Genomic DNA, 113,020 nt, shown 5'->3' with positions numbered 1-113,020 from the left:
AAAAACATTTGGGAACGAAAGATCTAGCTTTATGAAAAAAAAACAAACCATTTTATTGATTATTTTCCTATCATAGGTTCCAATCTCGAAAGTTGCTACAGCGAAAAACGTAGATGAGTACAAGTACATAACCCTGGGATCGATAAGATTCTACTAAACGAACCACCGAATGGCACCAATTCCAAACTACCTAATGGGCTTCCAGGCAAAAAGAAGTGCTTTGGACCAGATACTAGGTGAGTGCTGGAGAAAAGGTGCGGTAGCGGTATTGACGTCAAAGAGGCCTTCGACAAAATAAACACTTCAAAAGCTGCTTTCATCCTAAGAAATAGGAATATCGAATGCACTGATTGACATGATGGACCCCTGTGCAATGGTTTCAGCAAGGTAGAACAGTTATGAATAAAACTTGGGGAATAAAGCAAGGATGCCCCCTAAATCCAGAGCTCTCTGTAATCGTTCTACGTCATATACTAAAATACAGACAGAATTACAGAATTTGGCCAGAACTCCGTCTGGGAGAGGGAACGGATATTTGCGCTAGTATTTGCCTCAGTGACGCTGACTCAGACATATGGCATATGACACCCCTATTCTGTATTTCGAACGAAGTTATGTTTCGTTCGAAACTGAAATTTCGTTCGACATCGAAATTTTGCATCCCACATTTCGAACGTTTTTCTCATTTCGATCGACTTGCTTTCAAAAATTTCGAAATCGCGTGAAACTGTCAAGTGAATACGAATGTTTAAACTCGTGCTAAAATTTTACGTTTAATTCTGTTAATTATCGATAGAAGGTTATCTTGAGAAAAACACTTTCAATGGACATCGCTGTTTTGCCACTATTGGCACAACAAGAAGAGATTCGATCGCTCCGTAATCAGCGCCGGAGCCTCCGCGAGTCATGTGATTTCATGAAACTTTCCGATGCTGCGTAAGCATTTGTTCATTTCTCACTTAATAGATATATTTCGTTATTTAACTTGCTAAATGAGGTTATTTCACAGATTTATCAAAAGCTTCCGATTGAGCAAAGAAGCCTTCCAATACGTGTTACGGGAAATTGAACATGATTTTCCCAGCACCAGCAAACGTGGTCTATCTGCGAAAGAGAAGCGCTGACAGCATGTTTGCGATTCTTTGCTGAGGGCAATTACCAGCATGGAGCTGGACATGATTTTCATATTGCAATTGCCCAATCCACTTTCTCCAAGATACTATCGGAAATGCTCAAAATACTAGAGAGAAAATTATATCCAAAATGGATGATATGGAATATGATATGATATGAATATGTACCATTGGCATGATGAAGGAATAGCCTCAAGAGGGCCCAAAAAAGGGATTCCTGTTTGATTTAGTCCACACAGAATGACGCCAGTCAAAGAAACTGGTGTGCTAGGCTGATGCATGTGGCGCTCAAAACAGGAACATCAAACTTGCATTGATTTGGATGTATATTGTGGATCTCGATGAAAATCCTGTTGAAGTTATCGAACATAAATTCTGCATAAGCAGACTTAGCTACGTATCTTCCATACGACAAAAAGAGATTCGAGATATTGAGGATGAACAAAGCATCTGTTTGGAAAAAAGTGACAAAAACACCCCGTCCCAACAAGTCGAAGATTCTTTACGACCGACGTTTAAGCCTATACCAATTTGATATCTGTGCTTGGGAAGTATGCCAGAGTGCAAAGTCACCCCTTTTCTACAACCGATATTATTGTTTGGACATTTTACCTCGTTCAATTCGATGTCCTGAAAGTAAACAATTTTGTTAACGTATAAAACCACCCCTTTCCTGCAACCGAGTTTATCTTTAAACATTGAATCTAGCCCAAATTGATGTCCTGAAAGTGAAACGTCATAGAAAAGTGTGCGGCCATTCTTTCCTTTTGTCAGATTTTATCCATATAGGCAGGCTGGCATACACTTTTAACTTTGATTTTGCTCTTTTGATTACTGCTCCTCAGCCAAGCAGAATTTGAAAAAGTGGTGTATGGGGCATTTGTAGAGTTGGTAATTGTCTAGAATATTGCTGAAGAAAGTGAAATTTTATCTTTAGTATTTACGGCGCTGTAGGTCAGCAATGCCGTTGGTAGCAAAAAGAGCGCCCTTTTTGTTACCAAGAGGGTAGCTGCCTTATAGCGCCATAAATACAAAATGCACAGTAATGCTTACTTCAGCAATATTGTAGATAATAACAAATTCTACAAACGCCCCATACATCACTTTTTAAAATTTTGCTTAGCTGAGATGCAGTAATCAAAAGAGCAAAATCGAAGCGAAAAGTGTATGCCAAGCCTGCATATAGATACTGCAAGAATTTGTTCAGAACTTACACGGACACAGGGCTAAAGGGATATTTGTGCATGTGACGTAACGCAGCAATTCTCAAAGGGAGGTAAATTAGCGACTCTCTTTCCGAGAATAGTTTTGAACGTTTCATTTGCTGCTTTGCGCCATCAGTTAGTTACCTGCAATTCTTTACATATAGTTTCAATAGTCAAGCATTACATTTAGATTAATTTCTTTCGAAAATGATAGACAAGCCAGAAGGGATTTGCAGTGCTATCAGAACTACTGCCCTAATAAAAGATTTGTGCATTATCAGCTTCGTACGGTAGCGTATGCTTCTTGATCGTAGCGTATAGCGAAGGGCAAAGTGGGCGCGATTTCCCGCTTGAAGCGCCGCTGGATTTCCTTACTAATGTTGTCCGCGGTCACCAGCAATCCAATATACACGAATTCATCTTCCACTTCTAGTTCGTCGCCGTCAAGGGTTACCATCCGTGAGAGGCTTGCGTTTAGTCCCTTGGAGCCACTTCCTTTCATGATTGTGATCTTTGAAGTATTTATTATTAATCTGATCTTCCCAGACTACTGCTTTCAACCTGGCGTAGGTTGCCTCCACCATCGCAAGGTTTCTAGTTATGATATCAGTCATCTTGTCACCTTGTCAACTCTCGCCGCGTCTCGAAGGGTGTGTCCCCGAGATGCGCACGAAACACACCACTCGATCCTATAGCTCTGATCAGTAGCGTCAGTTTATCTGGGAAACCGTGTTCATCCAATAAGTGCAATTCCTGGTCTTGATCGACTGGTTCGTGTGATGCGTGTACATCGTGCCCAACATATCTGCTGGGTGGTAAAAATCTGGACCGTAGTTGCGCGAGCCTCCATAAAGCCCGCTTGGTAAATTACAAAGCAAACTTACAATGAAGAACGCAGTTATAATATTGTCAATTGCAAGGAAAATTGTACCATCCAAAGTGCGATATCGCTCATAAAAGTGCTATTTTGCATTAAATCGTTTCGGTCTCTTCGGCGCACTTATTGCATGGAATATAACGAAAAAGTGCGCCAAAGATACCGAAACGATTTAATGCAAAATAGCACTGTTATGAGCGATATCGCACTTTGGATGGTTCAACTTTTCTTGCAATCAGCAATATTAAAATTTCTTTTTTTTTGCTTCAATGTCTTGATGAGTAAAATTCAAGAGCAACATTTCAAATAGGCCGAAGTCAAAACTGACAGTCTCGAGAAAATCGATGTTGAAACTTGAGCATCATTTTTTAACTCCTTATTTGATATAAACAGTGTTGCTTAGAATTGAATGTCGCATTATGATGCAAAAACATAATAGTATAATGTGTAATGCAACAACTTGCAGAAAAAAACATTGATTTACTTTGTAATTTGCAAAAATATGCGTTAGGCCGTTTTCGGAGATCATTCGGTAATACGACTTTTTCATAAGGCTGATTTGATTATCAATTGTTGATCGGGCCTTTGACATGAGGCTTTTATTTACCCAGGTAACCAATAAGCATTAAAATAAGCAGTAAATCTGTCGTTTATTAGCATCTCTGGCGTTTTATACTGCAGGTTGTTGTTTATCAGCTTTTTGACTGCATAACTGTTGTAAATTGGCATCCACAATTCTATTTAAATTCTTCTTGTTGGCAACTAGCTGCAAATAAGCATTGTCAGCACTATAAGAGGGCTAGCAGTAAAGTAGCCGCATATTTTGCCAAAATAGCATTTAAGTAGCATTTAAGGCAACTTAAATGCTTATTGGCTTGCTTTTAAATTGCATTGGAAATGATAATTGGTTACCTGGGTACTGTCAGTGGTGATATGATTTTGGTGTTCGGCCGGTTTTTAGACGGCGTTTCCCGTTTGGCCTTTTTTTTTATCACGTTGTTTTGAAGCGCAATGGCTAGAAAAGGTTAAAAATTCGTAACTGGGACACCGATCAGCCCTATTATTTCTACTAGAAAAGTTGGGGTTTAATTTCATCGGCAAATCTGCCACCGTTGCCGGTGGAACGTGTTACCCGTGAGGTGCGGCAGTCGCTATAGATCATTTTGCGATGACGTCATTTTGCCGTCAAATGACACCACTTGGTGGTTTGTTTACACGTTTTTTGTCACATCCAGCAGTTTCGATTTTAAATTTCGTGAAGGATTACTGCATCAATTTCTGTAAAATGCATGTGAGGCACTTTCTCTTCTATAAAAACCATAAATTTCTATCATTATCCGCCGGACAAAGATAGAAAACTCAATTCAAAATTTAACACCACGTAAACAAACCACCAAGTGCTGTCAAAAAAGTGTGGTTAGGAGCTCCCGTGTAATGATCTATTGGTAGTGTGAAGCAGCAGCAGTTCATTCATTTAGCATTTCTAACTCACGAAAGATCATCTTCGCAGCAGCAACTGCAGAACAGGCTGTTTTTAAAATATTTAATTTGCATTGTTAACAATTAATTACCAACGGAAATCCAAAAATTGTGTATTTATTACTTACTAAACGTACTTAACCGGAGATGGCCAGTGATTATTCGCCACTATGCGTAGAAATCCCACAACAAAAATAGGGCCGAATGCAAAACAAAACACAAACTGCGTATAGGCTTTTTCTTACAGAAGGGCCAAAGCACAAAATGAAAACTTTGTTGCCAGTTTCCACATAAGGCTTTTTCAAATTTGCTTTTTGAGACTCATAAAGTTTTCAAACCACTATGATGTTTGGTATTATTATAGATACTTAAAAAAGCTTTAAATATAACCAAAAAAAACCAGTTTGTTTACATTTTGCACTTGGGCCCTATTGAAATGTTGCTCTTGAATTACTGCTATTTAGGCTGTGAACCATTTCGCGAAATTTTTAACTTTTTGGTTAAAATTTGACAGTTCGGTGGTTTGTCGAAAATAACCCTGCTCGGGAGCATGGTTAGTTTTGACCAAGGTTTTGACAGTTCGATGGTTCGCTTCAGAGCCAATGAGATATGCACAGGTGAGGAAGAGAGCTTCGACGTGTTTCACTGATTTTTCGTTGGATTTTTTTTACATTGGTATGGATGCTTATCGCATAATAAATTTGTTCAAACAATTTGGGTTGAAATGAGATGAATTTTAGCTATCAAATAAAAGCAAATGAACATCAAAAATTCATCCAATTCTAACTCGGACAGAATAAACAATATTTTCATCCTCACCTTATATGCTCTCATTGAGCAAAAATAACTATCAATCCGTCAAATATGAAATGGTTCGCATTCTGAACTGATTTTAACCACTCAAGGAGAAATAACCATCGAACTGTCAAATTTTAACCAAAAAGTTAAAAATTTCGCGAAATGGTTCACAGCCTTACTGATAGTTATCAGTAACGTACTGAAATTACTGACAGTTATCAGTAACGATTTTTAATGATAGTTCCCATCCCTATTACGAACGCCATTAAAGCTATTCCAGTTTGATGTCTGCGTTAGGGAAGTATGCCAGAAAAAATGCAAAAGTTCCTTGTCCCAATAGATCGCAAATTCTTTACGGCGACACGATTAAACCTAGGCGAATTCGATATCTGTGTTGAAAAGTGTGCTACGGCTGTAGTATTCGGTTATAATATGATTCTGTATGGATACGGTAGTGAAACGATGTGCTGCTGATAAAATGGGATTGAATTGGTAAAATCCCTTCAACGTGAAGGAACCATGGGTAATAGAAACATCTTTAATTTCAGGAAAGCAATAGTTTATGTTCATGATTTTGTTAAATTGTTTCCAAATGCACATAGAAATAAATATTAAATCTATTGAGGATTGAGCGTATACAATGTTACTACTGTGATAATTATAATAATGATACTGTGATAATACAACAGAAGTAGCATGTATACATGCTGCATATAGCAAGTATAGATGAAGAATCGAAAGAAAGTCATTTACTGTTTACGTTTAGAAATTACCCCTCATAAAATGTTAAATCATACAAGTTTTTTCAGTTCATACTACGAACATATTTTATTTAATATTATGGAGTACCTTGAGATCATTTCGTAAACCCGCTATCACCTCATTTTGTTTTGCTACCACGTGCTTGAGAAATTCTATTTCCTTTCTGCTATCGCTTAACGATTGTCGTAGCTGTCCGATCGTCTCCCGTTCAGGGCAGGGCTTTTTCTGCACCGATCTGTCAGGTACATTGCTAGAATGTCCATATGCTGGAATGCTAGTACTTTGCTCACTCGGTAGTGCGTCAACAGTAGTGTATTCGCCGCTAGATGTTGGTTCAGTTTTTACGTCTTGATTCTAAAATAAACCAAAATAATTATTGGTGATTTCCAGTTTGGTAGTGATACTGAAAATGACAGTACCTTGTCAATAGTTACATTTGCTGCGTACCTTTTCGTGTTGTTACCATGCAGTGACCCTGCTAAACTTTTCCTTTTTAAAGACAGTCTGCAATTTTAATTGACAGAAAATAAGATCATCTATTGCATAGTTTCAGAGTCTGTTAACCAATATTTACCTCCGATCGACGACTTGTATTAGAGATGAATCCTCAATTTCCGGTGCAGTTTCGTTTGTAGAAACATCCTCTGAGCATTCGTACAAAAATAACGTAGGTATCCAGTCGGGCTCATTGACGGCGCTAAATGCAGCTGGTTTTCCTTTAAAGTTTAACATTTGATAAGTTCAAAATATTCAGTATTTACTGCGCTACAATACCCCTACCTGTTACGAAATGACGTCCGCAAACAAAACGTCGATTAACATTTCGACTGTTTATTGCAGTAGCTTTTACCCAGAGCTGCCGTCGCAACGCGTCGCGTACTGTGCAGGGTGCAGGAAATCGGTGAAAACTGAGCTTCACTTCACCGTATCTTGACTTGCAGCCTTGTACACAGCATTTAATAGGCATTTTTCAATATCCTGTGCCAAAATAGCGAGTACCCTACCCTCCTCTTTTAAAACTGCACTTTGTTATTAATTTATTTATTTTGTTGGTATCGTGTTGACAGTTTTCGACGTAAGCGGATCTGTCAAAAGGGACGTTTAAATATTACGATCTTCTGACACTGGGCACTCTAGAGCTTTCCCGTTATGTGTGTGTTGGTGCTTGAAAATGAGGCAAACAACAACAGTAAACAAAAGAGATGCATTCCTTTGTCACCAAGGTACAGAATGAATTTCGTCTTCTACTGGTTTAAACGTCAGCAAATTTTCAAAATGTGTGCTTGAATTTGAAAAAGGATGAAAAATTTAACCAAAATATGTGCTCTGCAATGTGACAAACGGAACAACACAACTAATAATCGCTATTTTTCGGTTTGTTTCTCCAGCATCAGCTGTTTCCCAACATGAGGCAAACATCATGTATTACACGCGTATTTTGTATTCGCTGGTGTGGGTGCTTGAGCTGTCAGAAAGCTCTCTTTCGTAAATGAGTTTACCTACAAAAACGTAACTTAAAAGTGCGTTATTTGCCACAAAGATTAATTCAATTATTGATATTTAACAAGTGAAAAATTTCATTCATGTACACAACAGCGTCAAATGAATCTTAAGCAAATAAATAAATAAAACAAAATTGGTTAAATTTTCTACTCAAAATTTAAATCAGTACACTTTAAGGATATTTTGAGCAGTTATAACAAAGTTTTACTAAAGCCAATTTATTTACAAGTACTCTTTTATCGTGCATAGAGGTTATTCAGCTTTTTACGAGCCATAATGGCGGACGTGTTCGTAATATTTGAATAGTATTTTTGACATTTCCCTAGTACATCGCACGTTTTCTTTCCGCGCGATCACGATAAAACAAAAGGAATGTACGAAAAGAAAACGTGCGATGTATCCAGCTTTCTACGAGCCATAATGGCGGACGGGTTCGTAATGTTTTAACAGCATTTTTGACATTTCCCTAAAACGTCATACGTTTTCTTTCCGCGCGTTCACGGTAGAACTAAAGGAATATCGGAAATAAAACGTGCGATGTATTAGGTAATTGTCAAAAATACTGTTCAAATATTACGAACACGTTCGCCATTATGGCTCGTGAACGTAGCGTAGAAGAGGCAGACTCAGAGGCTCATGGCGACGCAGCTATAGGAGAGAACTACAGAAACTATAGATTACAGAGGCGCCGAGACCCTCAAAAACCGCTAAATTTTGAACAAAAGCGGAGAGTTACCTTTATTTATGATGGTTTGTATGGTCTGTGTAGAACGAACCTGTCCTGGCGAGAGGTAAAGCTATAGCGGGTAACCGTTAGCAGTGGAAATCTCTGATTTCATTCCTTCGTTTTGCCGGACCGGCGGTCATGGACACATAAGTAAGTAAATTTTTGTCATATCGGTATCCAGCTTTTTACGAGCCATAATGGCGGACGTGTTCGTAATATTTAAACAGCATTTTTGACATTTTCCTAATACATCGCACGTTTTCTTTCCGTACATGCCTTTAGTTTTACCGTGAACGCGCGGAAAGAAAACGTGCGATGTATTAAGGAAATGTCAAAAATGCTGTTCAAATATTACGAACACGTCCACCATTATGGCTTGTAAAAAGCTGGATAGCTTTGACATTTCCCTAATACATCGCAGGTTTTCTTTCCGTACGTTCCTTTAGTTTTACCGTGGACGCGCGGAAAGAAAACGTGCGACGCATTAGGGAAATGTCAAAAATGCTGTTCAAATATTAGGAATACGTTCGCCTTTATGGCTCGTAAAAAGCTGGATAAACACCAACAGAAGAGAGCAGCGGGGTGCTATCCCTATCTTAACGAACCACGTTCGACAGTCGACTTAACAAAGGGCGCTATTGCAGGAAAAGTGCCCGTCTGACAGGTAAGTTTGCTGCCAACCTTGCCGAGATGGTGCTGAGATGTTGGTAACAAAAACATGGCACCCATCGCAAGCCCCTGGAAGAGAGTCTTGGAATTCATTGATCTGCTCCAATATGATGCGGAGAGTTGTGATGTGGTCTACACATGACCGGCAGCATAGAATCCAGTTTGTTGCCGCCAGAGTAGCATCGATCTTCTCCTGGATCCGGTTGAGTACTTTGAGAGTTATACAGAGCAACGTGATGCCACGCCAGTTACCGCATTCAGTTAGATCTCCTTTTTTAGGGACCACTTTTTTGACCAATATGCCCTGCATCCAGTCCAGTGCTGAAAAGTTGATGCATCATCTGGGCAGACGAAGATGGGTCAGCTCAATTGGATTTCATACTCTTGATGGCTGCTTCAATTTGATCCAGCGATGGCGTCTCCGAGTTGACACGGTTAATTCGACGAACTGTAGGCCCTAAACGCTGCTGGTTTTGTTGGTCTCTGACACTCGACACTGGAGAGAGTTGTTCAAAATGTTCAGTCCATCGCTTAAGCTGTTTTGTGCGGTCGGTCAGTAGCTGACCAGCTCTGTTCTTTAGCGGCATCTTTGTATTCATCCTGGAACCACTAAGGCGGCGAGAAATATCGTACAGCAAACTGATATCACCATTGGCGGCGGCGTCTCTCTCTTCGTCTCTCTCCGCTCGCCGATCTTCCTCCAAGATTCTTCCGAAATCCACTCCCTCCACCCGCTGCACGCTTTGCCGAGGTTTTCATCACTGGTCGTGATGAAGGCGTTCTTGATGCCGGTCCATTGCTCTTCCACGGTTCCACCAGGTGGCAGCTCCGAGGCTCGGGATTCAAGTTCTTCGACAAAGGCCCTTTTCACCTCAGGATTCTCCAATCGGCGGACGTTGTAGCGGCACCCAACTTTCTCCTCCCGACGTTAGACACGTGCGACTTGCAAAAGTATTACAGCGATAACAAGATAATGGTCAGATGCGATATCAGCGCTGCGTTTGTGACCTACATCAAGAAGGCTCCTTCGTCATTTTAAGCTGATGCAGATGCGGTTGATTTGGTTTTCGGTTCGGCCGTCGCGGGAAACCCACGTGACTTTATGTACTGGTCTTTGGGGGAGGAGTGATCCACCAATGACCATGTTGTTATTACCACAGAGTTCTGTAAACAGCTCCCCGTTTCCGCTCACATCTCCTAGGCCATGGTCCACGTTGTTTGAACCAATCTTCACATTGAAGTCGCCCAAGTCGATTTGGATGTCCCCCTTCGGATTTTCGCAACCACGCTGTTCAACTGGCTGTAGAAACTCTCCCCTGCAGGTCGGCAGCATCTGCTGGCTGGATTGCTGCAAGGTTTCTAACCCGTGTCCTGAATATGGCAACGATTTTTCTTTCGTTTATCGGTTCCCACTTTATCAGGGCCGCATGTGTCGCTGGGCTCAGTTAGAATCCAACTCCTCTTTCTTGAGTAGCAATTTCACCTCGTATGCCAGAGTAAAGCCAGACTTACCCAAACGATGTATTGTGTTCACCAGTACCCGGCCAGTGGACCTCGCTCAGTTCCAGGAATTCAAGCTTCAGCCAGCCAGCTTCCCTCGCAAGTTAGGCCAGGTTGCCCAGCTAGGCAAGGATAAGTATATTCCATGTTCCGATTCGTGTTCGTGTTTTCATGCTTTCAGGTCGTTGCCAATAATCCAGAGCGGTCTCTTCTTTCATTTTCTGTAACGTAGAAGTTTAGGATACAGTACGTTGTCAAAATAAGGTCCCAACCCAAATCCAGCTAACGGAGATGCCATTTTAGAGTGAACGGGAGTTACTGTGCCCCCTTCCCTGTTTGCGCAATATTACCTGATTGTTGCAATATTTTAAACTTATTTTTGAAGTAACACGCCATGAGCTTGCTCTAAACTGATTTACACCTGTTTCCTGTTAACGGGAAATTAGCAGTCATCAACTTTTCGTCGGAAAGCCCAATTTTGGAAACAGTTTTTAAGCCCAAAAGTGGAGTTTTGTAAATACTGCATTCTTCTTGCGAATCTGAACACTTCAAATATATTTTCATGAACAGAATTTTTGTTTCAAACAAAAAAACTGCTTCTGAAATTGGCAGAATCGATGACAACTAATTTCACCTTAAAGCTCTATATAATATTCCACAGTTTTTCAGGTGCTGTTGTTGCACTCTGTTTACACTTATTGTTGCATTTTACTTTGATAGAAATGTGAAACAAATTTCTACCAGTGGGTATTAATTATGAATTCACCAATTATGTTTGATGTGCAAAGCCATAGAGATTAACACTACAGTTACAAAACGAACTCACCGGGGTTTTAGGTGTTCCTTGGCAGGATGCAATAAACTGCAAAAGCCGCCTCATTTTGCACCAGTATAGCTGTTCCTGTGTACAGGTTGCCCTGGTTTGACTGATTCTGAAATGGAAACTCCATTGATGGGACTGAGGCTGTTGAACGGCATTCAGCAAACAGACCCACCATTTCCAAAGCTATATAAAAGGAGGGCTCTAACGACTCCAGTATGAGAGTCAGACCGATCCTCCACCGATGATAGTACCAGGAACGCTTGATGAGCCGCAGAACAACACATCTGCAGCTTAATTGCCCCCAATAATGGTCATACGGCACTAATAAAACGATTTATTGAATAACTTTTCCGGAAATCACAAGAAATTATTGACAGCGAAAATTTTTGCATACACTGTGCTTACTGCGATTTTCCCAATGCCTGCCCCATGTTATTACACTGGTACAAAACGAATGTTGTTTCCATCCAAAACATTGCGGATCTTCGCGCTTTCGATCAAAACCTTCGTAAATTTGAGACAAATTTGTTACAACCTGGATGTTTGTGCACTGTGCTGTGCATCGGTGGACCTTTCGAACAGACAATTTTAACACACCTAGGATGATAGTTGTCAAACTTGCTATATTCGCTGTCTTTTTCGCTTATCGACTAATCCATATTCAATCTTCTGAAGAATCATCATGATTTTAAAAATTTATATATATTTTATGGATTAAACTGATTCCTTCTTTAAAGGTTACTTTTGTTTTCTGCTACATATTATTTGTCTATATTATTACATTTTTTTTCATATATAAAAGTAATCGAAATCCAACAGAAAAATAATTCGATTGCAAAAATAAACGATCCGTTTGTTTCGTTCGTATTCATTGTGAGTGTGTTATTATATTCTCTTGCTCTACAACTCTTTTGTTTTTGTTTTTGCTTCTTAATTTGTTCTGTATTCTTCAGCAAGACATTCAATTCGTTTGGTATTTCGGTACGTTTTTTGTAACTAGCAGTGCCACTTACGCGTGTGCTTGTTGTTTTTGTTTGTTTCTTTTTTGCTGTTGTTGTTGTTTAGAACGTAGATTTTTTGTTTTGTTTATCATTACATTACTCTAGAGCAGTCCATTTTTTGGTAATTGTTGCTGTTTTACATACATACTCATGCTTTTTCTCTGTTTTATCTACTCTCACTAGTCTTTGATGATGGATTTTTTTTGTTTTATCTCGTTAATATTTACCCTTTTGTACCCTACATTTTTTTTGTTTGTGTGTTTTAGCTTCGGCGGACTGGTTTGCTGTGATAGTCCTTTCTTTTTCCTGCTAGATAGAGATGGCTTTTGTTACAAAAAATCTTTATTTACTTTCCACAGTTTAGCATCTTACTTGTTGAGTTTCTTTGTTTGTTTGTGTGTTTGGGTTACCCATTGTTTTTTGCTTATTTTTCCTTATTTTATAGGGTATTATGTTTTGCATATCACAGATGTTAACATTTGCACGTAGTTGGTTTGAGTTTTGTTACGTTTTCTTCCGCTTGTGTTAATATATATAACGGTCGCACTGCGGTGGTATTTCTTTCCTCCCTTTAAAGTTGGTTTCTCCGACAGATTCGTCACTTCAAGTCGATCTGTTCAACTTATTAGCTTAACTTTCGTATGTATGATGAACGACACAAATTGTTCTGGTGAAATTATAAAAGCCTAACACGCCTTTTAAACCTAAGTAGATAATTGCTAAAACTTGCTAAACTTGTCGTATTTGGAACGTACGGCATGGAGTAAATTTTATTTCTGAAGGGGATAGAGAGTTTTGACAAATGTGAGGCAAAGACAAAAAAGCTTATTCGCCCCATCATAGTAAGCATGTTTTCACTGAGACGTTTTTCATATTAGTGCTAGGCGCATGGTATTAGATTATTTAATTTGTGTAATATTGCGTGATCCGGCAAGTTGAACAGATTGACTTTCTGTAAGTATCGAACCACTTCACCTCGAAGTTTTTCTCGGCTCTAAATTATTCTCGATCGTTGGCTCGGTTGACCCGTTTTCGACCCAGATGGCAGCGATCATTTTCTTCTTTCTTCACCGACAGTGATAATTAATGTAATTAGTGCGACCTTATATTACAGCACTGCTGTTTTGCTCTAAGGACAGATTTTATTTACGCTCCTAACATGATTTTCAACTAGTTAACAATGGCATCTCGTTCATTTCGTTCAGGTTTTACCGCATCTCCCTCGAATTGATTGGTGTTAGTTGGCTCGTTTATACTCTCATTTTTTCAGAACATTATTTCTCTTTTTATTTTTTGTTTGAAACAGTTACAAAACGATTCGAATGTCACACAAATAGAACGAAAATTTGAGCCAACTAATTTACAACGAACATATTATGATTCCGCTAGAGCCCCCTGCGCACACATTTTGATTGACAAATGAAATTATTTCGCTCTAAAATTCTCAAACATCTACTGAGTACGGCGCAGTATTTTTGCTTTTCATGCAGTCAATGTTATACATAATTAATTAGTTTATGTTGATTCAACTTTAAGAAAACCACACTTTTTTTTTTTGTTTGTTTATCTTTTCACTAGATGTGTATCAAACATAAATACATGCATATTTTTATTTCTCTAAATTCTATTACTACACAAACTAAGCATTCCATAACCATGAAAATAAATAATTCCTACTCTAAAAAATTAAGAATGTTTTTTTACGATTCAGTTTTTGTTCTTTTGATTAAATATCGTCAGCTGAGTACCGGAGAAAGAAAACATTTATGTATCGTGTTTGAGTGTGTATGTGTGTGCTTTTGTGTGTTTGAATGCTGGTATGTGCTGGTGAGTTTGAGTCGTTTTCTGCTCTGAACCGGTGTTTCATCATCTGATCGCATTTCTTCTTCAACAATTGGCTTGTTGTCTTCCTATCATTACTTTGCTTCGGCGCACTGACACGTGTTTGCTTCTGTTAGATTCATTTGTTTATCAACGTCCTTATCATCTTTTTCATATTTCGATATTATCACAGATCTAATTTGTTGCGTTAAGGAATTGTTGTTATGTTCATTGTTTGCTGTGGCATTTGCTTTTATGTTCTTTTGCTTATTTGTTGTGATTGATGTTTGTATTGTAACATCTAGAGGACACTGAATCGGCTGCTGTTGCCATGGCATCATCGGTCGATTGAGCGTTTTCTGCTTATAGTGTTTACTTGTTTGTTTGTTTGTTTATTTTCGCTTAGGCACGCTGTTGCATGATGTTTTATGGCAATTTAATTATTTGTTCCCTTCTGATTCTGATTTCTTGTTGTTGATTTTTTCTTAAAGTTGTTATCTGTTCTTTTAGGAAAAAAGATCGACCATGTCGGAAGGGACGGTTCGTGTTTGCTTGTTCGCGGGAGCGACACTCCCGCCGCCGTACCGCGTGCCGTTTGCAAAGACACTGCCGTTGGTGACGTTACTAAGATTACTACCATGTCTATCATTTTGTATTTTGTTCGCTAGTATTCATCCGTAACTCGATTTTGCTTGGCCTTGCATCATCTATAGGGTTTATCTTTACTGTCTTTCCTGCTGGCTCTTTGCTGACTAGGAAGTTAACGAAAACGTTTCATTTATCTGCTGCTGCTGTAGAACAAACTATAAACCTATCCTTCAGATCCAAGATACGTCGAATTTATGTCTAAAAATAATCACATCCCAATACACAAAAATGTTTCCGCTAATCTGATTGAATAGATGAATGAAATTTGACAACATTTTTCTGTTAATTATTCCATCTATTGGTTTGCTCCAGTGGCAATTTGAGAGGTACACAAGTACATACACACAATTTTGTTGCCATTACTTACAAGCTAATAATGTCTGGATATATTCCATTTTTTTATACAATATTATATACTGTACGGGTTGCATGCCGATGGAAATTTTCCCTTTTTTTCACATGCCTGAATTTCAAAGTTCATAACAGTGGCAAAACGCGTACCATTGGTTTTTAGAGTTCGTTGATTATAAATATATTCCTATGTAATGTACTATAAGTAGATTTTGTCACAAATTAAAGATTGCTCTAACAACATGTTTTGATGTTCTCGTTTATTACCTTAATGTTGTTTTAATATTCGAACCGATAATTATATTTGATGTTCCTGCTTTTCTCACGTTGCTTTGCGTTGCGTTGTGGTTAAACGTTTTTTTGAGAGAAATTAATAACAGTGGTAACAGCCAACGGTTTACAATAGTAGAATCATCCATGCAAAACAAGTACCTAAACTATGTCGTTCCCTTTATTAACACCTTCCTACCTTTGGGAGCGCCGACTGAGCATTATGACTCTACTTTTGCTACTGAGTTGTTGTTGGTCACTGAAATAATGATTTTATCCGGAACAGTTCAATTGTTTCGTTTAGTTGTATTTCATTAAAATTATATTTTGTTTTTTTTACTGCCCGATGTATCTCATGCAACTGGCAAAGCTAATTTGTTGATATCTCAGCGCGAGACAAGGCGGGAAGGGGAAACAGTGGAAAATTAGGTAACAATGGCAACGCTTATTTAGTTAGTATAACGTTCATCTTTATCCAAGCTGGGGGATCTGCGAATCGAACTTACTAGGCGGTCGACGTATTTCATACTCCACCAAAACTGGTGGGTTGAGTTATTTTTAGACACCAATTGTGCCTCTTTCCGTTGTGTTTCCGGTAGAACTTTCACGTTTCATGAGAGCGATGAAACTGTCCCAATTTTCCATGCCGCACCTCATTTTACTGCCTTTACGGTGCTTTAACTGCCGGGAGAGTCGAGAAGCATGCGAGTGCTTTCGAGAAAATTGAGAAATCGACAGTTCCATATGACGAGTTGCTAATCATTAGATTACTTGGGTCCATGCTTGGGTCTTTGCGGATTGACCTGGTCAAAATGTTTACATGCAGCACATGTCGGGATAAAGATGGAGGGATTTTGTCACTGTAAATGGAATACCAAGACAACAGGGGTAATGACTCATCAATCAATACGGCGAATCATGGTGATGTGCCGACTCCCACAATAGGTAATGTGATCGAGCCCATCAAGCAGCTCAAGAACAACAAGGCAGCTGGCAAAGATGGCATCGCAGCGGAGCTTATCAAGAAGGGCCGGGATAGATTGACTACCTGTTTGCACTGGCTGATAGTCAGGATTTGGGAAACAGAACAGATACCGCTGGAGTGGAAGGAGGGAGTAATAGGCCTAACATACAAGAAGGGTGACAAGTTGCAATGTGAGAACTATCGAGCATTCTCCATTCTCAATACCGCCTATAAAGTGCTTTCTCAGATGATTTTCTACGTCTATCGTCATCGTCGGGAAGTTATCAAGCCGGTTTTGTGGACGAGCGATGGACAACGGACCAAATCTTTGTGCTGCGACAGATCCTCCAAAAATGTCTACATAATTTACACTACATAATTTTTTTTTGCAATTTGATCTGACAATGTTATGTTATATGCACAGACAAACAGACATAACTCTTGAAAGAAAAATCAACAAAAAATATTGTACTTCACATTTAACCTGGACACTAGCACCATCTATGATCGACATTCCCAAATATCAAATAGCAACAGGAGTATCCCTCGAACTAGCAAGTATTTTTTATGGGGCATTCCCCTTCTTTCGTTAAAAAGCGCCACTTTGACCAAAACGGAGACATTTCCAACTAAGCCCAACCAAAAGAAGAGCCGAACAGGTATGGCCAGTAGCATGGCTGTACAATCGCTCAAACAATCTAAAAAAATATATAACGTCGAGTATCCACCCCTAGGTTACTCAAAAGTTGCTGAGTCTCAATAAGAGAGATCTCAGCAAGCTTACCGGTCTTGCGACAGGACATTGTCCGACTAAATATCATCTTCAGAATCACAGTTTCGTACAAGATGATATTTAACCTCGGAACACTTGCTCTGCAATCGTGGAGTACAAATAGTACGCAGACTGCAGTATCTCAAAAAGGGCAGTCTGGTTGGCGTCGCCGATCAGGGTACTAGGAGTATAAATGTGCCGTCTCGCCCCAACTACCAGCCTGTCACTTTCTCAATAAGTGATAGGTAAGCTTGAAGCGTATAGTAAAATAATAAAAAACGGGGCATACCACAATAGTTCAAAATAATGGACGCAGTGGTAAGAGTACCCAACAGAGGAGAAGAAGCCCAAATTCCAAATGGCGGTTTTATCGGTGCGAAGAATGGAAAACGAGTGTTATATGTGTGAGGCACATAAAAATCATTTGTATCGCCATGAATAACATTTATGGCCCCATTAAAAGTATGTACAAGAGCACATAATTTTCGAATATAGGACATGAAACATAATTTTTATGGCAGTTCACACATATTTTTATTTTTTAAGTTATACCGTGGACCCCCGTTCGTTTGACCATTTTTATCTGAACATTTTTTAATTAACACGCCGCTGGTTTTCATGACGTGCAAATTAAAAATGGTTCAAATGTCATTCTCAACATGACATCATTTGCTTATGCAGACAATGCACATAAACACGATTTGTATGTACTGATCTAGCGTGTTTATTCTGTTTCACATTGCGTTTTCCCAACGATTATGATAGAAATCCGCTTGATAAATGAAATATTCGCTGCTTGCAACTGCCAACTGAATCAAACCACCAAAAACATAACAAAGAGCTGGGCGGCCAGTTCACATATTGTTCCAGCATATTTAGGGTTGCCAGTTGTTCAAATTAAAAACTAACCCCGTTAGTTTGAATGAGGAATCGTTCGAACGAACGGGGGTCCAGTGTATACCTTTTATGGGCTGCCTCGTGCCATCGAAAGAGCTGCGAGAGAGGTGGTATCGTGCCGATGCGTGGAAGACAGCGTAACAGCTGGTTTGATGTCGAACTAGAGCTGCGGAAAAAAGAATTCATCGTCTAAAGAAACGCGAGTGCGAGGAGCACGTGGTCGCCGGCGCAGAGGAGTGATACCCCAGCTACGGCACGGAGCTTCTACAAAACGGAGAGATGTAGAAATTTTGCCATGCCTGTGATGTGTAACGATAGTGCTGGCAACCTGCTTACCGACAAAACGGCGCTAACAGCTAGGTGGAAGGAGCACTTCCAGACACTGTTGAATGGCCAGGTAAATGCGGAGATCAGCGGGGACAGGATAGGAATTGTAAGCGATGGTCAAGCTGTGGAGCCACCAACACAGGAGGAGGTTAAAAGGTGAGGGTCGCTTCACGACGGATCAGATGTTTACCCTGCGTCAGTTGCTAGACAAGTTCCGGGAGTGCAACTTGCAGACACACCATCTGTTTGTGGACTTTAAAACGGCGTCCGATTCTGTTAAACGAAATTAGCTGTAGTAGATAATGCTAGAACATGGTTTTCCGACGTAACTAGTTACGCTGATTCGTGCGACGCTGGACGGATCCAAATCATGCGTTAGAATAGCGGGTGAGACCTCAGCTGCTTTCGTGACGTTGGATGGACTGAAGCAAGGGGATGCACTCTCTAACCTGCTATTCAACATTGCCTTGGAAGGTGCATTACGAAGGGCAGACGTGGAAAGGAATGGAACTATCATCACGAAATCTCACATGCTTCTTGGTTTTGTAGATGACGTCGATATCATCGGAATCAACCGTAGAGTAATGGAAGAGGTCTTCAGAAGAGGACTCCCGGCAGAACTCTTCAAAAATGGCCAAGAACCGCTAGTAACGGCACTCCACTGGCTGATTTCAAGGATTTGGGAAGGAGAGAAACTACCGGAGGAGTGGATGGAAGGCGTAGTCTGTCCCATCTACAAAAAGGGCGACCGGCTAGACTGCTGTATCAGCATCTTTGGCTCGAGCAGCACGTTCCTCACAATCATGTCTGCTGATGTCTGATCTGACTGCTGTAACTACCGCGGCATTACGCTGGTCAACGCCGCCTACAAGGTGCTCTCCCAGATTTTGTTGCGTCGTCAATAGCAAGAGGCGGGCGGGTATCAGGCGGGCTTTACGGGGCCCGTGTTACTACGGATCAAATTTTTACTCTCCGACAAATCCTTCAGAAATGTCGAGAGTACAACGTGCCCACGCATCATATTTTCGTGGATTTCAGAGCAGCATATGATACCGTTGAACGCGAACAGCTATGGCAGATAATGCACGAGTACGGTTTTCCGGACAAACTGACGCGGCTAATCAAATCTACTCTGGAATGAGTGATGTGCTACGTTCGCGTTTCGGGGACACTCTCAAGCCCTTTCGAATCGCGCAGAGGGTTACGGCAAGTAGATGGACTGTCCTGTATGTTATTCAATATCGCTATTGAAGGTGTGATCCGGCGAGCGGGCATCGAAACGAGAGGAACGATCTTCAGCAAGAGTAGCCAACTCCTAGTCTTTGCAGACGACCTCGACATCATTACTAGAAACCGTGGGACGGCGGAGGTAATCTACGCCACACTAAAAACGGAGGCTAGAAGGATAGGGTTACAAATTAATGCGTCGAAAACCAAATATATGATAGGAAGAGGCTCCCGAGATAGTAACGTTTGCCTCCCACGGACCGTGACTATTGACGGCGATGAACTGGAAGTGGTTGATGAGTTCGTATATTTGGGACCTCTGGTCACTGCCGACAATAATACGAGTAAGGAGATTCAACGACGCATTCAAGCTGGAAATCGAGCCTACTTTTCCCTTCGCAAGACGTTTCGATCAAGGAGCATACGCCGTCGCACAAAGCTGACGATGTACAAAACGCTAATCAGACCGGTAGTCCTCTACGGACTTGAGACAGTAACTTTACTTACGGAAGACATACGTGCACTTGCCGTTTTCGAACGAAAGGTGTTGCGGACTATTTTTGGCGAGAGTACAGACGGAAAGCGGAGAGTGGTGGAGACGTATGAATCACGAGCTACAGGCACTGCTTGGAGAGATTCCCATCGTACACCTGGCGAAAGTTGGGAGACTACGGTGGGCCGGCCACGTCGCAAGGATGCCGGACGACTGTGTAGTGAAATCCGTTCTCTTCAAGAACCCCACCGGCACCAGGAATAGAGGGGCGCAACGTGCTAGATGGCTCGACCAGGTTGAAGCCGACTTGCGTATGTCGAGACGCGCAACGAATTAGCGACGGGTAGTCCAAGACCGAGTACAATGGAGAGGAATTCTTGATACGGCAAGAGCCACCCCGGCTCTCGGCTGAATAAGTAAGTAAGTAAGTAAGTAAGTAAAGGAAGCTGATCGGCGAGTGCTTGGGGTTTTTGAGCGTAAAATTCTGCGATCTATACTTGGTGGCAAAATGGAAAATGGAGTGTGGCGCAGACGCATGAATCACGAGCTGTACCAAGTATACAAATATGCTGGTATAGTGAAGGTAGTGCAATGTGGCAGGCTGCGGTGGGCTGGACACGTGGCCAGAATGCCCGATGAAAGAGGAGCCAAAACTATTTCCAGCAGAGAACCAGGAAGAGGCCGTAGACTCCGACCCCGCACCCGGTGGCTGTGTGCTGTCGAAGACGATGCACGTTCAGCTGGTATTCGTGGGGATTGGAGAACGGCAGCCCAGGACCGACGGTACTGGAGGACCATAATTCGTTCGGCGCAGGATCAGTAACGGACCGTTGGCACTAAAGTAAATTAAGTAATCTGCTGGGTTCCCTTACAAATTTCTCAGCATTTGTCTTAGACCATTCTTGTCAACTGGGAGGCTCTCCGCATGATGTATGTACGGCGTACATACATGTACAGAGTACAGCGTGGTACGCCACTAGTTCTTCAGTTTACTTCTGCCTACCACCAGAGCTTTAGAAACATGACCAAGAAATGTTGGCAAATGTTCTACACTAGGTTATTTCCAAGATTAGAGAGAAGAAGCTTCCGGAGCAATGGATGGAAGGAGAGGTTTGTCCCATCTACAAAAAGAGTGAACAGTTACGCAGGATGGCATCCATAGCACAAAGTTTGGTAGTGAATTATCAGGCGTGATTCATAAGGACTCGTGCAACTGCGGACCAAATTTTTACCATCCGACAGATCTTGCAGAAATGTCAGGAGCACAACGTGCCCCAGCATACGATACAGTCGATCAAGACCAGCTATACAAGATAATGCACGAACACTGTTTTCCAAAGCTCAGAGCTACATGAGATCAAGTGATGTTTCGTGCGCATCTCGGAGACACTCTCGAGTTCTTTCAAGACGCGGAGAGGGTTGAGACAAGGTAACTACCTATTCGCAGGCAGTTCAACATCGCTCTTGAAGGGGTGAGATGATCCGATGAGGTCGAAACTCCTAGTCCAACTCCTAGACTTCACAGATGACTTTGATATCGAAATCAAGAGCCTTGTGAGGGTGGAGACAATCTACGCCAGTATGAAAACGAAGTTTAACTGTATTCGGCTGTCGAAGACCAAATACATAAATGGAAGAGGCTCAAAGGAAACAAACGCACGTTACCCACGGACGGTAGTCGGTTGCGTATTTGGATCGCTGATGGGTTGATTGCTTTTTCTGGCCTAATTTGAAGAGCTGCCACTGTTTAAATTCGATCAAACAATTGCACACCGACAATGGCTATGGCGTCATCGTAGGTCCTGAAGATTAGAATCCGGTGCAGTGAACATAAGTAGAGACTGGATCATAGCAGTTCACGACGCAGAGATCTCTAAGCGAATGCTGCATTTGACAATCGATCGATAATCAGGCAGTGGTTGATGCAAGACAAGACTACTTGGCAGTTCTCGCCATTCAGGTTGTGCCATTCTCGAGGATGGGGCATGCGGCCACATCATTTCATTTCACTGGATAATATCAACCACTGGCTGGTATCTTTAAGTTTCAGTTACAAGCCGTACATTATTGATTTCCGAGGCAAATAAAGTAAACATCTCTTCTTAAGTTCTGAAATTCAACTCAAACCTCAGATCAACTGAACTGCCCCTATCAATCACAAGATTAGCTCTTCCTTTCTAAACCTAGTATCCAATAAATATTGTAACGGATAACAAATAAGACTGTATAAGTTCGTATGGTTATTCATATAGTAAGCAAAACATCAAATAATACGCAAATATAAGACATAAATAATGTAACCGCAAAAAAATAAATCACAGATCCGTTGTTGTTTTCTTATCTTATCGGTTTACGAGGGTGCTGCGGTGGCATGCATTCGTTACTTTAAAAAAAAGAGACAGTTTTTCCTTCTGCTGCGCACACAGTACCTTACCTAGATGGGTCGTACTTTTCGTATTCTTGTATTCCGCTAGTAAATCTCACTTTGCTCTAAAAAAGTTGTTCTAGATTGGGATTTGCTTGCTCGCTGGCTCGTTCGCGTACTACTCTGGCTGGACTAAGTGGAATATGTGCCCTCATTCTCGTCTTGCTTGAAATTATTATCTCTAATATCAAAATATAGCGCCTCCTGTTTATGTATGTCTATGTTAATAAAACATAGTTGAATTCGGTTGAAAATTGCCACTAATCTCGAATGTGTGTAGGCATGGTTAACCTTTCATTTTGCTGGACAAAAGGGAAAAATGCAACCCCGTCCGTTTGGTAAGTAGTTATTGATTTGCCTTCGACTGATCTGTTCTGAGCTTTGACGGGTGGTTATTTCGCTGTTACGCTAATGCACTAAAATACATTAAATATTAACTTTTTTCTCTACGTTTTCTTGAATGAATACGTGCGTCTGCTTGTTTTTGCTAAAATAGGTTTCAAGCAAGTGTTTTACCTCGGCGATCTGCTTTGAGCTGCTTTCCGAATGTTTTACCTGTTTTTACTTACTGTTCTAAATCTGTGTCTATACGAGCAGGGGCTACTTACACGTTCAAGGCATGACTCCGTTGCGTATGTATCGCAAGATGTACTGATCGCGCACGTCGTCAGAAACCGGATAGAACCCAAGTGCAGCTGGAAGCGTTTTGGGATCCAGTGGAGCCCACTTCTGGCCAAGCTGCGTGCTGATTTCCTGTTTAGGGCAAACACGTATTAAGTAGAGCGTCGAAATAGTCGCATTCAGCGAACATACCTCAATAAATGGAGCCATCATTACCGACGGCATTGACAGATCAATTCGAGACACCTCCAGCACCTTTAATTCTTTTCCTCGGAGACGCGATATTCCTACCAGATTATGTGGATCGAGCACATAACCGTGAATAACGATTTCCTCCAGTTTCTTACAGCGCCAAGCCATCATAACCAGCGGGTCTTGGCCGGTTCTTACCACCAGTTCCATAATGTTGCGATACTCCTGAATGCGCTAAAATGAATCGACAAAATTATCAACGGAATTAAAGGCCCCAAAATATGAACGCTAACCATGGAATCAACCCAAATCATGCTCTTCAATGTTTCCTTGTAAAAGCGAGACAAATATTCCAATGCGTCAAAATTGATCTAAAACAAAAGGAATTGTTAAACTTATCTCTAGGGCGTAAGTCATATGAATCTAACGAAATACCCTATCGCAGAAAAGAACCTTCAGATGGGACAACGGCATCGACGGGCGCAGAATGTGACTGTGCAATATATCGACCGCTTCGTAAGCGCACACCAGCGTCAAATGCAGCTCAACGTGCGGGTTGGTTACACTGAAGCTGGCCCAGGCTGCTTCTGAGATTCCGGGATGATCCTCGTCCACGCCGTGGACGTGAACCACCAACCGTCGCAGTGGCAATAGCTGCAGCGTTTGCAAAAAATCGTCACACAGAATGTCGTAATCGAGCGAGATGTGCTGCAGAGCGTTGCACTTTTCGAATAGATTCGGCTCGATCATGCTCAGCGCGTAATGGCTAGGATCTTGCTTTACGGAGGCAAAGTCCAGCTGCTGCAAGAACTGAGGTCGAGGGCAACTCTGGAATGTAATTTTTAAGTGTTATAAAATGACTTCTCCAGCAGTCAGATGCCCGCAACTTACGTTTAAAAAATCAGTGGCATGCAGTGCTAAAATTTCCGAACATCCTAAATCTAGCACCTTGAGCGGGGGACTTTGGCGACTAAGTAAAGTCTTAATGGGTTCAACGAACAGCCTGCAATAGAAAGCCAATCAAGAAACCACCTTTTTCGCATGTTTCGTAATATCTAAACACATACTTATAAATATAATTCCACTCTTCTTCGGAATAAAAACGCCCTGGCGTGACCAAGGTAGCATATTTTGGACGTAAGATCAAACTGACCAGACAAGAACTTTTACTTAATCTGCAAGTTTATTAAAAATTAATGTTGCGTGTCATAGAACGGAGGTTGACAGAGGAGTACTTGTAGAGAATTTCGGTCGTTAGTTCGACATCGTAGAGATTGCAAGAGTCGAAGGAGATTCTTGCTTCGTTGACTATATGGGCCAATGACTGTAGGAAGAAACTGTTCTTCCTGTTGTTCTCTCTTGCTACATCGAAATGTATATCCTTGAAAAACCTATGCAATATAGATTCAATGCAAATTAGATCGAAAAGCAACATGCAATATGTATAATATTTGAAAATTAACCTTGGTTGGAAGATAGCCGATCGCCAATGACAACATACCGACGAGGCCTGCAGTCGATCGTGGTAGTTCAAGTACTGGAACAAATTAGTGATAACAAGGGCCGGAAGCTCGGCCCAGTTGGGACTTCTGCTCATTACACTTGTTCCGCAATGTTTCAACGGAATAAAACACCAAACCCTGAATAGGCTAGCGAGCGCAAGAAATTTCACGACTGTATGAACAAAGAAAACACTGATTTGCAAATGTGTTCAAAGCTCCAATGATGAAACTATTTTTTTCCTCAGCTGTTCTGCGCTGCAGGGATTTGTGGGTGTGGGGCGCTGTTGACTTTTTCGTTTTTCTAGAAAAACAAATCACTCATCTAGGGGAAACTTCTATGTGTACACTAACTCTGACTTACTGCGGTTATAATGAACTACCACAGCGTTGCATAAAAGCTCAATCCAAGATTATTATGCGATTTTATCGATGACCAGTGAAAATTTCCTTTTTGTTTTTGTTAGCAATGTCATTGTTTTGATAGCAGCTTTTCTGATGCGCGATGATGAAAATATTTTTTTGACAATCAAGCTAAAGTTCATTTTCCGTCGGTTCCAAAGAGTAGCCAATCGCAGCTTACGTAACGCACTTGACTGGTCCGGTGATAATCATATTCCGTTGGCAAATTTTAATAAAAGTGAGTTTTTCACGTTTTTCAGCCACATATTATAAAAATTATCATTAGTGATTTGTGTTGAAATTCTCTACAATTGTTCAGATTTTTTTAAAACACGAATAGATATCAAATGTCTGAATTTATTGCACGCCAAACTTAAAAGTTTTCAATGGTAGTGATGGTAGTGGATAGTTACCAATGTGTTTGGCATCTCTGGTCAGTGACAATAAAAAAAAGGACAAAGGAGAGAAACCAGAGAAACGATCAAAACATTAATAACAACGTTATTAAAGTATTTTTCGTGTTAATTTAAGTGTTAATTACTTATTATTGCAGTTTTCTGTAAGTATTCTTTAGTTTGAATGATTTCAGAATAATCTGTATTTTGAATGAGCGTAGCCAAAGTAATCCCAGCTGTGTTGATGTTAGATTCTTCCCGCACAGAATGATACAGTTTGTCATACTAATTTCACTCTGTGTGCTGGTACTGAGTGTGGATCGTGCGGAAGCATCCGGCCTCGGGTTTGCCGATACGGTAGCACTAATTCTCGGCCTCGCCATAGGTACTATCGGTATTTTGGCCTGTCTGGGACGTTACGCACGGCGGCTGCGTGCTGGACAGTACTGACGGCGATCGCAGGATTCCGATTTACGTTCGAGCGGGGAGAATTCTATTAAACTATAAGAAAGCATCAACCCGAGCAACAAAATTTAACAATGAACTACCTACAATTAGCCAGGAGGACAAGTCAGTTTGCGATAAAAATAAATACAGTAAAGGGCCATGGAAGTTGGATAATGCGGCACTACTCCATTGAGGCGTCCACTACTGGTTTTTGGGCCACACTTTCCAACAGCACGCCTGTTGAATACGTTCAGCAAGGTCTAGTCAGTTTGCATGATTATTCTGGACTACCCTGGTGGGCTTCGATTGTAGTTTCCACTATTCTGGTACGATCTGCTGTAACGTTACCACTGGCTATTTACCAGAATAAAATTGTGGTCCGTTTAGAAAAGATTGCCCTTGAAATGCCAGATATCGTGAAGACACTTAAGGCCGAAACTGCACTTGCCATAAGGAAATTTCATTGGTCAGAGGAGCAAGCTAGGATGATGTACAACCATTCCGTAAGTATTGTACGCTTGATAGCAGCATAGAAACAGTTTTAATGAACATGTTTTCCACAGTTAAAAAAGCAATGGAACAATCTAGTGATTCGCGAAAATTGCCATCCGGCAAAAACTATGGTTGTGCTGTGGGGTCAAATTCCGCTGTGGGTTTTCATGTCGGTAGCTATTCGTAATATGGTGTACTTGCTACCGGATCCCAGTTCCATCGATGCTCAAGTAACATTTGCCGAACTTACGTTGGGTGGATTTGGTTGGATTCCCAATCTGACTGTGGTTGATCACTCATTAATCCTGCCGGTGGCAATGGGTTTGATCAATTTCACCATTATAGAGGCAGGTTTGTTCTTTGCTTCTCTTGTTTTACATATTAACATGTATATTTTCAGATTCAAAATGCAGCTCGAACCAAGGAAAGTACGAAGTTGCAAAGAATTCTTACTAACTTGTTTCGTGGTCTTTGTATTGTTATGGTACCAGTTGCTGCCACAGTCCCTTCGGTAGTGTATTTAGTAGTCGAACGCTGAGAAATGTTAATTTATCTGATCTCTATATTTCATCTGCAGTGCCTCTGTCTTTATTGGGTTACCTCCAGTGCTTGCGGATTAGGTCAGAATTTACTGCTTATGTCACCCCGATTTAAACGACTTGTCGGAATTCCTCTCGTTCCATCGGAAATCGCAAACCCTTATCGTCATATTAGAAACAACTTTACAGGTAAATACAATTTTCTCCTTGATAAACTACGAATCGGTTCAAAGCAATGAGTATTCGGTTGATGTATAATAAAAAAAGTTTTATTCGTGTAAAATGGTAACAGTATATCTTCTTCTACGGTTAAGAGTATTAAATGTTAAGGTACTTCCGAAAAACCTTTACACGCCATACATGTGAAGGGATTGCTTAAGCTTCTGCTCGATCCAGTCCAGATAGTGCGACACTTTCACGTACACGCCCGGTTTATTGACGTAACCGCAGTGGAAACCCCATGAAATGATGCCGTACAGCGTGTGTCCACCTGGAATGTACAATATGTGATTATTTTTTAAGAAAGGCAAACGATTTAGAATATCTTTTTACTTGAGATAACTACCCTGTGGCTAACCGTAGGCCAACTGCGTGTTGATTTTTCAAAATCATTGAAAAAAAACATCTGTTCCACGCACGTGAGCTTTTATTCTCATAACGCTATCTCTTATAAAACGAACTGGCAAAACAATATCCGTAGGCGTTGTTTTTGTTAACAGATTTTTGCTTATTGAAATTACTAGAATATTGAATTTGAATCCAACCACAAACGGTAATGAGCTGAGGTTAAGTAACTTTCCTGCAGCCAGAGGAATTTTGCACGACGGAATATTCGGAAGCACACCTGGAAACACCCTAATGGAGAGACCTGCTCTCAGATCGACCACGTTCTGGTTGATGGCCGGCACTTCTCTGACGTCGTAGACGTACGATCCTTCCGGGGACCAAACATCGACCCGGACCGCTATCTCGTAGTAAGCAAGATTCACGCTCGGTTGTCTAACATATTCAAATCGAGACTAACGAGGAAGCTAGTAGGACTGAACATTCGGCAGTTGTCAGCGGAAGGAGTTGCTGCAGAGTACTCTCGGAAAACTGATCGGCGGATCGGTGAATAAGTTGAAGGGAACCTGAACGAGCATTAGAAGCATATTCACCATACGGTCAGTACTACTGCTGCAGCCACTTCCAGTGAGTGATTCGATTGCTGCAGCTGTGACACGCCATATCAGGTATAGAGATACCGAGATGCTAGAGCTTCACCGTCGTAAGACATGCCGGTACTGGGATCGCGTTCTTGCGGAGGCGGACAATTGCTTCGGGAGACACGATACGAGAATCTTCTTTAAAACGGACAACGGAATCAGGAACCGGACCGTGTCAACTCCTGTTATGTGCAACGACCAGGAGGGGAACCTGATTACCGAAAGATCGGAGGGGGCTAGGCGTTGGAAACAATATTTCGATACATTGTTGAATGGTGAACAAGATGGAATGGTCAACAGAAACAGGATAACGTTTGGGGATGATGGACAAGCTGTGGATCCGCCAACTTTGGACAAGGTTAAAAAAGCAACTAAAGTGCTATAAAATGGCAAAGTAGCTGCAAAGGATGGCATCCCCGCCGTACTTTCGAATGACGGGAGCGAGCGGCTGTATTGTGAATCTATCAGGTTATACTAAAGGCATGGAATGAGGAGAAACGGAGCAATTATCGGGGCATTACTCTCTTCAATTCTGCATACGAAATTTTCTTCGGCATCCTGTTTCACAGTGCGGTTTTCTTCGACAAATCCTCGATAAATAGTGGCTGGTAGAGAGCGTGGCACTGCGGTGGTGATAGAAGATAATACTTTTGGTCGACGAATTTGTCTACTTTGGTACATTAGTGACATATGACAACCATGTGTGCCATGAAGTAAAAAGACGGATAGCGGCTGCCAACAGGGCTTACCATAATTCCATAATTCGATTAGATACCATATTCCGAATCCCGATCGACGTGTGTTATAGTATACGTTGTATTCTGATCGAAGCGAAATTTCTTATCGGATCCGAGTCCGATCGGTATGTAGAATAGAGACGATTATTCAGCGAAGAACCCCGGTAGAGGCCGACGGTTTTGAGGCATGGCATGGTACCTGTTGGATAAGCGCGTTGACGAGGACACTAGAGGCTACAGTGGCAGTGCAAGACCGAGTAGCGTGGTGAAGACTCCTAAATTCGTTGTCGTCGAAAAAGTAAAGTAAGTAATTGAATTTAAAAAAGGAAAAACACAAATACAGAAACAATCTAAATCTTGATGTGCCGACAGATGAATAGTGCAAAAGTGCTAACAACTCTTCGCCCTCTAACAGAGCCTGCGCGAGCATCGGAGACCTCCCAAAGCACCCTAGCGCTTACTGCATACTAATGCAAGGGAAGCGAAAACTTAAATTCACACAATTTTCGCGTCTTGGCTGCAGCATCTAGGCCAGAAAATTGAAGGCAGATAATTCAGTTAGAAATCAGAAATCCAGCCACTTGTACAGCTACTAAAATTCCAAATGCAAGAGAAACGTACCCCTTAACCCATCTGAACCTTCCTCCCCCTTGTAAAAGACCTTCTCCCTCTTTTGTCAACCCCCCTGCGCTTATTTTTTAAAATAATCAGAGGTAAGAAAATTCGCAAATTGAATATATGCACTGAGCATCAGCAAGCGGTATTATCATAAGAAAACTGAGAATCGAATGGCTCAATTCGGCTATAACTGATGTGCCACTCACTCATAAGAAGTACAAAAAATACTTGACCAGTATAAGTCGATATCAAAATGATAAAAGTCGTACCCCAGAGATTTCTGGAAGTTTGTGATCGAGCAACGCAAGAAATACGGGCTGCTTCAAATACTACAGACATACCCAAGGAACATTTTTGTTGTATAGCAGCTTATCAAGCGCTTGTGCTAGCGTGTTTCGTCATGCAAGTTTGACCAACGACGAAGCCGACTGCGCCACAAGCAATGTACCATCATCATACGGTCAAGCTCTGAGTGATCTGGGTATAAACACCTAGATGAACTTCACTGCCGCTACGCAACTGAAGTTCTTCTTCAACGCCGGGCCAGATGGAATTCCGTCCGCTTTCCTGAAGAAGCACATCTCTTGTATGCTTAGATCACTGCAGTTTGTATTCCAGAAGTCTATTTCCAGTGGTTCCGTCTTGCTGGAAATCTGCTCACATGTTTCCTGTGCATAAAAAAGGCAACAAGCGAGATGTGAACATTTACCGAGAATTTACATCGCTGAGTGCCGTCTCGAAATTATTCAAGCTAATCGTCTAGGAGCCACTTTTTTCACATTGCATGCAATATTCGAGTGCGGATCAGCATGGATTCCTCTCTGGTCGATCTAACTTACTGTACTTTAATTTAATGGCCACGGTTCGTTACGAACGAATTATGATCCTCCAGTACTGTCGGTCCTGGGTTGCCGTTCCACAATCCCCACGAACACCAGCTGAACGTGCATCATCTTCGACAGCGCACACCCATCGATCCCCCTGGCCAATCTACTATTACCAATTTGCTGTGCCTTACTATGCACATCGTCGACAACAAGTCTACAATGACGCAAACCGACGTAATATATACCGACCTGTCAGTGGCCTTTGATAAGCTCAGTCACATAATCGCAATCGCTAAACTCGAAAGGCTTGAGATAAACAGGACTCTACTGCGATGGTTCTGTTCTTATCCTAACTGATCATCATCTGATGGTTGCCATCGCTGATTGTAATTCCAGTACATCTTGTGCCACCTCAAGTGTTCCGCGGGGGAGTCATCTTGGACCGCCTATATTCTTCTATTTCAACGACGTGAACCGCGTGCTTGAAGGACTATGATTATAATATGTTGATGACCTTAAAATATTCTTCCGTATCCGCTGAACTGAAGACTGCCTCGTACTCCATCGCCAGCTGGATGTCTTCGCTGTTACGGACTATTTTTGGCGGAGCACAAAGGGAGAGTGGAGAAGGCATGTAAACCACGAATTGCAGGCACTACTTGGAGAGATTCCCATCGTGCACCAGGTGTAAGTTGGGAGGTTATGGTGAGTTGCTGAGTCTCGTCGCAATTATGTCGGAGAACTGAGCAGTGAAATCTGTGCTCTTCAAGAATCCCGTCGGCAGCGGGAATAAAGGGGCCCAACATGGTTCGAACAGGTTAAAGCAGACTTGCATGACCGAGTTGGAGACAAGTTTTTTGTACAGCACGAGCTATTTCTATATCATAATTATAATTATAGACCCAACTTCATTACACATAACGACTATTTAAGTGCTATGTTATAGCTGTACAGGATAAACGAACATGATTCATACTTTGGAGTCTGGACCTACAACCGGGAACCTTGGGCAGGTGCTGCATGCGGTTCAACGACGGAGAGATCCTCGATTACCAACAAAGGAATGTTCGGATGTTCGAAGACGCAGTTTAGTAAGTTTCCACGTTTTCCTACAGATGAGTTCTCTCTGCTTCGTGAACTCACAAGAAGCAAAGCAGCTCAAGATCAGTGGAAAAATACCACAGTAGCTATTTCTCTAAAGCTTTGTTTTTCACCTTTCGGTGAAATTCGGCTAATTTTATAGATTGCAGCTGTGCAAAAATAACGACAAAGTGCGACCGTGATTCAATTCAAGTGCCTTGATTCAAGGACTCTGGATTATAGTTGATGTTCAAACAATAAATTTTATATTTTTTTATGATGACAAAGCACAACTATTTAAGAGTTGCAATTCTAGTCAATGCAATTATCAAATGCCTTTCTATTACAGAATTACTTCGCGATGACGGGTAACTGAACCGTCAGAGAAAGATTTATCATTCTTATTTCATTGGTATACTTTTCTGGCGACGCTCCTAAAGTTCTCAAAAGGATACCGATTATGTCAAGGGAAATACTGCAGGGAAATCAACGAGAACTGCATGTCAACGCGGAAATTGCAAATCAAGGTGAGTGCTTTTAGAATTTTTCTTTCGTCAAACAATATTGATATCATCAATAACTGTAACAAAGCTACGTTCATAAATGCTATCCAACAATAAGTCTTAGACCTGACTCTGTATAGTCAAATATATTTTGAGAAGTTTCGAGTCAGACGAGGCCTCTTTGTCTGCGATAGCTTTATTAATCGAGGTTGGTGGCGTAGTGTTCACATGTCGCATATATACCTGTGTGCAAAATAATAGCAGTGGTGAGTTTAGCATTAGAGTTTATAAAAAATTGCAATGTGGGAATTTATATATTTAATAATCAACTATTGTTTAATTACGAATATGTTTTAGTTCACAATTCCTTTGAGCAACGTTTAGACAACCCATTTTGGCTGATTATACGTATATACTAAAAATGAACATACCTTTGTTAAATGTAAATAGATAATATTTATACGTTACGTGGTTTGTTTCAACGTTTATTTTATAATTCTTTTAAAAATTCTAATGAAATTGTGAGCACTGCTATTATTTTAGCACAACACAGGAAAAACAGATAAACAAACAAAACGATCCATATGCTCAATGAAGGCAGTACGACAGTCGAGTACATTTAGTTAGAGAACGTATGCTATTAGCATACAACGTCATATAGGTAGCGTTCTTGTTCATGATAAAGCAGAAAAAATATAAACTATTTTTTAAAAATATGAGGGTTTCACTGCTATTATTTTGCACACAGGTGTACATACCTAAGTAAACCATCCAAAATCCACCAAAATTAGCACACGGTTAAGTTTGAATCGAAAAACGTGGTCACAGTAATAAAGATTGAATTGTCATGTTGAACAAATATAACAGCAATTGTCCACCCAAATCAGTTACTTTGACTAAAGATGTGCCCTGATGGAACAAAATTCCCAAGTGGTTTTGGAAAAATAGCGGAGATAATCGCCACGAATGCAGCGGGCCTTGAACTTGACATGATCTTTCATGACTCCCCATTAAAAAAAGAATCTAATAATTTTAACAGCCTCATCCAACTGGGAATCTCACGTTCGAGGTCAAACTAATCTTCAAATAATACTTACGATCACTGGTGCACACTAGTGGTCCACCGGAATCTCCCTCACAGGCGTCGACACCGCCATCCAGAGCACCAGCACAGAACATGCCATCCGTTACGTTATTCCCGTAGACTTCCGGCTCGTTGCAAACAGCATCCGACAACAGGGGAACCTTGGCTGCCCTCAGTTCCAGTGAATGTGCTGAAGAATTTAAATCAACGATTATTTTCTGTCAAATACATAACCTCAATTTAAACATTCTTCACTTACCTGAAGATCCGGACTGTGTTGATCCCCAACCGGAAATTGTGCAATTCAAACCTTCCCGATATGGTTGACTTTTTGCCGGTAAGCAAACCGGTTGGACAAACTCATTGAATCGAATAGGCGTTTTAAGGAGAACAACTGCTATGTCATTGTTCATGTGATGGCCTTCCCTAAAGTTCTCATGAATGTAGTAGTCTTCTATGAAGATGTCAATTTCCGCCTGCTCAAGTGCTTCGGTGTTGTAATCTCCGAGACGAATCATGTAGGCTCCTTTCGGGTATCCGATTAGACAGTGAGCCGCTGTCAGAATGTGATACTTGGAAATTAAAACAGCACCGCACCAGTGTACTGATTTGCCCTGTTTTTTCGCCCTTAGAGCAGCCTGCCAGGGATGGTGTCCATACACGGTTTCTCCACCATGAACAACTCGCGCGCCGTAGGTCGGCTTAACCGCTTTCGGATCCACCAGTACCTTTCCACAACTATCCGGATAGATTTTACTAGATTTTTCGATGTAATCAAATTTAAGTGATTTGCCGACGGAACGTAGTTGAGCCGGAGTCGGTCGATTGGTTTGCGGTGTTCCGCATCTAACTCCAACATCTTCCGTATGTCCACAGTTGTGCTCTCCCCAGTGCCAATGCGTGCAATCATCGATCGAATTTTCATTGCCATTACAAACGACCTGATCCAACCAAATCTGTCCCGCACCTTGCTTGTACGTATTCTTGCGCACCTCGGCCGTTCCGTTCAGTCCTAACTGGCGACAAATTACGCGAGCTTCGCGCAAGCCGAAATCATCGTCGCAAATCGTGCCCCAGATTCCACGATACTTGACCTCAACTCGTCCTTCCGTTGGCGTCGGTCCATCAACGAGACGCATTTCCAGTGGAGCCTGCAAAATAGAGCAACCGAAGTGTTATAAGAAACACACTATCAGCTTAGACACATACATTACAGTGCGTAACACTTTCGTCCGATCCATCCGCGCAATCCATTACGTTATCGCAAAGGAATCCCACCGGTACGCACTCAGACGAGGTATCGCAAAGCCAGTAATCAATCGGACAGGTCATTACCGGTGTCTTACACACTACACCCATAACCTCTTCGGCGTTACAGTCGTGCACTCCCCAACCGGAGAAGGCACAATCCTTCAGCGCAGACTCGTTTCCCGTACATCTTATCTCATCCATGATGAAGATCGGATTGCTACCGTTCATCATGGCTGCATTCGGTGGGTAGTAAGAATTTGGTTTCAACTCCAACGCCCCTTCCTTGAAACCCAGTTCCTTACAAAGCACAGTCGCTGCTTCGATGCTAAAATTATCATCGCACACGTAACCCCACTTATCAAATACCTTCACCTCAACCCGACCCTGATGTTTGTTGGACAACCGAACTTCGTACCCGATATGGCTACAGTTGCGTTCATCCGCCCGAGTTCCACAATCGTCTTTACCGTCGCAGACCTGTCTCTGTTCGATGCACTTTCCATTGCCACAGATAAACTTGTCTTTGCATGGATCTACCGTTGTCGTTGATGGTTGTTTGGTGGTACTCGTACGGGGGGCCATCGGTCGCCATTGCGGCGAATCTTCACCGAAACGACTTCTTATAGCTGGTGTAGTTGTTCGTAGGCGAAGCATTGGCTGGTACTGCTGCTGCGATTGTTGATGGTAAGGAAAGGGTGCCGAAGCGTGCTGTCGATTGAAGTTCGAGTTTTGCGGTCTAAAGCCGTATGGGGTTGGTGGTCGATTCGTTGGCATGCCGTAGAAAGGTAATTGAGGCGCTTGAAGGGAATTGATATCCAGTGGTTGAGCTACGTAGGGAGATAGTTTATCTTCGGGCTTCGGTGTTTGATGCAAGCCTAGTACTGGAAGTTCGGAGAGGTCACTGCGTTGTGCTAGCTCAAGCCTTGGAGTGGTGGTAGAACTCATCATTGAATTGACCTTAGTCATGTTAAATTCGACAGTATTTTTGTTCAAATACGGTTTAAGCAACATTTTTAGTGCATCACTGACTGGAAGGCTCGGAGTATTGCTGTGTAGTTCATTGGGATTAGGTGTGACGTTGGGCCGGTATAAAGATGTGCTCGGTGGTGGCGCATATACAGGTCGAATTTCACTCGGAGCGGTGCGTTGGTAGGTAGGTTTAGGAACTTGTAGCGGAATGTTTGGTCTTGTAGTCGGTTTTGGTTCATCAGCGTTGAAACGAACATCGATATCATATGTGACAGTGTCAACTTCAATTTCTTCCGCTTCAGGGTTGATCGGTTGGATGGGACCAGAATTTATAAAGTTTTGATAGCGATTACAATCCACAAGATGTATGTGATCGCAGACGGATATCCGTGGATTGAATGCGGTTCCCGGCCCGCAATCCTGAATGACAGTAGCTCCTGCGTTGCAGTTCAAAAATTTCCTGCAATCTGTAGGATGTTCGCGAAGTCCAATAACATCAGGAGGACATCTGACAGGTGACGTGGCGACTGGTTGGAATGATCCATCTCCGTTATCTTGTGTGTATGCAGCAAGTTTGGGCTTATCTGGTTTTCTCAATTGGGCCAACCCTTGATAACCCTCCATCGTATTGGACGTGAAGCATTGCACCTTCGATGGGTGATCACATTCGTTGGTTTCTGGATTAAACAGCGTTCCGGGTGCACAACTTTGGATGTAACCGCGCCCTTTCCAACAATTAAGGAATTGTCTGCAATCCATGATGTACACAAAATGCCCGGATTGCAGTGGTGGACATTGTAAACCATTAAAGCTGCCATCGTCGAACGTTCTTCCACTGCGTAACTTTTGATTGCTAGCATCCAATATGCCATTTTCATTACCGTATTCAACTCTTGGTTGCTGCTGTAGTTTAGATGCCGGCGTAGGTCGTCTGTAAAATGCTTGCTCCGTTGTGGGCGTTGGTGTTGTCGCCGGTGAGTTTAGGGTTTGTTGATACGGCGCAGCATGATAGTGTAGATTATTGTCACTTCGCGCATAATTTGGTTCGAACGAACGAGCTTTGTGAGTGTGAACCTTGCTGTAGTCGCTGTGTACTTGGGGCATCATGTTAACGTTTGGGCCTGAATTGGTTCGGGGATCGTATATCTGTCGATGAGTTACAAAAAAGTTCATTAAACACGATCTGATTGAAAAATAATTGGGATGTGAGTAGCATTAGGGAAAATCTAACCATTTCCAACTCGTCACTAAAACTAGCAGCTCCATCAGGAGACTCGGTAGCGTGACTCTAATAAGGCAATCTACCCAAACTTACCTTGCTACGAATAATTAAGGAAATTTAACTCGAAACATTCGGCATGGGTAAAGGCGTCGAAATAAGAACATGGAATGGACACTTAGTAGCTGTAACTACAGATCGCTGCAATTCCTTGGGTGGCGGCAGGAAGCTTCTCGAACAGCTAGAACCCCAAAAGTATCATGGCATTGTGGTACTGCAGGAGATCTGTCGCAAAGAATAGAAAATATTTCCTTGGCGGAAAAGCTCAATTTCACCAGAGCGGTAGAGCGATCAACGAGCTGGGAACGGGCTATGTAGTTATGGGTAGAATGCAGGATCGCAAGATGGATTGAAATACGATTCGGAAATATATGAGAATAAAAGGCCGTTTTTTTAAGTACTCACGAAAGTAGAGAATGAAGCGTTTTACAGGAGGAGCGTTTTTTTTGGAGGAGCAACGTTCAACAGCTTTTCGCTGCTGAACATCAAGATCGTCATCGGGAATATGAATGTCCCCGGTCGGCAAAGAAGCGATGTATAGACCGGTTAGAGGGCTGCATTGTCTGCACACCGTCGAGAACGATAACGGCCAGTATCAGCTTTACAGTTTCCCAGAGCCTGGTTATCAGAAGCACACTGATTAACGCGGCCTACAAGGTGATCTCCCTGATCTACGTCGAGTATCCCCAATTGCAAAGAATTTCAGAGGGTATAATCAGGCGGACTTTATGGGGACCCGTGCTACTACTAATCAAAGTTTTACACTCCGACAAATCTTCCAGAAATGTAGGGAGCATCATATTTTCGTGAATTTCAAGGCAGCATACGCTAGGCAGGGCAGTCGAGCGTACGAGAAAGGTTTTCCGGACAAACTGATGTGGTTCGTGTTTCGTTGGCACTATTGAATGCTTTCAAATCGCGCAGTGTTTGTTTATTTGTAAAAAAATCATCGGACTCTCGGTAGTCTTCATGATATAAACACATACGACTATACATATAATAGAACAACTACAAATTTATCACACGAGAGAGTCGTCGTTGAAAGTTATTAGCCGTCAAGCTTAAGTCGAACCAACCTGCTAAAAGCAATCTAACCAGGAACGTGACTTGAGCGTTGGCACGTCCTTTTTCTAGAGTCTCCAGATTAAGCAAACGGCAGCGTTACTCAGCGTTTCTGGGATCGCGCCATGGAAGACTGCATAAGGTATACCGTATAAATTGTTTGTACTGCTTCGATTCCAGTAATCCAAATTTTTTGGAGAACACCAAATCACTCCAAAGATCCGAACTTCAAAATAAACCCTACAAGCTTATAGTATAATTATCGAAAACATTACAGGTCACCGAACTCCTTGACGATTTTAAAAATAAATTCAAGTTGCTTATTGGTTCTGGAGATAATGTCGCTGTAGTGTATACGAAAAGTTAGTCTATATAGCATTTAGGATGATACCAAGATCGCGAATTTGATAGACGCGTTGTAACAAATGTCCCGCCTTGTTGTAGCTAAAAGCACTGACGAACTGACATGACACATAGAAGAAAATCATTTAAAAACCATCGTCCTACACATTTTGCTTGCACACTAGCACCCTCTGTTATGCATGTCGCGGAGTAGCTTGCATTTGCAGGGTTTATGCTGTAGGGTTTTTACATTTGAATGGTTTTATACTGAAAACTCAAAGCGACACTCACGCGCCGCGGTGTAGCCATGTTGTGAGACATGATTTTTTGAAAAATGTGTGGTTTTTGATTGGACGATGGAATTAACGCGAGTGTCTCGTCTGTTTGTCTGTGCTAAAAGCTATAGGCTCATTTTCACGGTGAAAGGAGATGGCGAAAAACTGAGCTGCTGACGGTAAGCGTGTTACTCGAGCACCAATCTTCAATTTGTCTACAAGGCATTGCAGTTCAATGCAGTCGGAGTCTATTTTAATTACCTTGATGATTTTTACATCGTCAGCATAAAAAGACTGCCAGCCAGGTGGCAAAAGAGCTGACAGCTCATTTAAAAAAGAGTAAAAACTGCAGTGGTCCAATGTTGCTCCCCTGTGGTACACCAGAGATATTGCAGAACGAGTCAAAAAACTTGAACCTGCTCAGCCTACGATGTGTTAGGTAAGTATAATCAATATATATAGAATGCCAGTGTCGCTGCAGTGCGCGTGGTAAACATCACACATGTTCAGATGATGTATATACATTATATGCATATGTGTGTGTGCCTGAGATTCATCAAAAGGGGAATCTCATTGTCAAACTTTGACAACCAGTTTAAAATTTCAAAGCTGCCAAGTAATGTGATTGGAAACTTCGCTGTCTTCAAATTTCTGAAAAAATCGGTGCAAAAGGACGCAGTTGTGAGATTCAATTCATCCAGACGAAAAGAAAAAAAGCGTTTAAAAACATTTGACTGGCATAAAAACACAGGGATGAGCGCACTGATAACAATGAGCAACTTTGACAATGAAGTTCCCGATTCACAGACTTGATACAGACTGTTAGCATCATGTTTACCACAATGAGTCCTGTAGAAAAACAGCGACACTGGCATTCTATATATATTGATTCTACTGTTAGGTACGAGTGTAGCCACTTGCAGAACAGAATGGAAACTCCCAGCTTCTCCCGCCTGTCAAGGAGGATGCCGTGATATGCCCTATCAGGCGATACTTTAAGGTCAAGTCCATATACACTGGATCAATTTCCACCCCTTCATCCATATTGCGCAGGTAGAACGTACGAAATCGACGAGCTTCGTGGAGACTGAATGTTTTAGAAAAAAAACCAAAGCGTACAAATTATGGAACAAAAGTCGTTCACGATTATCTCGTGCACTTAAGAGCAGAAGCATTACGATGTAGTCCCTCGATAGTTTTGAACGTTGCGCATACGACCCTTCTTGTGTACAGGGAACATTACTGATTCTTTCCAAAGAGTCGGCAGCTTACACTGCTGAATTGAAGCATTGAACAATAGTGAAAGAGGTCTAGCGAGGTCAGTAGAACCCTTTTTCAGGATGCAAGATGGAATACGAATATTTTATTTTCCGATGGTAGTTTCCAGTAGAATCAATCAGGCTTCATTTTCAGTTTTTTTGCTCAGAAGATGCTCATTTGACTGCAGCGCCTCAACGAAACAGAATTCGAAAAAGTAGTGTAAAAGGCGATTGTAGAGCTAATTATTATCTATATTATTGTTGAAGAGTGTAAAGTTCTACCTTTTGTATTTACGGCACTATGGATTTGCTACCCCTTTGGTAGCAAAAAGAGCGCTCATTTGGCTACCAACGGGGTAGCAATCGCATAGCGCCGTAAATACAGAAGATAAAAGCATACTTTCTTCAACAATAGTGTAGATAATAATAAGCTCTACAATCGCCCTTTACACTATTTTTTCGAATTCTGTTCAGTTGAGGCGCTGCAGTCAAATGAGCATTTACTGAGCAAAAAACGAGAATGAAGCCTGGAATCAATATATATAGAATGGCAGTGTTGCTGTTTTTCTACAGGACTCATTGTGGTAAACATGAAGCTAACAATCTGTATCAAGTCTGTGAATCGGGAACTCCATTGTCAAAGTTGCTCATTGTTTTTTATCTGTGCGCTGGTTGGTTCTGTCATCAGTGCGCTCACCACTGTGTTTTATGCTAGTGAAATGTTTTAAACGTTCTTTTTTTCGTCCGGATGAATTGAATCCCACAACTGCGCCCTTTTGCACCGATTTTTTCAGAAATTTGAAATTTTAAACTGGTTTTCTATGGTAAATTTTTTCTATGGTAAATTAAGACCTCCTTCCTTTAAGAGGGGGGGGGGGGCTTCCATACAAATAAAACAAAAATTTCCTCTTAACTTGACTATTAATCAAGCAAATGGAACCAAATTTGGCATGTGGGGGTTTCAAGAGACAGGATTTTTTTTCTTCGGTTGTTTGAGACCCCCCCCTCTCCCATACAAATGAAACACAAATTTCTTTATAACTCGGGAACCAATCAAGCTAATGGAACCAAATTTGGCATTTGAAGGTTTTTGGAGGTAAATTTTTTTTTATGGTAGATTGAGACCCCTCCCCCTTCTAGAAGGAGGGGCTCCCATACAAATGAAACACATATTTCTGCATAACTCGGGAATTATTCAAGCAAATGGAACCAAATTTGACATCTGAAGGTTTTTGGAGGCAGAAGTTTTTTTCTATGGTGGATTGAGACCCTTCCTTTCTCTAAAAGGGGGGCTCCCATATAAGTAATATACAAATTTCCTCATAACTCGACTATTAAGTAAATGAAACCAAATTTAGCGCATGTGTGAGTTACCGGAGGCAGAATTTTTATGGCCGGTTGAGACGACTCTCCTCTTTTGAAGGGGGGGGGGGGTCTCCTATACAAATAAAACAAATTTTTGCATAATTCAAAAAGTAAATACATTATCTGAACATGTGTGATGTTTACCACGCGCACTGCAGCGACACTGGCATTCTCTGTGTTTTGTCTGAACTTCAATTCTAAGTGTTGTGTTAGAAAAATCATAAATCTGTGTAACAGTGATTGTTCTATAGTATCTAGATTTTATCAGATAAGTTTTAAACCAACCAGATGGTTCACAAGATGGCACCGAAGCCACAAGAAAATATACCGGCAGTGCACGCCGAGGACAGCGACTTGTCAGGGTCGCTGAACAACGCTAGCAGTCTGGGAAATCTTAGCAATAATCTGAAGCTTAACGGTTTCATCAATAATGGTTTTGTGTCGGATTGCACAGTCAATACGGATAAGCAGGGTCAGACAACGGATCTCGATTCGAAGGCTATCGCTAAAAACGGCAAAAATACCGGAGCCAATACCGTCATACAGGAGAAAGCGATCGTCGATTTCGACGATTTGCTACCCCATATAGGCGAGTTCGGACGATATCAGAAGATCCTGTTTCTACTGATGATTCCGTTTGCATTCTTCGTGGCGTTTGTATATTTTTCTCAAATTTTCATGACGGTGGTGCCGGAGGAACACTGGTGCTACGTGCCGGAACTGGAACATTTATCTGTGGAAGAAAGACGTGCCTTAGCTATTCCGATTCAATATGAACACGGAACTGAATTTGACGACGGCGCTGCTTCCTACAGCAAATGTTCGATGTACGCGGTAAACTTCACCGAAGTGCTGGCCAACAATATCCGCAAGGCAGACCCAACGTGGCCGACGCAACCCTGCCAGCACGGATGGGAGTACAACTTTACCGATGTGCCATACAAAACAGCTGCCACCGACTTCGAATGGGTGTGCGAGTACTCGTACCTGTCCACGCTGTCACAGTCGATCTTCTTCGTGGGTGCCATCGTGGGTGGACTGCTGTTCGGGTGGATTGCTGATCGTTACGGTCGGATACCGGCACTGGTCGGTTGCAACGTGATTGGATTCGTAGCCGGCGTGTGGACCGCTTTCGTCCTTAACTTTTGGCAGTTCGCCTTATGTCGGTTTCTCGTCGGATTTGCATTTGACAACTGCTTTACCATGATGTACATTTTGGTTCTGGAGTATGTGGGTCCGAAATGGCGAACATTTGTCGCCAATATGTCTATTGCACTGTTTTTCACCGCGGCGTCTTGCGGTCTACCGTGGATTGCTTACTACATTGCCGATTGGAAACTGTTCGCTATTGTTACCTCGGCACCTCTCCTGCTAGCCATATTCACACCATTTCTCGTACCCGAATCAGCACGTTGGCTGGTGTCTCAAGGAAAAGTGGATAAGGCTCTTCGCATTCTCAAGAAATTCGAAAGGATTAACAAAAAGACAATTGATGCCAAAGTGTATCAGGAATTTAGCGACAGCTGTGTTCGTCTCCAGGAAGAGGAAGCTGTTAATAGCAACTACTCGGTGCTTGATCTGTTTAAGACGCCACGATTGAGGAATATCACTATTCTGCTGATCGTCATCTGGATGGCCATCTCATTGGTATTCGATGGGCACGTCAGGAACGTCGGCTCACTTGGGTTAGATCTATTTTTCACATTTACGGTTGCAGCTGCTACCGAGCTGCCAGCCGATACTTTTCTCACTTTGACTTTGGACCGATGGGGTCGCCGTTGGCTGGCCTGCGGAACGATGGTGGCTAGTGGAGTTTTCAGTTTGCTTGCCACTGCTGTACCTATGGGTGCATATTCTGCTACGCTGGCAATTCTCGGTCGGTTCAGTGTAAATATCTCTTACAACATTGGGCTGCAATATGCTGCCGAACTTCTACCAACGGTCGTCCGCGCTCAGGGCGTGGCTTTCATTCACATTATGGGTTACGTGGCTAGTATTGTAGCCCCATTCGTGGTCTACCTGACGCATATTTCCCCCTCCATGCCATTGATCGTGTTAGGCATCATCGGAGTGGTGGGAGGTGTGCTTTCCCTATTTTTGCCCGAAACACTCGGACATGATTTGCCACAGACGCTGGCAGATGGAGAAGACTTTGGACGAGGGCAAAAAATTTGGGACTTTCCATGCATGACAAAAAAAATAGACGATGACGTCGGTGACCTTCCGGTGCAGCGTTTCACCCGTGCTACATCAAAGAACTCGATCGGTGCTTCGCTGCGTGCATCAACTCGTGGAGAGCTCAGCTCCAGTATGCTGAACCGTTCGATCCGATCGCGTGCTTCAACTCGATCTCAGCAGCAACCACGACTTGACCAGTTAACAGAACACGTCTGAATGGTCCATCGGTCGGCATGTTTTGGTTTGTACAGCACTATCTTAGGTTTAGCGCATAGATTCACGGAGTGCTCTGTTTTCTGAGAGATGGCTAACAAAGCGCAAGCCCTGGGATGCCAAATGTTTTTTTAAAGTTTTCACTCGGCCGTAAAATCAACAACGTCTGCAAGTCTATATATATTATACTCAGTTTCCACAATCTCCATTCACAAAAAACGCTGAGGTTCATGACTTCGTTACAGTCATACAGCAGAAGTAATAAGTTCTAAGGAGGCAATCTAAGGAAAATGATTAAAAGCCTGTTTAAAGCGTGTAGCAAAGTGGTTGTATTGGCTTTTTATTGGCTAAGAGCAATAAAAATGTCGTCGATTTTGGTTCGAAGTTCGCGCACGTTCTGGTAGCAAACCAGCAGTGGAGGATATGAAGAGTTCTGGTACGGGTCAGACACAGAGCTGGAAACGGAGACTGCGTCATTGAAGAAATTTCTATAGGAGGAAGTGATTGCACTTCCCTGGTGTGAAATTTTGGGAGCCCCGTTCCGTGTTGCGGGAGGGGATGGACGCCCCTGTATGTTCTTTAACACATGGTTATTTAATCCGGCTAACCGACATCAAAAAAGAAGAACAATTTTCGGCAAAGGCCTAAAAACTGTCAAAGTTCACTAAGAAATGTCACACTGATTTGGCAGTTCATCTGTGTCTGTGGCTAGAAAAACAATATTTTCAATCACCAAATTTACGTGAACGATTGGTTGAAAAAAAGCTGCTACACAGTACAACAAATTTTTTCCGTACTATTTTGGCCGGATTTGGTCAGCATTATTCCATTACGGAACAAAGTGGATGGAATGATAGTATATGGCAAGCTCTGGGATAGCAAATCTATGTACACTCAAGTCGCTGTTTACGCGAAGTAAAACCTCGTAAATTCCGAAATTCGCGTAAAAAGCCGCGTAAATTCCGAAATTCGCATAAAATACAAACCGCCTAAAAGCGACTTCAGTGTATTTTTGGATAGAAATTGTAATAATTGTAAGTGTAAATTCGATTATCTGAACGATCTTAAACAAAATTAAAACAAAAAGCGCAGAAATTGGATTTGTGTGGTACATTTAAATTGTATCTGGATGATGATTTTAAGTATACTATTGATATTTGCAAGCGGTGGATACGGCACAATTGTCCTTGCGTTATTGCAAAACACCAGTACTCAGTCCATTGTTGAACCTCATTGAACAACTTTGGGATCATTTCAAAATTAAAATGAAAACTCATTCAATTTGTAATAAAAATCTCTCCTGGTTTTGCCAATACTTTTTCCAGATAATAACAGTGCTGTTTGTTCTACGGTAGTTGGTTCAAGATTTAAACAAACAAACTATGTCCGGGAAAGTTGAAATTTTCAGGAAAAATTGGCGATCTTAATTTTTTCAAATATTTTTTTCGTTTATAAGTTTAATAAATATTCTTGTTGAACAAAATTTCACGACATGCTGAGACTGTGCCCAAACCCATGCCAGAATTAATTTTGAAACATTTCTGTTTGTAGCTTTTTACGAAGAATTCAATCTGCCTCCGCTGGAAAATAGCGGAAGCCCTGTCTCTTTGATATTCGCAACTTCCTGTTTCAAGCTACATCCAATGAACTTTATAATGTAATTCGAGCCTATTTCCAATCGGTCAACATCAAGGATTTGCCGTTCGATGTGGTAGTAAATATTTCTGTTCACTTCAACAGTTTGACTGATAATAAGTCTCACCGATCGCTCCGATCAAGCTGCCGTAGGCGCCGGTTAATATTATTGTGTCTGAACTGTAGTTTACAAACATCTTCATCCAACATATTCATTCACTAGGACGTAATTCAAAACCACTGATAACATACTGCTGGTTCTTTCTATTAAACCACGTTCATTTTGCCATCGACGAAAGACTGCCACATTTATTACATCGATTCTATGCTGTATCGTACCAAAAAAATTATGAATCACAGTAGAACAAACAACATTCTGTTCAAGCTGGTCTTCAGCAGTTCGCACAATTCCATCTTTGTTTATTTTTCATCTGAAACTGATAACGATTGTGTGCCACTTGTTCGTCATTTGAATATTGTTAACGTTAGATTTTCCTTCACAGTTTTGAATTTTCACATCATAACTTACACCACGAATATCCTGGGCGACGGCCAGTAGCACCACTGCCCAGATGAGCCATCGCTCCTGGGACCGCATTTTCCTGTGAAACACGTGTTCGTTAAGGCACTAAGGATCAAATCTAGGAGCGTAGAAGAAATAATTTCAATCTGTGTGAAATAAGCACGTCCACTCGTTTCGAATTCGCATAGCACTCTGATAAGGACTGTGAGTGCCCGCATCTATTCAGCATCGTCTGGCTGGGAGAGTTCTAACCAGCTGCTGGCACAAATACGATCATCTTCCCCGACATTGCGTTATCAATTTCTTCCGAGTATCATCCGCTTATCAATTAACGTCAACGATGTTTTCGTTAGAGATGCTGCTTGTAGTAGCTGCCGCTGGGCAAGCATCGTCAGCATCGAGAAAAGGCGCTCCGTTTATAGTATTACAATTGCTACCAACCAACGCAACGCTTTGCTTATGATGAGCATGAAACATCGCTGCCATTTTTGGGACGTTCCCGGGGATGACCCAAAGTGACGTCAGCCCTTCAAGTCCAGCATTATTCGGTACGCCAGCGAGTAGAGAAAAGAACCCCGTGAATTAAGACTAATAATTGTGTTTCGAGACCGCGCGCGGAGCAGTTCGTGGAATGGAAACGGTTTTGGACGCTAAACAATTTAGTAGAATTCGATTAATTTTAATTGACGCTGCTGCTCAACTGTCTGCCGCTGTCTGTTGGGCCCGCGCGTAGTTTCATGCTCCCTGTTTGAAGGGTAAATTAGTTTGTGGAACATCAATATGATTTAACCGTCTAGTTAAAGTCAGTATAGCTTCCGGAGAACGTAGACTCATCGCATCATGTCTGATATTGGTCCTAGAAGTGGTCTAATTTAAAATTTTTAGAGGCATTCTCAATATTGAATTCGAGCATTACTGAATACTGAGATTAGAAAACCACGGGATTGTAATTTAAGATGGACAAAAAAGCACCAAGTTGTCTGTATTATTGCAAGATTTTGGAACTGTTAATTGTTGTTTTAAAGCTTTTTCCAAAATTTACGTACAGCCTTTGAAAAATGTGGTCACATTTTTTTCTCATAATCTCCAATGGAAATTTTCCGATTTTCTAGGACATCACTTGTTTCAAACTCTTTAACCAAGCATCGTAGAACCATTATTAACCATTAGTGGACCAGTTAGTACTTGAGTAGTTTTCTTTCACGAATTATTTTAAACTGGTAACGCTAAACACGCAACCGTTGGCACATCCAATACGAGTAACTTTTTAATTAAGCCTAAAAAATATCAATTTATGTTGCAAATGTTTTAAACATTTTTTAAACAGATTGGAATGTCCACTTTAATTTTATGGACCTTATGGTTTACAATAGGATAGCGATCGGGTCCATTATTGGAATTCTAGTCTATTTTGTATGAAGAGGGTCCACTAATGGCGACATTTTGCCTTGTTAACCATAAAATGGACCTTAACTTGTTAAAAATGTCGATTTTAAGGCATTAATCATTAAATTCAGCTAAAATTTTATAAACTGAACTGTACGGTATGTTTAGCACTTTTTGTTTCATGTCATATATTCTCGGAAATAAGAAACACAAGCTAATAAACGCCGAAACTGTACCCGTGGTCCATTATAGGTAAAGGGTCCACTATAGGTTGACTTGCCCTAATCTGAAAAAAAAATTCCTAAAATTTTCCGTGATGCACAGTGGTGTCGGAAAACTCAAAAGATATCAGAGAAACTCATGAAACCTCATAGACAATTTCCAAAAAAAATCTATTTTCAAAAATTTTACGACAGCGTTTTTTTTTGTTCCTAAGCTATGACCGAAAAGCTAGGCACTAACTGCAGTGCATGGCCATAAACATGTAAATATTAGCTAATTTCTCCAAAGTCCAACCTCGTGTTTTTAGTCTTAACCTTGAAATACGGTCAGGCATATGATTTCTCCATGTTACTCGGGTCCCCTTTGTCTCTCAGTCACTTGTACATCTGTTATTGTAACGAAAACTCTCATAATGCAAACCCCTTTTTCTTCATTTGAGTGTGTCTACTCCCTTTGTAAGTTCCTTTCCTGTGGTCCCCTAGCCACTTGTAAATCCGGCTTCTATCGTTCCAAATGCGAGAGAGGGTGCGTCTACTCTTTTGAACCTTCCTCCCCTCTTGTAAGATACCGTCTCCCTCTTTTGTCAATACCCCTGCGCTGATTCTTTTATGCCAAAAACGTGTGTTTGAAAAACGACGTTTGATGAAGAACAGTGCAGACGTTCCGGAGTTATGACGAAACATACATTCATACTCACGTTCATCGACCTCCCTGTCGACTCCTTCCCATTCAACTCCCCCTTCTGTCACGTAGCTAATTATACACGATATTCAGCACAGAATCGTATAGCAGTATGGAGCGTGTCGGGCTTAATCGGCTATTGTCGTATATAATTACTTATATCGATGACATGCATTTGTTTATTTCTCATCACTAACATCACCTCCAAAATATCACGGATAAGGCTTGTTCGCGACAAAATCTGGACACCACAATTTTGCAATAAAACAAATTGGCTAGCAGTTTAATCCATGAAAGAATTTTATATCATTTATGTGTGTATCGTTAATAATTATTAAACAAATTAACATTACTTATTTGGTCTGCATGAAAAATTGGCGAACTTTGGAGTTTACCCTTGCCATGAGGGTCAGTGCAGACTTGTTGGCAATCAATTTAGCTGCGTTTGTCCAAGATTTTCGAAATTTATCTATAGTTGTTGCTTGATGTTTGTGCTGGGACAGCTCTCTCTTCACCAAAGCCTAATACCGCTCGATGGGGCGTAACTCTGGACAGTACGGTTTGGCACAGTCCTCACCTTGAAAGACTTCATGCCTTGTCGTTGCTTAGAAGTGTGCACGAATGTTGACGACATTTTTACGTGCATAAAGATCTGGTCTCCTCCGTAATATTTGTTTTACCTTCGCATCCTTGTGGTGGTTCCTCAGATCCGTTTTTGTTCCACTTCCCTTCTTCCTAGCTGTTGTCAAGCGAGTATCGAACGATTTTAAAACACTGTGAACAGTGCTTGGAGGAAAGCCAAGCTTTTTGCCAAGTTTTCTTGACGAGAGATCCGGGTTTTCATTGCGACCGCATACAATTGCTTTTCGCACCTGCTCTTCTTTCGACGCCATTTTACGCTGAGCGCTTGTAATATAACCAAGTGTTATATTTTCAGAAAGAACAGACATACGTCTACCACTCTGCAAAATATTTCACTCACTGTTAATGTATTTCCGAAGCTGTGTGTGTTTAGGGGTGTCCAAATTTTGTCGCGGACAAGCCTTATGCCAATTTTGCGCATAAAATACGTTTTATTAGCATGTATTTCATATACATACTAGCTGACCCGACAAACTTCGTATTGCCACAAATTAAACTGTGTTGTACATAAATCCTGAAAGCAGGTCGCCCACTTTTTTATCACTTCACTTTCAGGACATCAAATTGGATTAGGTTTGTAGCGATCCTAAGAAATCAAATTAGTATAATTCATATTTTTTGAAGTTGTGGTTTTACAATTGACAATTGGGACTGTAGGGGAAGTAATGAAAATATTTTTTGGAATGGAGGGGAGTGTGTTTTGTCTAGTTTTATGCAGTGAGGTGAGGCATTTCATTAATTTTTTATAACGGTACTTTTTACAATCGACAGAGAAGACGGTAGAAGATAGTAATGAAACAAAGGTGTTTATAGTATCCAAACAAAGTGGAACAAGACGTAAAGGGGAAAGAGCGGCAAATTTGGTAAGGAAAAGTTATTGAAGCAATGCTTATTAAGAACGGTATATCATTCCTCTTTACCTAAGCTGGGTGCGATCCTACTACTCTCGCAGAAATGTCGGGAGTACACCGTGCCATCGCATCACATCCTTATTGGCAACGCTCCTACGCCACCCAACGCTTACGCCACCGACGCAAGCGTAAGACAAACAACCGCCGTTGCTATGTCCAGACATTCTGCTACCTACACACTCGTTAGTCAAACAATTCGTGAGCAACTAGCTTGAGGGCTAGTAATTTGAGGCAGCTTTTCTTTTTTTTTCTTCATTTTTGTCATCGATTCTACTCACAGATGGGAGTGCGAGCTCTCGCGAGTGATCGGTTTCAGCAGCTCAGGCTGCAATGAGTAACGAGAGCAGCGACCGGGTTTGTTAGCTAAATACACTCTCGCAAAAATTCGTCGAAGTGCATAAATAAATAAATAAATAAATAAGAGCGTCCAAAAGGGATGCTTTTGCCGACTAGAGAAAACTGAATTGAGAGAATGGCCAAATCACTCAATAACTCGCGAGTAACACGAGTACGCGTGTGTGAGAAAATTAGACCACACGAGTGTGGGTTTCGCAACACTGACTAAAAGTGGTAGATGAGTTCTTGTATTTGGGATCACTGGTGACCACGGATAACAACACTAGTAAGTTGATCAAGGTACTTTGTCCTTCGCAAAATGCCAGGATAACAATGTACAAAACCCTCATTAGACCTTCATTAGTATTTTATGAACTTGGTGCTCTGGACGCTTCTCACATAGAACAGGGAGGACATACGCGCCTTTGTCGTGTTGGAGGTGCTGCAGGCGATATTTGATGAAGTACCTACAAACTGAAGATGGAGAGTGGTGGAGGGGTATGAATCACGAACTACAGGCACTGTTTAGAGAGATTATCCTTGTACATCTGGCGAAAGTCGGTAGGCTGTGTTGGACCGGACATTTTGTAAGGATGTTGGACGACAGTGCGACGAAAACGGCTCTCTTCAACAACCTCACCGGCACGAGGAACAGATGGACCTCACGTGCAAGATGGGTCGAAAGCAACTTACGATTTTGGTACGTCTGAGGAATTGGCAATGAGTGACTCAAGATCGAGTTGAATGGAGACAACTACTTGAATCCGAACGAACCACTCTGACTGTGATATGCAAGGAAGTCCAGAATTACTTGGAAACCTTAAAGACGCCATTGTCGTTGTACCACCGAATAGTGACTGCACACTAATACCATACCTGTTTTTTGTTAACTGATACAAATTAGTATGTTAATATTTTTAGTCATTAAATAACTTTCATTCATCTTTTTTGTAATTGTTACCTAATTTAATTTTAATTGAAAAGATGAGAGGTTTTATGCCTACGGGAAAAGACACAAAATGTAAGTGTCACTCCCGCGGGCTTTTCCCTACTCCACATAAGAAAAATTGGCTCCGTTAAACTTATGTGTTTGAGTCATATAAATAAACAAATTGAATAAAAAAAAGTTGGGCCTGAAAAAACAATAAACCTCATGCTGCTCTAGAACCTTTTCTGAAGATAAAGCAACTCTCTGTTTTTACTCTACAGACTTCGGATCTAGATGTTTGAGTACAGGATAATTGCGGGACTAGTGCTACGATCCTGTTAACTCTTACACCCTCTGCCAGTCGAGATTCGAACATGCGACGACTAGCTTATTAGACTAGCGTTGTATCCTGAGGCCAACTGGGTGGTCTATTCGTAAATTCGTAAATTATTCTATGTTATTTCCAACTTTTCAGTTGTATAAGTTTTAAAGGGTTCTAGGATTTTTTCTTTCATTGATGAAGATTGGTAATCTGTACACAAAATACTATCTACTTTCAAAATTAATCTTGCAGCGCTAATTTTGATGCTTTGTATAATTTTGACAATAATATGGTTTTCTCCACAAGCTGGCATTTATTGAGTTTTATCGGAAAACCTAAAGTGTCCGAGCATATACACACTTAACGAAAAGCTCCGAATTCGGTAAAATTTTACCGAAATCTAAACAGCTGAACGTTCGGTAAAAATTTCGATGGTGCCAATCGACGTTTACAGATCATTAGTAATGTTTGGTACAATAAAAAATTTTACCGAACGTTCAGCTGTTTAGATTTCGGTAAATTTGACCGAATCGTTTAAGTGTGTAGGACTTCCCCCTACAGGAATTAAGCGGATTTTGTATAGAATTAGAGCCTATCAAAAGATAATTAGTATCAAAAAATCAACTAAAATGACGAGAAGAAATCCGAGAAATTACAACGGGTGGACACCACCACCCACCACATCTTATTCGGGGGATTACTGTACAACCTCAGCAGGCTTTCTCAGAACACTGCAATGCGCTCTCTTCAGAACACTTTATTGACCGTGCTCTTCCTTTACTTTTACCACTCGAAGATGGATGGTGAATATGTTTCGAAACGTTTTTGATTGTTTTTCTCTACCACAGCTGTCAGACGTTTATCGGAAAGACCACATGCGCGTTTTGTTTATAGTTTTAATCATAACGCAATGAAGTGACGGAGAGAGAGAATTCTCGCGAACATGCTCGAAGAAAAAACGTCAAAATCAGCGAAATATAAACTTCGATATGCTACCCCCGTTTCCATGGTCTCCTCCCCACGGGTTGATTTGATCATAGTTTTTCCGCGGTCTATGGAGAGAGAGCAAGAAAGAGCGTGTTGACTACGAGCGGCGAGCATATTTCTTGCCGATTGAGCATTTTTGGCCAAACATTCACTGTCACACGTACTACACACGGGGAGATTCGCAAATTTGATTACCTGCTGCTAGTTGGTGTGTTCTTCGTCGAGATTGTCTGTCGCACAAATCTGTAGTAACATTTTGGATGGTAATTTTCTTTGGCTTTTCAAGCAAAGGTGAAAAATAAACAAATCAATTCGGTTCGATTGAAAGCACGTTTTAAAAACATCGTCGTTCAATATCGGGTGAAGTGACTCAAATTGCTTCCCAGTCGTGCTCAACTACTCGTTCGGTGGTGTTCAGTGAGTTCCAGGTTAACAACACATTTTAGAATTTTCACGAAAAAAAACCTTTGAGTAAGTGTACTTTTTACCGGGGATGGGTAAGATGAGAACGTGACTTTTCAGGCGTGGACCAAATGTGTCACGATTGTCATTGTTAAGCGACGATTCACCGATTTGTAGTATGTAGAAGGTCTTACTTCTCCGGTTTGAACGTGATTACATCACAACAGTGACAGTGCGGCACCGACTGCATCGAAAATAGATATCCGTCAGAAGTGTTTCTTTGCTGATAGAAGCTTGTACGGATTAGTCATCTCTGAAAATGCTTCCATTTGTACTAATTTTTTACCTCTTTCGTAAAGACATTTCAACATGTGATCTAACTACGACTTGCAGCAAATTTCGGAAGGGTGGTCCTAGGTTCGTTGGAATTTTTCTTTGTTCTAAATCTGAAACAAAGTCCTACAGAGCGAGGTCGTTTCAAACGTTATAGCTCTCACCAACGATGTGTTAATTTTCCTAGCGGTTATTTGTTCAGCAGAATTGTTAAAAAATTCCTCTTCCATGACGAGTCCATGAGACAGCAGTCAATGCTTCTTTTTTGTTTGATTAGCAATGGCTTCGAAGCAACAAGCAAACAAAGCATCGAATGCAGCGCAATAATAGGTGAAATAACTTAAAGAACACTTCAATCGAAATATGATAAATCATTGAATGAACATCAGAATATTAAGCAAAGAATAATTAATATACAATTGTTCATCAATCTTATTTTATATAGTTTATATAACAATTTCTTTATCTGAACCCACTTAAAAAGCCAACCGTAACACTATCCTCTAGAACAGTATTTAACTCCGAGAAACGGAAACACATTAAAAGTTGTTTGTTTTAAATTCCTTCCACGAACATCGTTATCATGCTGTCGGTACTCGATGCAATCATTTAAACGATGCTTATGTTGCACACTGTTAATCGATATCGTGCACCCGAGTGAATCAAAGGGGTGTTTCGTCAAGATCGAACTCAATGCTACATACTGGCACCATGCCTAGACTGGGCGACGCCAATTTGAACCCACCCGCCATGTAGGGACTTGACGCCTAAGGGCAGCACCGAGCGTTCAACAGCATTATGTCGTTTGGCTTGTTTTGATGATGATAAAAAACTTCTTCAAGACGTACAAACGATAGAGAAAAAAATCAATACGTAAACATGAAATAGTGGGTGAATAGCATTTTCCCGATGTGGTAGTAGGTCAGACACTAAACACTAGCGAACCTGTAGATGCATTTTAGGAGTGAGTGGTAGTGGTTTGTTATTATCCTTAGATATTGATGTTTTGGTTAGATACAAAAAGGTATTAGAAAGTACATTTTTGGGGATTTTCAAACCCAGAAGCATTTCTGGAAAATTAAAAATTTTCCATTGTAAAATTTTTTGTTCACTTTTTAATTCTATTCTTTTTTTTCAGAAACTTCTACCTAGTTAAATACTCAAATCAATAAACAAAATGTTTGCACTCTGGTACTTTTCGCTTGCCGTAGACGAAGTCAGGTAAGTCAACATCAGTGCTGTGATTGCAGTTTTTAATCGACTCACAAAACAATGCTTCTTCATCCGGATGCTGTGGAAGTAAAGCTACTAATGCCAGTGCTAACAATTCGGTATCTTAACAATATTGCGCTGATACTTTGTTTTTAGCTTAGCGGCTTAAACATTTTCAACATTTTGCCTGATATCATCTGTAAATCGGATAGGGACGAAGATAGACTTGAACAATCAAAAGGCGGAATAATCATTTCTGGTGCGTTAGAGTTCTAGGGCAAGGAAAAAAGAGAATATGAAATGGATGCTTTTTCAAGGCAACAAAATAGTTATAAAAAGTTATAATTATTTTCATGGCACTTTTTATTCCATTTAGTCGATTAGGTAGTCCTTGGGACTCTGTGTTAACTTTCATTTCAAACTTTTGAACTCTGATTACTGATAGTATACTTCAATATAGCAGCTCGAGTCCAGTAATCTCTGCTTCACATAAATGATAAATTATTTAAAGGAGGCATAGTGATTGTTGTATTGTTAGCATCATATGTTCTTCTCTTTTGTTACTGTTGAAAATTAGTTCAGTTATAGTTCTTCAACAGTAACAAAAACAATATCACGTTTATTTGACAGTGACAGCGACAAAACTTTTATGGTTTTTTATTTATATAACTTAACATATTTGATTCGAATGTAAATATAAATGTCTGAATTTTGATCCCTGGCATAAACACCAGTCAGCAAAAGATTCTTGCGAGCAGAGAATTAATAGCAGAGGTTGTTTGCCAGTAACTTAAGGTTTCATAAATTCAAAACAAGAGTTTCACAATCAACAAACTTTTATTCTTTGAAAATGATACATCCTAGTTATTTTAAACCATCGTTCGAGGGAATTTATGAGATGCTTCGCAGCTGGCACGCATCCTGTGCAGTTTCCTGCGGTATATAGTCCCAAGTAATAAACAGAACTTGTTTGACAGAAATAGTTTTGAATTTGAGATTAAGTTTGTAGCAAATGATTCTTCGAAACATGCGCTATTAGTGGCGTCGGTGTGGAACTTTCTTTTTAGCGTCTGTTACATTAATTTTAGCAATATTTGCAGCGTCATTTGTTCTTATGAATGCTTCGCATAGTCTGAAAGTATTAAAGGTTAATCATGGCTTACAGTATATGCTTTTTGTGTTCTAAGAGCGCCATAAGCTCAATACACGTGTTTGTGTTAGGCGATAAAGACATCCCTTCTTCGACAAAGTTCTAGAATATGTAAAATCAAGCAGCTTTGCTGAACAAATGACATTTTTATCTTCATCGGGTGTAGAGTTATAAAGCATTTTCTTTGGAAGTTCCTTAAAAATTAGTTTTTCATACTTAACTTTTGTTAGTTGCATTATATAAGAGAAGATTGTTCTAGGCAATCGTTGAAGCACTTAAAACACACGCTTTTGCAGAAGATTGCAAATCTCTAATACTTCTGCTCACAAAGATATCGCAGATTTAAGCTTAATTTTTCCTTAACTTAACGAGCCTGTAGGGTAGAATGGGGCAAGTAAAATCGGTGGTTCATCTTGAAGCTTAAGTTAAGTACTACAAACCTGTAGAGATGCGGGAAATTTTCATCGCTGAAAAATTAAAAATCAACAATAATCAATAATTTCAAATAATAATTTGAAAATTTGACATAATTTGTCCGTATTTTCTTTGGAGTTGTCCATTATTGTGAAGAGCCTTTGTGAGGAACTGTTTCCAAATGATATTTTTTCTGGATTACTGATAAAATTTATTTAAAATAAATTTTCATAAAAAAAGTTCTTGTACGATTGGTTCCTGAGATATAAATTATTAAGGAAGGTAAACGTTAAGGAAAAAAGAATTTTTCGTCTACAGCTCAGGAACTAAAAAACAGTCGCGAAATCTTTATTATTAAAAATTATAAATTGATACACTGGAAAACAATATTTTTACAAATTTTCATGAGGTAGACCATAGCTTTGCCAACTGTTCTTTGAAGTTTCCCACCTTCCTGGAAAATTTTGCTGCGTTGCTGAGAAAAATTGTTTACACTTTCATAATAATTTTCTGTACAGGATGCGGACGACAAGTGAAAAACATTGTTTTTTATTTTAACTCCGATTTCGTGTCTAATTTCTAGTCATCTTTCTTGTCAAATTTTATGTGCAATTTCAAGTCCAATTTACGATCATTTTCAAGACCAATTCAAGTTTAATTTTATGACCAATTAAAATCCAATTGTACGTCCAAATCCGACCCAGTCTAAGTGTTCTAAAGCTATAGCGGAACATACATTCATATCCACGTTTCTCATCCCCCCGTTGACTTCTTCCTAGTCATCTCCCCCTTCTGTCACGAAGCTAATTATGTATCTGTTTGCTCTATGAACATCCCTATATGCGAAACAAAGCTTTCTCTACATGTATCCCTCCTCGGTGTAACTCCCTCCCATAACCCCCCTCTTTTCTCCCAGTTACTTGCACAACTGCAATCGGTCAAAATACAAGAGAAACGCAACCCTTTTTGCATACTTGGACCTTCGTCCATTGTTAAGAGCCCCCCCCCCCCGCCTTTGTCAACATACATTCTTATTCACGTTCCTTGTTACTCCACTCCTCCCCCGCTTATTAAGTCCCATCCAATCAGCTCCTCGTTCTATCACGCCAATTATACATCTATTTGCTCTGAGAAAATACCTATAACGGAGGAGAAACAAAGCCTTCTTTCAGGTTTGCTATTGTGTCACTCCTTGTGCACAAAGTGCAACTTTTCGCTTGTGAAATCCATCCACACAGAGAGAAAAATAGCTAAACTCAAAAGGAAGTACACATTTTTAACTTTTGAATGAGTAACTTTCGAGTTTGCTCTTGGCAGATATTGCAGATTGCTAGTTCCAATCGAACGGCTGTCAAAACGTTTTCTTTTTCACTCAGGTTGAACTTAGTTTCGCTCTGGGTTAAACTTTTTAGCCGACGGTAGTTTTACAGTTTCAACCCCGCTATGAGTAATACACTGACAACCTGAAAACGTTTGTTTATTCTCCCGAAAATGTTTGTTTATTCAATGGTCGAGTTGGAACTAACCGAGGTCTGCGTGGTGAATGACCAACTGGTTAAAACTACATTAAACAACAATAAAAAAAACTAACCGAGGTTAAAAAACAAAAACACTATTTGTTTCTCCTCAATGAGCAAGTTGCACAATGTGCAGGTTGCTCATGCTGCCGTCTGTGCTAAGAGAGAGCAAACGCAAAACAAAAACGGTGAAGAACGCATTGTATTGAAAACTGATCAAAGTGCAGTTATTTCGATTCCCTTTTCTAACTCGGAGAAGGAATCATCCCTGCCTTTTTTTCATATACAGCAGACCCCCGAATAAGGCGGTTTCGATTAAGAACGTTTCCAATAAGGACGGTCTCGAGTGATTTCATTAAGGCGGCCGAACGTCTTTATTGGAGTCTACGCAGCATATGGGATTTGACTTAATTAGTTCCATCATGGAATAACTCGTGATGCTGACCGCATAGATCGTTGCGGTCTTCGAGAAAGTTATTCACGTGACTGCCACCTTCAAAAAGATATAGAAAAAGTGCAGAAATGTCTCCCTGCGTGACGCTAGCGTATATGTAATCTAATGCAAGTTGTATCTCGCGCTGCTGACTGTCTAGCAAGTTGCATGATTTGGGAAGGTTCCCTTCAAGAAGGGATGAAAAAAAGTGAGAATTGTATCATTACGTGGCGCTAGCGTATATGTAATCTTCTTATGCAGGCTGTATCTGCGCCTCCGAACTTTTTCACTGCTTGCAATAAACTTGCAATACACAAAAAATATACTGCAGGCACAAAATATACATGTTGATCTACTGAACAACTTTGTCGAAGGCACCAACGTTCTATACGATCAGGATCACGAGTTATTTCATATTGGAACCAATGAAGTCAATTCCCATATGCTACGTAGACTTCATTAAGACGGTTTCCAATAAGGCGGTCCACATTAGTGTTCTCATTGGGATGCTATATTCCTCCTCGTGGGCTCCCCACCCTAACCCCAACCCCCATAACCCCTTCACCTTTTTGTCTCCCAACCTCTTGTGGAACTGCAATCGGTCTAAATGGAGGAGAAACACAACTCTTTTTACTTATTTCGATCTGCCCCCTCGACATGGACCACCCCCCTTTTTCCAACCCCCCAGTGCTGATTTCCGTATGCCAATGAACATGTGTCCCAAGTTTGATGGAGAACGGTCAAAGCATTCTGGAGTTATGGCGGAACATAAAAACATACGTTCACTTTTATATACACTCAAGTCGCTTTTTACGCGAAGGACACGTTCAGCGTAAATCAAAACCGCGTGAAAAACTCGCATAAATTCTAAAATTTCCGTAAAAAAACCCGTAAATTCCCAAATTTGCGTAAGGAACCATGTAAATTCCGAAATTTGTGTAAAAAGCGACTTAAGTGTATGTAGGCATTCCAATGCGTCACAAGTTTGAATGCCAATTAAAAATGTCATTTAATGTCAAATGTGCTTCATCTATTTCCTTTTACTAAGTTATTTTTGCTGTGAATTTTAAAACTTTTGTTTTAAGGAACTTTTGTAAACTTATGTTCGAAATAATAAAGCAGTGCAAGCTCTTGGCTACTGAATGCGATTGAAAGTTCTTTTCAAGCTGATCCACCCACAAAAGCAGCCCGTAGAGCACCCAGGGTGAGCGGTTTAAAGCTTCCACTTCGAACTTCGCAAGTTTTACTTTTCTTTTGGATGCAACTGTGTCGTACAACTTGCATGCAATTTCAAATATATTTGAAACGAAAATAAAGTATGTATCTACCAGTACCCAGCACTGAATGTTTTACGGTGACTTTCAAGCGATAGAGAGGCAGAATACAGCTTAACAAATCAGTGACACAGTGTGCAAAATTGACGAAAACGTTGGTGTGAGTTGTTTTTCGGATCTTTAGCGAAAATAACTGCGCCGGCTGCTGTGGCTGTGGCTGTCGTGGCAAACATTTATTTACCACTCTGTGTGTATTCAAAAAGAATGGCAAAACAAATAAGACGACTTTCGGATAACAGAACAGCACGCCACGGTTGCACCGGCTCGGTTAATATTTATTCTATATTAATTTGCAAGCTAGAAGAAGAAAAACATGCAATTTCTAGCGGTGACTACCTACTGTGAATAATTGTATCATGGCTTATTACAAAGTAGTAGGTTTCTATCTCTAGAAATGGCTTTTTATAAATCTGCAAAGCTTGGAATCAAATTCAAATTTCGCCGGTTCCATTCCTTTTTTCCCCTGTACAGTTCAAGTATATTCTGAATTTTGAATTTCAAATCTGATGGATCAAATTATATTTTTACAAATCTTGCTGCATTTTTTTCGTTATTTCATAATTTATTACCCTTCTCATCTCAAGGCTATGACACTTGCATGATTGGATGCCTGTAATTTTTGTTACATAAACCAAATGTTTTCAGCAGACAGTCGTATATTTAATTTGATTGTGCCCTATACAAGTCTATCTTACCGTTTGCCAATAATCTAGCTGTCACACTAGGCTTAACCGTTGCATTATATTGAACAAACTACTAATCCTATCGATAATGTATTTATATAAAACGGCGTGCAGAATAACCACACATATATCTAGCCGCCAGCACAGGTGACTCCCCGCCGGTAATCGATAATCTACCGGTGCGCTGTACAAGCTGATAACACCACGACTCTGTCTGCCGTTCGTACTCCGACACATTGAATGTGAGCGAATATTTATTTGCTTATTAGTTCATCTCGAACTTAAATGTCGCAGTTTATTTATCTCATAGGATGCATCTTACATCATCACGTGTTTCACCTTGCTATGTGGTACGGTTTCTGCCGCTATCAAATGACGTGGGTTCTGTGTGATAAGTGCTAGCACATGATTGTTAGACTATTGTCGGTCGGTGCCGCAGTATCAATGCTGCTAGGCTTTCTATCGAACAACCGTCATATGACTTCGGACTGGAATGGGAAAAAATTGTATGAACGTCGCCGTTGGCAGTTGTCAAAGATTCATTTATTTAATTATTGCACAGCCTATTGGTTTTGGTTTATCAGACGAGTTTTGTTAGTTGCATTTATACAACATGTGTTTTTGTATTTTTTGTGCAGATTTGTGTTATCGTGTTGCTTTACAAATTAGGAAGCAAATTGTGGAATGTGTGCTAAGCTACGCAGGCTTAGTCACGTACTCACTTTTTTGCTCGATGATGTGTTTGTTTTTCAGCGAATTAGCAATTATTGAATGTCGTGCTTTTGGCGCTGTTTAACACTGTTGATCCAATACAATCCAACCTAATACAATGCTTAAATATTTTATCTCAAACCATTGATAAAAAATTACTTCACCAGAATCTAATACAAAATTGTTTTTTACTACTGCATTTTAAGAATCAATTTTGTTTTTAAATCAGCATCTGATGTTTTTGGAGCGCCTTAGTAGAATACGGAACCTGAAATTAAAGAAAAGATTTTTTTTTTTTCAAATTAAATTCCACTATTAATATTTATTCACGACAGATACGTATTTCGCCTACGGCTTGTAGGCTTCGAATTGCATCTTTGAATGCAATATTAAATACCAGCAAATTCGATAACCAGTCACCTTGCTTCAAATCATCTAACGTCACAGACGAGCCCGATGTCTTGTCCGCTATTCTGATGCTTGATTTTAAACCATCGGTGTACCCTTAATGTATCAGCCAAGTAAATTTTGTTTGTTGTTTGTTGAAAACCATATTCAAGCATAATCCGCCACAGTTCATTTTGTTTAACTGAATCGTACGCCGCCTTGAAGTCTATAAACAAATGGAGAGTCTGCAAGTTGAAGTCGCGGAATTCATCGAGGATTTGTCGCTAGGTAAACATCTGATCCGTCATAGAGCGTCCCTCTCGAAAACCGCACTGGTATTCGCCAACAAAGGTTTCCTGCAACGGCCTAAGTCTGAGAAACAGGATGCGGGAGAGAATTTTGTATGCAGAATTGAGGAGAGTAATGCCTCGATAATTGCTGCATTCGAGTCGATGTCCCTTTTTGTAAATAGGGCATATGAGACCTTCCAGCCAGTCCGTAAATAGTTTCTCCTCAGTCTATACCTTTATAAACTTTATTGTAATATAATATACTTTAATATTTATATACTTTAATATAATATAACTTTATATACCTGATGGATTGCACAAAAGAGCTGTTTGCTCCCGACTTTTAAAAGTTTGGCGGGGATGCCGTCCTTTCCAGCTGCTCTGCCGTTTTCAGCTCTTTCGCTGCTTTTCTAACCTCGTCCAAAGTTGGTGGACACAGCTTGTCCATCCTGCTCAATCGTTATCCTGTTTCTGTTTACCGCTCAATCTTGTTCAGCATTCAAGAATAGGGGAAATGTGTATAATGTGCCCCCCCTAAGAATAAATGGATATATCTCCGTTATACTTCCCCAAATTAACGTTACAACTACGTGTATATGTTGGTATTTAAGCTGACAACCAATTGCAATTGTTTATTTCATTTAGTATTGGGGAATAAACATGCTAGGAATTATTTAATAAAAGCACCTAAATGTTGTGTTTCTCGTCTGCGCGGGGTAAAATGCCCCACCTGCGGTATAATATGCCCAATGCGGTAATTTGAGTGTTTCTACCAGTGACAGACCAACTCTATTTTGTAGAAAGTAAAACTATTTCCTTTGTTTTGCAAAATATCGTTATTTTATGTAAAATAAACCTAGTTTCGGCCTTCTGGTGCACTTTTTCTTTTCTGCATGGGGCACATTATACTGCAGCTGTGGCGTTTTGTACCGGGTAGTTGAATTACCTAGAATTTGGACGTTGGTAATAAATTATTCCCACCACGGTTACTCTACAATACTAATTGAATTAAATAATGGCAATTGGCTTCAACTTAGATCTGTTTACCTATGTTTATAGCCACATTTGCAAGGGGGGGGGGGGCAAATTGCACCACCGCAAGTGGGGCATATTGGCCTGCTTTTACTTATTTGAAAAAATATTAAATGCTAAAGCAAATCAAGCGTTTCATACCGTTATTTTTGGCAGGGATGCCTTTTTGAAGTTCACTTTACGCAATCGAATCGCAACAACCGGTTATTTACAGATTTTGACAGGAAAATAGCTTATGAAAATGACACCAAAAGTTACATCGGAAGCTGCTCAAAAACAAATTTATTTTTGTTTTGTTTTTACAGCATGTGACAACTGTCATACTTGCATAGTAGGCTAGTTCCATCAAATATTATGGTTTCTGGGTGGTTTTGCATTTTGATTACGCTTGTTTAGCGAAAAACGAAGGGGGCACATTGGCCAGGGGGGCACGTTATACACAATTCCCCTACATCGAAATGTGGTTTCCAACACCTAGCCACCTCCGATCTTTCGGATTATCGCCGGAAATTGAACGGAAACATGTGTAGGAAATATTCCCAACTATTCTAATTATGATGGTCTAAATGCACCCGCCATCATGGTCTACGCTTGGTAGCATTTTGCTAACCGAATGTTACCTGCAATTGCCACCTGTTTCGGTAATCAGGTTCCCCTACTTGTCGTTGCTCATCATAGGAGTTGGTACGGTCCGGTTCCTGATTCCGTTGATCGTATTAAAGAAGCTTCTCGTATCGTGCATTTCGAAGCAATTCTCCGCCTCCGCAAGAACGCGATCCCAGTGCACTGCTGGCGTTTCTTACAACGGTGAAGTCTCTTTTCGGCTGCTCTAGCGTCTCGGTATCTCTCTTTGCTCTGCCGTGTCACAGTTGCATCCAATATGTGACTTTTGGTTCGATTCTTCTCATCAGCCACTCGTTTGTACTCTGCTGCGTCAAACCATTCACTGGCACTGGCTGCAGCAGTATGTAGTACCCAACGCTTCTCGTGCTGTAGTACTGATCGCGTCGTGGATGTGCCTCCACTGTTCGTTCAGGTTCTCTACATCAACTCCTTTCACTGATAACCGCCGCATGTTCAGCCATATCTTCTTCGTTCTTTGAATATGTTGAACAACCGGGCGTGGATCTTGTTTGCTACGAGATAGTGGTCCAAGTCAGTATACACCAGTACACTCAGATTCTTTACTATTTAGCACAATATTTTGACAGATTAGATTGCATCATCCATTTTGGAGCAAACAGCATCATAGGTCTGCTAAATAATTTAAACTATTTTTTACTTTTTCTCTGGAAATTTCAGATGCTTTGAATAAACACTCTAATATAAGACGAACATATTATACCGTGTATAAATTGCCAGTTTTAAGGCCGGGGGAGGGGGGTGGGATGGGTCACATGTTCTGCGGCCGCGGGTTCTCGAACGAAGTAATGGTTACTTTTGTTAAATGATCAAATAGGTATGCCCCCTTAGGATACACCCCTTCATATATCTCCCTCTTGTTAACCCTAGAAACCTAGAAACCCTAGAAAGGCTGTCCATTGACTACGAACTGATGTTTAGTTATTTCAGACCTCCCCGGTTTATTTTCGTTCATACTTTTTGTATGATGCGTTGTTTTTGGCCGACCCCCTGCCCCTGATAGTCCACTTAGTTCATGGACGGCCCGATATGAACTACTTTATACTGATATTTATGTGTATTGTTTATAAACATGCTAATGTTCACTGTTTAGGTTTTTAGCTTAACTTTAAGTTTTTGGCACAATGTCACCCCCTAGAAGGGGTGAGATTGTGCCAAAGTTCATGCACTTCCAGTAAAATTAGTTTTTATTGTAACTAAACCATCTCTACGGTAGTTGTTAATTGAACAATTTAGTACATATTGACAGGTTTGCAATCAAATTAGTTCCTAAATTGTGTGTATACTGAGCTAAAGAACGAAAACATATGCTTTTTTGGCACAATCTCGCCCCGGATGACGGTACCGCCTTACTCGGGATGCGATGCCTAGTCTCGCTGACAGGGCTGCCGTCTTGAGTACAGCTGGCGAGACACAGCGTTTCATAAGTTAGCCGCCCGCTCCGGATCAGTCGCTGTTATACGCCGCTCCTAACCTGGGATGCAGCCGCATACCTGGCACGGAAACGGCGATTCAGCGTGGGGTGGGAACACCGTCGTAAGTCGCCCCTAACCTGAAGACAGACGCTCACGGCTGGCAAGGCTTTTCCGTTTGCCAACACTTAGTAGAAGCATGAGTGTCTCTTCGTTGTCGGTATACGACCTTAATTTCCACCGTGGTTGGTTATCCGCTGTCCACTATGGGGACACTTTTATAACTGCAGGTACGCGAGGTACCGATGTTACGCATTACCCAGCTGTTCATCACACTTTCAATAGCGATATTGAATAACATCCGGGACAGTCCATTTCCTTGCCGCAACTCTCTGCGTGATTCAAAAGTACTCGAGAATGCCCCCAAAACGCCCCCAAACATCACTCACTCCATGGTAGCTTTGACCAGCCGCGTCCGGAAAACCATACTCGTGCATTATCTACTAAAGCTGTTCGAGCTCGACAGTATCGTGTGCTGCCCTGAAATCCACAAAAATATGATGTGTGGGCATGGTGTACTCCCGACATTTCTGCAGGATTTGTCGGAAAGTAAAAATTTGATCCGTAGTAGCACGGGCCCCCATAAATCCCGCCTGATGCTGCCCTACGAACTATCATGCTTTTGGAGATATAAAACGTAACAAAATCTGGGAGTGCACGCTGTTGGCGGCGTTGAACAGCGTAATGCTACGGTAATTACAGCAATCTAGCTGATCGCCCTTTTTATAGATGGGATAAACCACAACTTCTATTCACTCCTGCGGTAGTTCCTCCTCCTCCCAAATCCTTGAAAATATCCAGTGAATTGCTGTTGCTAGCAGTTATTCGCCATTTTTGTAGAGTTCTGCCGGGAGTCGCTCCTTTCCGACGGTTCTATTATTCTTCAGCTGATCGATTTCTTGCCGAATCTTTTCGAAATCGGGAGCCGGCATGTTGTTATCGTTTGTAGACATTCCTAGATTAGCTTCCGTTGCGTCTCCTTCTGTTATATTGCCGTTGAGAGGCTCATCGAAGAACTGCTTTCATCTTGTTGACCACCTCGCGCTCGTTTGAGATTAGATTCCTCTCTCGCCCCTTCAGATGTCAGGTTTTGGTGTGTAGCCCTTACGAGAAATCCATTTTTTTAGGCATAGATTTATATGGGAGCCCCCCTCTCAGCGGGGGGAGGGGACTTTTGCCATCGAGAGAACCTTCCGTAGCCCCAAAAACCCCTACATGCAAATTTTCACAGCGATCGGTTCAGTAGTTTTCGATTCTAAAAGGAACATAGGGACAGACAAACAGACAGACAGATATTCTTTTTTAAAGGTATAGATAAATGTACACTGAAGTCGCTTTTTACGCGACTATTTTTACGCGATTTTCCCCGTTTTTTTTATGCGAATTTCGGAATTAACGCGGTTTTTTTACGAGAATTTCGAAATTTACGCGGTTTTTTACGCAATTTTCGGAATTTACGCGGTTTTTTTATGCGAATTTCGGAATTTGCGCGGTTTTTTCACGCGAATTTCGGAATTTACGCGGGTTTTTTTTGACGAATTTCGAAATTTACGCGTTTTTTTTTTACGCAAATTTTGGAATTTACGTTTTTTTACGCGATATCCGGAATTTACGCAGTTTTCCGGATATCGCCGATTTACTGAACCAATCGGCGCGAAAAATTGCATGTAGAGGTTTTTGGGGCCAGCAAAGGTTTTAGTGATGGTTAGAGACCCCTCCCCCCACTAAGAGGGGAGGGGGCTCCCATACAAATGAAACACAAATTTCTGCATAACTCGAGAACTAATCAAGCAAATAGTTGAAGGGACGGTAGGGGAAAGAAATGAAAATTTTTGGTGAAGGAGGGGAAGAGCGGAAAGGAGGGAGGGGGTATTGGTAGCTACGCTTGACAAGTAGTCATTTTGACTCCTACCTTTTGTCCAATGCTGGAAGGTGCATGAGTCGAACCATCTGAGATTATAGCATGCCCTGGCGGGTGTTGTGGGTTCGAATCCGGTTATAATCTCAGATTATAGCTTGGTTCGACTCATGCACCTTCCAGCATTGGACAAAAGGTAGGAGTCAAAATGACTACTTGTCAAGCGTAGCTACCAATACCCTCCCCCCATCCTTTCCGCTCTTCCCCTCCTTCACCAAAAATTTTAATTTCTTTCCCATACCGTCCCTTCATCAATTGTAGAACCATCGTTTCAAAAAATATTAATATATATGTATGACCGCATTTCAAGGTCAAGACTAAAAACTTGAGATTAGTCTACAAGCAAATAGAACAAAATTTGGCATGTGGGTGTTTTTAGTGACAAGAATTTATTCTATGGTAAATTGAGGCCCCTCCCCTCTTTAGAAGGGGAATTATGACTCCTCTCCCCTTTAAGAGGGGGGGCTTCCATACAAATGAAAAACAAATTTCCTCATAACTCGAGAACTAATCAAGCAAATGGAACTAAATTTGGCATGTGAAGTTTCCGAGGGCAAGAATATTTTCTATGGTGAATTAGGACACCTCCCCGCTTTAAGAGGGGGGGGGGCTCCTATACAAACGAAATACAAATTTCCTCATAACTCGAGAACTAATCAATCAAATAAAACCAAATTTGGCATGTGGAGGTTTTTGGAGGCAAAAATATTTTCTATGGTGAATTAGGACCCCTCCCCACTTTAAGAGGGGGGCTTCTACACAAATGAAATACAAATTTCATCATAATTCGAGAACTAATCAAGCAAATGGAACCAAATTTGGCATGTGGGAGTTTTAGATGGCAGAAATTTTTTCTATGGTGAATTACGACCCCTTCCCCTTTTAAGAGGGGGGCTCCCATATAAATGAAATACAAATTTCCTTATAACTTGAGTACTATTCAAGCAAATGGAATCAAATTTGGCATGTGGGGCTTTTAGGGGGCAGAAATTTTTTCTATGATGAATTAAGACCCCTCCCCTGTTTAGGAGGGGGGGCTCCCATACAAATGAAATTCAAATTTCTTTATAGCTTGAGAACTAATCAAGCAAATGGAACCAAATTTGGTATGCAGGTGATTTTGGAGTCCGCTTAAGGTCTTTCGCAAAATGATATTCGGCGAAATGTTGTCCAATCATGGCGAATATTACTATCCGCTTTCTGGCTATGCAATGAGGGGACAGGGGAGTTGTTTTCTACTTTACTATGAGGAAAAATTGCAAATTTGTATATTAAACTACCCATTCCTGGTAACTAATAAGCATTAACATAAGCAGCAAATCACCGTATCTGTCATTTTATACTGCACGTTGTTGTATATTAGCTTTTTGACTGCATAGGTGTTGTAAATTGGCATCCAAAATTGTGTTCAAATTCTTCGTGTCGGTAATTAGCTGTAAATTAGCATTGTCAGCAATATAGGAAGGTTATCAGTAAAGTAGCTGCATATTTTGCCAAAATATCATTTAAGTAGCATTTAAGGCGACTTAAATGCTTATTGGCCTACATTTGAATAGCATTGGTGATGCTTATTGGTTACCTGGGATGCTTTCATAGTTACGTAGCTGCCAAAGTGAATCATCTAAGACTGAACTCCTCAGAAACTTGCAAAACTCGAGATTGTGACAAAGATCATCCGAGATTCATGATTTATGTACAACACAGGTTAATTTGTGGCAATACGAAGTTTGTCGGGTCAGCTAGTTCCAAAATAAAAATTCAAGCACGCATAAAAATTTATATAAGCGTATCGCTCACTCAATGGGGGTTATAGCAAAAAGAAATGCAGTGCAGGTTACAGCAAACACCCGGGCGATATCACACCAGATCAACAGTACTGGTCGCTGTGAGGAGTCCACACAACAAAAAACTAAGAATTTATTTTGAAATGACACGATAGCAATTAGTGCCGATTCATTTCGTTCTTTATTTCCCAACATTTCGCTCATTAATTTAATTATCTGTACTTACCCCGTTACTGTTTGTGTATTGTTCATGTCTGTAAAATTAAATGGAAAATATGACATCAAGTGATGCACAAAATTTACATGTTGTTTTTCTAATTTGAAATATTGAGCTTGAGCGAGTGAGTATGTTCAGCATCAAATTGGAGGTCGACAGAAATACTTGTGGCAACTAGAATATATGAAAATGGATGAGGATGAATCTATCCAAGGCAGTTGTAGTCCTATATTGAACAACCTTCACACTGAACTTGACATCGAGCAAAATAAAAGTCGTTTTTTTGTGCGACCGATGATAAAATGGATTATAACATTCACATGTTCATTGTGCTTCTTAGCTTAGGGTCGATTCGAGTTGGTAATTATAGAACTCCCAACCGTAGATACCGTACGTAATGGTATGCGAACATTTTCATTTTTCTCACCCATAGCAATTGTTATAAATTTCGTTTGCCGTAAACAGTTTCATTCTGTTAAACAAACGTTAAAATAAACAACATCATTTATTCTGCGGTAGTCGAAGGTGTTTAGTAAAAGTAATCGATAGAGTAAACGGAGGTGTTGAAGGAAATGTACCCTAACTGGCTGCGAAATATTTACATCTGAGTCTCTCCCAAAGTTGATTTATGATTGCCACAGCTGCATCTTTTCGTTGTTTTTTCTTTGCAAACTGCATATTTTTACCAACTAGGTAGATACCAAAAACAGCGAACAGCGCACTTAGCGACTAACTGCCGAGGTTCGTTCGATGTGGAAAAGAATAATATAGAAAACAGGCAAAAAAAAGTTTCTTTCATGTTAGACTTTTCGGTTCGAGGAAAACAGGTTCGAGAAAAAAAACTGTCACCATATGTAAGACTTCGAGGTTTGTGTGAAATTAGCGCGTAGGAAAAAAATATAAAAAAAATCTGTTTATGTAATCTAGCAAACAGTAATAGGAGAGTTTGGAAGATGTGTATTCAAAATCAGATCTTTCTCAAGGTCAGCAGAATTATTCGCCACTCTTTTGTACAATAAGAAGCAAACTAAACTTCTGAAAGTAGAATGCTAGTATCCTGCCTTCACTCTGAAGTCAAAATAATTGTAAACTTTTTATTGTAAAACAATTGAAATTTTCAAAGCTAATGATAAGTACAAACTCTTTACTCGGATTTGACCCGATGTCTCCTACCACCTACTGCAAAGAGAAAAAATAACATCAAAACGTAGATCTTTTGGGCAAGTAACTAACGTCATCACCTTGAACTCGGTCATAGATGTTTTTGAATGGACCATCTTCCTACACTGTACAACAGATGATTATGGTTGACCGAAGTAAGAGTAGAAAGTAAATGGAAAGAAAATTGTTACATCATTTTACGTGGTGTTGCTCGGTTCAATTTTAGTCGAAATATATCCTATGTTGTTAATTTTGTACCGGTTTACTGACGATTATGTCATATTGTGATCGGATGATCTGATGTTCTTGATGAAATTACAGAGGCTAAATTTTGCCGTTTGAAGGGTTCATATAGAAAAAAATATTTGAATAGTTTTATGATATGTTATTTAAATTTTTTTAGAGATAATACTTCAGTTACTTTTATAAGAGCATCTAATGATCATTAAGTTACGAAAATAACACGCTAATTTATCAAACCTGATATGTACTGATAAAAGGAAAATAACATAAACATCACATGGAGCTAACAGATATTTTCATTTAATGTTTTACTTACTTGAAGCTGCTATTTTTAATAATTTTTCGTATGATTTTAAATGTTTCGTGCAATAATGATGCTCGTTTTATGTTTTTTGTTGTTTATTCTGTTTTAAAAGCTAGCTTATAAACATTGCTGTAATTACCTGAAGCGCGTTACTCATCATTTAATGTGGAGTGGCATCATTTGTCTACCGACAAAGTATTTCTCTTTATGAGTTTTTATTTGTATGTTTTCAGAAAACGCTTTGGTTTTGTAAATCGAATTTTTCTGTTTTTCAATGGCAATGGACCCGCCAGCAGTCCTCCGGCTATCGAAGCACAGAAACCGGAAAGCCCGAAGACAGCAGGTCCAACAGTAGCCCAATCCAAGACTTCCTCGGCTCCCGCGGTACCGAAAGTCGAAATCCCAGTGCCGACCGAGGTTGTATTACCGAAACCGGTTGCTGTACCAGTACCGAAACCTGCTGAGCCAAAACCATCCTTCAAACCAGAGGGAAAATCGCCGGTCAAACCTGCTCCTCCAGTTGCTGTTCCAGTTGCTAAACCTACCGTTCCAGTCGTCGAACCCGTAAAGCCTAAAGTGGAAACAATCCCCCCACCGTCGGCCAAACCTGAGCCTGCTAAGCCGGTCGAGCAGCCAAAAATCGGTGTCGTTCCGTCAGTCCCGTCTCCCGCCATCACCCCAGTTGTTCCTACGCGACCAGCGCCGGCCATCAACGGTCAAGCTCAATCAAAAGCGGTAGAATCAGCCAAACCGGCACCGATGCCAAAGTCGCCCGATGCAGCTACTACTGGCTCGTCCCTTGTGGTCGAGTTGCCGACTAGCAACGAAGATAGTTTTATTATTGTCGAAAAACAGAAGCCGAAAGTGGCCGTAACCGACGTGAAGGACGCAACCCTTGGCTTTCTAAAAGCGGAAGGTGCTGGTTTCGTCGCCAGAAGGTAGGAATAGCTCTATAGAGATTTACGTGTCATGATGTGATAATAGTTGTTGAAAGAAAAACAGCTGTTCCGCTTGACCGGTATGGATCGGCCGATGGCCAATTTTGTAACAGAGATTGCGAATGGGCGCTAGCCGAGTCGACGGTAATTGGATGTAACATGTACTGGGTGTTCTGGCATGATTAGTTTGTTTTGATGCTGCTGCCAGAAATGATGTTAAATCATTCCTTTCAAGTCATTCATTTTTTTGTAACTTTCGAAAGGGAAAACAAATGCCGTGAATCAGTGTGGTTGCAAATTTTTTACGTAAAGTTCCTTCAATTTAGAATTTGGTCGCATAAACTTTCCAATTTCTCCATGAGCGTTAACAAAAAAATAAAAGAAAAATTATGCTTCCTCTTTTCTGATAAACTTTAGAACTTTTCGCTGAATATCTTTCATCATTTTCTGCACTGTGACATTGTCGACCGTCATCTTTTTCTACCAGTTTTCCACATCAGATGGTGTTTTGTTTGTCTCACCACACTTCTTCAATTTACGCTTGACAATTGCCCAATATTTTTCGATGAGACGAAAATTTGGATAATTTGGTGCATTCGTACTTTTTTAAATAGAATCTATATAATTTTGCTTATACAATCCTATGACATCCCGGCTGTAATGGCCGCTGGCTAAGTCCGGGTCAAAACTTCAAGGGATCTACGTGTGTTCGAAAGAATAGCAAAACTATCTTTCGAAGACACTTCTCCTTGTCCATTCATAGTTCTCCAGTGATGAAAACCTTTATTTTCTTTCCACAACTACAGATGCCTTACCAAATCATCAGCTTTCGAGCGAATTTATCTGCGAAAACACACTAGAACTTACCCAGAGAATTCCCCTTACGTTAATAAGATAACATTTTTGACCGAGATTTGTACAAAATCCATAGAGTAAGGCGGGGCATAAGTGCGACGTTTAAAGTTGTCATTAATTTTCATGAGATATGAAGAAGCACAACAGTAAAATATATTTTATATTGATGCAATAGCTCAATATCTTCCCATTCAACTATAAATCACCTGAGGTAATAGTGTTATGCGAAATAAATTATTCATATTTCTGATCAAGTGCCGAATCTTGAATCCATGAAATGGGCACAGCAATAGCTGAAAAAACAATATCTTCAATCTGCGATAAGTTTCAGAAAGGAATATTCTCAATTTGCACCTTTTTAATTTTCCGCTGGTGTACTGCAGCCTCCGCCAGATCCAAACTTTACCAAACGTTTATTTTTTGTTTCACCAGCGGACGGACACTGTTTTGCTTTGCCCAGTATCTATAGAGCACACCGTATCCTGCAGATCTTCCATTTCTAGTATAAAATAATACAGTAATACAGTGCCTAAAACTGTATATAATTACCTATGCATTTTTGCTTCGTCCATGAATCGCACTTTTGCCCTGCCCGTAAATCGTACTTTTGCCCCGCTTAATCCCAGGATTATTTCGGACTGTCCTGACGATCTTCGCTCATATCATATGTTTCACTTCTACTTTTGGTTTGCTTTGTGCAATCCGATGTCAATGTTTCCCGGTAACGTTTGAGCACGATATTTGCATGCGATTTTGGAAAATTGATATCCTTGGCGACCAGTCCTGACTGCGATCATAAAAATTCATCTTCTATCTATCTTCTATCTATATATATTTTATATATATATATATATATATATATATATATATATATATATATATATATATATATATATATATATATATATATATATATATATATATATATATATATATATTGCCCATGTTAAGCAAAGAGTCAAACTAATTATACCAGATTGAATTAAAGATAAGCAAAAATCACATCTTATTGAGTTACACAGCGTACCTCAGATTCGCTCTCAATCAGACGCGACGTGACGCACGCGGGTTGCAACTAGTAAAAATGTATTTATTCTGCGGCTCTGCGTTGTCCGAAAAAATCGGAATATTTCGCTTGCAATTTTCTGGGAAAATCTGATGCCCTTAAGCCCCCGTACGAAATTTTAAGCCAGTTTCAAACTAACTGCAGCGGAAATTCTCCAACGACATCGTACCTACTACTTTTGCTTAACAGCCTGTCGGTCGCCATTCCGATCGTGCTACAAACCTCCTTTATCAATTGCAAATCAAATATTTTACACTCATAAACACACCGACGGATCAATTTGGCAGGATCGCCAATGAACAGTGGAGCCGAATCGCAAAAATGCGACTATTAGCTATTGCGTAAAAAAAGCGTGCTTTTTCAAGTGTGGTCTTTTAGGAAATTTTTTAATAAAGCATAGCAAATCAGACTATTAGGGTAATACAAACTTTTGTTTCACTTTATGGAGTCCGAAAAAATGTTTTCTTCAGAAAACTTGTAGAACGCACTATAATGAGCAACTTTGTTGACTATAGCAACTATCTATCTCTTACTAATTGCGAAATATAATGATTTGTTTAAAAAGAGCATTTAAAAATCGATTCTGGTCACTAACTTTGCACAACTTAAAGCTCTCTGAAGACTGTCTATCGCCTATCGCTAGGATGCATTTATAACGAGTTATGAAAAATTAAAAAAAAGAATTTTACAGTATTCAATTTTTTTTCAATTTTGGGTCACTTCGGGTAAATCAAACAACTTTCGTAGGAAAATATTAAAGTTGTGCTCCGTGAATGGCGCAGCTAAACACAATATATTGTTATTGTTCACTGGGATATACGCTTCAATTAATGTTTGTGAGATCTAATATATTAACTCCTCTAAGGTCTACATTATTTTTAGCATCCTAAAATTGCCGCTTCCGGCTCCAGGCCCCTGGGAGATTTTCTTCTTTGATCCAGGCGCGGTACGGATTTCGGAGGAACTTGTCCAGGACATGAAATCGGCCATATGGCCTCTGAGAGCCATGAGATGGTTGCCAATTGTGGGAAATTCCCAAATTTGGTAGATCAATGTTGAAAAATAAAGTTACAGCCTATTTGATGTTGATGTTACTATTGATTTTGGTATATTTTTCCATGGTCAGAGCAGTTGGGGTTCGGACTCTTTCGAGACATTTTTAGCTTAACCGGTCAGAGCACAGAGTTGAAGGCATAAGGAATTTCATATATTTGACTAACTTAGAAAGCGGGATAGCACAACCATAGAAACAAGCGTCTACCAGCTGCACCTAAAGTGGTGTTAGAAAATCGCTATTTTACCAAAAAAATTTAAATTTCAAATGGCATAGTCGAACCACCAATACTTTCAAGAAGTTGTATCTATTACATTGTCTATAACCCAAATCAGGTCCCTGACAGGACGCCATATTTTCGTGGTAAGAATCGCAGCTTTGTTCAAAAATGAAACTAATACATGTGCCACCTAAACTACAGCTGGTGTGCGAACACTTCATGAACACTCTGTCGTCCGGGGCAGAATTAGGGGCGGGCCCGAAAGAGAAGGAGTCTATAACACTAGTTAACAAAATCAAACAAAGTAAACTCAGTAAGCTGTAAAATTGGCCACTGAATCCAGAAATGAGGTCAGAAAAAATTAAAGTAGAATAGTTTTTGAGATATGCACAAAAGTTGAAATTTTACTTAAAGAGAAAGTACATGTATACTCCAGTATTATTTTACGTGCCGTGCAAAATAATACCGTTTAAAAAAACCGCGTTAATTCGAAAAATGTTGTAAAAAAACCACGTTGGTTCGAAAATCGTCATAAAAAATCCGCGTTAATTCAAAAGTCGTAAAAATAAAAAGACTTGAGTGTACATAAATACAAATATCTCCAGCTGCAGTGCATCAATTTTAAATCTCTTTTTTTCACATTAAAGGTGAGAAAATTTGATATCGATTAGTTGAACTGTACTTTTTTGTAAGAATAATATTACTGTAGATATTACTATTTTACTAGAACAGTGATGTTTGTGCATTTGAATATCCTTATAATCGGTGCAAAAAATTCGTCCGTTGTTCCTATTGCTGAGGTAGAATTTTGCTTCTCAAACTAAATCAATAAAAAGTCACTGTTATTAGAAGTTTTATAAGTATTTGAGATTACTAAATAGTTCCAGTACGTGGCTAAAGTCATTCTTGTGTGATAGAGTTGGTGTACCACAGGGCAGCACTGTTGGTCCTCTCATTTTCATAATTTTTTTCAACGACGCAGCATATACCTTAGAAAACGGTTTCCGACTAGTTTGCGTCAATGACCTAAAGATTATTTTATGATTCACTGCATCGGGAATCGTTATCGTCTCCAGATTTTATTAGATAAGTTCGTGACGTGACGTGACAACATTTGCTAATAATAAGCACCGCTAATAAAAAGCAGTGTGAGGTAATTACATTTCACCGAATTTAATCGCCCATTATTTTTGAGTATACTATTAATGGGCAAGCGTTAAGCAGAATCGACTAAGTTAACGATCTTAGTGTTATCCTGGACTGTAAGCTGACGTTTGATAGGTACCGTACAGAAATTGTCACTAAGGCAAGCAAGCAACTTGGGCTCATCGCAAAAATGCGACGGGACTTCAAAGATGCTCATTATTCGGTAGCTTTGTGCTGCTCCCTTGTACTTTACTGTTTACATACTGACTCGCTTGATTTTCAACAAAAATCAATATTATTTTGAATGTACGCATCCTAAACAGCGATCAAAGCAATGCCAACAAAAAATCTTTCTAAAATGAACCCTCAAAATACCGTCTTTCGCATTCCACTGATGTACTTAATCGTGACACGAAATGCGTGTATTTTCGTGTTGATTTTGTTTTTTGCAGTGTGCAACAATAATTTTTCTTTTTTGTCAGCACTTTAGTTCTAAGTGAGAGCTTGCATTGGCTGGCACTGGTGATGATGTCTATTTCTGTCTGTTTTGGATAAACTGTTACAAACCATGAAAAAGACAGAGCTTACCGATACGACGCTAGCCGGTCCATGTGCAAGAAATGCATAAACTCTGCAGGAGTCCCTTATTCTCACTACACCAAAGATGACGAGACACGCGTTTAGAGATGTGTTCGTTAATGCCCCGTTCTTATTGCTATAATTAAAGTTATTTTTACTTGGTTGATGCACGCTGCACTAAAAAATATTAATCTAAGCGTTATACGAAATAACCGGCCGAATGCCGCATGGTTTGCCAACATGTGCGCTGCCAGCCAATAGCTGTCGGTCTCGGGAAAGATCCGAAAAGGATGTAAATAAATTGGGCAAAACGATACAATGGTTTCTGTCTCCATTTATTCTCATGAATTTCTTGACAATTTACTTTTGATTGCTCGCTGCTTTCATTCGAAATCTGATAAATGTGAAAGTATTCTGAATTACGCGCATTCACATAGGTAAAACTGACTGACACTCCGAATTTTCTAAGAAATGTGCTAATATATACAAATGCAAACAGTCTTTGCAGCAAAATTATAACTATTCGTTTAATCGCATCAATTAGCGTTTCAATTATTTCTACACATTAACCTAAAAAAAATTCACAAAAACAAAACGAAATAATTCTGGTTTTTTTCTCCTAATCTTATCTTACCTTATCTCACATTAACGCAGCCATAATTCTGTTTTTTTTTCTCCGAACCAATTTAAGTTAGCACAAATAAAACACATCGATCAGTTATAATTAGAATAGAATAAAATCCGTATCAAAGTTGGATCTAATGCTGTATTTTCGTCTCTATGATGGACACATCCAGTAAACATCCAGTAGCATATTACTATACGTTTTCCACCCACTGGACACGTTTATTCTACCGCTAGATTCTTAGATTCTACCGCTCTCTGTCGTTTGCCATAGTGGGAATGTGGTTGATAGTGCAAGGAATTATATTGCTGATGGTAGTTAACACCGTAACTTGGTTTACTAAGTTCCTCATTCGCCGAGCTGATGTCGGTTCCTAGCAGCTCGTTGAGATTACCCAACGAAGTGAAAATATTTTGTAGAGAATTTAGCAAATTTTCGAAAGGCTTCATGTTGGAATTCACAGGAGTAGTCGGCTGTGAAGCCACCGTTGACTCTAATGTGTTATTAATCAATGTACTTTGCTGTGGGTCGTTCGCAAGACTTAAAATGGATGCGGCTGTTGAAGTAATCACTGAAGTAGATATTGCTTGATTTGTTCCAACAAAAGCGACTTCAGGCAGGCTGAATAGTTCAACTGGATTGACAGAAGGTGTAACAGGAAGTACAGTTGAAATTGTATTAGCTATAGAATGCGGTAAACTAAAGAACGACAAAGGATCATTTAGGCCGCTCACAGTAGTCGCTGTTGTCTCAATAGATGTTGTTAATTCTGTAGTAGACGTAGTTGTAGTTGTTGCTCCTTCTGTGGTGGACGTGGTTCCTTCGGTTGTGGTTGTTCCTTCGGTTGTAGTAGTTGTCGCTTCTGTAGTAGACGTGGTTCCTTCAGTTGTAGTAGTTCCTGCTGTTGTCGTAGTGGTAGCTTCTGTGGTGGACGTGGTTCCTTCAGTTGTAGTAGTTCCTGCTGTTGTAGTAGTTGTTCCTTCTGTGGTGGACGTCGTTCCTTCAGTTGTGGTAGTTCCTGCTGTTGTCGTAGTGGTAGCTTCTGTGGTGGACGTGGTTCCTTCAGTTGTAGTAGTTCCTGCTGTTGTAGTAGTTGACCCTTCTGTGGTGGACGTGGTTCCTTCAGTTGTAGTTGTTCCTGCTGTTGTAGTAGTTGTCCCTTCTGTGGTGGACGTGGTTCCTTCAGTTGTAGTAGTTCCTGCTGTTGTCGTAGTGGTAGCTTCTGTGGTGGACGTGGTTCCTTCAGTTGTAGTAGTTCCTGCTGTTGTAGTAGTTGTCCCTTCTGTGGTGGACGTGGTTCCTTCAGTTGTGGTAGTTCCTGCTGTTGTAGTAGTTGTCCCTTCTGTGGTGGACGTGGTTCCTTCAGTTGTGGTAGTTCCTGCTGTTGTAGTAGTTGTCCCTTCTGTGGTGGACGTGGTTCCTTCAGTTGTGGTAGTTCCTGCTGTTGTAGTAGTTGTCCCTTCTGTGGTGGACGTGGTTCCTTCAGTTGTAGTAGTTCCTGCTGTTGTAGTAGTTGTTCCTTCTGTGGTGGACGTCGTTCCTTCAGTTGTGGTAGTTCCTGCTGTTGTCGTAGTGGTAGCTTCTGTGGTGGACGTGGTTCCTTCAGTTGTAGTAGTTCCTGCTGTTGTAGTAGTTGACCCTTCTGTGGTGGACGTGGTTCCTTCAGTTGTAGTTGTTCCTGCTGTTGTAGTAGTTGTCCCTTCTGTGGTGGACGTGGTTCCTTCAGTTGTAGTAGTTCCTGCTGTTGTCGTAGTGGTAGCTTCTGTGGTGGACGTGGTTCCTTCAGTTGTAGTAGTTCCTGCTGTTGTAGTAGTTGTCCCTTCTGTGGTGGACGTGGTTCCTTCAGTTGTGGTAGTTCCTGCTGTTGTAGTAGTTGTCCCTTCTGTGGTGGACGTGGTTCCTTCAGTTGTGGTAGTTCCTGCTGTTGTAGTAGTTGTCCCTTCTGTGGTGGACGTGGTTCCTTCAGTTGTGGTAGTTCCTGCTGTTGTAGTAGTTGTCCCTTCTGTGGTGGACGTGGTTCCTTCAGTTGTGGTAGTTCCTGCTGTTGTAGTAGTTGTCCCTTCTGTGGTGGACGTGGTTCCTTCAGTTGTGGTAGTTCCTGCTGTTGTAGTAGTTGTCGCTTCTGTGGTGGACGTGGTTCCTTCAGTTGTGGTAGTTCCTGCTGTTGTAGTAGTTGTCCCTTCTGTGGTGGACGTGGTTCCTTCAGTTGTAGTAGTTCCTGCTGTTGTAGTAGTTGTCCCTTCTGTGGTGGACGTGGTTCCTTCAGTTGTAGTAGTTCCTGCTGTTGTCGTAGTGGTAGCTTCTGTGGTGGACGTGGTTCCTTCAGTTGTGGTAGTTCCTGCTGTTGTAGTAGTTGTCCCTTCTGTGGTGGACGTGGTTCCTTCAGTTGTAGTAGTTCCTGCTGTTGTAGTAGTTGTCCCTTCTGTGGTGGACGTGGTTCCTTCAGTTGTGGTAGTTCCTGCTGTTGTAGTAGTTGTCCCTTCTGTGGTGGACGTGGTTCCTTCAGTTGTGGTAGTTCCTGCTGTTGTAGTAGTTGTCCCTTCTGTGGTGGACGTGGTTCCTTCAGTTGTAGTAGTTCCTGCTGTTGTAGTAGTTGTCCCTTCTGTGGTGGACGTGGTTCCTTCAGTTGTGGTAGTTCCTGCTGTTGTAGTAGTTGTCGCTTCTGTGGTGGACGTGGTTCCTTCAGTTGTGGTAGTTCCTGCTGTTGTAGTAGTTGTCCCTTCTGTGGTGGACGTGGTTCCTTCAGTTGTAGTAGTTCCTGCTGTTGTAGTAGTTGTCGCTTCTGTGGTGGACGTGGTTCCTTCAGTTGTGGTAGTTCCTGCTGTTGTAGTAGTTGTCGCTTCTGTGGTGGACGTGGTTCCTTCAGTTGTAGTAGTTCCTGCTGTTGTAGTAGTTGTCCCTTCTGTGGTGGACGTGGTTCCTTCAGTTGTGGTAGTTCCTGCTGTTGTAGTAGTTGTCCCTTCTGTGGTGGACGTGGTTCCTTCAGTTGTGGTAGTTCCTGCTGTTGTAGTAGTTGTCCCTTCTGTGGTGGACGTGGTTCCTTCAGTTGTAGTAGTTCCTGCTGTAGTAGTAGTTGTCCCTCCTGTGGTGGACGTGGTTCCTTCAGTTGTAGTAGTTCCTGCTGTTGTCGTAGTTGTCCCTTCTGTGGTGGACGTGGTTCCTTCAGTTGTGGTAGTTCCTGCTGTTGTCGTAGTTGTCCCTTCTGTGGTGGACGTGGTTCCTTCAGTTGTGGTAGTTCCTGCTGTTGTCGTAGTGGTAGCTTCTGTGGTGGACGTGGTTCCTTCAGTTGTAGTAGTTCCTGCTGTTGTCGTAGTGGTAGCTTCTGTGGTGGACGTGGTTCCTTCAGTTGTAGTAGTTCCTGCTGTTGTAGTAGTTGTTCCTTCTGTGGTGGACGTCGTTCCTTCAGTTGTGGTAGTTCCTGCTGTTGTCGTAGTGGTAGCTTCTGTGGTGGACGTGGTTCCTTCAGTTGTAGTAGTTCCTGCTGTTGTAGTAGTTGACCCTTCTGTGGTGGACGTGGTTCCTTCAGTTGTAGTTGTTCCTGCTGTTGTAGTAGTTGTCCCTTCTGTGGTGGACGTGGTTCCTTCAGTTGTGGTAGTTCCTGCTGTTGTAGTAGTTGTCCCTTCTGTGGTGGACGTGGTTCCTTCAGTTGTGGTAGTTCCTGCTGTTGTAGTAGTTGTCCCTTCTGTGGTGGACGTGGTTCCTTCAGTTGTGGTAGTTCCTGCTGTTGTAGTAGTTGTCGCTTCTGTGGTGGACGTGGTTCCTTCAGTTGTGGTAGTTCCTGCTGTTGTAGTAGTTGTCCCTTCTGTGGTGGACGTGGTTCCTTCAGTTGTAGTAGTTCCTGCTGTTGTAGTAGTTGTCCCTTCTGTGGTGGACGTGGTTCCTTCAGTTGTAGTAGTTCCTGCTGTTGTCGTAGTTGTCCCTTCTGTGGTGGACGTGGTTCCTTCAGTTGTGGTAGTTCCTGCTGTTGTAGTAGTTGTCGCTTCTGTGGTGGACGTGGTTCCTTCAGTTGTGGTAGTTCCTGCTGTTGTAGTAGTTGTCCCTTCTGTGGTGGACGTGGTTCCTTCAGTTGTGGTAGTTCCTGCTGTTGTAGTAGTTGTCCCTTCTGTGGTGGACGTGGTTCCTTCAGTTGTGGTAGTTCCTGCTGTTGTAGTAGTTGTCCCTTCTGTGGTGGACGTGGTTCCTTCAGTTGTGGTAGTTCCTGCTGTTGTAGTAGTTGTCGCTTCTGTGGTGGACGTGGTTCCTTCAGTTGTAGTTGTTCCTGCTGTTGTAGTAGTTGTCCCTTCTGTGGTGGACGTGGTTCCTTCAGTTGTAGTAGTTCCTGCTGTTGTAGTAGTTGTCGCTTCTGTGGTGGACGTGGTTCCTTCAGTTGTGGTAGTTCCTGCTGTTGTAGTAGTTGTCCCTTCTGTGGTGGACGTGGTTCCTTCAGTTGTGGTAGTTCCTGCTGTTGTAGTAGTTGTCCCTTCTGTGGTGGACGTGGTTCCTTCAGTTGTGGTAGTTCCTGCTGTTGTAGTAGTTGTCCCTTCTGTGGTGGACGTGGTTCCTTCAGTTGTGGTAGTTCCTGCTGTTGTAGTAGTTGTCGCTTCTGTGGTGGACGTGGTTCCTTCAGTTGTGGTAGTTCCTGCTGTTGTAGTAGTTGTCCCTTCTGTGGTGGACGTGGTTCCTTCAGTTGTGGTAGTTCCTGCTGTTGTAGTAGTTGTCCCTTCTGTGGTGGACGTGGTTCCTTCAGTTGTAGTAGTTCCTGCTGTTGTCGTAGTGGTAGCTTCTGTGGTGGACGTGGTTCCTTCAGTTGTAGTAGTTCCTGCTGTTGTAGTAGTTGTCCCTTCTGTGGTGGACGTGGTTCCTTCAGTTGTGGTAGTTCCTGCTGTTGTAGTAGTTGTCCCTTCTGTGGTGGACGTGGTTCCTTCAGTTGTGGTAGTTCCTGCTGTTGTAGTAGTTGTCCCTTCTGTGGTGGACGTGGTTCCTTCAGTTGTGGTAGTTCCTGCTGTTGTAGTAGTTGTCCCTTCTGTGGTGGACGTGGTTCCTTCAGTTGTGGTAGTTCCTGCTGTTGTCGTAGTGGTAGCTTCTGTGGTGGACGTGGTTCCTTCAGTTGTAGTAGTTCCTGCTGTTGTAGTAGTTGTCCCTTCTGTGGTGGACGTGGTTCCTTCAGTTGTAGTTGTTCCTGCTGTTGTAGTAGTTGTCCCTTCTGTGGTGGACGTGGTTCCTTCAGTTGTAGTAGTTCCTGCTGTTGTCGTAGTGGTAGCTTCTGTGGTGGACGTGGTTCCTTCAGTTGTAGTAGTTCCTGCTGTTGTAGTAGTTGTCCCTTCTGTGGTGGACGTGGTTCCTTCAGTTGTGGTAGTTCCTGCTGTTGTAGTAGTTGTCCCTTCTGTGGTGGACGTGGTTCCTTCAGTTGTGGTAGTTCCTGCTGTTGTAGTAGTTGTCCCTTCTGTGGTGGACGTGGTTCCTTCAGTTGTAGTAGTTCCTGCTGTAGTAGTAGTTGTCCCTCCTGTGGTGGACGTGGTTCCTTCAGTTGTAGTAGTTCCTGCTGTTGTCGTAGTTGTCCCTTCTGTGGTGGACGTGGTTCCTTCAGTTGTGGTAGTTCCTGCTGTTGTCGTAGTTGTCCCTTCTGTGGTGGACGTGGTTCCTTCAGTTGTGGTAGTTCCTGCTGTTGTCGTAGTGGTAGCTTCTGTGGTGGACGTGGTTCCTTCAGTTGTAGTAGTTCCTGCTGTTGTCGTAGTGGTAGCTTCTGTGGTGGACGTGGTTCCTTCAGTTGTAGTAGTTCCTGCTGTTGTAGTAGTTGTTCCTTCTGTGGTGGACGTCGTTCCTTCAGTTGTGGTAGTTCCTGCTGTTGTCGTAGTGGTAGCTTCTGTGGTGGACGTGGTTCCTTCAGTTGTAGTAGTTCCTGCTGTTGTAGTAGTTGACCCTTCTGTGGTGGACGTGGTTCCTTCAGTTGTAGTTGTTCCTGCTGTTGTAGTAGTTGTCCCTTCTGTGGTGGACGTGGTTCCTTCAGTTGTAGTAGTTCCTGCTGTTGTAGTAGTTGTCGCTTCTGTGGTGGACGTGGTTCCTTCAGTTGTGGTAGTTCCTGCTGTTGTAGTAGTTGTCGCTTCTGTGGTGGACGTGGTTCCTTCAGTTGTGGTAGTTCCTGCTGTTGTAGTAGTTGTCCCTTCTGTGGTGGACGTGGTTCCTTCAGTTGTGGTAGTTCCTGCTGTTGTCGTAGTTGTCCCTTCTGTGGTGGACGTGGTTCCTACAGTTGTAGTAGTTCCTGCTGTTGTCGTAGTTGTCCCTTCTGTGGTGGACGTGGTTCCTTCAGTCGTAGTAGTTCCTGCTGTTGTAGTAGTTGTTCCTCCTGTGCTGGACGTGGTTCCTTCAGTTGTAGTAGTTCCTGCTGTTGTAGTAGTTGTCCCTCCTGTGGTTGACGTGGTTCCTTCAGTCGTAGTAGTTCCTGCTGTTGTCGTAGTTGTCCCTTCTGTGGTGGATGTGGTTCCTTCAGTTGTAGTAGTTCCTGCTGTTGTAGTAGTTGTCGCTTCTGTGGTGGACGTGGTTCCTTCAGTTGTGGTAGTTCCTGCTGTTGTAGTAGTTGTCGCTTCTGTGGTGGACGTGGTTCCTTCAGTTGTGGTAGTTCCTGCTGTTGTAGTAGTTGTCCCTCCTGTGGTTGACGTGGTTCCTTCAGTCGTAGTAGTTCCTGCTGTTGTCGTAGTTGTCCCTTCTGTGGTTGACGTGGTTCCTTCAGTCGTAGTAGTTCCTGCTGTTGTAGTAGTTGTCCCTTCTGTGGTGGACGTGGTTCCTTCAGTTGTAGTAGTTCCTGCTGTTGTCGTAGTTGTTCCTCCTGTGCTGGACGTGGTTCCTTCAGTTGTAGTAGTTCCTGCTGTTGTAGTAGTTGTCCCTTCTGTGGTTGACGTGGTTCCTTCAGTCGTAGTAGTTCCTGCTGTTGTCGTAGTTGTCCCTTCTGTGGTGGATGTGGTTCCTACAGTTGTAGTAGTTCCTGCTGTTGTCGTAGTTGTCCCTTCTGTGGTGGACGTGGTTCCTTCAGTCGTAGTAGTTCCTGCTGTTGTAGTAGTTGTTCCTCCTGTGCTGGACGTAGTTCCTTCAGTTGTAGTAGTTCCTGCTGTTGTAGTAGTTGTCCCTCCTGTGGTTGACGTGGTTCCTTCAGTCGTAGTAGTTCCTGCTGTTGTCGTAGTTGTCCCTTCTGTGGTGGATGTGGTTCCTACAGTTGTAGTAGTTCCTGCTGTTGTCGTAGTTGTCCCTCCTGTGGTTGACGTGGTTCCTTCAGTCGTAGTAGTTCCTGCTGTTGTCGTTGTTGTCCCTCCTGTGGTGGACGTGGTTCCTTCAGTTGTAGTAGTTCCTGCTGTTGTCGTTGTTGTCCCTCCTGTGGTGGACGTGGTTCCTTCAGTTGTAGTAGTTCCTGCTGTAGTAGTCGTGGTTGGCGTTTGTGTGGTGGACGTGGTTCCTTCAGTCGTAGTAGTTCCTGCTGTTGTAGTAGTTGTCCCTTCTGTGGTGGACGTGGTTCCTTCAGTCGTAGTAGTTCCTGCTGTTGTAGTAGTTGTCCCTTCTGTGGTGGATGTGGTTCCTACAGTTGTAGTAGTTCCTGCTGTTGTCGTAGTTGTCCCTTCTGTGGTGGACGTGGTTCCTTCAGTTGTAGTAGTTCCTGCTGTTGTAGTAGTTGTCCCTCCTGTGGTGGACGTGGTTCCTTCAGTTGTAGTAGTTCCTGCTGTTGTCGTAGTTGTCGCTTCTGTGGTGGACGTGGTTCCTTCAGTTGTAGTAGTTCCTGCTGTTGTCGTAGTTGTCCCTCCTGTGGTGGACGTGGTTCCTTCAGTTGTAGTAGTTCCTGCTGTTGTAGTAGTTGTCCCTTCTGTGGTGGATGTGGTTCCTACAGTTGTAGTAGTTCCTGCTGTTGTCGTAGTTGTCCCTTCTGTGGTGAACGTGGTTCCTTCAGTTGTGGTAGTTCCTGCTGTTGTCGTAGTTGTCCCTTCTGTGGTGGACGTGGTTCCTACAGTTGTAGTAGTTCCTTCTGTTGTCGTAGTTGTCCCTTCTGTGGTGGACGTGGTTCCTTCAGTTGTGGTAGTTCCTGCTGTTGTAGTAGTTGTCCCTTCTGTGGTGGACGTGGTTCCTTCAGTTGTGGTAGTGCCTGCTGTTGTCGTAGTTGTCCCTTCTGTGGTGGACGTGGTTCCTTCAGTTGTAGTAGTTCCTGCTGTAGTAGTCGTGGTTGGCGTTTGTGTGGTGGACGTGGTTCCTTCAGTCGTAGTAGTTCCTGCTGTTGTAGAAGTTGTCCCTTCTGTGGTGGACGTGGTTCCTTCAGTCGTAGTAGTTCCTGCTGTTGTAGTAGTTGTCCCTTCTGTGGTGGATGTGGTTCCTACAGTTGTAGTAGTTCCTGCTGTTGTCGTAGTTGTCCCTTCTGTGGTGGACGTGGTTCCTTCAGTTGTAGTAGTTCCTGCTGTTGTAGTAGTTGTCCCTCCTGTGGTGGACGTGGTTCCTTCAGTTGTAGTAGTTCCTGCTGTTGTCGTAGTTGTCGCTTCTGTGGTGGACGTGGTTCCTTCAGTTGTAGTAGTTCCTGCTGTTGTCGTAGTTGTCCCTTCTGTGGTGGACGTGGTTCCTTCAGTTGTGGTAGTTCCTGCTGTTGTCGTAGTTGTCCCTTCTGTGGTGGACGTGGTTCCTTCAGTTGTAGTAGTTCCTGCTGTAGTAGTCGTGGTTGGCGTTTGTGTGGTGGACGTGGTTCCTTCAGTCGTAGTAGTTCCTGCTGTTGTAGTAGTTGTCCCTTCTGTGGTGGACGTGGTTCCTTCAGTCGTAGTAGTTCCTGCTGTTGTAGTAGTTGTCCCTTCTGTGGTGGATGTGGTTCCTACAGTTGTAGTAGTTCCTGCTGTTGTCGTAGTTGTCCCTTCTGTGGTGGACGTGGTTCCTTCAGTTGTAGTAGTTCCTGCTGTTGTAGTAGTTGTCCCTTCTGTGGTGGATGTGGTTCCTACAGTTGTAGTAGTTCCTGCTGTTGTCGTAGTTGTCCCTTCTGTGGTGGACGTGGTTCCTTCAGTTGTAGTAGTTCCTGCTGTTGTAGTAGTTGTCCCTCCTGTGGTGGACGTGGTTCCTTCAGTTGTAGTAGTTCCTGCTGTTGTCGTAGTTGTCGCTTCTGTGGTGGACGTGGTTCCTTCAGTTGTAGTAGTTCCTGCTGTTGTCGTAGTTGTCCCTTCTGTGGTGGACGTGGTTCCTTCAGTTGTGGTAGTTCCTGCTGTTGTCGTAGTTGTCCCTTCTGTGGTGGACGTGGTTCCTTCAGTTGTAGTAGTTCCTGCTGTAGTAGTCGTGGTTGGCGTTTGTGTGGTGGACGTGGTTCCTACAGTTGTAGTAGTTCCTGCTGTTGTAGTAGTTGTCCCTTCTGTGGTGGATGTGGTTCCTACAGTTGTAGTAGTTCCTGCTGTTGTCGTAGTTGTCCCTTCTGTGGTGGACGTGGTTCCTTCAGTTGTGGTAGTTCCTGCTGTTGTCGTAGTTGTCCCTTCTGTGGTGGACGTGGTTCCTACAGTTGTAGTAGTTCCTTCTGTTGTCGTAGTTGTCCCTTCTGTGGTGGACGTGGTTCCTTCAGTTGTGGTAGTTCCTGCTGTTGTAGTAGTTGTCCCTTCTGTGGTGGACGTGGTTCCTTCAGTTGTGGTAGTGCCTGCTGTTGTCGTAGTTGTCCCTTCTGTGGTGGACGTGGTTCCTTCAGTTGTAGTAGTTCCTGCTGTAGTAGTCGTGGTTGGCGTTTGTGTGGTGGACGTGGTTCCTTCAGTCGTAGTAGTTCCTGCTGTTGTAGTAGTTGTCCCTTCTGTGGTGGACGTGGTTCCTTCAGTCGTAGTAGTTCCTGCTGTTGTAGTAGTTGTCCCTTCTGTGGTGGATGTGGTTCCTACAGTTGTAGTAGTTCCTGCTGTTGTCGTAGTTGTCCCTTCTGTGGTGGACGTGGTTCCTTCAGTTGTGGTAGTTCCTGCTGTTGTCGTAGTTGTCCCTCCTGTGGTGGACGTGGTTCCTTCAGTTGTAGTAGTTCCTGCTGTAGTAGTCGTGGTTGGCGTTTGTGTGGTGGACGTGGTTCCTTCAGTTGTAGTAGTTCGTGCTGTTGTAGTAGTTGTCCCTCCTGTGGTGGACGTGGTTCCTTCAGTTGTAGTAGTTCCTGCTGTTGTAGTAGTTGTCGCTCCTGTGGTGGACGTGGTTCCTGCAGTCGTAGTAGTTCCTGCTGTTGTAGTAGTTGTCCCTTCTGTGGTGGATGTGGTTCCTACAGTTGTAGTAGTTCCTGCTGTTGTCGTAGTTGTCCCTTCTGTGGTGGACGTGGTTCCTTCAGTTGTAGTAGTTCCTGCTGTTGTAGTAGTTGTCCCTTCTGTGGTGGACGTGGTTCCTTCAGTTGTGGTAGTTCCTGCTGTTGTCGTAGTTGTCCCTTCTGTGGTGGACGTGGTTCCTACAGTTGTAGTAGTTCCTGCTGTTGTAGTAGTTGTCCCTTCTGTGGTGGATGTGGTTCCTTCAGTTGTGGTAGTTCCTGCTGTTGTCGTAGTTGTCCCTTCTGTGGTGGACGTGGTTCCTACAGTTGTAGTAGTTCCTGCTGTTGTAGTAGTTGTCCCTTCTGTGTCGGATGTGGTTCCTACAGTTGTAGTAGTTCCTGCTGTTGTCGTTGTTGTCCCTCCTGTGGTGGACGTGGTTCCTTCAGTTGTAGTAGTTCCTGCTGTTGTCGTTGTTGTCCCTCCTGTGGTGGACGTGGTTCCTTCAGTTGTAGTAGTTCCTGCTGTAGTAGTCGTGGTTGGCGTTTGTGTGGTGGACGTGGTTCCTTCAGTCGTAGTAGTTCCTGCTGTTGTAGTAGTTGTCCCTTCTGTGGTGGACGTGGTTCCTTCAGTTGTAGTAGTTCCTGCTGTTGTAGTAGTTGTCCCTTCTGTGGTGGATGTGGTTCCTACAGTTGTAGTAGTTCCTGCTGTTGTCGTAGTTGTCCCTTCTGTGGTGGACGTGGTTCCTTCAGTTGTAGTAGTTCCTGCTGTTGTAGTAGTTGTCCCTCCTGTGGTGGACGTGGTTCCTTCAGTTGTAGTAGTTCCTGCTGTTGTCGTAGTTGTCGCTTCTGTGGTGGATGTGGTTCCTACAGTTGTAGTAGTTCCTGCTGTTGTCGTAGTTGTCCCTTCTGTGGTGGACGTGGTTCCTTCAGTTGTAGTAGTTCCTGCTGTTGTAGTAGTTGTCCCTTCTGTGGTGGACGTGGTTCCTTCAGTTGTGGTAGTTCCTGCTGTTGTCGTAGTTGTCCCTTCTGTGGTGGACGTGGTTCCTTCAGTTGTAGTAGTTCCTGCTGTTGTAGTAGTTGTCCCTTCTGTGGTGGACGTGGTTCCTTCAGTTGTGGTAGTTCCTGCTGTTGTCGTAGTTGTCCCTTCTGTGGTGGACGTGGTTCCTACAGTTGTAGTAGTTCCTGCTGTTGTAGTAGTTGTCCCTTCTGTGGTGGATGTGGTTCCTACAGTTGTAGTAGTTCCTGCTGTTGTCGTTGTTGTCCCTCCTGTGGTGGACGTGGTTCCTTCAGTTGTAGTAGTTCCTGCTGTTGTCGTTGTTGTCCCTCCTGTGGTGGACGTGGTTCCTTCAGTTGTAGTAGTTCCTGCTGTAGTAGTCGTGGTTGGCGTTTGTGTGGTGGACGTGGTTCCTTCAGTCGTAGTAGTTCCTGCTGTTGTAGTAGTTGTCCCTTCTGTGGTGGACGTGGTTCCTTCAGTTGTAGTAGTTCCTGCTGTTGTAGTAGTTGTCCCTTCTGTGGTGGATGTGGTTCCTACAGTTGTAGTAGTTCCTGCTGTTGTCGTAGTTGTCCCTTCTGTGGTGGACGTGGTTCCTTCAGTTGTAGTAGTTCCTGCTGTTGTAGTAGTTGTCCCTCCTGTGGTGGACGTGGTTCCTTCAGTTGTAGTAGTTCCTGCTGTTGTCGTAGTTGTCGCTTCTGTGGTGGACGTGGTTCCTTCAGTTGTAGTAGTTCCTGCTGTTGTCGTAGTTGTCCCTCCTGTGGTGGACGTGGTTCCTTCAGTTGTGGTAGTTCCTGCTGTTGTCGTAGTTGTCCCTTCTGTGGTGGACGTGGTTCCTTCAGTTGTGGTAGTTCCTGCTGTTGTCGTAGTTGTCCCTTCTGTGGTGGACGTGGTTCCTTCAGTTGTAGTTGTCACTGATGTAGTTGTCGTTGGTACTTCTGCAATAAATTTACCATCACCAGTTTTAATTAATGTTACAATATCTGGACTTTCACAAACAATTTTTTCATAGTTTCGCATTCGAGAAAACAGCAAACAGAGCAAAACAAACGTCGCAAAATAATCAATTTGCTTTTAGGTATATTTTAGTGGCGAAGGGTACATTAATTTCAGTACTAAATATTGCTTAGAATCATTCTTTAAAAATTACTAATTATTTACTAGTTAAAATGAACCACAATTGCTCGCAAAAATCCAGCTGTATTTGGTATTTCTGTGGTAGACGTCGTACCTTCAGTTGTAGTAGTTCCTGCTGTTGTCGTAGTTGTCGCTTCTGTGGTGGACGTGGTTCCTGCAGTCGTAGTAGTTCCTGCTGTAGTAGTCGTGGTTGGCGTTTGTGTGGTCGTCGTAGTTCCTTCAGTTGTAGTAGTTCCTGCTGTTGTAGTAGTTGTCCCTCCTGTGGTGGACGTGGTTCCTTCAGTTGTAGTAGTTCCTGCTGTTGTAGTAGTTCCTGCTGTTGTAGTAGTCGTCCCTTCTGTAGTGGACGTGGTTCCTTCAGTTGTAGTAGTTCCTGCTGTTGTAGTAGTTGTCCCTCCTGTGGTGGACGTGGTTCCTTCAGTTGTAGTAGTTCCTGCTGTTGTAGTAGTTGTCGCTCCTGTGGTGGACGTGGTTCCTGCAGTCGTAGTAGTTCCTGCTGTAGTAGTCGTGGTTGGCGTTTGTGTGGTGGTCGTGGTTCCTTCAGTCGTAGTGGTTCCTGCTGTTGTCGTAGTTGTCCCTCCTGTAGTGGACGTGGTTCCTTCAGTTGTAGTAGTTCCTGCTGTTGTAGTAGTTGTCGCTCCTGTGGTGGACGTGGTTCCTGCAGTCGTAGTAGTTCCTGCTGTAGTAGTCGTGGTTGGCGTTTGTGTGGTGGTCGTGGTTCCTTCAGTCGTAGTGGTTCCTGCTGTTGTAGTAGTTGTCCCTCCTGTGGTGGACGTGGTTCCTTCAGTTGTAGTAGTTCCTGCTGTTGTAGTAGTTGTCGCTCCTGTGGTGGACGTGGTTCCTGCAGTCGTAGTAGTTCCTGCTGTAGTAGTCGTGGTTGGCGTTTGTGTGGTGGTCGTGGTTCCTTCAGTCGTAGTGGTTCCTGCTGTTGTAGTAGTTGTCCCTCCTGTGGTGGACGTGGTTCCTTCAGTTGTAGTAGTTCCTGCTGTTGTCGTTGTTGTCCCTCCTGTGGTGGACGTGGTTCCTTCAGTTGTAGTAGTTCCTGCTGTAGTAGTCGTGGTTGGCGTTTGTGTGGTGGTCGTGGTTCCTTCAGTCGTAGTGGTTCCTACTGTTGTAGTAGTTGTCCCTCCTGTGGTGGACGTGGTTCCTTCAGTTGTAGTAGTTCCTGCTGTTGTAGTAGTTGACCCTCCTGTGGTGGACGTGGTTCCTTCAGTTGTAGTAGTTCCAGCTGTTGTCGTAGTTGTCGCTTCTGTGGTGGACGTGGTTCCTGCAGTCGTAGTGGTTCCTGCTGTTGTAGTAGTTGTCCCTTCTGTGGTGGACGTGGTTCCTTCAGTTGTAGTAGTTCCTGCTGTTGTAGTAGTTGTCGCTCCTGTGGTGGACGTGGTTCCTGCAGTCGTAGTAGTTCCTGCTGTAGTAGTCGTGGTTGGCGTTTGTGTGGTGGTCGTGGTTCCTTCAGTCGTAGTGGTTCCTGCTGTTGTCGTAGTTGTCCCTCCTGTAGTGGACGTGGTTCCTTCAGTTGTAGTAGTTCCTGCTGTTGTAGTAGTTGTCGCTCCTGTGGTGGACGTGGTTCCTGCAGTCGTAGTAGTTCCTGCTGTAGTAGTCGTGGTTGGCGTTTGTGTGGTGGTCGTGGTTCCTTCAGTCGTAGTGGTTCCTGCTGTTGTAGTAGTTGTCCCTCCTGTGGTGGACGTGGTTCCTTCAGTTGTAGTAGTTCCTGCTGTTGTAGTAGTTGTCGCTCCTGTGGTGGACGTGGTTCCTGCAGTCGTAGTAGTTCCTGCTGTAGTAGTCGTGGTTGGCGTTTGTGTGGTGGTCGTGGTTCCTTCAGTCGTAGTGGTTCCTGCTGTTGTAGTAGTTGTCCCTCCTGTGGTGGACGTGGTTCCTTCAGTTGTAGTAGTTCCTGCTGTTGTAGTAGTTGTCCCTCCTGTGGTGGACGTGGTTCCTTCAGTTGTAGTAGTTCCTGCTGTTGTAGTAGTTGTCGCTCCTGTGGTGGACGTGGTTCCTGCAGTCGTAGTAGTTCCTGCTGTAGTAGTCGTGGTTGGCGTTTGTGTGGTGGTCGTGGTTCCTTCAGTCGTAGTGGTTCCTGCTGTTGTAGTAGTTGTCCCTCCTGTGGTGGACGTGGTTCCTTCAGTTGTAGTAGTTCCTGCTGTTGTCGTTGTTGTCCCTCCTGTGGTGGACGTGGTTCCTTCAGTTGTAGTAGTTCCTGCTGTTGTCGTTGTTGTCCCTCCTGTGGTGGACGTGGTTCCTTCAGTTGTAGTAGTTCCTGCTGTAGTAGTCGTGGTTGGCGTTTGTGTGGTGGACGTGGTTCCTTCAGTTGTAGTAGTTCCTGCTGTTGTAGTAGTTGTCCCTCCTGTGGTGGACGTGGTTCCTTCAGTTGTAGTAGTTCCTGCTGTTGTAGTAGTTGTCGCTCCTGTGGTGGACGTGGTTCCTGCAGTCGTAGTGGTTCCTGCTGTAGTAGTCGTGGTTGGCGTTTGTGTGGTGGTCGTGGTTCCTTCAGTCGTAGTGGTTCCTGCTGTTGTAGTAGTTGTCCCTCCTGTGGTGGACGTGGTTCCTTCAGTTGTAGTAGTTCCTGCTGTTGTCGTTGTTGTCCCTCCTGTGGTGGACGTGGTTCCTTCAGTTGTAGTAGTTCCTGCTGTTGTCGTTGTCCCTCCTGTGGTGGACGTGGTTCCTTCAGTTGTAGTAGTTCCTGCTGTAGTAGTCGTGGTTGGCGTTTGTATGGTGGTCGTGGTTCCTTCAGTCGTAGTGGTTCCTGCTGTTGTAGTAGTTGTCCCTCCTGTGGTGGACGTGGTTCCTTCAGTTGTAGTAGTTCCTGCTGTTGTAGTAGTTGTCGCTCCTGTGGTGGACGTGGTTCCTGCAGTCGTAGTAGTTCCTGCTGTAGTAGTCGTGGTTGGCGTTTGTGTGGTGGACGTGGTTCCTTCAGTTGTAGTAGTTCCTGCTGTTGTAGTAGTTGTCCCTCCTGTGGTGGACGTGGTTCCTTCAGTTGTAGTAGTTCCTGCTGTTGTAGTAGTTGTCCCTCCTGTAGTGGACGTGGTTCCTTCAGTTGTAGTAGTTCCTGCTGTTGTAGTAGTTGTCGCTCCTGTGGTGGACGTGGTTCCTGCAGTCGTAGTAGTTCCTGCTGTAGTAGTCGTGGTTGGCGTTTGTGTGGTGGTCGTGGTTCCTTCAGTCGTAGTGGTTCCTGCTGTTGTCGTAGTTGTCCCTCCTGTAGTGGACGTGGTTCCTTCAGTTGTAGTAGTTCCTGCTGTTGTAGTAGTTGTCGCTCCTGTGGTGGACGTGGTTCCTGCAGTCGTAGTAGTTCCTGCTGTAGTAGTCGTGGTTGGCGTTTGTGTGGTGGTCGTGGTTCCTTCAGTCGTAGTGGTTCCTGCTGTTGTAGTAGTTGTCCCTCCTGTGGTGGACGTGGTTCCTTCAGTTGTAGTAGTTCCTGCTGTTGTCGTAGTTGTCCCTCCTGTGGTGGACGTGGTTCTTTCAGTTGTAGTAGTTCCTGCTGTTGTAGTAGTTGTCGCTCCTGTGGTGGACGTGGTTCCTGCAGTCGTAGTAGTTCCTGCTGTAGTAGTCGTGGTTGGCGTTTGTGTGGTGGTCGTGGTTCCTTCAGTCGTAGTGGTTCCTGCTGTTGTAGTAGTTGTCCCTCCTGTGGTGGACGTGGTTCCTTCAGTTGTAGTAGTTCCTGCTGTTGTCGTAGTTGTCCCTCCTGTGGTGGACGTGGTTCTTTCAGTTGTAGTAGTTCCTGCTGTTGTAGTAGTTGTCGCTCCTGTGGTGGACGTGGTTCCTGCAGTCGTAGTAGTTCCTGCTGTAGTAGTCGTGGTTGGCGTTTGTGTGGTAGTCGTGGTTCCTTCAGTCGTAGTGGTTCCTGCTGTTGTCGTTGTGGTAGGTGCTACTGTAGTTGTAGTGGGTGCTGCAGTTGTAGTAGTTCCTGCTGTTGTAGTAGTTGTCCCTCCTGTGGTGGACGTGGTTCCTTCAGTTGTAGTAGTTCCTGCTGTTGTAGTAGTTGTCCCTCCTGTAGTGGACGTGGTTCCTTCAGTTGTAGTAGTTCCTGCTGTTGTAGTAGTTGTCGCTCCTGTGGTGGACGTGGTTCCTGCAGTCGTAGTAGTTCCTGCTGTAGTAGTCGTGGTTGGCGTTTGTGTGGTGGTCGTGGTTCCTTCAGTCGTAGTGGTTCCTGCTGTTGTCGTAGTTGTCCCTCCTGTAGTGGACGTGGTTCCTTCAGTTGTAGTAGTTCCTGCTGTTGTAGTAGTTGTCGCTCCTGTGGTGGACGTGGTTCCTGCAGTCGTAGTAGTTCCTGCTGTAGTAGTCGTGGTTGGCGTTTGTGTGGTGGTCGTGGTTCCTTCAGTCGTAGTGGTTCCTGCTGTTGTAGTAGTTGTCCCTCCTGTGGTGGACGTGGTTCCTTCAGTTGTAGTAGTTCCTGCTGTTGTAGTAGTTGTCCCTCCTGTGGTGGACGTGGTTCCTTCAGTTGTAGTAGTTCCTGCTGTTGTAGTAGTTGTCGCTCCTGTGGTGGACGTGGTTCCTGCAATCGTAGTAGTTCCTGCTGTAGTAGTCGTGGTTGGCGTTTGTGTGGTGGTCGTGGTTCCTTCAGTCGTAGTGGTTCCTGCTGTTGTAGTAGTTGTCCCTCCTGTGGTGGACGTGGTTCCTTCAGTTGTAGTAGTTCCTGCTGTTGTAGTAGTTGTCCCTCCTGTGGTGGACGTGGTTCCTTCAGTTGTAGTAGTTCCTGCTGTTGTAGTAGTTGTCCCTCCTGTAGTGGACGTGGTTCCTTCAGTTGTAGTAGTTCCTGCTGTTGTAGTAGTTGTCGCTCCTGTGGTGGACGTGGTTCCTGCAGTCGTAGTAGTTCCTGCTGTAGTAGTCGTGGTTGGCGTTTGTGTGGTGGTCGTGGTTCCTTCAGTCGTAGTGGTTCCTGCTGTTGTCGTAGTTGTCCCTCCTGTAGTGGACGTGGTTCCTTCAGTTGTAGTAGTTCCTGCTGTTGTAGTAGTTGTCGCTCCTGTGGTGGACGTGGTTCCTGCAGTCGTAGTAGTTCCTGCTGTAGTAGTCGTGGTTGGCGTTTGTGTGGTGGTCGTGGTTCCTTCAGTCGTAGTGGTTCCTGCTGTTGTAGTAGTTGTCCCTCCTGTGGTGGACGTGGTTCCTTCAGTTGTAGTAGTTCCTGCTGTTGTCGTAGTTGTCCCTCCTGTGGTGGACGTGGTTCTTTCAGTTGTAGTAGTTCCTGCTGTTGTAGTAGTTGTCGCTCCTGTGGTGGACGTGGTTCCTGCAGTCGTAGTAGTTCCTGCTGTAGTAGTCGTGGTTGGCGTTTGTGTGGTGGTCGTGGTTCCTTCAGTCGTAGTGGTTCCTGCTGTTGTAGTAGTTGTCCCTCCTGTGGTGGACGTGGTTCCTTCAGTTGTAGTAGTTCCTGCTGTTGTCGTAGTTGTCCCTCCTGTGGTGGACGTGGTTCTTTCAGTTGTAGTAGTTCCTGCTGTTGTAGTAGTTGTCGCTCCTGTGGTGGACGTGGTTCCTGCAGTCGTAGTAGTTCCTGCTGTAGTAGTCGTGGTTGGCGTTTGTGTGGTAGTCGTGGTTCCTTCAGTCGTAGTGGTTCCTGCTGTTGTCGTTGTGGTAGGTGCTACTGTAGTTGTAGTGGGTGCTGCAGTTGTAGTAGTTCCTGCTGTTGTAGTAGTTGTCGCTCCTGTGGTGGACGTGGTTCCTGCAGTCGTAGTAGTTCCTGCTGTAGTAGTCGTGGTTGGCGTTTGTGTGGTAGTCGTGGTTCCTTCAGTCGTAGTGGTTCCTGCTGTTGTCGTTGTGGTAGGTGCTACTGTAGTTGTAGTGGGTGCTGCAGTTGTTGTTGTTCCAACTGTTGTAGTAGTTGTTCCTGCTGTGGTAGTTGTTCCCGCTGTTGTAGTAGTTGTAGCTCCTGTAGTGGATGTAGGCGCTACTGTGGTAGATGTTGTTACTTCTGTAGTTGTAGTTGATGCTATTGTAGTCGTGGTAGGAGCTGCAGTTGTAGTGGTTGCAACACTGGAGGTAGTCATGGCAGTGGTGGTACTAGCAGGCACATATACAAACAGTTTGTGCACCCCTGGTCCATACTTATAGTAATGAATTCCACCTTTTCTAAATCCCGGAGTTATAACTGCTGACTTGAACTGACCACAATGGAACAAAAGTAGCACGAGTATAATATATTTATGGCTCATTTGCATTTATTTGTTTACACTTTATTACTGTTAACTAAATTCAACTTTGAATGAACTTTATAATATAAAAACAGAAAAAACTGCAAGGAACTAATTTTTTGTAAGTTCGAATGCGTTCTGTTCCACACGCGAGTTCGGCAAAGAATAAAATGATCGGCTCTTATCCAGAGTGTCGTTTTGTGAAAGTAGCAAGATCTACATTCACTTACTTTCCCGTAAGAATCGTGTTCCGCATCGATATTAAAAAGTAGTCATGAAGTTGTCGTGCGATTCTGTCGAATTTCGGGAATTGGATGCAGTATTTCTGACTGTACATTCTCTTTTTTTCTTTTTTTTTAACAAGAGGAGAAAAGTTTCACCACACATGTGCAGTCAAGTTTCCTTAATTGCACTAAGCTTATAGCCCACTTTGAGAAAGAGCTTCTTTAGTTTGGCGAGTTTAGTGCAATTAACAAAAGTTGACTGTACCCGAAAGAACCTGTTCACTCATTATCCTGTGCAACAGGTACACGTTAAACTATTTGCTTATTGTCAAATTTCATACATACATTCTTTCGATTTACACATTGTTGTAGTTTGCTTACTTAGAAACTTTCATTTGAACGTTTTCCCCCATAAACAACAATTACTGATTGTAGCAGATCGTGTTTTATATGTATTAAGCATTTGATCGGTTTGAATATTTCATACTTTTACAAAATGGTTAGTTTTTTCTACTTTGATCTACTAAAATATCGGGACTTAATTTATGTCATAAATTTATAAAGGCTTGTAACGTAACAGATCTGCATTCTTCGAAGTTCGAATCTCGGTGGAGTACAAACAGATCGCAAAGGTTAAAGAAATTTATTGCCTTTGTATCTGTAAGTATTGAAATTCGGTCAACATTCGACCTATTTATACTTATTGAGTAATTATATGTATGTACATACCAGTTTCACCACGCGGTAATGACCTCGGTATTTTTTTGCATCATCTTTATCATTTTTTTCATTTTATCCGATACTCTAAGCGTGGAGAAAGGTTGCAAAAACGTAATGGCTCAAGTTCGATGCCGAATTTCCCTTTGTCGCGCCTCTGCTACAGAAACGAGTAAAATGTGACCTAAACGATGCATTCAACAAAAACCCGAATTAATCCACCTAGCGGCGTGACCTAGCCTTTCTACTGCCACAATCATTATTTAATTTCTCAGGAACTTAATTGTAGATGTATAGATGTTATATTAGACTATATTTTTAAATATCCGTTCCGTATTCCTCAAAATCCTTATTTGCCAGTAAAATTCACAACGTATTGTGTAGAATAATTATATTTTCTTTCCTTGGGTGCGTAAATACATGTAAGCGTCATTTATGTTACTTGATGAACACCTTATTTAGTTTTATAATATTTATAGAAAAGTAATGTAAACACAAAAGATAATTTTTACAGACTTGAATGAATATGTATAGAAAATTAGAAATTAACCCTCTAACGGGTCTAGAGACGGCCTTAACTTTCGGGCTTCAGAGCCACATATGAAACTTGTTTTGAATTGACAATATGAAGTTTTTGTTCATAGCAGATTTTTTGATATTTTGATATTAATACCAGGCATTTAAAAGTTAGCATCTTTGAAAAACAAGAGTTCAGAAAAATTATTATTATATTTCGCTTTTGAAGAAAAAGGATATCTACAACAAAATGATTGATCTCAAAATTTTACTATTGGTTTGCTTGGCTTCAATTTTGCAATATATCTGAATTAGAAAAAAATTACTGAATAGAGCATTAGATATGAAAACGAGAAATGGAATTATTTCTTAGCTAGCACTCCTTCAGATAATTATTTTTGCATGAAAATCAAAACTTAAGCTTCTTTTGAATGTACTTTCATGAAAAGATAGTCATTAGCTTGATCGCATCGTTTTTACAATGTTAGAGGGTTAGGACAACAAGATGAGGTCGAAAAATAGTGCCAAAGCTGCGCCATAAACATGCTTGAGAATGGGAAATACGATCGATATGATTCCCAGTGCTTGTCTTTTTTTGATTTATTTATTAAAACATGATACATGACATAAGACATCTGTCCTTTAAAATATCACTAACGAAAACAAATCTTACAAAATTTCTACCGTGCAACGTTTACTTCCTATTTTTCATATAACATTTCTAAGCCTTAGTATCTATTGATTGAAAAGAGCATCTATTGATGCGCAGAATTTGTTTGGAATTTGTACAAATTTATTTGGAAAAATCAACTCACTAGTATTTTTGATTCTATACACCACTAGACCTACATGCTTAAATAAACTGCTTTTCTTCGCTTTTTGCTTTTCTTGTACAATTGTGAGTAACAGCAAGTGAAGAAAATGACAATTGAAATCTGAAATCAAAGAAAAGAAAAAACTTTTCGATTGAATCCCACTATTTAATATTTATTTGCAACAGATACGTAGATCACCTACGACGTGCAGGCTTCATCAGTGTCTTATTTCAAAGCGTATACGTATCTGTCGCGAATAAATATTAAATAGTGGAATTTAGTCGGTAAAAGTTTTTTCTTTTCTTTAATTTCAGAGTTCGTATTCCACTAAGAGGCACTTGACAGAGACAATTGACATGTTTCTCACTTTTCTTGAATTTCATTGCAAATTTTAAAATTGCAAATTGTCATCACATACATACATACATACATACATACATACATACATACACACATACATCACACACATCTCATACATTGAATACAATCAACATTTGATTGATATGTTTTGATTTCACACGTTTTAACGGTTTAATATACGGTGCTTAAGTGTTAAAGTTTGAATAACTTTTGAATGAAGCGTCCGATTTTAAATAACTCGATTTCGTTTGATAGATCTCAGCAGTAATTTTCAAATAATCATAAAATGTGTGATGTTTTTCATTAAATTAATGCTTATATATTACATAAATGTGTTTTAAATACTATTTTTTCACATTTCTTTATGTAACTTTCAAACTAAAAGTCCAATCGTCATGAAATTTGGAAGTTAAGGGTTTGCAAGGCTCCTCTTTCAAATGCAATCAATATTGTTCAAATCGGTTAAGAGACCTATGAGATAATGAAGTCCCATATTTTTCGTATTTTTATACATAACTTTTGAACTAAAAGTCCGATCAGTATGAAATTCAATAGCGACCAATGGGACACATAGACCTTTCATTTGACACTAAGAACATTAAAATCGGTCCAGCCATCTCCGAGAAAAGTGAGTGAGATTAAAAGCGTCACATACACACACACACACATACACACACACACACACACACACACACACATACATACACACACACAGAAAATGCTCAGTTTTCGAAACTGAGTCGAATGGTATATGACATTCGGCCCGCAGGACCTTGTTTCCATTTCCGGTTTTCCAAGTGATTTCTATACCTTTATACTATATATTTATATAGTAGAAAGGCAATATACTATATATTTATATAGTAGAAAGGCAAAACCATCCCAAACCCAGTAGCCAGCATTGCACTGGTTGGTTTAGGTTTACTCTGCTCTGCAGTTAAAATAAGTACCAAACACTGACGAATGAAAATACCTCGTCGCGTTTAAGAAGAATACCGGTATAAACAAAATCAACGATGCAGCCGGTTCGAAGATATAGCGGTCCGAGATGCTGTCGCAAATGGTGATGTCTAAATATCCTGCAAAAAAAAAAAATAAATAAAAACAGTCGAAGAAAAATCGATTCCATATTTTGTAGGCGTTTGAAGGAAGACAATCACTCTAAGAAACTTATTTTTCAAAATTTTGATCATTTGAACATCATTCATTACTCTCCGGCATCTGTGTACCGCTATTCAAGTTGTACCACTGTGTCAATATGGTGAAACGGTTTTTGGGAATACACACATAAACGACATGTATTTTTAGAGTTTTATTTAATACGTTTTAGCTGTTGCAAAGAAACTCGAGGATGATGCGGTAAGCTTTGATCCTGAACTCAATGCTAAGTTTGTCCAGAGTACTACGCAGCGAAAAGATACCGATTCACATTACATTATCAATACCTATCTAATATTTGAATTGTGCAAAAGGGTGCAAATTTTGAATTTCGCATATTTATTTACTGAATATTGAACATTTTGAATTTTAAATATTTTTTCATATTTCATATTACAGTGGACTCTCGGAAAAGTTAATTCTCTGAAAAGTTAATTGTTCAGAAAAGTTCAATACGGGCACCTAGTTACTTCAGGATTATTGATAACATACTGGAAAAGCGCAAACTAAATTAAAAAAATAACTAAAGTTAAAAAAATAATTTTCCATCAGAATTGTATTTATTAATGTAAACTTCCATGTTTTGGAAGAAAACCATATATAATGGAGAAACTATGGAGAATATAATTATAAAGCAGATTTGATGCGCTCAAATACCCCCACTTGCGCTCAGTTGACTGTATTACCTTATAGAAGCAAATTCGGTAAAAGTCATGTATGAAACATTTGTAGAGCTGAATGCAATCGACAATCTTTCTGAATTGAGTACCCTATTATTTTATTTGTATTTACGCAGTAAGGCCATTACAAATATTTTATAAAGTTTTTGTCCTTCCTTCCGGTGTTCGGCCACTGAAGGAGGGGGCGAAAAAAAAACAAAGTAAATTTTTTAATCGAGCAAAAAAACATGGATTTTAAGAATTTTTATTTACGGTTTAAACGTGAAAACCGAATCTATTCTTGCTTATAATATATACGTTATTATTTTCTATGCAAAAATATACGAAAAAAGACAAAAACGAAGGAAAATTTATTTGGACGATTTTCGGAAATTTCATTGTTTGAATTTCCATTTCTATTTCTTGCTAGAAGCGTTAATTCCACTCTGAGACTCATTTTTCGAGTTTTTCAGACTGTAGAGCCCACAGACAATTGATTTTATAAGAAGAAATTTGACTCATATCCTACAAATTATTTTTTTGCCCCCCGATTTTTCAATCCAATTTCCAAGTGGGGAGTGACAAAAACTTCAAATATGATTTGCAATGGACTAATTGTTCTACAACTTCATCCTTAGTGCAAACAAATGTTTTATTAATATAACAAGGTTTAAAGGCCGTTTCTATTATAATGGAAAAAATAATGCATTATTCTATTCAGTAAAATTGTAGATTACATTCAGCTCTACAAGTGCTTTATACATGATTTTTACAAAATATTTCAATCCAGTAGTATTTTTCCAGTATTTATTAAGTAAAAATTTTCAAAAATAATAAAAAAAATCTTGTTCGGGTTTTTTATTACGAATCTGTGATAATGATTTTTCCATCTAATTTGTGACTTTTCCATATAAGAAGCATAATTTGCAAAAAATCTGTACGTGATGGAGAAAAGCAAAAATCAGTTTTAGATTCAGCTCCCCAAAAAATATACACTCAAGTCGCGCTTTTTACGCGAAGGATGTGTCCCGCGTAAATCAAAACCGCGTAAATTCCGCAAATCCCGTAAAAATCCACGTGAATTCCGAAATTCGTGTAAAAATACCGCGTAAATTCCAAAATTCGCGTAAAAAACCAAAATTTCGCGTAAAAAACTGTAGATTTCAACACTACGTGAAAAAATAGACGTTTTGAGCACATCCGCGTAAATTCCGAAAATCGCGTAAATACCGAAATTCGCGTAAAAAACCGTGTAAATTCCGAAATTCACGTAAAAAAACCGCGTAAATTCCGAAAATCGCGTAAAAAACCGTGTAAGTTCCAAAAATCGCGTTAAAAAAACCGTGTAAATTCCGAAATTCGCGTAAAAAAGCCGCGTAAATTCCGAAATTCGCGTAAAAATAGTCGCGTAAAAAAACCGCGTCAAAAGCGACTTCAGTGTATAATTCATCTAAAATATCTCATGCATCTGAAAAATTTTTGTTTTGCGGACCTGTGTTATTGAATGTTGCGTGATGATAATAGTTTTTAGTTGGTTCAGTAGTAAAACCACATTTAAAACTCCAATGAAAGGTCGGAAAAACTATACTGTCCCTCATGAAAATGAATTTATATGTTACTAGCTGACCCGACAAACTTCGTATTGCCACAAATTAACCTGTGTTGTACATAATCATGAAGCTCGGATGATTTTTGTCACAATCTCGAGTTTTGCAAGCCCCCCAGTGGACGGCGCTTCCGACGGCGGGTCACCGGCAACACTCGCGACCGTCTCGTCCTGAATGATCTAGTGTTACTATAGATAGTTTTTGTGGTCTTGTATTGACTAATGTTTTATGGAAGAGTCTCGAATTTCTCGAGTTCGATTAGTTTTTGAGTTTCGCAAAAATTTCTGTTTTATTTGTATGAGAGTCCATCCCCCTACCACAGGGGTGAGAGGTCTCTAACTATCGTAAAATAAATTCAAGACTCCAAAATCTCCCACATGCCATATTTGGTTCCATTTGCTTGATTAGTTCTCAAGTTATAAGGAAATTTGAATTTCATTTGTATGAGAGCTCCCCTCTTAAAAGGGGAAAGGGTCGTAATTCACCATAGAAAAAAATTCTGCCATCTAAAACTCCCACATGCCAAATTTGGTTCCATTTGATTGATTAGTTCTCAAGATAAGAGGAAATTTGCATTTTATTTGTATGGAAGCCCACCCTCTTAAAGAGCAGATGGGCCATAACTCGCTTTCTAAAGAAGAGAGGGGTCTCAATTCACCATAGAAAAAAATCTTGCCTCCAAAACCACTTACATGTCAAATTTGGTTCCATTTGCTAGATTAGTACTCGAGTTATGAGGAAATTTGTATTTCGTTTGTCTAGGAGCCCCCCCTCTTGAGGTTGGGAGGGGTCCTAATTCACCATAGAAAATATTCTTGCCCTCGAGAACTTTCACATGCCAAATTTGGTTTCATTTGCTTGATTAGCTCTCGAGTTATGAGGAAATTTGTATTTCGTTTGTATAGGAGCCCCCCCCCCCCTCTTAAGGTTGGGAGGGGTCCTAATTCACCATAGAAAATATTCTTGCCCTCGAAAACTTTCACATGCCAAATTTGGTTTCATTTGCTTGATTAGTTCTCGAGTTATGAGGAAATTTGTATTTCGTTTGTATAGGAGCCCCCCCTCTTAAAGTGGGGAGGGGTTCTAATTCACCATAGAAAATATTCATGCCCTAGAAAACTTTCACATGCCAAATTTGGTTCCATTCGCTTGATTAATTCTCGAGTTATGAGGAAATTCGCATTTCATTTGTATAGGAGCCCCCCTTCCTAAAGTGGGGAGGGGTCTCAATTCATCATAGAAAAAAATTCTGTCTCCAAAAACACCCAAATTTGGTTCCATTTGCTTGATTAGTTCTCGAGTTATGAGGAAATTTGTATTTCGTTTATAGAGGAGCCCCCCCTCTTAAAGTGGGGAGGGGTCCTTATTTACCATAGAAAATATTCTTGCCCTCGAAAACTTTCACATGCCAAATTTTGTTCCATTTGCTTGATTAGTTCTTCAGTTATGAGGAAATTTGTATTTCATGTGTATAGGATCCCCCCTCCTAAAACGGGGAGGGGTCCCAATTCATCATAGAAAAAATTTTTGTCTCCAAAAACGCCCACATGCCAAATTTGGTTCCATTTGCTTGATTAGTTCTCGAGTTATGAGGAAAATTGTATGGAAGCCCCCCCTTTTAAAGAGGAGAGGAGTTATAATTCCCCATATAAAGAGGGGAGGGGTCTTGATTTACCATAGAATAAATTCTTGTCACCGAAAACACTCACATGCCAAATTTTGTTCTATTTGCTTGATTAGTTGTCGAGTTATGCAGAAATTTGTGTTTCATTTCTATGGGAGCCCCCCCTCTTAGTGGGGGGAGGGGTTTCTAACCATCACTAAAACCTTTCCTGGCCCCAAAAAACCTCTACATGCATATTTTCATGCCGATTGGTTCAGTAGTTTTCGATTCTATAAGGAACATACGGACAGACAGACAGACAGAAATCCTTCTTTATAGGTATAGATATATTGCATAGCTAGTATATAAGAGCTGACCCGACAAACTTCGTATTGCCACAAATTAACCTGTGTTGTACATAAATCATGAATCCCGGATGATCTTTGTCACAATCTCGAGTTTTGCAAGCTCCCCAGTGGGCGGCGCTTCCGACGGCGGGTCACCGGCAACACTCGCGACCGTCTCGTCCTGAATGATCTAATGTTACTATGGATAGTTTTTGTGGTCTTGTATTGACTAATGTTTTATGGAAGAGTCTCGAATTTCTCGAGTTCGATTAGTTTTTGAGTTTCGCAAAAATTTGTTTTATTTGTATGAGAGTCCATATCCCCCTACCACAGGGGTGAGAGGTCTCTAACTATCGTAAAATAAATTCAAGACTCCAAAATCTCCCACATGCCAAATTTGGTTCCATTTGCTTGATTAGTTCTCAAGTTATAAGGAAATTTGAATTTCATTTGTTTGGGAGCTCCCCTCTTAAAAGGGGAAGGGGTCGTAATTCACCATAGAAAAAATTTCTGCCATCTAAAACTCCCACATGCCAAATTTGGTTCCGTTTGATTGATTAGTTCTCGAGATAAGAGGAAATTTGCATTTCATTTGTATGGAATCCCACCCTCTTAAAGGGGAGATGGGCCATAACTCGCTTTCTAAAGAAGAGAGGGGTCTCAATTCACCACAGAAAAAAATCTTGCGTCCAAAACCACTTACATGTCAAATTTTGTTCCATTTGCTTGATTAGTTCTCGAGTTATGAGGAAATTTGTTTTTCATTTGTATAGGAGCCCCCCCCCCTCTTAAAGTGGGGAAATCCATAGAAAATATACTGTAGAAAATATTCTTGCCTATAAAAACACACACATGATAAGTTTGGTTCCATTTGCTTGATTAGTTCTAGAGTTATGAGGAAATTTGTATTTCGTTTGTATGAGAGCCCCCACTCTTAAAAAGGTAAGGGGTCCTAATTCATCATAGAAAAAATGGTTGCCTCCAAAAACACCCACATGCCAAATATGGTTCCATTTGCTTGATTAGTTCTCGAATTATGAGGAAATTTGTATTTCATTTGTGTAGAAGCACCCCCTCTTAAAGCTGGGAGGGGTCCTAATTCACCATAGAAAATATTTTTGCCTCCAGAAACCTCCACATGCCAAATTTGGTTCTATTTGCTTGATTAGTTCTCGAGTTATGAGGAAATTTGAATTTCATTTGTATGGGAGCCCCCCCTCCTAAAGTGGGTAGGGGTCCCAATTCATCATAAAAAAAATTTTTGTCTCCAAAAACACCCACGTGCCAAATTTGGTTCCATTTGCTTGATTAGTTCTCGAGTTATGAGGAAATTTGTATTTCGTTTGTATAGGAGCCCCCCCTCTTAAAGTTGGGAGGGGTCCTAATTCACCATAGAAAATATTCTTGCCCTCAAAAACTTTCACATGCCAAATTTGGTTTCATTTGCTTGATTAGCTCTCGAGTTATGAGGAAATTTGTATTTCATTTGTATAGGAGCCCCCCCCTCCTAAAGTGAGGAGGGGTCCCAGTTCATCGTAGAAAAAATTTTTGTCTCCAAAAACACCCACGTGTCAAATTTGGTTCGATTTGCTTGATTAGTTCTCGAGTTATGAGGAAATTTGTATTTCGTTTGTATAGGAGCCCCCCCTCTTAAAGTGGGGAGGGGTTTTAATTCACCATAGAAAATATTCATGCCCTAGAAAACTTTCACATGCCAAATTTGGTTCCATTTGCTTGATTAATTCTCGAGTTATGAGGAAATTTGCATTTCATTTGTATAGGAGCCCCCCTTCCTAAAGTGGGGAGGGGTCCTAATTCATCAATGAAAAAAAATTTTGTCTCCAAAAACACCCACGTGCCAAATTTTGTTCCATTTGCTTGATTAGTTCTCAAGTTATGAGGAAATTGGTATTTAGTTTGTATAGGAGCCCCCCTCTTAAAGTGGGGAGGGGTCCTTATTCACCATAGAAAATATTCTTGCCCTCGAAAACTTTCACATGCCAAATTTTGTTCCATTTGCCTGATTAGTTCTTCAGTTATGAGGAAATTTGTATTTCATGTGTATAGGATCCCCCCCTCCTAAAACGGGGAGGGATCCCAATTTATCATTGAAAAAATTTTTGTCTCCAAAAACACCCACATGCCAAATTTGGTTCCATTTGCTTAATTACTTCTCGAGTTATGAGGAAAATTGTGTTTCTTTGGTACAGGAGCCCCCCCTCTTAAAGTGGGGAGGGGTCCTAATTTACTATAGAAAATATTCTTGTCCTCGAAAACCTTCACATGCCAAATTTGGTTCCATTTGCTTGATTAGTTCTCGAGTTATGAGGAAATTTGTATGGAAGCCCCCCCTTTTAAAGAAGAGAGGAGTTATAATTCCCCTTATAAAGAGGGGAGGGGTCTCAATTTACCATAGAATAAATTGTTGTCACCGAAAACACCCACATGCCAAATTTTATTCTATTTGCTTGATTAGTTGTCGAGTTATGCAGAAATTTGTGTTTCATTTGTATGGTAGCCCCCCCTCTTAGTGGGGGGAGGGGTTTCTAACCATCACTAAAACCTTTCCTGGCCCCAAAAAACCTCTACATGCATATTTTCATGCCGATTGGTTCAGTAGTTTTCGATTCTATAAGGAACATACGGACAGACAGACAGACAGACAGACAGAAATCCTTCTTTATAGGTATAGATTGGATTGCTCAGAAAATTTATGATATATTTTCATACAAAAATGTTGTTCATGAGACATGATAATAATGTTTAGTTTCTTTTATTTATTTCGTTTGTTTGTGAAACAAACATTTTACAGGCAAAATTACAATGAATTTTATAGTCTGTTGAGATTTTTTAAAAATAATTGAAACAGTGAAAAGTGATCATAACAATCGCTCTGTAGTCAACAACTTTCAATAATTGATTTAGTTTAAAAGTTAAAGTAACAATTCATAAAATCAATAAGTTCGATCAACAGGATATTCTGGCAAGTAATGCCGCTGTTGCAAGTTACCCCGTTTACCTACAGACGATTTCCGAGAAAATCGGAAAAATTTTCCCTGGGGTTTTCTAGACCAATTGGATCCACATCTTGATTTTTTTTAAATATTGTTTTCGCTCAAAAATCCATCAGTTATTCTCGTGCGCAAAGTTTTATTGCAAATTGCATCAAAACGCGAAATGCAAGAAACTTGCAGACATTTTGCAAGCAAAATCCCAGCAGTGAACCGTCAATTATTCATGTTAATTTATTGGGATTGACACTCGCAATATGTTGACATAAATATTTGACAGCTCGCTGCTAGCATTTTACTTGTAAACTGTTTGCAAGATTTTTGTATTTCGCGTTTTTGATGCAATTTGCAATATAAAATTTGGAGACTCTTCGGTACACGGAGAAAAATGTATGGCAAAAACAACCATATTTTAGGTTGCTTCAACCAGCTTTTCGCATTGAAATTTGCGTAAATATATACTTGGTTACTTTGACAAACCGCGATGCTTGAAATTAACTAAAATATTAGGTTGTTTTTGCTTTAGGAATTAACTTCAATTCAACAAATATTTGCTTGAAATAACCAGAATCTTGGTTGTTGGGTTTTGACAGTTGATACCTTTTAGGTAATATCAACCAAACTTTATAGTTTGATCTAAACAGATTTTACTTTAAAACAAACTGATTAAATCTTATAAGTCAAACATTGAAACGTTTGAAACAAACTACTATTGTTTTTTAAAATAAACCAGAAATGAACGTTAAATGTAACCAAAAATGTTGTTTACAACTACCAAGAAATTTATTGAAACAATTTTTGCGGTTTTAAGCATACGTACGCATTGCCGTTGCAGTTCAAAACCGAGTCTACCAACGGCATTCGGTTTTATTGTTGTTCTGTACGTCGCAAGTTGTGTGCTATATAGCGCAGCACTGTGCGATTACAGCTCACCGGTTCCGACTTAATTGCGACACACAGACAAGTCAAGAATAAAACCGAATATCGCAGGTCGATTACCACGGTGTTCAACCGCATCAGTAATATCTTATAAGTGTATATTCGGAAGACGAGACAATTTCATGAAAAAAATAGAAATAAATAAATAACTAGTATTAAATTTGTGTCAGCAACCTGTCGCTGATGACCCAAATCGACTGCTTCGGCTTCCGGTCCACCTCGAAATCATTCGGGTATGTCAGCTTGTACGGGTTCTCAACAGCCAGATTGTTACGATTTCGCCAGATCTCATCAAATAACGCCGCTCTGCTAGACCAAAGAGATAAACTGAAACTGAACTGTCGTTTTTGCCACCTCGAAAGTAGACGAATGACCACTCTTGTATCGGCTTCCGATCAGTTTAAAGGTTTTATCAGGCCAAAGTCTCGCCAGATTGTTTCTTTTTCTAGCACCGGCGCTGGGACTTCGAACGCCGTAAAACTAGACATCGACTGATAAAAAAACATACGATAACCATCACGATGAACTGGAGAAAGGGAAATCCCAAATAATCCATCCAATCAATGGAAGTTCAAGTCCAAATGGTTCAATCGCTGGCCAAAGGATTTTGAAATTGTATGAACAGATGCTAATACTCTGGCGTTTGAACTCACACAAACTAAAAACGATGATGCCGAAACGCGACACGTCGGCCACATAGGCAAAGGCATCGTTACATTGACCATCCTGGATATCCACCACCAGATTCATATCCAACGAGTCCTGCCTGACTTGATCCGGTAGCAGAACGTACGTCAACAGCACCTTGTCGGTGTGCAGGTCGAAGGTCAAGCACTTTGAGAGTACAAATTTGCTGCAGAATTGTTAGTGGGTCGATAACTCCGGCGTCCAGAACCCACAGCCGATCGCATTTTATCGACGTAAATTCGGTACAATGAAACCAACTTGCTACACTCCGGATTCCCAGAATCCAATTGTGGGGAGTGGTGTAGAAGCTCCAGTCCGGATGCGGACTGCAGGAGCGCTGGGATTTTCTATCGGTGACGGCATATAGGATAAGCTCGCAGGAACACCAAGATTCCAGCAGGGAGTAGCGATTGATATATCGTTCCATGACGGAATATACCATCTGCATGACACCGAAAGGTCGTATGGCAAATCATGTAAAAAACGTGAGAAAACGGAATGAATAAATCTTTAATGAATGTTACATATTTCGGAACTTACCTCTGAGTATTCATACACGATCCAGGACAAACCATATTTTCAAGAGGTTTATTGTTTCAGTTTTCCTCTTGTGACGACGAACAGACCGCGAAAAAGCGAGCGACGCGACGACCTACACGGCAAAAAATAATGACATCATCGCAATTGATATTCTGGTTGGAATAAACATGTTTATGGTTGAAAATAAATAAACTTTTAGTTTGGATCAACTGATATTTAATTTGAAACAATGCGAGTTAATCAAGTTGAAATAATGTGTAAAAGTCGTTACTTTCAACTAGATTTCTGGATTTAATGCAAACAAATTTCGATGTTAACGTAATCTAAACTTTAGTTTGGCTCCAACCGAATTTTTGGTTGTTTTAAACTAGCCGCATTTGTAAACGCAAACTAAGAACAAGTTTGTTTTGAACTATTTTTAAGGTTGGTATTTGCGTAACCATAAATTTAGTTTATTTATGCCAACGGTTTAGGTTGATTTAAACTAACAGCTCAATTTGAATTCAGGTAACATTAACTATATTTTGCAACCTAAATTTTGGTTGAAATAAACAAGATTATGGTTGAAAAAAGCAAACTTTTAGTTTCGATCAACTGATACTTAATTTGAAACAATGCGAGTTAATAAAGTTGAAATAATGTGGAAAAGTCGTTTCTTTCAACTAGATTAGTGAATTTAATTTAAACAAATTCCGATGTTAACGTAATCAAAAATTTAGTTTGGGCTTCAACCAAATTTATGGTTGTTTTAAACTAGCCACATTTTTCTCCGTGTACAAACTGTTGATAGTATTACTCTACTATCTATAGTACAAACCTGTACGATAATTCAAAAAAATCACCATATTCCATCACATTTATTTATAGCTTTTATAGAAGTATTAACTGAGGCAATAAGTCATATTTTTGTTAGATCCCTGTGATCGAAATTCTCTTCAAAATTTTCCAATTTCTTAACTAAATTTAACTGCAAACTGTATATTAACTATGTATTTTTTGTTTTGTAACTCTCTTTTCAGGTACGATCGAATGACAAAAATGCATAAAGTAAGCGAGTATTTATTATCATATTGTACCTTGCAGCAATTTTACGAGTCCTACGCAAATTTGTTTTTTTAATAATAATTATGCTGTACTTACTAAATACATTGAAAATATGCTCGTCTGGCAAGGAGGGGTGCAGTGAGGAGGCAATAACGAAAAGCTGATGGTTCAAATTGCTAAATTGCAAACATGCGTTGCAAACGCAGAAAATAACCACGCTAATAAATTCACCTTGGGACTCTAAATAGGTGGAAACTCAGCAATAGCTTATGCCAGTAAAATTATAACGTTAGTTTTGCGATTCTGTCAACAATCGAGTAAGATGAAATATCCACCTTTGTTAATATTTTTTGAAACGGTGGTTCGACAATTGGTGAAGGGACGGCAAGGAAAAGTAATGGTTTTTTTTTAAATGGATGGCAAAGAGCGGAGAGTTGAGGGGGGGGGGGTTATTGGTAGCTACGCTTAACAAGTAGTCGTTGTGACTCCTACCTTTTGCTGGAAGGTGCATGAGTTGAACCAAGCTATAATCTAAGATTATAACCGGATTCGAACCTACAACACCCGCCACAGAGCGCTGGACAAAAAGAGGCTGCACAACTCCCTTATTAAGATAGCAACGTATCTGGTTGGGTTATTTTTAGACACAAATTGTCCCTCTTCCTCCGTCTACTGTAGAAACCACCGACCGAGAAGTTTTAATCTAACTTGTTTTTGTCTGGCAGGACGACGACACTATGCAGGCCCTTACGACTTACAAGGTACAGCGCGTGTTTAGTTCGTCTGTGAGCGTGTTAGCCGCGATCCTCAGCGCTACTGAGTACACGCGTTTTCGAAAAACGTGAAATTTAAATCAAATTACACCAGGTTTTGGTTGTATTCGAAGATCTACTCTTTCTCTTTCTAATAATTCCGAAATATAGGAAAAATAAATAAAAAAAGTGGTCGAAACTTGCTTGTCAAAATAATGTGTCCGCGCGCGTGTACTCAGTACACCAGCGCAACCAGTAACGTAACTTTTTCTGAAATGAAAAAAATTATACAAGCGGTCGCGTCGTGTACTGAGTACGCGGAGGACGCTACCTCAAGTTTGTGAAGAGATTCGCTATGTGCGCGAAACGGTGCTGCCACCTTCCCAAGTTTGTTCTATTTGTGAAGTCGGTGCACAGGTTTGTTAAAGAGTGAAAAGGACAGAGAAAACTTTGCACCAAATCTTCACAAAGTTTCCATATGGCAGTTCCATGAGAGTACAAGAGATCGATTTATGCTGACATTGCGAATAGAAGGTTGCGGTTTTCGACAAAGTTGCTTATCTAGCCAAGACACATCCGGTGATATACAGCAAAGTTCGGAACTAATCCGCTAGATGAGACTAATTAGGAAGGATGTAAATTCATATAGGAATATTTCGGAACGGTAATGAACTAGAAGATTGCTATTTACTACAAAGTTGTTTGTAAAGTCAAGACGAATTTGGTAACGGAGACTGAAGTTAGGAACTAGTTCGCTAGATGTCGCATACGCTGAAACTTATTTCTTTTTGGATATCTCAGAGCCATGACGAGATAGAAGGTTGATGTTTTCGACAAAAATTTTTATCAGGTCAAGATACTTCCGACGATGAATACTAAAATTCAGAACCAAACCGCTAGATGGTGAAGATGTTTAGAAAATCAAATTCTTTTTGGAATATTACGGAGCTATGATGACATAGAACACTGCTATTCGCAACAAAATGGTTTGCGTAGTCAAAACACTTTAGATAACGCATCCTTGTCCTTTTTACCATTCATTGCGTTGTCAATTCCAGCCAGTCAACAGTATTGCTTCAACTTTTGTCAAAAGACGAGAAGAGCATAGAGAAACTGATCAAAATTCTTTTAACGAAGTAATTTCGTTCAGGTTTAGTTTCGACCTTCTACATCGTCTAGCCAGATCACCAGAAAAATATTCCTGGAGGCCCATGCCGCGCTTCTATCACATTGTTCAAAATATTTTAGAGAATGTTTGAGTCCCTATTCTTTCTAGGGTCGCCAATAGGTTTTCTCGAGAATCCGGCAAACACGAATAAAAGCAAAGCCTTGAGCTTAAACGTCTTTCTAAAACTTGACCCTTCTTTATCGACAGACTTCACAGCCGGCTGTAGAGTGTAGGACAGCTATGAGGCTAGTGCAACAATCCTACTGACTCTATTTAGCAGCACCGCCTAGCCGAGATTCGAACATATGACGACTGACTTGTTAGACCAGCACCGTATCTCCAAGATAACTGGCACTGGCAAATCTGGCGATCAATTTGACCAATGGGGAGGACTTTTTCGGGCAACGTCTTGCCAGTTTTATTTAACGCAGATACAAAATGTTGTCTGAAATTAGGAGTGAGGAGGAGAGAGAAACAGAAATCTAGCAAAAATCATTGGCGGAACTAGGGGGGGGCTAGGGGGGGCTAAGCCCTCCCTAGAAAAGATTTAGCCCCCCCTAGAAAAATTGACTAAGTTTTTTAATTTTTGAAAAGCCAATAGTTAGAAAACTATAGGTACGAAAAACTTCAGAGAAAAGTTTATTTGCATGACTGTTATAAGATTCCAGGCATTAATGTGCATTAAATTTTAATATGCCGACGAAATAAAATGGCTGAAAAAAATTCCAAGGACTATAGCCCCCCCTAGGAATGAGCGCTAGTTCCGCCAATGGCAAAAATCTGAGACATTACCAAATACCTGGAATATTTTGAGTTTTGTCTGGCATGCAATAAAAAATCTGGTAGGATCCAGATTTATCAGGCTTAAAGGTAACATTGATGTTTGCAATTGTGTGCGTGATGACAAAAGCTAAATTATTTGTTTTGCTATCGCGACTAACACGACGGCCGTGCACTCTCTTGATACTCATTTGTATACAGCTTGCTTTTTTCATTGACCCCGAATACTTTACACTTTCCTTGTATTACGTGTGTGTTATTTCGAAGACTACAGAACTTCTGTCAAATCTCGAAGGACAGGGTTAGTACGCCCTCTACGGATGACGGAGGTAACTTTTAGGTTGTATATAGGCCATTATTTAGCATCACAACCACACTGACATCATTGCATGACATCGTACATGAACATCACACGTATACATTCTTTCAGATGCTTGCGATTACTAACACTTATAAGCAGTAGTAATTCCCTTGGGACTAGAGATAGCGTTAGTAGTATCGCCCTTGCATTGCATATGCGAACCTTCTACTATGCCCAGTCATGAGTTCTGTAGTCTTCGGTTATTTTCTGTATGTATGTGACCATAATAAGAATATTATTAGATTGTTACGTTGTGAATCTAATGTACATTTTTTATTCTCATGATCATAGCAGGAAATAAAACGAACAATTGCTCGTTTTGCATTGTTTTATGATAAGTGTCAACATAACAATAGTTTCAAATGTCGTTTGCGCTGTACATTATGTTATAAGTTTAGGCGCCTTAAAGTAATTATTCTTGTGATAAAACCACATTAATTCTATTGTTTGAAGTATTACCTCAACATACCAAAGCAAACTTCCCTAATAACATACTCGTTATAAAACTGTTATATAACTGAATGTTATATAACTAATTTGGGTCATTAATAAGTTGTTATAACTAAAAGTATTGTAAGTGTGCTACTTGGGTAAGCACATAATATTGAATAAGTATCATGTTTCTCTAGGTGAGTGAACCCTGGTGTGTATTGTCCCTAAAGAGTGTGCATTCTGTTTTGGGAAAATAAAGGATAGAGAATACTATTTGCAAACGTGTTGGTGTTCTTTACCAAATCAGATAAACCATTTTATCGTCTACTCGGCATAAATAGAAATATCGCTATGAGAAAGATGATTTGACCGACTGCGACATCTAACGTGGCAGTTTTGAATTTAACCGATCATTGTCAAATTCGTCTTGTCTAGACACACAACTTTGTCAAAAACAGTAACCTTTTATCTTATCATGGTCATGAGATATCATCACCATACTCTAATTTGACCACGTACGCCACGTAGTGAGACATTTTAGAACTTTGTTATACATTATTAAATGTGTTTTGTTCGAATAAACAACTTTGCAGAATAGACTAATCTCAAGTTTTTAGTCTTGACCTTGAAAAGCGGTCTTACATATATATTAATATTTTGAAACGATGGTTCTACAAT

At 41.3% G+C, this 113,020-nt stretch overlaps 8 protein-coding genes across 10 annotated transcripts; 3 read left to right on the top strand and 5 right to left on the bottom strand.

The window, feature by feature from the left end:
- Window positions 1-6,316: 6,316 nt before the first annotated feature.
- LOC128737906 (uncharacterized) lies at window positions 6,317-7,308 on the bottom strand. 2 transcript variants are annotated; one of them, XM_053832674.1, is made up of 4 exons: window positions 7,035-7,308; window positions 6,829-6,970; window positions 6,674-6,758; window positions 6,317-6,608 (listed from the first exon to the last, which is right to left on the bottom strand). In XM_053832674.1, the coding sequence occupies exons 1-4, from the start codon at window positions 7,219-7,221 to the stop codon at window positions 6,321-6,323; spliced, it is 702 nt and encodes a 233-aa protein (XP_053688649.1). In that variant the 5' UTR covers window positions 7,222-7,308; the 3' UTR covers window positions 6,317-6,320. The 2 variants fall into 2 exon arrangements, with proteins under 2 accessions (XP_053688649.1, XP_053688650.1); XM_053832675.1 differs by having other exon boundaries at window positions 6,702-6,758.
- A 14,519-nt stretch (window positions 7,309-21,827) lies between these two features.
- Window positions 21,828-25,414, bottom strand: LOC128734279 (F-box only protein 33). Its single transcript, XM_053828379.1, has 9 exons — window positions 25,349-25,414; window positions 24,949-25,288; window positions 24,721-24,876; window positions 24,553-24,660; window positions 24,377-24,488; window positions 23,921-24,313; window positions 23,779-23,856; window positions 23,486-23,719; window positions 21,828-23,425 (listed from the first exon to the last, which is right to left on the bottom strand). The coding sequence occupies exons 2-9, from the start codon at window positions 25,080-25,082 to the stop codon at window positions 23,285-23,287; spliced, it is 1,356 nt and encodes a 451-aa protein (XP_053684354.1). The 5' UTR covers window positions 25,083-25,288; window positions 25,349-25,414; the 3' UTR covers window positions 21,828-23,284.
- Window positions 25,415-25,850: 436 nt separating this feature from the next.
- On the top strand, window positions 25,851-27,541 carry LOC128733688 (cytochrome c oxidase assembly protein COX18, mitochondrial). Of its 2 annotated transcripts, none has more exons than XM_053827448.1 (5): window positions 25,851-25,945; window positions 26,033-26,731; window positions 26,792-27,067; window positions 27,121-27,231; window positions 27,298-27,541. In XM_053827448.1, exons 2-5 carry the CDS (start codon window positions 26,321-26,323, stop codon window positions 27,496-27,498), a joined length of 999 nt encoding a protein of 332 aa, XP_053683423.1. In that variant the 5' UTR covers window positions 25,851-25,945; window positions 26,033-26,320; the 3' UTR covers window positions 27,499-27,541. The 2 variants fall into 2 exon arrangements, with proteins under 2 accessions (XP_053683423.1, XP_053683424.1); XM_053827449.1 differs by having other exon boundaries at window positions 25,861-25,945; window positions 26,167-26,731.
- Window positions 27,511-45,841, bottom strand: LOC128733684 (uncharacterized). Its single transcript, XM_053827446.1, has 5 exons — window positions 45,671-45,841; window positions 34,523-36,679; window positions 33,573-34,464; window positions 33,327-33,503; window positions 27,511-27,749 (listed from the first exon to the last, which is right to left on the bottom strand). The coding sequence occupies exons 1-5, from the start codon at window positions 45,737-45,739 to the stop codon at window positions 27,607-27,609; spliced, it is 3,438 nt and encodes a 1,145-aa protein (XP_053683421.1). The 5' UTR covers window positions 45,740-45,841; the 3' UTR covers window positions 27,511-27,606.
- On the top strand, window positions 41,309-43,509 carry LOC128733687 (organic cation transporter protein-like). The gene has a single exon (XM_053827447.1). It carries the CDS (start codon window positions 41,404-41,406, stop codon window positions 43,507-43,509), a length of 2,106 nt encoding a protein of 701 aa, XP_053683422.1. The 5' UTR covers window positions 41,309-41,403.
- Window positions 45,842-52,346: 6,505 nt separating the features above from the next.
- LOC128738080 (uncharacterized) lies at window positions 52,347-70,696 on the top strand. Its single transcript, XM_053832926.1, has 3 exons — window positions 52,347-52,550; window positions 53,953-54,035; window positions 69,952-70,696. The coding sequence occupies exons 2-3, from the start codon at window positions 53,992-53,994 to the stop codon at window positions 70,658-70,660; spliced, it is 753 nt and encodes a 250-aa protein (XP_053688901.1). The 5' UTR covers window positions 52,347-52,550; window positions 53,953-53,991; the 3' UTR covers window positions 70,661-70,696.
- Window positions 70,697-80,289: 9,593 nt separating this feature from the next.
- On the bottom strand, window positions 80,290-80,832 carry LOC128738083 (mucin-22-like; the record flags this gene model as incomplete). Its single annotated transcript, XM_053832928.1, has 1 exon — window positions 80,290-80,832. A coding segment is annotated over one exon (543 nt), but the record flags the coding sequence as incomplete, so codon positions are not given.
- Window positions 80,833-86,268: 5,436 nt separating this feature from the next.
- LOC128738082 (mucin-22-like) lies at window positions 86,269-86,811 on the bottom strand (the record flags this gene model as incomplete). The annotated part of the gene is made up of 1 exon (XM_053832927.1): window positions 86,269-86,811. A coding segment is annotated over one exon (543 nt), but the record flags the coding sequence as incomplete, so codon positions are not given.
- Window positions 86,812-113,020: the final 26,209 nt, after the last annotated feature.

The sequence above is a fragment of the Sabethes cyaneus genome, chromosome 2, assembly GCF_943734655.1.
Source record: "Sabethes cyaneus chromosome 2, idSabCyanKW18_F2, whole genome shotgun sequence".
In the NCBI taxonomy this organism is placed as follows: domain Eukaryota; kingdom Metazoa; phylum Arthropoda; class Insecta; order Diptera; family Culicidae; genus Sabethes; species Sabethes cyaneus.
The sequence above is the reverse complement of the archived record's forward strand: the minus strand, read 5'-3'. Positions and strand labels throughout refer to the sequence as shown.

Excerpts from the sequence above, each read along its gene's own strand:
- LOC128738080 (XM_053832926.1), top strand. The coding sequence starts at position 53,992 with ATGTTTGCACTCTGGTACTTTTCGCTTGCCGTAGACGAAGTCAG. Across the intron at positions 54,036-69,951 it reads CTTGCCGTAGACGAAGTCAG|AAAACGCTTTGGTTTTGTAA; the intron begins GTAAGTCAACAT and ends GTATGTTTTCAG.
- LOC128734279 (XM_053828379.1), bottom strand. The coding sequence starts at position 25,082 with ATGAGCAGAAGTCCCAACTGGGCCGAGCTTCCGGCCCTTGTTATCACT. Across the intron at positions 24,314-24,376 it reads ATGCCACTGATTTTTTAAAC|AGTTGCCCTCGACCTCAGTT; the intron begins GTAAGTTGCGGG and ends ATTACATTCCAG. Across the intron at positions 23,426-23,485 it reads TGATGGCTCCATTTATTGAG|GAAATCAGCACGCAGCTTGG; the intron begins GTATGTTCGCTG and ends TGCCCTAAACAG.
- LOC128733684 (XM_053827446.1), bottom strand. The coding sequence starts at position 45,739 with ATGCGGTCCCAGGAGCGATGGCTCATCTGGGCAGTGGTGCTACTGGCC. Across the intron at positions 36,680-45,670 it reads TCGCCCAGGATATTCGTGGT|ATATACGATCCCCGAACCAA; the intron begins GTAAGTTATGAT and ends ACTCATCGACAG. Across the intron at positions 34,465-34,522 it reads AAAGTGTTACGCACTGTAAT|GCTCCACTGGAAATGCGTCT; the intron begins GTATGTGTCTAA and ends TCTATTTTGCAG.
- LOC128737906 (XM_053832674.1), bottom strand. The coding sequence starts at position 7,221 with ATGCCTATTAAATGCTGTGTACAAGGCTGCAAGTCAAGATACGGTGAA. Across the intron at positions 6,759-6,828 it reads ATACAAGTCGTCGATCGGAG|ACTGTCTTTAAAAAGGAAAA; the intron begins GTAAATATTGGT and ends TTAAAATTGCAG. Across the intron at positions 6,609-6,673 it reads CAAATGTAACTATTGACAAG|AATCAAGACGTAAAAACTGA; the intron begins GTACTGTCATTT and ends GGTTTATTTTAG.
- LOC128733688 (XM_053827448.1), top strand. The coding sequence starts at position 26,321 with ATGAACTACCTACAATTAGCCAGGAGGACAAGTCAGTTTGCGATAAAA. Across the intron at positions 27,068-27,120 it reads TCAATTTCACCATTATAGAG|ATTCAAAATGCAGCTCGAAC; the intron begins GCAGGTTTGTTC and ends GTATATTTTCAG. Across the intron at positions 27,232-27,297 it reads TTGCTGCCACAGTCCCTTCG|TGCCTCTGTCTTTATTGGGT; the intron begins GTAGTGTATTTA and ends TTTCATCTGCAG.
- LOC128733687 (XM_053827447.1), top strand. The coding sequence starts at position 41,404 with ATGGTTCACAAGATGGCACCGAAGCCACAAGAAAATATACCGGCAGTG.